Source organism: Mobula hypostoma, chromosome 5 (genome assembly GCF_963921235.1).
Source record: "Mobula hypostoma chromosome 5, sMobHyp1.1, whole genome shotgun sequence".
NCBI classification, from domain to species: Eukaryota; Metazoa; Chordata; class Chondrichthyes; order Myliobatiformes; family Myliobatidae; genus Mobula; species Mobula hypostoma.
Genome location: NC_086101.1, coordinates 28,451,899 through 28,596,077, shown reverse-complemented (window position 1 = coordinate 28,596,077; position 144,179 = coordinate 28,451,899). Strand labels below are relative to the sequence as shown.

Sequence of the window (144,179 nt, the reverse complement as noted above, 5' to 3'; positions counted from 1 at the left end):
GATCCCATCAAAACATACTTAACTCCATCAGGACTGAACAGAATAGACACAGGAAGAATGGGCGAAAGCCTGGCAACGTATATAAAGAGTGAACTATTTACGAGTGAGATTAGGAGAATTTTCTTGTCCAAGATCATGGCGAACCTTTTGAATCCAGTTAAAGACAAATAATTAAATATATTAAAGAAGGAAATGAATTACATTTAGAGTGGTTTCCAAAGCAGCCAATCAAGAGGCAGGAGAAACGAATCACAAGCGACTGCAGGCATAAGAATCTGTAGGAAAATATTAAAAAATAATGGCTGGAAGAACTTATGGACTTAAGGTCTAACCCTATACAATAAAGTAAAGTATTAGCACAACTTGAGTTACTATGATCCTTTGCACTTGTTAAGCCAAGCTACAAAGCAACAACATTCACCCAGAAAGCATTCTCATCTGAATTAGTCACTTCTGGTATTTCCAGCAAATGCCCTCATGTGCAGAGGGTCTAACGTTTGAGCATGAGGACGCAAGTGTGTACACTATGAACTCAGCCAGCCAGGCAGCATCGCTTGGGGGCCGAGGAATAGTTGAAATTTCGGGTCAAGACCCTGCATCAGAACTGAGACTATAGAGGGGAGGCGGAGGGGAGGGATAGGATTTGGTAGGGATAGGTGGTGCTAGCTGAGGATGGGATTTTGAGGTAGAGCAGAAGCTACTAAAAAGTGAAGACAACAAAGGCCTGTATGTTCTGGAATCTGATGACTAAGGAAGGTGATAAAAATCAGATCAGGCAGGACAAAATAGGCCTGTTTCCTGCTGCTGTCCTGTTTTGATCTGTTGTTGTCGGTGCTGCTGCTTGTGGTTTTCTGCTGACCATTGTGGACAAACTTTTGCTGCGTCAGCACGTGTGGCTACACTTGTGGGCTGCCCCCACCATATCCTTTGGCGTGTTGTTGCAAATGCGCATTGCACCTTATGTTGTGATGAACACATGATAAGTAAATCTGAATACGATTTTGAGAGGGAATGTGGAGAATTTGGGTAGTGTGGGGCTTGTGGGGGAGGGAGAAGGTGGAAAGAAGTAGGGTAAGGTATAAGATAAGGAGAGACATTCCCTGAAATTGCAAAATTCAGCTTTCCTATTATCTGGTTGTAGTCTACCAAGCAGAAAATGAGACATTCGTCTTAATGAAAATCGGCACCTCATATTTTGTCTAGTTAGTCTACAAACAATTTAATTTAAGGGTGTTTAAAATTCAATTTAACGGAACCTATTATGGCTTGACCTCACCAGTAGAGAAAATAGCAAACAAGATGGACTTTAATGAACTAACCAGTGCTCGGATACAGTAATATCAGAGCTTTACTTATCCTGAGTATGGTCTCATTTATGTAGTCTCTAAACCATCCTGATTAGTCAGCCTTTTTAATATTCAATGCCATCATCCATTTCAGGTGTTTCCAGCTCTTGGTGCAGAGATGAGTGAGATCATGCAAATGGCCTCTCTCGGCCGTCCATTCCAGTTGGGAATGCTGTACGACTGCCGGGCAGACATTCTGATCCCAGGTATTGGAACTTCAGCATATAAATTAGTAGTGATTAGCACAACGTGGTAGATTCAGCTGACCAAGCTCAAGATAGCGCTCAGAACTTTAAGTTTCAATGTAGCTACACAAAGCGAAAAGTATAGTCTTGGAATTAAGTTCCAAAAATTTGGTAAGGGTGATTTCAAAACCATAAGAGAGCATCTGTTAAAAGTAGACTGGGAGCAGCTACTTACAGGTAAGTCCCTAGCAGACAAGTTGGAATCATCCAGAAAGGAAGTAATCTAACCACATCAGCTGAGAAGTGGAAAGTTGGAGACATTAGGTCCAAAGAACCATGGATGTCCAGGGAATTTCACTGTGGATGATTAGAAGCACATGGCAGGAATATAGAACTGAGTAGAGGAGTGGGTGTAGGAGCCACAGCAGGAGGATAGAGAGCATAGTGAGCAATGCACTCAAGATCGACAGGGAAAAGAGGGGCACAGAGTGAATAAAAACAATGAGGATACAGGATGGGAGGATAGCAACAGAACAAAGAGGTCCGTTATCAAGTCTGTTCATGGAGCTAGTGTATCTGTATTCACTGAAGAGGATATGATGGGGGAATTTAGTTATTATGACTAAATAAAACACCTTGACATCCTCCAGCAGTTTATTATCTTGCTCCAGAGGAATAATTGATTCCATTAGTTTAGAGTTCACTCCAAAATACACGTTGTGCGGAATATTAATCTATAGAATGAATATCATTCACTTTGATTAATTAGACAATTTACCTCTATTTTACAATTCCATTGTGGTTTTACTCTGTAGATATCACTCTGTGGGACCCACGGACATTGAAAAACAACCTCAATAGACAAGGTCAGTTCAGCACTGAGTTTCACATCATTGCATTGGACTCCTGGGATGAGAAAGCCACTGCACTCGATGTGTCGGGATCATTGAAAGTAAGTCTCCTCTGTGGGTTAGTGAATGTGAAGGGCTCTGCAGAATACCTCAGTGACACAAAGAGATCAAAGCAACAAGCACGGGTTACTCTTCAGTACAAAGCAACAACCAGATTTGAACAACTGACGCTGAGTCACTTACAGAGGGAGAATATAATATACCCAAGTGAGTTTGACGAGGGGTCGGCAACCCATGTCGTTACAGCAGTGCTGTATGGGGCCCAGGCTTTCTTTGTGTTTGATCAAATGGTTTCTCCAACAGAAAAACTGCAGGACGTCCAGCGTGATATGGAGGTAATGGTTAAACGTCTCCCTAAGATTCCGATTCAGGGTCGAAGTTCTCTAAAAATGACAGAAGATCAAAAATCTAATGCTGAGAAATTTCGCTGCACCTTCTATGGGGATTTCTCACTGAAGAACAATCCCACCACATTCCAAGATGCCATCAGTACCTATGCAACCCTCCCAAGCTTACTTGGACGACATGGCGAGCATGCAGTGCCTGTGACAGTCTGGCTTTATCCTCTCAATAAACTGGACTCAAGAGCTGCTCGGCTGGTGAGGGAGATAAGTGTGGGTTTGGTCAATCGCTGCCAGCGTGTCCTGGAACAGCTCCATGAGGCAATGAGGAGAAGCAATGATATGGTGAATGATGGTGTTGTCATTCAATTTCCTGAGGTCGGAGACAGGATACTCCAGTTCCGTGATATGTGTCAGAGATACAAGCTGGTTTTCCAGCGGAACTTAGTGAGAGTTTTGCCATCCATCCGAGCAGGTAAGGAGGATGAATTGTTATTGGGAGACATCCTGAAGAAAAGGGACCAGTCACCATTCAAACACCAGTTACTGATCAGATGGCTGGATGGCAAGGAAAGGGAGATGATGATAGTGAGACATTACCTCAATTTATTAAAAGGTATTCCTGTTCTGAAATCAGTGGGTGAGTTGCCTCAGGAATTGAATAATCCAGCAATAGACTATGTGGTCTGCTTCTCATTTACAATGCTGCATCAGGAGGATCTCTATCTGTCAGAGGCAAAGAACTACCTCCAGTCTCACACAGCTCAGAAGATGCAGCCACCTGATGCTGCTGCTGGATCCTGTGGAACACGACACAGCGAGCAGTGGTTTAACTCACAGGTTGTACAGCAAAAGATGAAGGAACAATCTCAATTATTCTTGGATTTTGCCACTGCCAACAGTGCAGCTGGGAAAGTAAAATTCCTTGTTGCTTCTGTGAAAGATAGCAGCTACATAGGGGCATCTATTTACCTGTATGAGGGAGTGTGCATAAAGACCCGGTGCTTTGAGCCCCCATCACAGCCTGAGAGACCTGTGGCTTGTGGAGCAATGCATAACAGTGTGACACTGCAGTTACAACCTCCCAGATACGGTGCCTGTGGGATCGTCAGTTACCAGGTGGAGTACCGAGGACCCCAGCAGGAGGAATGGATCACTTTGGATACACCTGACAAATCCCACTCCTTCACAATATCTGGGTTACAACCACAGCAGGAGTATCATTTCCGATACAGAGCAGTGACCAAGATTGGGGTCAGCCCGGTGAGTGAAAGCTGCACGGTCCTCACACATCCGACAGGTGCAACTGGTAAAATGATCTTCCAGAGTGGTTTACCCAACTCAGCACTTGCCCGCGACAGAAGAAGTTACGTTGGCACTCATGTTGATTACTTTCAGAAGATGCTTCAGCAAGACAGAGATAAGGGACATTGGTCAAACAAGGAACATAGACCGGGGAAAGAAGTACAGACAACAGTCGCTTCATGTTATAATAAATCAAAGACAATCTATCAAGTCCACGTGTCTGCAGACTGCAGAAAAGCAGGTTCTAGTGCAGACAGTAATGAGCTTCCAAGAGAAAGAGTACATGAGCCAAACAGGCTGGCCCAAAAACTTCTCAGACAAACTGATTTAATATCAAGAGGAGACCCTTCAATTTACCTGCTGAAGCTACAGAAGGAGGTATTTGATCAGTCCAAGCAACTTGTGAAATGCTCCTTTGGAAAACCTAATGCAAAACAAACAATGAAAACAATTATGGTTCTGGGAGCAACAGGGTCAGGAAAGACGACCCTCATCAATGGGATGATCAACTACATCTTGGGCGTGGAATGGGAAGACAACTTCAGATACATGTTAATACATGAAGAGACAGGAAAATCCCAGGCTGAAAGTCAGACATCCTCCATCACTGCCTACCAACTCCACCATCAGGTAGGATTTAAAATTAATTTCTCATTGACTATCATTGATACACCAGGATTTGGAGACACTCGGGGGATAAGCCGAGATCAATTGATCACTGAGCACATCCGAGAGTTTTTCACCTCCCCCCAGGGGGTTGATCAAATCGATGCTGTGTGTTTTGTAGCTCAAGCATCATTGGCTCGCCTGACACAGACACAGAAGTATGTTTTTGATTCAATACTTTCTATTTTTGGCAAAGATATTGCAGACAACATTCAGATACTGGTGACATTTGCCGATGGGCATCATCCCCCTGTTCTGGAGGCCTTGAAGGCAGCTGAGATGCCATGTCCCAACGATAAAAATGGTTTGCCCGTACACTTCAAGTTTAACAATTCTGCCGTATTTGCCCAGTGTCCAGCCTCTAGAAAATTTGCTGAAAAGGGGAGCTGTGATAATCAAAGGGAAGTGGAAGAGAATGATGACGATTTTGATGCAATGTTCTGGATGATGGGAGCAAAGAGTATGAAGAAATTCTTCTCAGCTCTGAACAAGATGGAAACAAAAAGTTTATCTTTGACCAGAGAGGTTTTGTGGGAACGTAAGCAGCTGGAGACTACAGTGGAGGGGTTGCAGGTTCAGATCAGAGTTGGCCTGACCAAACTGGAGGAACTCAGAAAAACACAACAAGTTCTGAACCAACACCAGACCGAGCTGGATGCAAATAAAGACTTTGAGTATGAGATCGAAATTACACTTCCAGAAAAGCATGACATCAGCAGCACTGGCAATTACATAACCAACTGTCAGAAATGTCACTTTACCTGCCACTATCCCTGTCATGTTCCAGATGACACAAAGAAATATAAGTGTTCAGCAATGAACAGGATTGGGAACTGCACTGTCTGTCCCCTAAAATGTGTCTGGAGTGTTCACTTCAACCAGAAGTACAAGTTTAACTATGTAACCAAAAAGGAGAAGAGAACATATGATGAGCTGAAAAATAAATATCAGATGGCCTGTGGTGAGAAGATGACACAAGAAAAAGTCATGCAGACCCTTCAGCAGGAGTTAGCTAAGGTTGAAAATGAAGTTCTGGGATTGATTGAAGAATTAATGCACAGCATTAGTAGACTTGAAAAGATAGCTCTGAGACCAAACCCATTATCTACCCCAGCTTACATTGAGCTCCTGATTCAGTCTGAGAAAGAAGAGGGAAAGCCTGGGTACATGGAAAGAATTCGGGCACTGCACGCAGTCAAGGAGCGGGCAGAGCTAATTGAAAATGTTGTCAACACCGATTTATTATCAGAACAATGGAAGCTAAAAACAGGACAGGAAAAAAGCACCAGAAACTATGTTAAAACTGGAGTTTCTATGTTTTGTAATTGGATCACTCACAATAAGTGACCAGAAAGTATTCCAGTTGTTTCCAAATTGGACAGTAGATGGTTTGCTCATCCAAAAAAACAAATTACTGATTCTAATTTGCTCTCCTCTCCTCCTTTAACAGCCCATATTAATTTATACCACATCTTCTTTCATCAACACTTTGCCCCTCACCCAGGTGGCTGACACACCATCACTCAGGTCTACTCGTAGCTAGAAGCTCAACTGCAGTAGCTTCTCTTCCTAGTCCTATAGTGGCACCCGTGGACTGTCCCAAGAATCAGTCTATATCCTCTCCTGTTCTCTATTGATATGCCGGCCCTTGGAAACAACGTCTAAATCACAGTGTCCATTTCCTCTGTAGAAAGGCTGCCCCAGCTCCACCCCTCACCAATCCCGACTCTCTGTGCTTCCAGATGACACAGTGCTGGATGACGGGGAACTTCCTCCCAGCTCCTTTCTTCTCAAGGGGCATGGTCAGAGTCTGACCCACAAAGTAGTGGGAGGAGTGAATCAGTCCCAATAACTTTTAAAGCAGAGAAATGCAAAATGGGAAAAAGAAGAAAATCATTTTCATCTATTGTCAAATGACTTAAGAGGCTATTCAGCCCACTGCACCATTACTGGCTTTCAAAGCCACACCGTCAATTCCATTTCATCACATTTCTGGTAATCTAATTTTGATCAAATGCCAAACAAGCTACTCAGTCTGACAGAAATGAAACTGAATAAAACTGCAGGTGCTGGAGAAAGGGTTGCCATTGTTGTCCATAATTACCTTCAGAGACATTACCAGGGACTTAAGAGTTTGTATGCAGGGAGCATCTGCTCAGAGTGGAGAAGATTGTATCTTCCTGGAGGATTAAGTCTTCCACCTCAATGTTCAATGTCATGGTTTAGGCTCAGAGCCTCTCTATATGCACAGTTGACTGTCCCACATGACTGTGTCCTCTGTCCAAGACTCTTTAGGATGTGCTTCAACTTCCACCTCAAGCATGCCACTAAAGAACTGGAGGAGAACTGTAGCCTCACCCAAGGTCAATTGGAAACTGTTCAACCCCTCACACCTCAAAGACAAGAACTAGAGGGTATCTCAACCTCACCAAGACTCAACCATTGTTGCCACAGTGGTGATGGCTCAGAGGAACTCCTCACCTCACCGACACATGTTATCTAGAGCTCTCATCATCCTTGGAAGGACCAATGAAATGGGGCAGGATGTCACCAAGCTCCCAGCTTCAACCTCCCTGCACTTACTGCTGAGGGAACAGCACCTGTGATATCCTGGAAACCATTATCAGATGGATCATGGGGGAAATCCCAAGGACCTTCCCTGTGGGGAATCAACCTCAGGGAACAGTCCAATCAGGTGCCCCCACCTGCACCTGATATTCACGAGGGGTTGGAAAACTAGTTAAATGAAAAGATTTGTGGATCAGCTGAACTTCCTTTGTCCCTGATGCAATGGATTGAGTGAGCTCCACATGTACACTGATATCCCTGGGAATGTACAAGATGCATTCTAAAGCATGGAGTTTCCAATTTTGTGTTTGTCCTGTCAGCGAAACCTCATTCTATCTCCCGAGGCTGGGCGTAAAAAGATTGATTAGATCCCTCACTCCTCCCTCCCCTCATCAGGAAGATCACTGCACCTGCATAAAGACCTGCAGGGTAGCAGGAAATCCCCTCTGTACACTCTTTACAAGATAGAGTCAGCCAACACTGAATCAGGCCCGATGGCTCTCGATGTCCATGGCAGTATCCTCCCTATCAATCTCACTGTGTCCATGGCAACTGTTAAGTATTTTCCCTGTCAATCTCATTTGATCAATCCTTGCTTTTAGCCTGCACTCTTCTGTTCCTTAGTATCTCATTTAGCTACTTGTTAAATTCTGTGAGAGTCTCAGCCTCCATCACCTCCCTCAGGCACAGTGTTCCATATTGTAACCACCATCTTGGTTGAAAGATTCTTCCTCAGATTTCCTCTGTTTTTTTACCTTAAACATGCACCCTCTAACGCCAGACACTACTGCTCCAGAAAATGTTTATCACTATTTACCTCATCTCTGCTCCTCAGAATTATGTATGCCTCAGTCAGGACCCCACTAAGCCTCTTCCTCTCCAAGGGGAACAAAGCCTCACTGCTCAGTGAGTGCTAATGACTGAAAAGCTCCCTCCTAGCAACCTGGTGAATCTGCCCTGCACCCTGTATTGTAAAGGGCACACAGTACTCCAGCTGTTGCCTGAACAATATTTTATCAACTGTACACTAATCTCGCTTTTCTGGTCATTTTTGACCTGATGTATGAAGGCAGATATCACTGTTGCCTTCTCCACTGCCTATGCAACTGATTTTAGGGATCCTTCTACATGACCACAAGGCTTTTCTGTTCCATAGTAATCACTATAGTGCTACATGCACTGTGTACATGCTCACCTTATTCTTTCTCAGAAACTGCATCACCTCACCCTTAGGCCACAAGACCATAAGATATAGGAGCAGGATTGGGCCATTTGGCCCATCGAGTCTGCTCTACCATCACCGTTGCTCCAATTTTCCTTTCAGCCCCAATCCCCTGCCTCCTTCCCATATCCCTTCTGGACTAATCAAGAATCTGTCATCTTCTGCCTTAAATATACATAATGACCCACCCTCCACAGATGCCTGTGGTAAAGAATTCCACAGATTCACCACTCTATGGCTAAAGAAATTCCTTCTCATCTAAAAGGACGCCCCTCTATTCTGAGGCTGTGTTGTCTAATCTTAGACTCTCCCACCACAGGCAACATCCTCTCCACATCCACTCTATCAAAGCCTTTCACCATTCATCCTGACGAAGGGTCTCAGCCCAAAACGTCGACTGTACCTCTTCCTAGGAATGCTGCCTGGCCTGCTGCGTTCACCAGCAACTTTTATGTTTGTTGCACCATTCGATAGGTTTCAATGAGGTCACCCCTCATTCTTCTGAATTTTAGTGAATACAGGGCCAGAGCCATCAAACGCTCTTCATATCAAAAGCCGTTCAACCCTAGAATAATTTTCATGAACCTCCTTTAAACCCTGTCTAGTTTCAGCACATCACTTCTAAGATAAGGGGCCCAAGCCTGTTCACAATTTTCCAAGTGAGCCTCACCTGTGCTTTATAATGTTTTATAAAGCTGTGGCAAATTCTGCCTCTTACCCCTCTGCCCACGTCACTAACAGTATACTATCACTATATATTACTAAAGGCAGTCCTGTTCACTATCAATTCATGACAGGCCTCACAAACACAGTCCTCCATCATCTCCCTCTACCGCCAATCAGAAAGACCATTTTGGATCCAATTTGCTTGGGATCATAGGAGCTGTAACCTTATGGACTTGTTTTCCAAGTCAGAACTTGTCAAAGATTACAGCAACCACATTGTCCTCATCCATATTATTTGTTACCTTTTCAAAACGTTCATTAAAATTGGTCAAACATAATCTCACGCTTTTCTGACAATCTGTGACTAATCCCCAACAAGGCAAGCAAAGATGAAGTCTGTCTCTCAGACTTTTGTCATCGTTGTTACTGACATTACTCTCTCATTACCTGGTTTTTCACTTCTCAGATGACAGCAGCACATTTACTGCCATCCACTCACTTGGCAATTCACTTGTCAATAACAAACAGTATAATACTCTGTCAGGGCAGTCTCCCACTTACCTCTGACAGCACCCTGGGATACAATTCAGCTGCCTGGTTTAGAAAGTATGCATTTATGATCAGAGATTAAGGGAGCTAGGGCTTTATTCTTTGGAGACAAGGAGGATGAGAGGAGACATGATAGAGGTGTACAAGATAATAAGAGGAATAGATAGAGTGGATAGCCAGTGCCTCTTCCCCAGGGCACCACTGCTCAATACAAGAGAACATGGCTTTGCGGTAAGGGGTGGGAAGTTCAAGGAGGATATTAGAGGAAGGTTTTTTACTCAGAGATTGGTTGGTGCATGGAATGCACTGCCTGAGTCAGTGGTGGAGGCAGATACACTAGTGAAGTTTAAGAGACTACTAGACAGGTATATGGAGGAATCTAAGGTGGGGGCTTATATGGGAGGCAGGGGTTGAAGGTCGGCACAACATTGTGGGCTGAAGGGCCTGTACTGTGCTGTACTATTCTATGTTCTATGTTCTATGTGTGGATAGAAACTTTAAGCTTACTACGATACTTAGTACTACTTTTTTAAAGGTAACATGTTCTACAGAGAGGTTATTCCCTAATGTGTTTGACTGTTCACAATATATTTATAAGATGCTTTGTAATTGTCCATAATCTTGTCCACCATTGACACTTCATGCCTGCACTTTGCCCTTCCTATTACTATTTTACATAAGATAGCTGGGAAGAGAGTACTCAGTTTTTATTCTCTATTCCTTTATTTATCTCACCACTCCCCAGATTGCCTTGCACCCAAGGCCAATTGGATTTGCTGTTCTTACCCTTTACCCTTGCAGGAATAGGCTGGCTCTGAACTCCAACTATTTCAGCTTTGCACAAATGTCACGTGTCAGATTTAGACTTTACATCTATGAATTCAATCCATCACGGTAGAACAAGTAACATCCCAACAGCATGAAGACAGTCATACATCTCCTGAACCAAACATTATTCATTTTGGAGCGTTCCCTAATTTTCCCATGGACCTTCTGTTCTGATTAAATTACTTTGTTGTTACTGCATATTAAAGTATGTAAGCTTACCTGATAGATATTAACTTGCTAAAAACTTACTTACTCTAACAACAGCAGGTTGCAATTGAACATTATAAATTCACTAAAGTTGATTAATGAACCCTATGTCTAAGCACTGATCCACTTGTTGGATACTAAACTTTCTTGATATCAGATTACTAGCAAGGGTCACCAAAGGATACAAATCAAGAAGAATGAACACTCCTATTGATTGTTAACCTGGCCAGCTCAAAATGAGAGAGAATATCAGGAAGGGAAAGGTGATGAGATGAGGTACGTGACCAGGAGAAAGGAACAACAGCTAAAGTGGCAGGGATTAGGGAGAGGGAGTGAGGGGGAGGGGAGAGGGAAGAGTGGGGAAGGGGGCAGAGGGGTTGAGGGGGAGGGTCAGGGGGAGATAGGGAGTGGGGGAGAAGGAGGCAATAGGAAGACATGGAAATAGAGGAACAGCATGGACAAAAGGAATGCAGGAGAATTGATGGGGGGAGGCAGAGTGGCAATAGGGAGAAAAGGAATGAGAGTTGGTGGTAGGGAGACTGCCGATAGTTGGAGGGGGACAAATAAATGACAAAGATGGAGAGGTGATAACTAAGAGAGGGGAGAGCAGAAATGGACAGAGAATGGGAAAGTTGCTGGAGGGAAGCAATAGGAAGAAACTGAAGATGAAGATATAGAACAATCCATTAGAATAACCACATCTCTTCCAGAACAAGGTAATCTGTATTCTGATAAGGTGAGCTTTAGCTTGTAGGTGTTTAGTAATGAAATAAAATATTCAATAAACTCATTATGTGTCTTATTTCTCTGAAAATATACCCTGAATTAAAATCCTGATCATCTTCAACTGATGTGAAGAGTCCAATGAGCCATAACATTATCCAGAAGAGCTTTGTGAAATAGGCAGAAAATGATAGTGGTAATTTGAGTCAAGGAAGGGTAAACTGAATCTGTTTGGTAGGAAAAGACGACCGACAATATAAGTTACAGTATACTTGTTAGTTTTAATGCGGCCTGGGATCCGTGATCAAAAGTACCAGCCAAGATGTTCACAGTCAGGGTAATAAATACAAAGAGAATCTGAACCTGAGATTGAGCAGCAAACAGCAGCTTGGCCCATTACGTGTCTGTGGTAAAGGAGGATTTCACATTGAAATCTGCAAGCGCTGGGAGGTCCAGATGGAGAGAGCGGGAAGTGGTGAAAAGGTCAGAAAAGAAACAAGGGAAGACCTTGTTCGGAAGACCTTGTCTGAACGTGGAAGTGCATGTTGGACTGTCACTATTGATAGAATGCAATGTGATAGTTCAATAAACGAATGCGCTGCCTTTACACCACAATAGCAGATCAGGGCAGTACACATGATAGAAAAAGGCACCGCTGACTACCTGTACGGGAGAAGCATTCCTCACTACACAAGGAAGAGGGGCAGAATGGTCCACTTCTGTTTCACCGCCTTATAATCGTTAGACCAGTGGTCGCAATGGAAGATTTCCATTAGAACATCACCCGTCCCAGTAGGTTTCAGCAAGTCCTGAAGCCTCTCCAGTCTGAAGTCTTTTGGAAGAGACGTCACTGCTGTAATGAGGATCCATAAGTAAGATGGGCCGCAGATCTGAACCAGAAGGACAGAGGAAACAGATGAGCTCCCACCCGGGAGGCGGTCGGAAATGTCTCCACCGCAAGCGTTCTGTACTGACGTACTGATTAAACCAGGGCAGCAGTGGGCACGGAGAGAGACGCCAATACAGAGATGCAGAGGTCTAGGGGAAGGGGCGGGTTTGAAAAATTGTGGGAGGTCTGAAGAAAGGTGTAATTGAAGTTTAAAAACGAAAGAGTCGTACACATGTTCACAGCTGTTTCTAGCGCTCAGGCCCAAACGGTGACGTCACAGCTCGGTGGCTCGGTGATTCAGGAGTACTTCGTTAACCTTCCCTTATTTGCCAAGAATTTTAAACCAGAGGAAATGTGGGAAGGGAAATGACTGAAAAACGTACTTGCTTTTGCACCATCATTGTGAGATTAAACACTAATTAAAATAGATCCTCTTAGGTCCAATGAAGTTCCCGAGTCGCGGGACCCAGTGTCCAGTTATGAGAGAGAGCTACGGCTCATCGAGAGGGAGTGATCCGACTACCTGGCTTCTGGAAAGTGACTGGTTTGCAGAGAAACCAGTCACTCATCCTAGCCTCAGCTTGCCATTGGCCAGAGCGTCATTATGCCCCGCCCACACCCAGCAATATGCTGGAGGAATTCAGAATGTCAGGCAGCACTTGTAAACGGAAATGAACCGTCTGTTTCGCTTCGAGATATTTCATCTGGACTGAAGGAAAGGGGCGATATATAGTATAAGAGGTAAAGGGAAGGGGGAATACAGGTGAGGACGGGGCAGATGGAGGATATCGGAAATATCGACAGAAGACAGGCGGTAATAAAAGGAAACGGCTCTTACCCAAGACCCACAAACCCGCTTGTCCAGGTAGACCCATAGTGTCAGCTTGTTCCTGCCCCACGGAACCCATATCTGCATAACTCGACTCTGTTTTATCCCCCTAGTTCAGTCCCTTCCTACCTACATCCGTGACAGGCTCCGGAACTTCTCAATGATTTCAAGAACCCTGGCCCCCATCATCTTATTTTCTCTATGGATGTTTCAGTGAGTCCCTGTACACCTCCATTCCCCACCAGGAAAGCCTCAAAGCTCTCAGTTTCTTTATGGACACCAGACCTGACAAGTTCCCCTCCTCCACCACTCTCCTCCGCCAAGCGGAACTTGTCCTTACTCTTAATAATTTTTCATTTGGCTCCTTCCACTTCCTTCAAACATGGGCACTCGCATGGGTCCCAGCTATGCCTGCCTTTTTGTTGGCTACGTGGAACAGTCTATGTTCCATGCTTACAGTGGTGGCCATCCCCCACGCTTCCTTTGCTACATCGACGGCTGATATGGTGCTTCTTCCTGCACCCATGCAGAACTCGTCCAACTTCATCAACTTTACAGCTTCCACCCTGCCCTCAAATTTACCTGATCCATTTCTGACACCACCCTCCCTTTTCTCGATCTCACTGTCTCTATCTCTGGAGAAAGCTTATCTACTAATGTCTATTATAAACCCACGGACTCTCACAGTTACTTGTAACAAGTTATGACCCTGTTCACCACTTTCACCTACCCTGTTACTTGAAAAGACGCCATCCCCTTCTCTCAATTCCTCTGACTCCGCTGCATCTGCTCTCAGGAAGAGGCTTTTCATTCCAGAACAAAGGAGATGTTCTCTTCTTTCAAAGAAATAGGCTTCCTTCCTTCACCATCAACGTTGGTGCATCTCTTCCATTTCACGCACGTCTGCTCTGACCCTGTCCTCTCACCCTACTAGGGATAGGGTTCTTCTTGTCCTCACCTACCACCCCACCAACCTCCACGTCCAACACATAATTTTCTGCAACTCCTGCCAACTCCAAAGGGATCCCACCACAAGCATATCTTTCTCTGTCCACCACACCCTCCACTTTCTGCTTTCCTCAGGGATAGCTCCCTATCCAATTCATGCCTCCTCACTGATCTCCCTCCTAACACTTACCCTTGTAAGTGGAACAAGTGCAACACCTGCCCCTACATCTCCTCCCTCACCACCATTCAGGGCCTGAAACAGTCCTTCCAACTGAGGTGACAGCTCACCTGTGAGTCTGTTGGGGTCATATACTGTGTCTGGTCCTCCTGATGTGGCCTCCAGTATGTCAGTGAGACCCGCTGTAGACTGGGGTCTGCTTCATGAGCACCTACACGCCGTCCACCAGAAGAAGCAGGATCTCCCAGCGGCCACCTATTTTAATTCCAATTCCATCCCCATTCCGATAGGTCCATCCATGGCCTCCTCTACTATTGCAATGCATCCACACTTTCCGTTTGGGTAGCCTCCAGCCTGATGGCATGAACATTGATTTCTCGAACGTCCATGAATGCCCCTTCCTTCACCATTCTCCATTCCTTTTTCCCTCTCTCACCTTATCTTCTTGCCTGCCCATTGTCTCCATCTGGTGCTCCTCCCCCCTTTTCTTACTTCCGTGGCTTTCCATCTTCTCCTATTAGATTCCCCCTTCTCCTGCCCTGTATCTCTTTCACCAATCAACTTCCCAGCTCTTTATGTCATCCTTTCCCGGTTTCACCTATCACCTTGTGATTCTCTCTCCCCTTCCTCCACCTTTTAAATCTAGTCCTCGTCAATAATCTAGATGTGGCCTAACTAGAGTTGTATAAAGCTGTAACTTCATGAACTTCGAACTCAATGCTTTGACTAACAAAGTGAAGCATGCCATATGCCTTTCAGATCACCTATCAACCTGTGTAGCCACTTTCAGGGAGCTATGATCTTGGAGGTCAAGATCCATCTGCTCAACAATATTGTAAAGGGTCCTGCCCTTAACAGTGTACTGTGTCTTCACATCCCTTTTTCGTCTTTTTCGTGGTACTGGGCAAGGATAGACCATTTTCTAAATGGAGAGAAAATTTTAAAAATCTGAGGTGCAAAGGGACTTGGGAGCCTTCATGCAGGATTCTCTGAATATTATCTTGCAGGTCACTGCTAAGGAAGGCAAATGCAATAATAATATTCATTTCAAGAGGATTAGATTATAAGAGAAGGAATGTGATGCTGAGGTTTTATAAGGCATTCCTCAGACTGCATTTGGAGTATTGGGAGCAGATTTGGGCCCCTTATCTGAGAAAAGACAGGCTGGCATTGAAGAGGGTCCAGTGGAGGTTCAGAAGGATGATTCTACAAATGAAAGGGTTAAATTATGGGGAGTGCTTGATAGATCTGGCCTTGTACTCACTGGAGCGATGCCCATTTATAACAAAGATGAGGAGGAATTTCTTCAGAAGGAGTGTATGACTCTCTGATATTGATTGCCACAGATGGCTTCGGTGGCCAGGCTATTAAAGCTGAGGTTGATAGGTTCTTGATTCGTCAGCATGTCTCAGGTTACAGGGAGAAGGCAGGAGAATGGAGTTGAGAGGGATAATAAGTCAGCCATGATGGAATGGCGGAATAGCCTACTTCTGCAGCTTTGTCTTCTGGTCTTACAGTCTTATCAGGGTGAACCCATGGAAGGCTGTGGCTTTGAGATTGAATGCAACAGAAGCTATGAATTCACCCACTTTAGATATTCTCTCCGCTCCCCCTATCCATTGAGAATACAATAAAAAAGTTTTTAAAAATGTACCACTACGCTGAAGTATCATTTCTACCCTGCTGTTGTAGGACTCGTATAGGGCTTCTTGTATGATAAAGACGAATGTCTGATCTTTCACTATCTTGCCATAGCCTTTGCAGTTTATTGGTCTATGTGCACCACACTTCCTCTGCAAATGTAACACAGTAGTCTGCATTTTTCTATTGTACTACCACAATGGACTTATGCATGGCACGTATATCTTGACAACATGTGAAGATTTTCACTGTATTTCGGTGCACATGACAATGATGTATCAATTATTCAAATTACCAATCGCCATTGATGCAGGCATCGAAAATGGGCATGGAGACTGTGATTTAGATTATTTGAACAGAATTGTATTATAATTTATAATAACTAACATAAACTTTTCGATTTGTTCCTACACTCAGTGGCCATTATATCAGATATCTCCTGGCCACTGAGGTATATTAGTAGTCTGCTGCTGTAGCCCATCCAGTTCAAGTTCGACGTGTTCATTCAGGGATGCTCTTCTGCACACCACTGTTGTAACGCAGGTATTGCAGTGTTACATCCGACAACTGTTACAACCGAGAGCGAGGTCTTACTTTAGAAAGGATCTGGCATGTGTGTGTGCCCTTAACTCCTGGTGGAGTCGTCGGGGCGCTGTCATGACAAGTTTTTGGTTTGCTCATCGTACGGCGCATCTGAAACCTGGCGGAGCCCCTCCCTCTCCAGGTTTTTTTTTTACGAGGTCGAGTTTGTTAGCTCAACACTCAACCCAGGCACAGATGGAGAGCGTGCATGGGAGCTGGCCAGATTCTAACTCGGGACCTCTCGCTTCAAAGTCCAGCGCTGATGCTACTACACCTCCAGCCGGTAACCTTAACCGTATGGGTTCTATTTAAAATTTTCATACAAATTTCCCTGTCTCATGTTTATGCCATGCACCTCTATTCTGAAAATACTATATTTCCCACCGCAACTGCTAAGATTAGCACTTAAAATCAAGATTACTCTTTGGTATAATAGATATCATTCTCAAGCAATGGTGTAGTTCAGGTACAATTTCGATCCTGACAGTTATTTGAGAGTTTTCCAGGCTCATGGCCGAAATATCTAAATTTTCCATTCCCGATTTTTGGTCTCAAACAATCAGAAATGTTCTATTTGATCTCCCCCTCCCTTCTCCAACTTCGCTACGAATGAGAAGTTACTTTCTCTCTTTCCCAGTTCTGACATGTCTTGGATCGGAAGCACCAACTGTCTGAATTGCTGAGTGTTGTAACATTGTCTGTTTATATATCCTTTGCTATTCCCTTGGGGTGGAAGCCATCAGAGTCTAGAATCTTCTCTGTAGCTGTCTCATTAATGTCGCAATTATTTTCTTCGCATATTAAATCCAGTGAATTTTTTTTTCGTTTTGCAATTGGAAATTTATCTTCATCCTCTTTTAAATCAAAGCAACGATTTTTTAAATATGCTTTCAATTTTATTTCCAAGTACAATAGCACCTGCCTCTGTCTTAACAAAGCACGCTACCTCAGGCAGCCTCATTGCAAAGAACTCTAAGGGGTGAATGTGGAACGGAAGCCTCCGGTGTGGGCAGAGCATGTTCCTGAGGAGTTATGGTCCATATTCCAATAGCTTTGGGCAGCTTTGTGGACGATGAGAGGCAGGGGGAAAGAGGGGAGAGAGGGAGAGAGCGGGAGAGGGGGAGAGGGGGAGAGGGGGGAGAGGGGGAGAGGGGGAGAGGGAGAGAGGGGGAGAGGGAGAGAGAGAGAAAGAGAGAGAGAGAGAGAATGAATTCCGCGGAGAAGTTCCTCAGATGCCTAGTGTGGTGAGTCTCAGGGAGTCTCCCTTGTGAGCGATATAAAAGTAAGGGAAGATCTCCTCTGTGAATTTGTCTTTGAAAGTGTAGAGATGGGATACGTCATCGGCATTGTAAAAAGACACCTGACCTGCAGGATAGTCCAGAAAAACCCCCAGCTTCCTCAGCTTTCCCTTCAGACGCAATTCAATGGGAGGCGATGTCAGTGCAGTGTAGTCTCCGTCCTGCAGAGCCAATGCCCAGACTCCAGCCTGGGGTTCTGGGGCGAAGAACTTCCGGCTGTCCTGCCAACGGAAGGGAGCGAAGCCTCTCTTGCGGGGGACAGAAGCCTTGGCCACGCCCACCTGCCAGACGGTGCTGTCGCCCACCTCCACCTCCCAGCAGTGCTTGCCCGAGTTGAAGCCCTCGGCGCCCAGGACGCTCAGCCAGCGACTGAACCTCTCCGGATTGTCCGGGATGTCTTCCTGCTTGTCACCGACTCGCACCTCCGTGCCATCCCGGGACAGGATGAGGTGCGCGTTTGCCGTTTTCGGGTCCAGAGTCAGGAGAGTGGGAACTGAAACGTAAAAGAGCAGTGTTAGTGCTGGGGCAGGAGCAAGGGCAAAACAGAGTAAAACAGCATGAGAGAGAACAGAGCGATAAAGAGAGAAATGAGGAAAAAAGGAAAATAATGTGAGTGAGAGAGAAGTGCAAGTCGGAGGGAAACAGACGAAGAACACTAAGTAGGGTATAAGAGAGAGGAACAGAGAGTTACAAGGAGAGAAACAGCGATAGACAAATAAATAGTGAATAAGGAAAAAGAAAACGGAGATCAAAGTTAAATCGTCAGTAAGGAGCACACACGTATTGCAGTTCTACACAGACAGCTCTGTGAAGGATGGAATATACGGGTGAACGTTCCTAAAGCTGGAAACAGCGGACCATTCAGCCCATTCTTTCCAGCTTAATGGCAGCACCGTTCCCCACGGCAACTGCGCAGAGTTGTGAACACCGCCCAGTACATCACACAAACCAACCTCCCTTCCAGTACTCAGTCTACACCTCCCGCAGCCAAAATAATCAAGAAAGCCCCCCCCCCCAACCCAGTCATTATCCCTTCTCATCCCTTTCCATCAGGTGGAGGAAACAAGATCTTGAGAAACGCAGGACTCCAAACGCAAGACTCCTGATGTTCCAGCAGCACTCTTGACCAACCTCATGCGACAAAGATAATCTTTTGATATCCCAGTCTACATCGTCGTGGCTCATGCACTTTATTTGCCTACGTGCAGTACTCATCCTGTGTAACATTCTGTTCTGCATCCTGTTTTCACTTTGCCTTTTACTACCTTGTGTACGGAATAATCTATCCAGACGGCACGCAAACAAGGTTTCTCTCTGTCGTCTCGTTATGTGTGATAATTTAAAAACGAACAATTACCAATTCGAAACGAGCGGTTTGTTTCTGTCCAGACGAGGACGGGTGCTTTGTTGGTTCAGGGAATGCCGTGGGTCAAATAATTTTCATCTGAGGAATTATTCGGAAGATGGTGATCATAATATGGTATTGTGACTCCCCGGGGAGGGACGTGCCCGCCCCCGCATTTCTAATGACCAGTACTGTTTATTGTCCTTGTGTTAAAATGCTTCCGTGGGATTATGATGGGAAATTCAAATTCTTTGGTACATTTTAGCTTGGGTTATACAATTGTTCCTTTGTGCTGGTGGGTCACCCTCACAGTAACCGGGGTGTTTGATGGTCTCCTCCCTGTCTATACGCGACTGAGTGGGTTCTCTCCCTGGGTCACAGTACCCGGTCTATTTTTGTGTTTATCACGGTAAATACGGTTGTTGAGTTTAGCGAGCTTACTCGTCTGTCATCATGGACCGAATGGTCGCCACGGTATGTTTCTGGGTAGCCATGGGTACCCGCAGGGGGCTCAGCTATGCCTGCCTTTTCGTTGGCAATGTAGAACAGCCCGTGTCCCAAGCCTTCCCTGCAAATTCTCCACAGCTCTTCCTTCGCTACATTGACGACTGTATTGGTGCTGCTTGTGTGCCTGGGCTGACCTTGTCAATTTCATCAACTGTACTCCAGCTTCCACCCTGCTCTTAAATCCACTTGGTCCATTTTTGACACCGCCTTCGTCTTTCTCGGTGTCTCCATCTCAGGAGACAAATTGTCGAGCGACATATTTTATAAATCTAGAGATCCCGGCGGCCATCTTGAATATACCTGTTCCCACCCTGCATCTTTTAAAATAATACTCCCTTTTTTCAATTCTTTGTCTCCTCAGCATCTCCCCAGGATAAGGCTTTAATTTCCTGGACATCAGGAATGTCCTCCTTCAAAGAACGGGTTTCCCTCCTTCTGCCATTGATGCTACCCTCACCCGCATCTCCTCCATTCCCCAAACATCCACACTCTCCCCACTTCCAGCCTTCTCAATAGGGATAGAGTTCCTCTTGTCCGAACCTACCACCCAACACATCTTTACTCCCCGCCCCCCACCCCACCTTCACTTTCCATTTTCAACAGGGATCGCTCTCTCCCTGATTCCCTTGTCTATTCATCCCTCACCAATAATCTCCTTCCTGGCGCTCATCCATGTAAATGGCCAAAATGCTACATCTACCAATTGATCTCCTCTCTCGCCTCCATTCCGGGCTCCAAACGGTCCCACCCGGTGAACCGACACTTCACCTGTGAATCTGTTATGGTCTATCGTATCTTATGAAGACTCCTCGACATTGGTGAGATCTGTTATAAATTGGGGGTTGTCAAGCACTTCCGGCCCATCTGCCAAAAGCGTAATTTCCCAGTGACCAACCATTTAAATTCCGAACATGAGGCAATCTGCAGATGCTGGAAATCCAAATCAACACACACAAAATGCTGGAAGAACTCAGCAAGTCAGACAGCATCTATAGAAATGGATGAACAGTTGACGTTTCGGGCCAAGACCCTTCTTCAGGACTGAGAAGGAAGGGGGAAGATGCCAGAATAAAAGGTGGGGGAGGGTGAGGACACGAGCTGGAAGATGATAAATGAAGTCAGGTGGGTGGGAATGGTCAAGGGCTGGAGAAGACGAAATCTGACAGGAGAGGAGAGTGGACATAGGAGAAAGGGAAGGAGAATCAGGGGGAAGTAACGGGTGAGTGAAAAGAGGTAAAAGATCAGAGTGGGGAATAGAGGGAGGGGGATTTTTTATTACCTGAAGGAGAATTCTGTGTTTGTGGCATCAGGTTAGAAGCTACCCAGACGGAATACAAGGTATTGCTTCTTCACTCTCCACAAGAGGAGTTCGTGGACCAACATGTCAGGATGGAATTCCAATTTCCTTTCCCATTCCAGCATGTTGGTCCATGGTCTCCTGTTGTGCCATGATGAGACCATTCTCAGGGTGGAGGAGTAACAATTCATATTCCGTCTGAGAAACATCCAACCTGATGGCACGAACATCAATTTCATCTTCTGGTAATTAAAAAAATACCTCTCCGTTCCCTCTTCTTCTATTCCCTACTCTGGCCTCTTGCCTCTCCTCACCTGCCTATCACCTCCCCCTTATGCCTCTCCTTCTTTCCTTTCTCCTATAGTCCATTCTCCCCTCCCATCAGATTCATTCTTCTCCAGCCCTTTAGCTTTCCCACTCACCTGGCGCTTCAACTATCACTTTCAATGATCCTCCTTCCACTCCACCCGTCTTTTTATTCTGGAGTTCTCCCGTTTCCTTTCCAGTCCTGAGGAAGGGCCTCTGTCTGAAATTCCTTTCCATAGATGCTGCCTGACCTGCAGAGTTCCTCCCGCATCTTGTATGTGTTGCTTTGGATTCCAGGCATCTGCAGAATTTTTTGTTTATGATAGTATGACTTATGTTAATTTAGAAAAGGAGGTGTGACCCAAAGTCAAATTATTTATTTGGGGCAAGGCCAATTACAATGATTCAAGTATATTGGAATCAATGACAGAACAGCAGTATGGGCCGCCTTGAAGGAAGACGTGTTACAGGTACAATTGAAGAACATTCCCAAGAGCAATAAAGAAGGAACACTGAATTCCAGATCCCACTGGAATTCAAATGTGACACTGAGGAAGATAATGCAAAAAATAACTTGTCCATAACAAGAGTCGGGTTGTAGATACTAGCTGGAAGAAGCCTGATTACAAAAGGATCAAAGGGAGTTGAAAATGAAGAGGCAAAGAGAATGCATGAGGAAAAGTCTATCTGTAACAGGTATGAAGATCAGAAAGTATTCTCTGGAAAATTAAATAGTAAAAGAGGGAGACATGGAGGAATGGGGTTTATCAAGGACAAAATCATGAAATGAAGTGCACATGGGTTGCATCATATCAGCCTGCATTGGGTAGGAAGATGGTTCAATTGAAGACCAAAGAAGGAGATCGTTCGGACACACAGCATTTTAAAAGAAATAGTATAGGTATGGGGAAAATGAGGTAGGTAGGTGATCACGGTGCTGAAGTAAGAGACGGATGGAGTGGGAAACAGTGGGAATCCGGATTGAGGGAGGGACAGTTGGTAATCCAGAGTGGGGGAGAGCCACCGCCACGTTCTACAATATTTAGCAAAGGTAATGTGATTCTCAGTTCTGCCGAATAAGCTGTTTTGATATAGAAGAGGCAAAGAACCTGTTTGGTCTGCGGCGGCAGGGAGAATGCTAACTCAAGCTTCCTGTGAGTCGGAAAGTAATAATGAGCAGTCCACCAGAACCTTGATCGAAACCTTGTCCTAATTTCTGCCCCTTCAAGAACTTCTTCGGGTCACGATCAGGGCTGGCTGTGTAGCAGAAACACACACGGGCAGCCTCTGGGGCTTTACAGGAAATGATAGCAGGCAATTCAATTCACCACATCCCTGATATTCCTAGGGAACTGCAGACCACCCACTGGCTTAGTGCATGTTGGTAATAATCGCTTCTACTCAATCTAATTCCCCAAAGTATGCACCATGGATGTGAGAGCTTACCCGCACTGTTGCCAGGCACCTAAAGAAGTTTACCTGGTTTGATGTGTTTAAACATGCGTTTCCACACTGAGTACTGCAAGGGGACATTGAAACCACCCTGACTCAGATCCAGAGGCAGTTCCTTCGGTTTCCGTACAAGATTACCAGACCTGTGAATAAAAGCAGATTCAAGCATTCATGTAAGGGGAGCAGTTAAGTTATCAGATCGTAATTCAATACTGAAGGTCCCCTGTTGAAACAGGATACCAGCCTTCTGCACATCCTATCGGTGGTGTTGTATAACAGGGCATCTGTCCTATCTGTATTGGCAAAACTTGGGTATCGCTTTGCCCAGTAACTGTGCTGGGGCTGTCCGGAACTTCTGCGCCAGCCAACTTAATTCCATCCCCATTCCCACATGGAACTGTTCACCCTCAGCTAGGCCCGCAGCCAGAACGAGGCCAAATGCAAAGCTGAGGAACAACACCTCATGTTCTACCTGGGAAGTCCATTACCCAGTGGCAGTAACAGGAGTATCAGGGACCTCTGGTCCTGATCGAACCGGTTCCTCTTACACCTATCCCTTCCGTCATCACTCTGTTCATTTCCCCTCCTCTACTCACACCTTCACAGCCTCTCCAGTGGTTTCTGTTCCGCTACTTTTCCGACCTTTTCCCTGAACCGCCACCCCCGCCAGCTCCTTTATTTGTTTTCTTGTTACACCTTCGTTTCTATTAGAGTAAATCTACCTGTCACCGCTCAGCTTCCTACATAATTCCAGATCTCCTCCTTCCTCATCTGCCTATCATTACACACCTGAATCCACCTATCACCTGCCAACTCTTGTCCCACCTCTTCCCCTCCATCTTTTCTTTCTCCCCTCTACTCTTTCAGCTCGACACGAAATGTCGAACTACCCGGTTCACTCCTGACGCGTTGAGTTCCTCCAGCACTTTATGTGTTGCTCCAGGTTTCCAGCATCTGCAGTCTCTTCTGATACCGTCTTGACAGGATAGATACTGAAATATTTCCACTAGTAGAAAAGTCCACGAATGCATGAACAGCACCCCGTTACTTCTGCTTTGTACTGTATTCATTTTAGTATTTTATGTTGCAGTATTGCCACAATACAACAAATTTCACGACGTCCGTCCGTGTTAATAGACCTAATCCTGATTCTGAGAGAAACTTGAAAGAGTAGAGTTACAAGATAAAGGGCAGATTGTTTAAAACGGAAGTACCCTAGGAACAACTTCTTATAAGGGATAGAGGAGGCTGGATCATTGGGAGCATTTAAAGAGGGTCAGTCCAATAGAAATTACTTCTCAAAAAGGGACCTAGATCTTATATTTCTGCACAAAAGTTGCCCAACCTACTAGGAGTCTCCAGTACTTTCCCTTCTTCTTTCAGATTTTCAGCATTTGCACATTCTTTGATTTTCAGGAACTGCATCTGCTCAGTTGTAGTGAAAGTTGTGTGTGTGAGTTCGAGTGTGAGTGTGTATAAGTAACAGGGGAAGTTCAAAAGTAAAATCAAACCCCGTAATGATATCAAAATGTCACTCACCTGTCAAATATGGTACCGATATTCTACAGAAGGAAATGAGAGTTATAAGCACAGGATTAATCAATAACCAAACATGCTCAGAACAGCCATACAATCATTGAGTCATAGAACAATACTGCACAGACCCTTCGGCCCAACCCATCCATTCTGATCACAGTGTACACACAGCTAGTCCTAATTTCTTGTGCTTTCTCCATACTTCTCCAAGCCTAGACCCTCTATTTGCCTATAAACATGCTTCTAAAATGATACTATTGTACCTATAACGCCCACTACTTTTGGCAGCTAGTTCCATTTTCTTCATTTGAAAAAATAGTCCCTCTGTCCCCTTCTAAAGCTTTCACCTCTTGCCCTAAATCGATGCCCCCTAGTTGTGGACTGGTTTGCCCTGGGTAGAAGGCTGATACTGTCCACCTTATCTATGTCTCTCATAGTTTTAAATATTTCTATATTATTGATATCATTCAACGGGAACATTTATCTGGAAAGGGGGAAAAAAGGAGCATTTCTCGTGATGCTGTTTAAAACGCTCTCATCAGCAAACTTAATCTGGTTTCAGTTTGCACTTTAATGTGTAAGGACAATGCAATGGCACATCGGATATAGTTGAACCCGGCATCCAGTGCTGTCTGTGTAGAGTCAGCATGCTCTGCTTGATACGGGAACAAGGCAGGACATTGGGGGGGAAAGGAAAATTGGATCAGCCATGCTAAAATGGTGAAGCAGACTCAATGGGCAAATGGCCTAATTGTGCTCCTATATCTTATGGTCTTCTGGTAACCCCGTGGGTTTCTCCGACCTGCTCCCATTTCTTCCCACTTCCCAAATACATGCGTGCGGGCATGTAAATTTAGCTCTCTAAATTGTCCCGAATTTTAATTGCGTAATGGTGGTTACAGTGAAAGTTGGTTGGGAGTGAGATTGCTTTGTGAGCTAGGCTGAACTCAATAGGCCAAAGCTTTGTACAGTATGGGGATATGGAAAGAAGGCACCCTTGAGAATACAGGCTTCCTGGTGTGGGAAGTGGGAACAAAGGTGGGGACGGATCATTTCTTTGTCCACTGCGCGCCTTAGCCCAACAACAAGCACTCTCCGCCACCCTATCATGCTCACTGCATCAATGTGACACGTCTCCCTGTGCTCCTGTGTCTCGTTAGTGTAGACAAGTTACAGTCAGCTAAGTACCAGGATCTAGCCCCGCCTCGCCAATAACAGCTGGTCAAAGGCACAAATGGTGAGGAGGCTGGACTGAAAAGCGCGGTGTTAGTGGGAATGTCGAGTATAGTTGCACAGAGAGAAATGTATCATGTCACATTGTAATAGAGCAAAAGGATATTCATCCCATGAATCTGTGCTGACCACCAATCACCCAATTACATCGGTCCCGTTTTATGCATACCTCATTCGAGGCTCCCAAAGACATACACTCAACGGTTTATATATAGTTTCTTCCTCTCCTCCATCAGATATATTAATGCTCCATGAAGCCATGAACGCTACCTTGTTATTCCCTTCTGAAGCGCGATTTTAAAAATTTTATCATATTTTTATGCTTTTGCGCTGTATTGCTGCCACAAAACAACAAATTTCATGTCATTGAAGTCTGTGGTAATATATCTGGTTCTGAACTGCTATAGGATTGATCGGAACATTGCTGTAAAAGGAACCATTAGTCAACGACTTTCACTGCTAATTAACACATGCAGCTTTCTTACCTTAAGTAAGGGAATGTCGTCTTGGGGTAACTTTTTTTGAATATCTGATATGAGGTGACTCAGGGTGACAGGGTTGCCTCCAGTTTGAGCGCTGTTCTCTTCCAACTGTTGCAAGAAATGCTCTTCCTGTCCTTCCACCTCTCCAGAAATCGTCTTTTCCTCCTTCTCCAGAAACTTCCGCAAAGAGTCAAAAGCGAGCTGGATCTTGGCCCGAACAGTGTCACCTTGATTCTGGGGAAAACGAAAGAGACAGCAGGTTCAACAACACAGTGTGATACTTTTAGTGCTGCTGAAAGTCCTACTCTCTTCAATAGAAGTGGAGGAGTTTGGGTAGATCAGAAGATTGGGATGCAAGAAGGGCTAGGGGAGATTGGAAGAATTGGGCAAAACGTGGGAGTGATCTGAGGGAATATATGGAGAAAAATCAGTGGATGAAGACTGGGAAGGTCAGAGATGAAAACATCAACGGATGAGTAATTAGTATCAGTGATGTGGACGTTCTTGTTGAAAAAGGAAGGGTTGGCAGAGATGGGACTGTTTGCATTAGATCAGAAGGTGCTGAGAGGTGGACATGGGAATATCTGAAGATGTAAGAAAGCTCAAGGTGAGAACGATGGATTCGAGTAGGCATTGTGGGTGAGATGAAAGGGAAAATGTGGCCAAGTTAGAAGGGTTGGGTAGAGAGAGAAGGGCGCAAGGAAAATACTGGTGGAAATGGGTGTAGTTGGAGGAGATGAAGGGTAAGGAAAGCGAAGAATTTGGGTGATATGGGAAGGGTTTTTGAAATTGGATAAGCTCAGTAGAGGTGCAAATTATCGACAGAGATGTGAAGTTTTGGGGATGGAGATTTAGTGGACATATGAAAGACTGAGGTTAGGAAGGTGTAGGGAAATAAGATAGTTTTCATAGGAATAATAACGGGTTAACCACTAAGAAGGGAGCAGAAATGATGAAAGTCTAGTTGGGGAGGAGGGACAGTAGATGAGGATGGGGAAGGTTGGATGGGGAGTGAATATGTCAGTGGGGAGATGGGAAGCTTTGGCTGGCGGCTGGGGAATTAGGGTGATGAAGATATGGATGGATAGACTGAGACATGGAGAATCTGGTGGAAATGAAAACGTAGAGTGATGTGGTTAGCTGGGATTATTGAGGCTGACTTGATAAGTGTTGGCGACAGTTTGGGAGAATATGTAGAGAAGAGAAATTTTGGAAAGGTGGAAGATATCTAGGGAGCTGGAAACGTGCAACTCACTTAGAAGGATGCAATGGTAACGGAGTAAGTTTGGTAGTGATGTGAAGCATTATGTAAGAGGGAGATGGGAAGGAAATGTGTTGTCCTTACCAGGACTGTGCTATAAGTTACACAAGACCTACGTCGTACAACCAACTCTTAAACATTCTCTGAAATAATGCAGATAGCATTGACTCAGTTCAAGGACAAATAGAAACAAGCGATAAAGCCTGGTCTTTACCAGTCATGCCCAGGTTCAACAACATCAATGATGAAAGAGATGGGAACTGTCTTGCAACGCATAGAGGGAGGCGCGATTCGTGCAGATGGAAAGAGTGGGAAAGAATCAGTAAGTATCAGGACAAATGGGAAAGGCCAAATGAGTGAAGCATTCTGTGAATATTGGAAGCATTAAAATAGGAAGGGTCGGGGAGATACTGCAAATGTGCCGGAGGAGAGAGAAGGGCTGTGTGAGATTATGTCATCAATTCGTAGGCCACAGAAATGTGTCCTTCATTCATGGAAGCGAATGCAGAGAGATCGAGAAACGTCCCACAAACAGCTCCCAGTAAACGACGGGCATAATTTTCCACTTTAGCTGTGATCGAAATATTGAACAGGCTATTTCACATCTCAGCTCTTTAATTTTACTGCTCAGCATAGAGTAGTATAAATCCTACTCCTGACATTATTTCTGAGGATATCCGTGTGGGATCAGCGGGTGAAGTGACGACCTCAGCGCCAGAGACCCGGATTCGATCCTGACAACACACACAAAATGCTGGAGGAACTCAGTATCTACGGAACAAAGTGCAGTGCACTTCGGGCCGAAACCCTTCGGAAGGGTCTGCCGAAAGGCTTCGGCCCGAAACGTCGACTGTATTTTATTTTTCCATAGACGCCGTCTGGCCTGCTGAGTTCCTCCAGCATTTTGTGTGTGCTGCTCGGAGTTAGAAACATAGAAACATAGAAAATAGGTGCAGGAGTAGGCCATTCGGCCCTTCGAGCCTGCACCGCCATTTATTATGATCATGGCTGATCATCCAAATCAGAACCCAGCCTTCCCTCCATACCCCCTGACCCCTGTAGCCACAAGGGCCATATCTAACTTCCTTTTACACATAGCTAATGAACTGGCCTCAACAGTTTGCTGTGGCAGAAAACTCCACAGATTCACCACTCTCTGTGTGAAGAAGTTTTTCCTAACCTCGGTCCTAAAAGGCTTCCCCTCTATCCTCAAACTGTGACCCCTCGTTCTAGACCTCCCCAACATCGGGAACAATCTTCCCGCATCTAGCCTGTCCAATCCCTTTAGGATCTTATACGTTTCAATCAGATCCCCCCTCAATCTTCTAAATTCCAACGAGTACAAGCCCAGTTCATCCAGTCTTTCTTCATATGAAAGACCTGCCATCCCAGGAATCAATCTGGTGAACCTTCTTTGTACTCCCTCTATGGCAAAGATGTCTTTCCTCAGATTAGGGGACCAAAACTGCACACAATACTCCAGGTGTGGTCTCACCAAGGCCTTGTACAACTGCAGTAGTACCTCCCTGCTCCTGTACTCGAATCCTCTCGCTATAAATGCCAGCATACCGTTCGCCTTTTTCACCGCCTGCTGTACCTGCATGCCCACTTTCAATGACTGGTGTATAATGACACCCAGGTCTCATTGCACCTCCCCTTTTCCTAATCGGCCACCATTCAGATAATAATCTGTTTTCCTATTTTTGCCACCAAAGTGGATAACTTCACATTTATCCACATTAAATTGCATCTGCCATGAGTTTGCCCACTCACCCAACCTATCCAAGTCACCCTGCATCCTCTTAGCATCCTCCTCACTGCTAACACTGCCACCCAGCTTTGTGTCATCCGCAAACTTGGAGATGCTGCATTTAATTCCCTCATCCAAGTCATTAATATATATTGTAAACAACTGGGGTCCCAGCACTGAGCCTTGCGGTACCCCACTAGTCACCGCCTGCCATTCTGAAAAGGTCCCGTTTATTCCCACTCTTTGCTTCCTGTCTGCTAACCAATTCTCCACCCACACCAATACCTTACCCCCAATACCGTGTGCTTTAAGTTTGCACACTAATCTCCTGTGTGGGACCTTGTCAAAAGCCTTTTGAAAATCCAAATATACCACATCCACTGGTTCTCCCCTATCCACTCTACTAGTTACATCCTCAAAAAATTCTATGAGATTCGTCAGACATGAGTTATCACTAATGCATCCACTATTTCTTGGGCCACTTCCTTAAGCACTCTGGGATGCAGACCATCTGGCCCTGGGGATTTATCTGCCTTCAATCCCTTCAATTTACCTAACACCACTTCCCTACTAACATGTATTTCACTCAGTTCCTCCATCTCACTGGACCCTCTGTCCCTTACTATTTCTGGAAGATTATTTATGTCCTCCTTAGTGAAGACAGAACCAAGGTAATTATTCAATTGATCTGCCATGTCCTTGGTCCCCATAATCAATTCACCTGTTTCTGTTTGCAGGGGACCTACATTTGTCTTTATCAGTCTTTTCCTTTTTACATATCTATAAAAGCTTTTACAGTCAGTTTTTATGTTCCCTGCCAGTTTTCTCTCATAATCTTTTTTCCCCTTCCTAATTAAGCCCTTTGTCCTCCTCTGCTGAACTCTGAATTTCTCCCAGTCCTCAGGTGAGCCACTTTCTCTGGCTAATTTGTATTCTACTTCTTTGGAATTGATACTATCCCTAATTTCTCTTGTCAGCCACGGGTGCACTACCTTCCTTGATTTATTCTTTTGCCAAACTGGGATGAACAATTGTTGTAGTTCATCCATGCAACCTTTAAATGCCTGCCATTGCATATCCACCGTCAATCCTTGAAGTGTCATTTGCCAGTCTATCTTAGCTAATTCACGTCTCATACCTTCAAAGTTACCCCTCTTTAAGTTCAGAACCTTTGTTTCTGAATTAACTACGTCACTCTCCATGTTAACATGAGTTCTAGCATCTGCAGATTTTCTCTTGTTTTGGCTCGACCCTGGCCTCCGGTGATGTGTGGAGCTTGTATGTTCTCCCTGAGAACGCATGGGATTCCCCCGAACACACCAATTTCCTTTCACGACTCAAAGGCGTGCAGTTCCATGGGAGAAGTACTCACTTTAATTTGTCCCTAGAGTGACGGTGACTCGTAGAACCTGAGTTAACTGATGTGGGAGACAGTGAAAAAACAACATACTGATGTAGGATTATATAAATCGGTCGATAACAGTTGACGTGTGGACTGGTTGCGCTGAATGGTCTCCTTGTCTTTTATTTAGGTGATATGGAAAACCTCTTTAGATTTCCTGGTTTACACTATTATGTATAACTAGGTTTAAATTATTTGTGGAAATGTAATTCCTTAGATGCGAAATCCAATGTCCGTGTACCATTGTATCTCCCGTTCCACTAAAAACTGACTTGTTACCACCCGTTCTCAGTTCCGACAAAGGGATTTACATCAGGAATATTCATTGTTTATCTCTCCACAGATGCAGCCTGTTTCCAGTACTGTCTGCTTTTCTTTCGGACTACTTAGGGTATGCTCTTGATTGTGAACTGCTTGGCCGCGAATCCACTGCGATCATTTACAGATGTTGCCGCCGTTTAAGCGTCTCGTGTAATGGGTGACACCGCTTAAGGTGCAGGAGTACTGTCGAGTCGGCACCTGGGTTAGGGCATCGGAGCTTAGGGTTAGAAGCTGTTGCTGTTCCGAGATAATGTAACAAAATATATGTGGCTGTTCCGGAAGATGACATGTAACAACTCGTTAAAAGGAAACCGCATAGGAACCATCAACAACATGAACTGTGTGTGTTTCTCTGTGCATGGAAGAGATAGAGAGTAGAGTGAAAGGGAGGAGCGAGTGGGGGAGAAAGAGACAGGAACGGAGGAAAATCATGCAAAGATAGAAAAGACAGGAAAATGTAATAAAGTACAAAAATGGTAAAAGTATCAACAAAAATGGAAAATGGATAGACAAACTTATAGACGGGGGAGAGAGATGGGGAGGAACAAGTGCAAAAGGTAAAAGAGAAAGAAAACAGAACAAGGGAAGCGTATGAGAGTGATGGGTGAAAGGGGAAAGGGAACGGTGGACGAAAATGCAACACGGAGGAAATTATCGCGGTCAGAGGGAGAACCTACAGTCTTCACACTGACACTATCGGCTCTCCGGACTGAGTCTCTAGGCAGCAACTCGGAACAACTGTGCCATCGAGACACCCTCTCCACAACACAGCTTTAGGATTGTTTTACCAAGCGTCGACCACGCAAATAATTTATAGACATTTTCATTGCGAAACATCACTCCCGCTGGTTGTGGCAGAAGGGGGACTGGCATGTTCCTTCATGTTACCTGGCTGTAAATTTTCTGGAAAAAGCAAATCTTTCTGATCTGTATTTTTACCATTCTGAGATGGTTCCCGCTCTGAAACATGCCTGACCTACTGTTTCCAGCATTACCTCTTTTTTTTAATTTCAGATTCCCGGGCTCTATATTTTTTCTTCACTGAGTTTAAATCTGTTTATCTTCCCCACAATCTCATCCATTTTGGGTTCTTGAATGATCACAACAGAAGCACAGAGATGAGGAGGCAGGTATTCTCCCAAAATTTCAGAAGTTCCTTGATGAATATTTAAATCACCCAAAGCCATAGACCAAGTCCTGGTAAATTATGTTAATATGTCATTAGCATAAACAGGCAGATCGGCCTGGTCAGCACGGTCACGATACGCTGAATGACTATTTTGCTGTATGACTATTAAGACATAAGGTGTAGTCTCCCATCCTGCAAGTGGCTCACTGATCAAAATAACCCGTAGACTTACATATCATCTCGGAAACTCATATTTTGCATGGTAGAAATGGCAAGGAGTTAGATTTTTTTTAATCTTGATAGGAGGTGAGGAGGTGAGCTTTGGTTCCTCAAACCCACTCCATCCTTGCTTTTTTCCATGCGTTCACCTCCCCTCCCCCATTTCATTGATCCTTTGAGACAGAAGTCTATCAATTTCAAAGCAAACTCAATATCTTGGGTGTCATTGAGTCATTTTGCACAAAATCAGGCCTTTTGGTCCACCACGTTCATGTCCACCATCAAGTAATGGCCAATGGAAGAGGCTGAGGTGGATGAAATTAAGATATTTTAAACAAGTGCATAGAAAGGAAGGGCCTTAGAGGGTTGTGGGTCAACTGCAGGGAAATAGACATCGATATGGACAATTTGGGCTAAAGGGCCCGTTTCTCTGCCACATTGCTCTATGACTCTCAGTGCCCATCTATGCTAATCCCATTTGTCATCACTTATTCTGCAGCTTCCCGGACGCTGACAATTTGGGGGCCTATACAGACCTCAGTATCTGGCTCCTCCACCTTCTCATTCAGAATCCAGTTCATTCAACATTCCACAGCTCTGTCGTTGTAAAAAAAAATTCCACAGCTCCACTCTAACCCTCCTAATCTGTGCTATGGGAAGGAAGACTTGGTGCATGGGTGATTTCTGAGATTACTCCTGATGTTGAAGGTTTTATCACATTTTCACTTGTCTCTCACCAAGAATGATATATGATTTCCCCGAAGCCAGGAACTTCTCAAACTCTTTAATTGAGTAACAATGCTCGCCGGCTTTCCCTAGCCTGAATTGATACTTCAGTTCCTATTGACTACTTTACCATTTTATTATCAGATTTATTAGCTACTCTGTGCATATTTCAATTTGTTGTTGTGCTAATGTTGAAATAATTCCAAACTGATTTTCATTGACTATCTACATCAGAAAAGGTATAAATAAGCATTAAAAATAACAGAACAAAAAAGTATCAGCATAAGATTACCAGGATTATTATCTATTTCGTTTATCAAACGCCACAGGACCAAACAGCACGTTGTGTTGGTTGAGAAGGATGGTTTGAGAGACCTTCTCTCCCCAAAGGAGACTAAACCCCAGTAGCTCACCTTCAGGTCAATGAGGTTCATCTGCTCATCACGCCCCACATTTTCTGTTGCCTGATTCTCCAGGTATTCCAAAGTTTGCTGAAGTTTTGCCTGTGAACGTACAAAGCCAAGCTATGTTAAACTGGGATATGGGAACCACCGGCTTCAGACTGTCAGACATACAGGCCTTGAACCAGCCTACACTCAAGGAGGCGCTAAGGGGACAGGGTTCAGTGTGAAAATTGAGCAATGGTGTGAACTCAATGCAGGCCCATTAACCGTGGGGAATTTACATTGATATCATCTCATGCTATGATAGTGGGTCCCTCAAACCTGCAGCACCGTTCAACATGGTCAGGACTTATCTGCTCAAGGTCTCACCTCCTCTTTCATTTCAGTTCATCATAGCCCTCTATTCCCTAATGATTCAAAAATGCATCTTATAATTCCCCAGGAGATCCAGCCTCCACAACACTTGGGGCTGGTGAATTTCAGAGATATACAGTGATATGTATCCAGTGAACCCCCGGAAATTAAAGTGAGTCTGGCAACCAGATACTGGCAATCTTCAGCTTGTAGATTTCAGTTCCATACCCTGGACCCTGGCTCCAACCGGATTCCCAGATTACAATCCACAACCCACACCCACTAAAACACATCCCACCTTTTGGTATACTTTAACTGAGACAGTAAACTAATGATGGGCCAGATACTGAACTATTGGGATTTCTGGACATTTGGAAAATTGGTTAACTATAGTAAACACAGTTACTGCAGGTTAACTGATACCTTTGCAGATGGTATGGGCCGTTGACTAGAAGTAGGATAATGCAAGGGTGGGGCCAACCGAACTCCGAACAGAGAGCATAAAGGTCACTTATCCTCACTGGTTGCAGCTGGTGTTTCAGCTCAGATACAACCTTCACCGCACCCGCTTTTCACCCTGCTTCACCTCCATATTCCTTCGCCCTCGTTTCTCTTCAAACACCCGTCCAGGCCCTCGGGTCAGTGTGGTGTAAAATTTCACATCCCGTCCATTCTGAGTAACACACTTCCCCATAGGTGGTTCATCCATCATTTCCTGACCCAAGAAAAGTTTATCCACCCACTACTATAAGACTTCTGAACTAATCGCCTGTTTCGTATCCTCTTCCCAGTGGTGCTGCCATGTTCCCGGACTCCTCATTCTACCTATTCCGATGCTGGCATTTTTGCATTTCTTATTGGGCTACTCCAGATTGCACTACAATCATTGCACAACTCTATTCTTTAGCGCTCACTATTATTATTTATTATTAAGGACATCCATTAGTCTTGCGAGACCATGGATCTGCGCCTGGAAAGTCTTCACACTCCAGAGCACAAGCCTGGGCAAGGTTGTATGGAAGACAGGCAGTTGCCCATGCTGCAAGTCTCCTCTCTCCACGACACTGATGTTGTCCAAGGGAAGGGCATTAGGACCCATACAGCTTGGCACCGGTGTCGTCGCAGAGCAATGTGTGGTTAATTGCCTTGCTCAAAGTTCCTCGGCTGGGGCTCGAACTCACGACCTTCAGATCGCTAGTCGAATGCCTTAACCACTTGGCCACGCTAATTATTATTATTTTATTTATTATTACCCTGTACACTCTTTCTTCTTTGAGCTTTGTGCTAGCAAGGTATTTCACTGCACTCTGGTCTACATGACGATAAAACTGAATCTTGTTCCCTGTTTTGCACCTTCCCCATAAGGAAATGTTTCCCAGTTCCATATGCCTAAATATCAGCACACAAGCTAAAGATTAAGCCGGCCGGTGGTGTAGTGCCATCAGTACTGGACTTCGAGGTACATGGTCTCGAGTTCGAATCCGACCGGCCCCTTGCTGGGTTGACCGTCGAGCTAGCAACTCGGCCTTGTAGAAAAAAAGGGAAATGCTACGGAAACTGTAAAAAAAATACCACTTTCCGATGGCCTGTGTCCGTTTTTCATCGTTCTCCTTATCTATTTCTACCATCTCCGGCTAGTCCCTGTCACCCACCTGCGCCCCACCGCCCCCCCCACCCCCAATAGGCTCCATCTGCTGGTTATCAGCACGTCGCCCGGTTCTATCAGCCCCGCCGCACCCCTCCTATCCATCTCTTTACACTTGCTACCGAATCGCCCTCCTCCCTGACACTCGCAGTCCCGTTGCAGGTTATCAACCCGAAACGTCCATCATCCGTTGTTCTTCATCGATGCCGTGTGATCCACTTGGTTCCATCGGCATTTTGATATTGGGAATACAGTTAGTTTGACATCTGATTGCGGAAGAGAAAGCTATGAAGCAAATGAACACGTACAGCTGCTTAAACTGATGCATTTTAAAGGACTTTACTGTTGACGCGGATGATATTTGCTACTCTACGTTCCCCACTCTCTGAAGCTCAGATTCATTCACTTCCCTTTACCTCCCCCGTTTCGATTGGATGGGTCACGTTTATTCAAATCTGGTTCGGATTCCCGCGATTCCTTTTAAACTTACTAGGATCTTCTTACCCGAGTTCTCTTTAACCCCGGGGCTCACTGGAAATGTATTATTCTACTGTATAACATTTAAAGAAAAAGCAAAAATATGATACTCCGTAAAATTTGCTAGTCTGTCACGAAAGTTCCAGGAATGCTGGATTAGCAGTGACCCTTCAGCAGTCCTGGCCTGCTGAGTTCCTCCAGCATTTTGCGTGTGTTACATAAAGGTTTAAGACACATGATTTGGAGCAATTTATTTGTTGCTAGTGTCACCGTTGGAAATACAGTCAAACATTTCAAATTGTAACTGGCTGCTGAAGTTCCCGTAATTTTGAGCGAGCTTTGTAATATTGAATCCTTCCTTATCTCGTCCTTGAAGGACGATGATTTTAAGAAAAGGAAATATCAAATCTTTCAGGTCATGTTGCTGTGAAATACTATAACCAAAGTAGATCTCTAAGGAGTAACACAGTTACACCCAGTTGGCTACTTTAGTACATACACCTGTTCGTTAATACAGATATCAATTCAGCTAATTGTATGGCAGCAAGTGAATGCATATGGTTTGAGTATCTCAAACTGCTGATCTCCTGGGAATTTCACGCATAAGTTTCCTTGAACAACCTCGAGTCCATGGACGTCTTGCTTAATAGTATTGATCCATGGCACAATAAAAGTTTGGGAACCCTTGTCTTTTAGAGTTTACGGAAAATCGCGCACAGAACAACAGTAACAACAACTTGCGAACGGCAGTTTCGTGCGCGAAAACGCCTTGTTAACGAGATAGGTCGCAGGAAAATGCCCGGACGGTTCAAATTCACAGGAGGGCGATGGTAACTCAAATCTAACCAGGTGTTACAACAGTGGTCTGCAGAAGAGCATCTCTGAACGCACAGCACGTCGAGCCATGAAGTAGATGGGGTACAGCAGCCGAAGGCCAAAATACATTCAGTGGCCACTTTATTAGGTACAGGAGGTGCCAATTGTCAGCTAACCAGTGGTTACTGCAGATAGCATTGCAAAGCTTGCACGCTACATAAAGTCCTTCTATAATCTAGGCGACCCCGTATTATTGGGAAAGGGGCGGTGTTGCTGGGCAGAAGGCAGTGGCATTGAGAAGTACGAGTTGAAAAACGGTATTTACAACCTCACTCCCAATACATACATTTCGTATAAGCGGATTTTTTCCATATTTCCGATTTTTGGTAGTTTCGGCCCTTGTGAAATTCTACAGAAGGTGAATTCCTGCTAGCTGATTTGACAATACACAAGCGGGCTCATCTGTGTGGTAACACTCTGATAATCCTCTACACTCGGGCATTTGGCAATGCTGGTCCGGACGATTTTCTGGACCATTGGGTCTGAGCCTTATTTATACATCTTAAGTCACATTTGTAACTCTTTTATTAAAATGCATTTATATAGCAGTGTTATAGATTTTCCAAAGAACCCAGTGAGTTTAGAGAGAGCACAGGAAATGGTCCCGGATGTGTTTCGTGGAAGCACCGCCATAATTGAGCCAGACTTTGAACTACTAGGATTTCCAAACCTATGGGGAGCGGACGACTAGAATTCTAATCTGTTTGGTTGCTGCCCCAGCGTTTATCAAATGTCTTAATGCAATTGGCCAATGGATGTTTGTGTCTGTGTTGGCATTTCCAACTAATGTGTAAACCCCGCCGACAAGCTGCTCAAAAAATGCACCGCGAGCTCTCTGCTCCGACACAGCTTCCGTAAGTACAGACATCCTATCTCAGGTAACAGTGACGTTGGCATCCCAGTGGAGAGACTGCAGGCTTTCTCGGGGTGCGGGAGTTTGAGAGAGGAACTCATAGGGGTGCGTACACGATCATGAAGGACAGACTGCAGATGGTTAGGAAGGTACCCCCTTGGCAGAGCTGTCCCAAACCAGCGGGCTTACGTATAGCGTAAGGGGCACGAAGTTGAGAGAGGATCTGAGCATGAACTTTGTCACTCAGGAAGGTGGTTGGATTATCGAACGCCTGTGGCAATGTCGGAGGCAGCAACTTGAACATTTAAGTACTTAGACAAGCACATGAGTCACGAAGGAAGAGAAAACCAAAAGTCAATTGCTGTTAAATAGGATTAGATATATGGATACTCCATGGTTGCCATTGACATGGTGGGCCGAGGGTAGGATTCTATGAATCTAACGGTTTTGAAATCGAGGTTTGTTATGAGATTGGTAGACCTCTGGTGGAACAGATGAATGGGGAATGAAGGCTGTTGGGTGGAATAGAGTTACAGACCATTTAGGCTCCAGCATCTCCCCCTACCCCAAATAATCAGTCATTTTTACAAGACAACATTCTAAGTTTCCTGGGTGACTTATAAACATGTCGAGTATTTCATAAGTGAGCCACTTGCAGGATGGTAGACTAGCCCTGATGTACCCAAGAAATGCACACTCCCAGATAATTTCCCATTGTGAACCTATCTACGCCTCTAAATGCCCAACATTTCATACTCGTGAATTTCCCTGAAAGATCTTTGCCTTTCCAAAATCCCCTAAATCTCAATGCCAAGACTTAACTATGGTTTGCACAGAACCACACCTGACTCCAGGCACTTCAATGTTTTACTCCCATTAGCATTACTCTCCAAGAACCTTAAATACTCCTTACAGCCATGAAGAGCGTGTTTGACAGTAGGGAACATCGAACGTCAACATCTGTACACCTTACCGATGCAGGAGAATTCGGAGCATAACAGCACAGAACCGGGTGTCATCTTGGCGCAAATAATTTGGCAGGCGAGGGATAACATATGCAATATCATCCTGTTTGTAGGTTACCCACAGTGCATACAAATGGAGTGTACTTTAAACCTCGCATACTGTTAATTGCACCGCTTTATATTTCACTCTAATCGTCTAAATAGAACACTTATAGGGAGGAAGTGGTAAACAATAGAGAGTGCGTGGAAGAAATTCGCCAGCATGCTGCCTGGATTGGGGGGCTGTAGTTACAAGCGGAGATTAAATAGGTTGGGTATAATGTTATAGGAGGCGGAGAGGTGACTTCATACAAGTTTATAAAACTGTAAATGACATAGGTAGTCAGAATTCCACCCCCCCCCCCCCCACCGGCACATGAATCTAGAACTAGAGATCACAAGTTCAAGGTGAGAGAGGAGGGATTTAAAGGCGATCCTGGGACATGTTTTCACACGGGGTGTGGTGAATGCTTAGTACGAGCTGCCGAAGGTGGAGGAAGCAGATGCAATTACAATGTTAAAGAGACTCGATAGACAATCAGATTCTTTTTCCATGGGAAGAAATATCAAAAACCAGCGGACAAGGATTTAAGGTGAGAAGGGATAAGCTTAAATGAAATATGTATGCACGTTTTGCTTTCACGCTCAGAGCACCGGGTGCCTGGAATGGCGTGCAGCGGGGCAGAGCACACACATGAAGGAACTCTGCAGGTCAGAGAGCCCTTCAGCCGGAAATGTCAACAGGTTATTTCCCTCTACTGACGCTGCCTGAGCTACGGAATTCCTCCAGCATTGTCTGTCTATGTATGCGTTGCTCCAGATTTCCAATATCGGCAGGGTATTTTGTGTCTTCGGGGGCAGTAACGGTTAAATTGTGTTTAAGAAGCTTTTAAGGACATGACAATGCAGGTAATCGAGGGAGACAGATCATGCCTGGGCAGAAGAGACCTAACCTCGCTGTACTGTGTTCAGCACAGACGTGGAGAGCCACAGAGTAATGTTCATGTGCTGAACTGTTCTTTGAGGCCACTGTACAGAGCTAGGAAGGAAGTCGTACCGGATTATGGACAGAACGGGGGCAAGTGGGGTTAGTGTAAATGTGCACTGCGGTATAGACGAGGTGGACTCCTTCGTTTGGGGGTTTTATGCCCCAGTAACACGCCTGTGGGTTAAAGACACCTTAAATCGCTCGGCCGCTTCCTTTATCGGGATAATACGGCATTCTGGGTGCTCCTTCGCACTTCGCTCGCACACCAACTTCATGTGATCCAGGCAGAAGCCGGTATAGGGCAAGTTGTGCTTCTCGCAGTGGTCTTGCTCCCCCTCGTTCAGCTCCAAGATCCGCTTGAGGGTCTCCACCATCTTGGCAGCCAGTTCATTGTCCACGACTTCGGCCAGGATGCAGTTCGCCGAGCACGTCGGGCATGAGACCCTGCCATTTCTGTCGACTTCTAGCCTACTCACGCACTCCCTGCAAGACGTGTGGCCGCAACCCAGCGTCACCGGCTCCTTGAAGAAGAGGTTGCAGAGAGCGCAGGTGACCTGCTCCTTCAGTTTGGCTATCTCCCCGTCACAGGACATGTCGTCGCTCTATCCTCCGACCAACGATAACAGCTCCGCTCTCCGTCTCCGGGGCTGGAGGTCTGATCTCCCGCTCAGTGTTGGGAGAGTGGAAGGGGGGAGGGGCTAGGCGAAGTTGAGCGGTACCACATCGGCCAATTTACGATTGGCACAGTCCGCTACTCAGCGGCCGTCCAATGGGAATGCTTCACACCTGGCACGCCGCCGCGCCAGTAATTCGCCCCCACAATTTTCCTATGCACATGCACGGAGTTCGGTGTCCGGCAAAGCCATCAAAGGCACAAAACAGGCTGTTCGGCCCGCTGAGTCGTGCTGACCATCAAGTAAGTGAAAATGCAAAAAGAAAACTGATCTACAACTGAAAATATTGAAAAATCTTAGAGGACCGCCACCTTTTATGATTTAAGGAACGTGGGATTGGCAAGTTGATCAGCATTTTAATTGGCCGTCTCTCGTAAACAATTGAGAAGGCTGTGATAAACTGCCTTCTTGTGCCGCCCTAGTTCTTGAAGTGTCCGTGTACCCGTGAGGGAGAGGGGTTCCAGTACTTTAACCCAAAGGAACGGGGACATAGTTCAACGCCAGGATGATGTGTGGATTGGAGGACAATTTTAGGTTGGTAGTGTTCCCCAAGCTTTGCTGCTTTTGAATTTCTAGGTGATAGAAGTGACGGGCTTCAAAGGCAGCGAAAGCAAAAACTGCTGGAGAAATCGAGGGATCCCAAGGTGCCAGACATTATCTATGGATGGAAAAGCACAGTTGTGGTTTTGGATTGAGACTTGCATGGAACTAACGGGTAGAGAGGAGACAAACAGTAAAAGAGGTGAGGCAAGAGCTGGAGAGAAGGTGTGAAGGAGTGAAAGACGGATGGAGGAAGGGAGAGCTGGAATAGCAACAGACGCTGGGAGGTTACAGGTGAAGGTTACGAAGGGCTATAGGTGATGGACCTGATAGAGTGTGGGACGTGGGGAGAACCGTGAGGAAGTTAAGCCAAAGGAAGGGTCGTTGTGTGGGCAATGGGCAGACGGAGTGGAGGGAAGGAGGAAGTGGGATGGCATAGAGATAGGAAGGGGAAAAATGATGATGGCTCTCAGGTAGGCTTAGCTGGAGCTGAGTAGTTCAGGAGGCGAGGCAAACGGAGCAAAGGGGGAGCAGATTCCCTGAAATTTGAGAATTCAGTGTTTGTGCCATAAGATTTTAGACTATCCGTGCAGAATATGGTGCTATTCCTCTAGTTTGCAAGTAGCCTCAGCTGGCAGTGGAGGAGGCTGAGAACAGACAAATCGGCGAGGGAAATTGAAATTCTGTGGATCGGTGGTAGAGTAAATGAATGGTGGTGGATGGCGTTCCAATCAATAAGGAGTTTTGGTGAGTTCGTGCCGTACATCCTGTAAGTGGTACAAACTGTTCTACTGTGAATCGGTGGATGGTGGTAGATGGGGTTCCAATCAAGCAGACTGTTATGCCCTACATGTTGTGGAGCTTCCTGAGTGTGGCAGAATCTGTGGAAAGAGATTACGAAGGGCCTTTTTGCACTGATACCATTTTATGCTCTCAATGTCCTACTGAGTCCCCACAATTCTGGTACTTACCTACACAATGGGAGCAATTTACACCTAACCTATCAACTTGCAAAGCAGTAGAATATGGGTGGAAAGCAGAGCAAATGGAGGAACGCACCATGAGACAGGTTTTACTGAGATGGTGTGTTGTTGCAATAGCAATCCGGCATTGAAACCACAGATATGAAAATGTAGGCTTAGGAAAAATTGTGTGAGGCTTCTATAGCTTTGGTTGGTCAATTGTAATTTCCTCCCAATGTGTAGTGATTAGCAGAATCTTGGAGAAGGGGTGGTGGAGTTCATGGAGACGTGAGGACAATGGATTAGTGTAATTGATTGTCGATGTTCGACAGGGCCGTGGTGGGCCGAAGGGCCTGATTTTCTGTTGCATAGTTAGGTTACCTCTTCATGGAATATGGTATTCCTAGTGCCAGGAGGGGGAATAGATTCTATTTCATTACTCTAAACTTAACTCAACCCAAGTCTCAGAGGATAAAGTTCATCGAGTTCACTATTGTCACTCACATTGTCATTCCGACCATATAGGTTAACATCTCATCTTCACTGTCAGGAATTATTTCATCGCAAGTCATTTACTGTCCCAAAAGTTTTGTTGATTTGTGCCTTTACACCACAGAGCTATCACAGAGATAAAGGTTTTACACTTAAAACCATTGGGTAGTAATGTTCATTTATTAAAGATTTCCGGCTTTGACCTTTACACTCCTGACATACTCTCTGAAATGTCAAAAAATAACACAAATAACATAATATAATTGTTACTGGTTAAAGTTCGTCGCTCACGACGGGGTTGGATAATGCTCCGCGTCATTACAACAGGTTAGTCCCAATGGATAAATTGCAAGGTCTTACATTCAATAAATTGGTAATTGATCTATTATTGGTCTGGCCCATTTATAAGGAATGTAGGGACCGGCCCCCAGCGAGTCTAAAGAGAGTGCGGGGAATTGAGTGTTCGTGACTTTCGAGGGAGCATGGGAACCAAGGTCAGTAACCCAAACGCAAAACTTCGAATTATTGGAATCTTACTTTGCTTACCTTAGACATTTATGGGATTGAATTAAAAGAAAATTTGCGACTCATCAAAACTTCAGAATCCCACTTCTGGTTGTCTGCGAGTTACTAACTTGAAACGTGGCGGAATACCGATGCTGGACCTCGAGAAACAAACGAAACACTGGAAGAAATCAGGAAGTCAGACAGTGTCAATGTGGGGAAAGGAAAAATGGACCGTCGATATTTTAGGTTAAGACCTTTCATCTAGACCAGGGGTCCCCACAGTGGGGTCTGCGGGCCTCTCGGTTAATGTAGGCGTCCATGGCATAACAGAAAATGTTGGGAGCCCCTCATCTTCGCTGATTCGATGAAGCCGCGATGCGCAACGCCCAGACACATTTGCAGCTAATCCTGCAATCTAATCTACGAAATATTGTAGCCCACGTGTTTCCGTTGCTTGGCCTTTCCAGTGAAATGTTATCATGTTCAAGGAGAACGTATTTACTGATACATTGAATCAGAAACGGCGCATAACAACCTTCACGAACCATTACAATGTTGCTATTGGTAGTAACATCATTACGAACTGAGTATCAGTGATTTCAGTTCGAAAGTCATTTATTGAGTGAAACACCTGCGATATTTTGGGATGTAAAAGGTGCCAGAACAGGTTGTTAGTTTCTATATAACATGAAGGAGACCACTTGGCCCATCGAGACTATGCAAAGGAACCCAATCCCTTCCTCCTTCCCAATTTCCCTGTAATTTCTTCCGATTTTATTGTCCCCCACATTCACGACAACCGCTCGCAGTTTACACGCCTCACCCACACTCTCACAGCGACCACGTAACGCACCGAACTGCACGCCTTTGGGACGTGGAGAAGGAACCGGAGTTTCGGGGGGCTGTGGGTGGGGATCATGCGGTCAATACACAAACACCACACAGAGTGCCGGAGGTCGCGATCGGACTTGTGTGTTTTTAACAGCGCTGAGTCAACAGCAAGAATCTCATAGATTTAAAAAACCTCTCAGACTGTACAGTTCATGTCATGGAGCCCGGATAAGGGACCACCATCTAAAGGAGTGACGAGTAAATCTAAATTAAGGATGAACTTCAGTTTAGTTTGGCCACAGAAATTTTCCCTAGGGTCTGCGTGAGGCGTGGAATTTGACATGAACATTGATTTCTCGAACTTCCGGAAATTGCCCCCCTCCCCTTAAGGCGGTATAGAGGAGATGTCAGGGGTACGTTTTTTACGCAGAGAGTGGTGAGTGCGTGGAATGGGCGGCCGGCGACGGTGCTGGAGGCGGAATCGATAGAGTCTTTTAAGGGACTCCTGGATAGGTACATGGAGCTTAGAAAAATAGAAGATTATGGGTAACCCTAGGTAATTTCTAAGGTAAGGACATGTTCGGCACAGCTTTGTGGGCCGAAGGGCCTGTATTGTGCTGGAGGTTTTGTATGCTTCTGTATTTCACCATTCCCCATTCCCGTTTCCATCTCTCACCTTACCTCTTTATCTACCCATCACCTCCCTCCGTTGTTCCTTTCCTTCCCTTCCTTTCATAGCTTTCTGACTTCTCCTATTAGATTCCCCCTCCGCCTCCCTTATCTCTTTCACCAATCGACTTACACCAATTTCCCCCTTTCCCGGTTTTACCTATCACCTATTACCTTGTACTTCTTCCTGCCCTCCCCCCATCTTCTTACTCTGACCTCATCTTTTTCTCCAGTCCTGATGAAGGTCTTGGCCCAAAATATCAACTGTTTACCCTCTTCCAAAGATACTGCCTGGCCTGCTGAGTTCCTCCAGAATTATATGTGTGTTGCTTGGATTTCCAGCATCTGCAGATTTTCTCTTCTAAGTTGAGGAGAAATGTTTTAGAAACATAGAAAACCTACAGCACAATACAGGCCTTTCAGCCCACAAAGCTGTGCCAAACATGTAAGAGAGGTGATTGATACGTTCGTGGCCTAAGGTAGAAGGAGTCATTTTTAGAAAACCTAGCACATTTATTTTTCAACATAGTCCCCTCCTACATTTACACACATAGTCCAGCGGTCGTGGAGCATATGGATCTTGGACCTCCAGAAAGTGTCTGCAGCAAAGGTGATTGATAAGTTCATGGCCTAAGGTAGAAGGAGTTAAGTTATACAGCTCTCATTACATGCACATGCGGGCAGCTCTTTCAGTGATTATGCAGACAGTTTGAAGTCAACAACTCATCTCCTTCTACCGTAGGCCACGAACCTATCAATCACCCCTGATGAGTTATTAACTGATGAGTTATTACCCCTGACATCTCCTCTGTACCTACTTCCAAGCACCTTAAAACTGTGTCCTCTCATGTTAGCCATTTCAGCCCTAGGAAAAAGCCTCTAACTATCCACATGATCAATGCCTCTCATCATTTTATACACCTCTCTCAGGTCACCTTTCATCCTCCACCGCTTCAAGGAGAAAAGGCCGAGTTCACTCAATCTATTCTCATAAGGCATGCTACCCAACCCAGGCAACATCCTTGTAGATCTCCTCTGCACCTTTTCTATGGTTTCCACATCCTTCCTGTAACGGGGCGACCAGAACTGAACGCAGTACTCCAAGTGGGGTCTGACCAGGGTCCTAGATAACTGTAACATTACCTCTAGGCTCTTAAAATCAATCCCATGGTTGATGAAGGCCAATTCACCATATGCCTTCTTAACCACTGAGTCAATCAGCCCAGCAGCTTTGAGTGTCCTGTAGACTCAGACCCCAAGATCCCTCTGATCCTCCACTCAGCCAAAAGTCTTAGCATTAATACTGTATTCTTCCACCATATTTGACCGACCAAAGTGAACCACCTCATGCTTATTTGGGTTGAACTCCATCTGCCACTTCTCAGCCCAGTATTGCATCCTATTGATGTCCCACTGTAAACTCTGACAGCCCTCCACACCATAAGACCCCAAACTTTGTGTCATCAGCAAATTTACGAGCCCATCCCTCCACTTCCTCATCCTCATCATTTATAAATATCACAAAGAGAAGGGGTCCCAGAACAGATCCCTGAGGCACTCCACTGGTCACTGACCTCCATGCAGAATATGACCCGTCTACAACCACTCTTTGCCTTCTGTGAGCAAGCCAATATTGGATCCACCAAGCAAGGACCCCTTGGATCCCACGCCTCTTTACTTTCACAATGAGCCTTGCATGGGGTGCCGTATCAAATGCCTTGCTGAAATCCATATACACTACATCTACTGCTCTACCTTCATCAATGTGTTTAGTCACGTCCTCAAAAAAATTCAATCAGGCTCATAAGTCACAACCTGCCTTTGCCAAAGCCATGCTAACTATTCCTAATCATATTACACTTCTCCAAATGTTCATAAATCCTGCCTCTCAGGATATTTTCCATGAACTTACCAACCAAGGAAGTAAGACTCACTGGTGTATAATTTCTTGAGCTACTTCTGCTCCCTTTCTTGAATAATGCAACAACATCTGCAACCCTCCAATCCTCCAGAACCTCTCCCATCCCCATTGATGTACCACAGTAGCCTGGGGTACATTGCATCCGGTCCCGGTGACTTATCCAACTTGATACTTTCCAAAAGATCCAGATCATCCTCTTCCTTAATATCTACATGCTCAAGCTTTTCAGTCCACTGTAAGTCATTCCTACAATCGCCAACTTCCTTTTCCATAGTGAATACTGAAGCAAAGAATTCATTAAGTACCTCTCCTATCCCCTCCAGTTCCATAAACACTTTTCCACTGTCACACTTGATTGGTCATATTCTCTCACATCTTATCCTCTAGCTCTTCACATCCCTGTAGAATGCCTTGAGATTTTCTTTAATCCTGTCTGCCAAGGCCTTCTCATGGCCTCTTCTGGCCTTCCTAGTTTTATTCTTAAGTTCCTTCCTGCTAGCCTTATAATTTTCTAGATCTCTATCATTACCTAGTTTTTTTGAAACTTTTGTGTGCTTTTCTTTTCTTCTTGACTAGATTTTCAATAGCCTTGGTACACTATGGCTCCTGTACCCTACCATCCTTTCCCTGTCTCATTGGAATGTACCTATGCAGAATGCCACGCAAATATCCCCTGAACATATGCCACATTTCTGCCATACATTTCCCTGAGAACATCTGTTCCCAATTTATGCTTCCAAGTTCCTGCCTAATAGCTTCATATTTCCCCTGACTCTAATTAAACACTTTCCCAACTTATCTGTTCCTACCTCTCTCCAATGCTATGGTAAAGGAGATAGAATTGTGATCACCATCTCCAAAATGCTCTCCCACTGAGAGATCTGACACCTGACCACGTTCATTTCCCAATACCAGATCAAGTACAGCCTCTCCTTTTGTTGGCTTATCTGCATATCGTGTCAGGGAACCTTCCTGAACAGACCTAACAAACCCCACCCCATCTAAACCCCTTGCTCCAGGGAGATGCCAATTAATATTTGGGAAATTAAAATCTCCCACCACAACAACCCTGCTATTATTATGCCTTTCCAGAATCTGTCTCCCTATCTGCTCCTTGATGTCCCTATGAAAAACACCCAATAGAGTTATTGACCCCTTCTGGTTTCTAACTTCCACCCACAGAGACTCAGTAGACAATCCCTCCAGGACTTCCTCCTTTTCTGCAGCCGTGACACTATCTCTGATCAGCAGTGCCACCCCACCCCCCTTTTGCCTCACCACCCCCTCCCCCACCCCCGTCCTTTCTGAAACATCTAAAGTCTGGCACTTGAAGTAGCCATTCCTGCCCCTGCACCATCCAAGTCTCTGCAATGGCCACAACATCATATCTCAAAGTACTGATCTACACTAAGCTCATCCTCTCAGATATGCAACTTCTGTCACCAAGGCACACAGTATATGGGAGGACCACCACTTCCAGATTGCAGAGAAGATAAAATTCTGTCAACCCCTTCACTAATTTAGATTAGTGTGTTTGTAGATAATACTAAAATTACTGGGGATCTTAAGCAGCTAGCTAAGTGGGCTGAGGATTTGCAAATAGATTGCAATTTAGGTAAGTATGAACTGTTGCATTTTGGAAAGTCAAACCAGGCTAGGACTTGTACCCTGACAGTGAATGGTTTGGCCCTTGGGGAGTAACATGAAATGGAAGGACCTGGAAGTACAGAAAGTTCACTGAAAGCAGCATCAGAGGTAGATAGGTTGGAGAAGAAAGCATTTGTCATACTAGCCTTTATCAACCCGGGCACTAACTGCAAGAATTGGGATATTATATCTCAGTTATACAAGACATTTGTCACAACGGGGGGCATTGGGAACGGACCCAAATGCAAGACACAGACACTGAAGTACTAGGAACAGGACTTGACTAGAGTAGGGACGTAACAGGCTACAGACAAGGAGCAGGGACAAGAATGCGGGCTTGGGCTAGGACATGGACTAGATAAGGAACCCAGACAAGGAACCAGGAACTAGGAGCCTGGGCTTGGGAAGGCGGGATCAGGACTAGGAACCATGAACTAGGAGCCTGTGCTCGGACTCCGAACCAGAGACTGGACAAGGACCCAGAACCTGGGTCTTGCCTCGGGCACAGACCCCAGAACCAGGCAAGGACATGACATGCTACAGGACAGGACGTGGCTGGGGTCTTGAGGCTTGAGGCTGCTAACTCAGAGGCTGAAGCTCGGAGACAGACTGGGGACTGTACATCAACATAGAGTGGGGACTTATCCTTCAAAAAGCCAGGACTCATCTTTATCTCCACACCAAGGTCCATCCATCAGGTAACCGCAGAACAGTCGGACTTGCCCAACAGAGGCAAAGACAAGACAAGACAGGTCCCCCCGCAGGGCAACAGCAGAACAGCCTGACTTACCCCACAGAGGTGAGGACAAGAAGAGACAAACACCGAAGGACGACAGACAGTTCCATCTCTGCATCGGGGTTGCTCCAAGTCACAGTTCTGGCCAGCAACCTCAGCAGACTACAGAAACAGCCGAATCCCTACCTAGCTCGGAGTGGCTGATGGCCACTCAGCTGGCCCGGGAAACTGCCGAATCTATACAACAAAGACAGCTCCGACTACTGACAGCAATGTTCCATGAAGCGATGGTTCTCCAACGTGGCCTAAAGATGGCAAGTGGCCGCTCTCGCCTTCCACCAGTAGGTTGCTCCCAGGGAGTCTTGACAAGACAAACCAGCAGCCCACCCTCATCCCCAAGGCTACTTAAATTCCAAGCCCCAAGATGGGAATCAGGTGCCTATGATTAACCCAACCGAAACAAGGGACAGCTGGAAGACCCGGAGTCCTGAGTCCACGGACCGGACTGTGAACTGGAATGCGGACTTCACGGACTGGACCATGACAACATTAGTGAAATCACACTTGAAATATTGTGCAAAGATTCACTCCTATTATATGTAAGATTCCTTTGACTTGAGAGTCTGAAGAGACAAATTCTAAGGATGTTGCTGGTATTCAAGGGCCTGAATCTTTGGGAAAGGTTTGATAGGCTAGGTGTTTATTCCTTGTTACCTTAAAGAGGTGTATAAAATCATGAGGGGCATAGTACTTGTTTTCCACCAGGGAAGAGGAATTTTTAACTAGAGGGTAAAGGTTTAAGATGAGAGGTGCAGAATTAAAAGAGATGTAAGCAGCATCACCTCCATTCAGAAACAGGTATATGTATGATCTGAGTTGCCAGAGGAAGTGGTTGAGTCAGATACAATATCAACAATCATAAGATATTTGGATAAGTACATGGATAGGAAAGGTTTAGATGATATGGGTCAAATACCGGCAATACAACTAGCTTGGTAACCAATATGGTCGGTATGGACAACTGGGGTTGAAAAGATGTTATTTTTTCTCTGTCTGTGATACTTCATTCTCAGAATCTATTATTACCAAACATAAATTCTGGAATCCCTTATCCAGTAATCATATGGAACTCCCTTCCATGAGAAGGCTAAGAAATTGTGGCTCACCACCACCTTCCCAGCTGCAGTTAGAGGGGGACAATAACTATTGGTCTCAACAGTGATGTTAACCTCTGGAAAATGATTGAAGTGGAAGCAATTCTGTGGTGAGATATTGTCAGGCCAGAGACATTGAGGAGCACTAGAGTGAGGATACACTGCTGAGGGGGCCTATATTAAAGGTACTTGGAAGAAGGTGCTGAGGGAATGATATTGGTAAGATTTTCGCAGAGAGTGGAAGGCACTGCCAGCAACAGTGGTGGAAGCACACACAATAGGGTCTTTTAAGAGACTCTTAGATGAGCTTAGAAAAACAGAGGGCAATGCAGTAGGGTAATTCTAGGCAATTTCTACAGTAGGTTACATGGGCTGCACAACATTGTGGGCAGAAGGGCCTGTAATGTGCTGTAGATCTCTATGTTCTATGTTCTATGTTCATGAACAATGAGGAAACAAGATGAAGTAAGATTCAAGCCAATGAGGACTCTGTGTCAGGTGAATAGTACGCCATCAAAAATGAAAAAGTAACCCTGAGCGAAGGAAACAAAGAACGAGAATTTATGGGGACGTGGGAGGAGGGAGTTAATTATTTGGTAAAGATGAGTTCTGTAGGTTCATTGGAGCAATTATTAGTGATCCTCAGAGCCAAATAAAAGGAAACTTCGATAAGTCAGCATCTGCCCATCTGCAGTGCCAGAGGTTTGGGTGTTACACTTCATAAGAGTAAGGACTTGGTATAGGAGGGAGGGCATGAGATTTCTGGATCATTAGCTCTCTTCCAGTGAAGGCGTACAGATGGAACAGTTTGCATCTGAACCGGAAGGGGTCAGATATCTGAGTGGGTAGGTTTGTTAAAGCTGCACAGTAAGGTTAAAACCAGAGTTGTGGTGGGGGTGGGGGAGGAGGTGGGTTGGTGGCCACTGTTTATAAGACTTAAGATGAAGTTAGGAACCAAAAGGTTGAGCATGGAGTGACTACTGTCCTGAGCTGTGAATATTTCTAAGCAAGAAGTATCATAGGAAAGGCGGATGATTGTGCTGAAGGTGAGGTAGCTGGCTTAAAAACGGAGGTGGTGTGTATTGAGAAGAGGCTGTTGATCGGGTAAAATTGCAGTCAACAGGATGAGTTGCAACATAAAAGGTGGACAAAATCAAAAAGGGTGAACTTAGGGGACTGTAGGTGTTATACTTGAATGTGCGCAGTATACCGATTAAGGTAGATGAACTCATAGCACGGTTGCAGATGGGCATGTATGATGTTATAGGCATCACTGAGTCATGGCTGAAAGAAGATTATAGCTGGGAGCTTAATGTCCAAGGATGCACGTTGTATCGAAAGGATAATCAGGATGGTGTTGCTCTCCTGGCAAAAAATGAAATCAAATCATTAGAAAGAGGTGACATAGGGTTGGAATGTGCTGAATCATTGTGGAAAGAGTTAAGGAACTGCAAGTGTAAAAAGACACTGATAGGAGTTGTATACAGAACCCCAGACAGTAGTAAGGATGTGGTCTACAAGTTACAATGGGAGATAGAAAATGCATGCCAAAAGGGCAATGTTACAATAGTCATGGGGGATTTCAATATGCAGGTAGATTTGGAAAATCAGATTGGCATTAGATTCCAGGAGGGGGGTTATCTAGAATGCCTATGAGATGGCTATTTAGAGCAGCTCATGGTTGAGCCCACTAGGGGATCAGCTTTTCTCGAATTCACTCTAAAATTTGAGAAGGAGAAGCTAAAGTCCGATGTAGCAGTATTACAGTGCAGGAAATGGAACTACAGAGGCAGGAGAGAGGAGTTAGTAAGAATTGATTAGAAAAGAACACTGGCAGGGATGAAGCAGAGCAGCAATGGATGGAATTTCTGGAAGGAATTCAGAAGGTCAGCATACATACATCCAAAACAGAAAGTATTCTAAAGGCAAGATGACACAACCATGGCTAAAAAGAGAAGTCAAAGCCAACATAAAAGCCAAAGAGAGGATATATAATGGAGCAAAAATAGTGGGAAGTTACAGGATTGGAAAGCTTTTAAAAAACAACAGAAGGCAACTAAGAGAGTCATTCATTAAGAAGGTAAAGATGGAATACAAAAGTACATATGCTAGCAAGTAATATTAAAGAGGATACCAAAAGTTTCTTCAGATACATAAAGTGAAAAAGAGAGGTGTGTGTGGATATTGGATCAGTGGGAAACTATGCTGGAGAGGTAGTAATGGGGGGGACAAGGAAATGGTGGATGAACTAGATAAGTATTTTGCATCTGTCTTCACTGTAGATGACACTAACAGTATAGTGGAAGTTCCAGGTGTCAGGGTTCATGAAGTGGGTGAATGTACTATTACTGGAGTGAAGGTTCATGAGAAACTGAAAGGTCTGAATGTAGATAAATCACCTGGAACAGATGGGGTGCACCCCAGGGTTCTGAAGGAGGTGGCTGAGGAGATTGTGAAGGCATTAATAATGTTCTTCCAAGAATCACTAGATTTTGGGATGGTTCCAGAAGACTAGAAAATCGCAAATGTCACTCCACACTTCATGAAAGGAGAGAGGCAGAAGAAAGTAAACTACAGTATAAGCCAGTTAGTCTGACCTCAGTGGTTGGGAAGAAGTTGGAATCGATTAGTAAGGACAAGGTCTCAGGGTACTTGGAGGCAAACGATAAAACAGGCTGTAGTCAACATGGCTTCCTTAAGGGAAAATCTTGCCTGACAAATCTGTCTCAATTCTTTGAAGAAATAACAAGCAGGATAGACAAAGGAGAATCTACTGATAGTGTGTACTTGGATTTTCAGATCTTCAACAGAGTGCAGTACATGAGGCTACCTAACAAGCTATGAGCCCATGGTATTACAGGAAAGATTCTAGCATGGATAAACCAGTGGCTGATTGGCAGGAGTCAAAGAGTGGGAATAAAGGGAGCCTTTTCTGCCTGGCTGCCGGTGACTAGTGTTGTTCCACAGAGGTCAGTGTTGGGATTGATTCTTTTTACATTTTACGTCAATGATTTTGGATGATGGAATTGAAGGCTTTGTTGCAAAGTTTGCAGATGGTATGAAGATAGGTGAAAGGGCAGGTAGTTTTGAGGAAGTAGAAAGGCTACAGAAGGACTTAGGCAAATTAGGAGAATGGGCAAAGAAATGGCAGATGGAATACAGTGTCCGGAAGTGTATGGTCATGCAGTTTGGTAGAAGAAGTGAAAGGGTTGACTATTTTCTAAATGGAGAGAAAATACAAAATACTGAGGTGCAAAGGGACTTGGGAGTTTAAAAGGAACTAAAAAAGGTCTAAAGTTTAAATTGCAGGCTGAGACTGGTGAGGAAGGCAAATGGGATGTTTTCATTCCTTTCAAGAGAACTAGGATATAAAACAGGGATGCAATATTGAAAGTTTATAAAGCACTGGTGAGGCTTCACTTAGAGCTCCTTATCTTAGAAAGGATGAGCAGAAACTGGAGAAGGTTCAAAGGACATTCATGAAAATGACTCCAGGATTGAAGGCTGAGAGCAAAATTGAGTGAGCCATGATGAAATGGCGGAGCAGACCAATGAACTAAATGGCCTAATTCTGTTCCTATATCTTATAGTCGTATAATACTCCAATACATTTTCAGTATTATAATATACTATATCTTATAGTCTTATAATACTCCATTACATTTTCAGTTCAGTTTTTCGTCAAGTAGTTGCACCCTCGTTTAATAATATTTCACAGAGAACCTGCTGAATTTAAAGACAGCATGAGAAACGGGACCTCGGTTTGCTTCAGGGAAGCGCAGGAAAAGGCGCTGCCGGTGAGCTTAAAACGAGCACAAAATGCGGCCCATGTGAATTTAAACCGGAGGCGGGAAAGAGCACATCTACAGCCCCATCGTGATTTGTGAACAATACGAGAGGGTATTTTGAAAACAGCCTGTAAAAAAAATCGTTGGATGTGAGCTTCAGGGACTAGAGATGTAAGTCACCCTCCTGGCCGAGGGTGGGGAGTGATGCATTGCTTGCTTCTATCGAAGCTTTAGAAAGGATTCCCGTTCCCCGCAGGCGCGTTCATCGGATCCTATCAGTGTCAACGGACGCTTATCCCCGTGCCACGGGAGCGTTTTCACATTCAACTCCCGCTACAAGAACGCAAGTTTGGTGCCCAAACAGTGGGTAAACTTGCAACTCTCTTCCACCCAAATAATCTGTCCCCGGGAAATTCAGCCTTAATTGTGCGTAAGATATCAGAGCATGCTGTGCTTTGGGACTGAATTCTTAAAACGTGGGGAAATGCTAGTCAACGTCTGGATGCTGCTTTGTTCTCGACCCGCGGGGCAGCTTGATATCCTGTTAGGGGCCAAGGGTCGTGCCCACGAAGGCGTGAAGAACATTTATTCTAAGAAAGTCACAGACAATTAACCATCATCAGTGACACGCATGAGTGCTGTCAACCGAATGCGAACGGCTATCTTTCTCCGTCAATGTCTTTTTGTACGGACAGATCAAAGAGAAGGCTGGGTATATAAACCTTCGAGGCTGGAGGGAGGCTCAGTAAGGGAAAAAATGTACTGCGTGTAGCACTGAGGCTCAAGAAGGGAAAGTTTGTTGATTCAAAAGAGACGAACTTCACTCATCTTGGGAGAAACAGAATGAATCAGAAGTTTGTGAGTTGGCTGCTGTGTTATAGTATTTAATTTGTGCCTTGTTTGCTTGAATTGCACTCTGTGAAATCAGAAGAGCAGAATTTCAACTTGGAATGCGCCTTCGTACGCATTTACCCACCTTTCTAAATGACGGAAACACGGCATGAAAACTCCTTGCAAAATAAATGTCTAAGGAAAGTGCAGAAATGAACAGTAGGGATGCAGATCATTAGTCGCACTAGTTCAGGTAGATACGATACTGAAAAACAGCTTGTTTCGTGTATGGAAGAGAACAACTTGAAAAGCAAAGGATTATGCAGGTCTTCATTTCTGTTATCCAATTGAACACAACACTGAGGGACATAAATAAGGTCGATAGCAGGAAACTGGTCCTGTGGCAGTGGGGTATAGAGCTGGAGGGTGTACGTGTAAACTGACAGGTTTAGAGGAGATATGGGAAGATTTTTAACGTGGTTGGAATGTGGAACGCACTGACACGGCGCTGAAGGTAGACAATGTTCAGCCAGAAATATCTGGATGACCATCATGGTATAAAGGCCCTGGATTCGATGCTGGGGGCTGGGACTGGCATAGGTGGTTGGCGTGGACGTGGTGGGCTGGAGGTCTTGTATTCTGTGCTGTATTACTCTAGTTTACGAAGGTACTGGAGACAGTATAGTTGGCTTGCTAGAATAATATCCAAATTGAGGGGTTATTCTTATCAACGAAAACACTGTGGTTCTTTGAAAATAGAAAAGACTGAGGATCTGAAAATTAGAAAGGCTATAACTCATCTTTGGAGCAGAGAGGGTTGCAATGAATTGTGATTGTGTTCTCCAAAATCATATTGTTAAGACAGGCAAAATATCGGGAAGGTGTTCTTCCTGGTAATGATAGGATCAAGGTGCAGATTGAAAGTGACCGCCAAAAGTTCCTGGGGCGATGCAGGGGAAAATGATGCTGCCACTCTCTGAGTAGTAATGATGAGGAACACAATGCACAAGAGCAGATTCAGTCACAACTAAGCAGAAGAGGTTGTCGCAAAGTACAGTTGCAAGGGGAATGTACGGGAGAATTTGGATTGTTCCAGCTCTTAATGAAAAACAGGAATAGAACTGGTAGGGAAACACCCTCATCCATTGCAATAGTTTTACTTAAGGAAGAAGATGCCATGTTTGGAAATGTTAAAAAGAGGTAGGTCGTAGATGAATTGTGAAAACAATTTTTTTATCACTAAAAGAAGACTGTATGGCATATGAGACTCACTTCCAAAAATTGAAAGTAATGATACACCTCAGTGGAATGCAGGACGAGAGATAGTAGTGGAAATTAAGCAAAATAAGAACATTAGAATAGGTCTGATGCCAGAAACGTCCACTGTACTTTTTTCCCATAGATGCTGCCTGGCCTGCTGAGTTCCTCCAGCATTTTGTGTGTGTGTTGCTTGGATTTCCAGCATCTGCAGATTTTGTCTTGTTTCTGATGTCGAGTGGAATATTTCCATGCTACTATTACAAAGCAAGTATTAGCATTATTTACTGCTTATGTGACAAAATAAAAATGAGCAGAGAATATATCCTTTTTGAGTTTTCAGTGGATATTCATTCTTTCAATATGTCTGGAACTGAGGCCAATGGATATCGGGATTGGGTGAGATTATGCATTCATGAATCAGTGGCAGAACCAGCTCCAGGGCAAATTGTCTACTGTTTCCAACATAGCTGGATATTAATGCTTCACAAATCCTGCAATGTATGTTGGCCTTTTCAACAGTTCCTGCATCTAAATCAGACCATTAACAAGAATAAGTGTTTGTATTAGGTTAATGGAGCCCAGCAATATCAACACCCTGAAAATTATATTACAGTAAAGTTATAAATTATGTCATTGTTCTCCAACTACACATTCCAACAGACAGTTTGAATGGAGATGAAAAAATGATGGGTCAGTTTTATATTCGTCCCATTTGTATTTACACTGATGAAGAACTATCCTGCAAGACTATTATGTAAGGGAATTTCCATCCACCTTTCCTTAGCATGGTTTATAAACTACAGGTGAACATTTAGATTCATCCAATATCTGTCCATGGGCAAAAACCCATCTGCTTACAGGAACATAGGATTTAGAATTTAGAGTTGGGTTTGGCAACCTCACCCTTTGAGCCTGCTCTTCCATTTATCAATGGCTGACCTTTTACCTCAGATTTACTTCCTGCACTACCCCCATATTCCTTGACCCCCTTTAACATCCAGAAATCTCTAGTTACAATGAACACAGTGAATAAGCTTCCACATTCCTCTAGGATAGAAAAATCCAAAGATTCATCTCCTCCTGAGTGTAGATATTTCTTTTATTCTCAATGCTAAATAGCCGACCCCTACATACTGTGTCCCTTGCTTCCATACTCCTGAGCCAGGGGACCATCCATACCGCATCCACTTTGCAGGAGTCTGTAATTTTCACTGAGATCTTATATTTAAACCCTTGTCCATTTCCCTCCATACATCTGTATATTAAAGTTCTTTTTTTTTCTTCCAACCTGTTAGAAACCAATGTGCTACCTCGTGTGCTTTTGATAGCACGGGGTACCTCAAGGTGAAGTTGGAGAATTCAGAGAATCAGGAGCAACGATGGACATGGCTGGTCACAGGCCTGCAGAGCGTTTGTACCTCCTCCTATTCTTTTTGGCGATCAGCTACAGTGGTGAGAATATATACCGTACTTATCTTCTCAGTTACGTGTCAGAAATCAGTTTTGAGCGCGGGCTCTGGGTCTGTCTCTCTGCACCTTCCTCACTGTCCACTACACCCCAATCTTGGTGTTGTCCGAAATTTGCTGATCCGGTTAACCATATTATCAACCAGGTCATTGATACAGATGACAAACAACAAAAGGAACCAGCACTGATCCCTGCAGCACACCACCAGTCACCTGCCTCCAGTCAGAGGAGCAACCCTCAACTACCACTATCTGGCTTCTCCCACAAAAGCCAATGTCTAATCCAATTCATCTCCTCATCCTGAATGCTGAGTAACTGAACCTTCTAGATCAGCCTCCCATGTGGAACCTTGTCTAATGCCTTGCTAAAGTCCATGTAGACAACATCCACTGCCTTGCCTTCATCCACTTTCCTGATAACTTCCTAGAAAAGTCTATAAGATTGGTGAGACATGACCTACCATGTACAAAGCCATGCTGTCTATCCTTAATCAGTCCATGCAACACTCACAACACGCTGGAGGAACTCTGCAGGTCGGGCAGCATCCGTGGAAAAGATCGGTCGACGTTTCAGGCCAGAACCCTTCGTCAGGACTATCAGGATGGGTTCCGGCCTGAAACGTCGACCGATCTTTTCCACCGATGCTGCCCGACCTGCTGAGTTCCTCCAGCCTGTTGTGAGTGTTGCTTTGACCCCAGCATCTGCAGACTATTTTGTGTTCTTAATCAGTCCATGTCTATCCAACTAAATTATATATCTGGTCCTTTTGAATACCTTCCAATGACTTTCCCGCAACTGATGTCAGACTCACTGACCTATAATTTCCTTGTGTATGTTCAGAGTCTTTTTTTAAACAGCCGAACAACATTGCTTATCCTCCAATATTCCGCTGCCTCTCCTGTTGCTAAGGATGATTTAAGGATCTCTGCTAGGACCCTGGCAATTTCTGCACTTGCATCCCGTAGAGTCCAAGGGAACACCTTGCCAGCCCCTGGGGATTTATCTGCACTGATTTGCCTCAGGGTAGCAAACACCTCTTCCTCTGTAATCCGTGTTGCTCAGAAATCTAGTTCAATCAACCTGCTTTTGGTAAATAGCCCTGTAAATCTCCCCTATACATGTACTTACTAGAAATTAAACGTCACTAATGTTCTGGCCTGAACCAGCATTTCTGACAGTTCATTCTAAATATGCACCACCCTTTGCATGAAGAAGCTACCCTTATGGCCATTTAAAATCTCACATTTTACCTTAAGACTACATCCTTTTGTTTTTAACTCCTGTTCCCTAGGAAAAATGATTATGTACTTACATATCATAACTCTCGTGACTAATATACCTCGATCATTCTGCCCCTGACTATCCTATAATCCAGGGGATACAGTTCCAGTCTACTGAAACTCTTCTTGTAACCCAGGTCCCCAAGTCCAGACAATATCCTGGTAAATCATCTTCTGCGTCCTTTTTAGTTTAACATCACCTTTCCTCTAATAGGATGAACAAAACTGCACACAATACTCCAAATGCAGCCATCCCAAATTCTTATATAACTGCATTATCACTTTCCAACTCCTATACAATGGAACACACACAAAATGCTGGAGGAACTCAGCAGGCCAGGCAGCATCGAGGAAAAGAGTATAGTCAACGTTTCAGGCCAGCCCTAGATGCTGCCTGGCCTGATGAGTTCCTCCAGTATTTTGTGTTTTGCTCAGATGTCCAGCATCCGCAGATTTGCTCTTGTTTGTGATTGGACCTATATTTGGTGCCCTGACCGATGAAGTCCGATGTACCAAATGCCGTCTTCACCACCCTGTCTGCTTGAGACACCATTTGCAGTGAACTGTGCACTATACATTCACTCCTAATAACCTGGCCACTTTGACCAGTTCAATACACTAGACTTTGTTTATTCTCACTGAAATGTAGGAGGCTGAAGGTTGACCCTACAGAAGCTTATAAGCTTATGGAGGGTATAATGTAGGACCGATAGTCAGCATCTTCTTCCCAAGGTATCTAGAATTGGGGGGTTCAGGTGTAATGTGAGGGAGGGAAATGTAAAGGATATCTGAGGGGTAGGTTTTTCACACAGAGAGTGATAAATATCTGGAATGATCTGCAAGAGATAGATACAAATATAACATTTAATAGGTATCTAGACAGATAGGTAGGGAAGATGTAGAAGGTAAGGAAGAAATACTGCCAGATGGGTAGATAGTTCATTGTTGGCATAGGTGCTAGCTTAAAAGGTTCTGTTTCTCTGCAGTACTATTCTATGATTCAATTTACTTAGTCATTATTAATAGCCAATCTTACAGTATACCAGCCAATAGTTATAAATTGGTAAATCGGTTTATTAGCGATACATGTACTGAGGTAGAGTAAGAAACTTTGTTTTGCACGTCATCCATGCAGATCATTTGATCACATCAGTGCATTGAGATAGGATTGGGGAAAACAAAAGCAGAATGCAGATTAAAGTGTTGCAGTTCCTGAGGAAGTGCGGTATAGGCAGACAATCAGGTGAAAGGCCATAAAGAGATAGATTGTGAAGTCGACTCCCTTTTATTACATATCACTGCTGGATAGAAACTGTTCTTGAACCTGTTATTACTTGCTTTTGTGATTTTTATCTCTTCTGCCTGGTGAGAGGGGGAAGAATGGATGATGCTGTGGGTGTAGGTCTTTAATTATGCTAGCTGCCTTGCCAAGGCAGCGAGAATTATGGACAGGGTCCATGAAGCAGTGGTTTGTTTCCAATGATGTGCTGACCTGTGTCCACAACCCTCTTTATTTTTTGTTTTGCCATCTCAGGCAGAGCAGAAACCTTTATTAATTTTCCATTTCACTCATTTAGCTTGTTCACTGCATTCATTCACAATGTTCATTGCTTGAACTTAAATATTACTTGTGGGACATCAACTAACCAGGCTTGTAGATTTCTTTGAGCTCCCAACTCAGTGACCTCCTTCTCTAGTAGTTGCTCCTGGGTTGATTCTGGCTACTTTTCGTTGATTTCTCAGTCTATCTAGTCCCTTTATATTTCCACCCAGTGGAAAGAGTGGCCAACGTCCCTTCCATTTAAGGAATTGTTCTCAAATTGACCAAAACATATCAACAATTATTCACACATCGTACGAAAATTTATACCAATGTGTACCAGAAACCCTTTATCACATTTTATGATTTGCCATAGAAAGTGTCATCATGGCTTAGTATGCCAACTGCTTTGCCAAACACTCAAGAAAGTGCAGAGCTTTTAACACAGACCAGTCCATGACACACACCAGCTCAACTCGATTGACAGTGGTCTACACTTCGTCTGCCGTGGGAAAGCAGCCAACACAATCAAGGACTGAAAGGTCTTTTCTGCACCGTGACCATTCACTATGTCACAGGGGGTGCTGGAAGTCAGCAATTAATTAGAAAGTGCTGGCGATAATCAGAAAGATAAGCAGTGTGTCGGGGATGGAAAATTGATTGTTTTATTTTGATGACTTCAAAAGCTCAGTATAATGAGGGAGAGAGAGGACAGAGAAAGGAACAAAGAGAGGGCAGGGAGAAATGGAGATTGAGAGAAAGAACTGAGAATTCAGAGGGAAAGGGGGAATGAGGAGGAAGGGAAAGAGAGAGTGTATGGAGAACCAGAGAGAAAAAGATGAAAGGTGAGGAAGAGGGAACGAAAGGAAAGGAAGAAAGAACAGAGGGAAGGAAAGTGAAACTGCTCAGAAAAGGGAGGGAGATAGAGAGTGAGGAGGAAGTGTATGAGAGAATAAAGGAGAGTGAAAATCGAGAAGAAGGGGAGAGAGATGGAACGAGGAGGGAGGGAGAGGGGGACAGGTCACAAAGAAAGGAGGAAGTAGTGAGAGAAAGCAAAGATGTGTCAGGAAGTTGGATGTGATAGAGATTACATCATAAAATGGGCAATAGAGTAAGATTGAGAGAACAAGGAAGGTTATGCAGGTGAAGACTTGGTTTAAAGTGGAGAGTATGCATAAATACCTGAAATAAATAGCATTAATGATCCATGTCATGCATTATTATTCACTAACCTTTCAGTTCAGCATCAAACTAAACCACTACATGACTGGATTATGAGAAGTATTTCTGTCCATACCCGCCCACTGGCTCTGTCTCTTCACCACTGACACACCAAAGTTGGACCTTATTCTCCAGTGCCTGCATATAACAGGTGACTCTCATTACATCAGCAATGCACATTCCGCTCCACCTCACTGCATTTCTGCTACATCTATTGTGTACTGAATGTTTTGCCACCCACATCTCACACCTCAATGTCTGTCCAGGTGAAGAGCAGCCTGGACATTGTTTTAAGCTGTTTTGGATGCTTCACTTTCTAACTGCCTTTAACATTGCTCATCAGCTTCCTCTCGCTCGTATACCTCTGGAAGGAAGTTCATCTCAGTCTTCCTGCAGAACTACGACACCACCGTGCTTCTAAGCCTCCATATCATCTCTTATGACCAGCCAGCAGTCGTGAGTGTCTCCGTTTCAGTGCCGAGATACTATCAGACTGTGTTCGTCAATGCCAACAGTACCTCCCTCCTGACGCTGAACTCCTCATATATGTTGTTAGGTAATGAGATTTCAAAGAAAGCGATAACAGTCATATCAACTGAAGACATTTCCCTAGTTATGTTAAATGGGAGGCCCAAGACGTATGATTCATTCTTAAACATACCCTTTGATAATTTGGGCACCAAGTATTATGTTGTCACCTACGTGGTGAACAGTCCTTACAACATTAAGCAATTTGCTATTGCCAACAGTAATGAAAATGTGAAGGTCACTATAACGGTCTCAGGCTCGCTGCTATTCAATGGAACTCAATATTTTGACAAGGAAATGTTCTCTTTTGAAATGGAACCAAACCAGGCCATACAATTTCAGAGCAACAAAGACATGACTGGGACAAGGATTGAGTCCACGAGACCAGTAGCTGTCTTCAGCGGAGACCAGTGCATAACTGTACCTCCTGGTAATTGTGACCATATCGCTGAACAGCTCTACCCAGTGGATAAGTGGTCAGACATGTTCATCATCTTCCCTTTGATAAAGAAATTCAAAGAGGACATCATCACCATCGTGTCTGCTCACAATGGGACTGCCATTGACATTTACATGGATGAAGGGAACTGGCATGAGGTCCTGGAGGAAGCTTCCCACTTTAACTTCAGTGTGGCTGGAGGGACCATCATCAACTCATCCAAGCCCATCATGGTGACCTACCTAAGCACGGGAGGCAGCACTTCAATGGTTTCCAACTTTGACCCCTTCTTGGTGAACGTCATTCCCACTGCTTACTTCAGCAATTATTATGTATTTGTCACGATTGAAAACTTGCACAATTATGTTCTAGTCATCTCCTCTGGGACAAGTCCGTTTGATATTATTTTAGATGGGAGACCTCTGTCTGACTACCAGATGGAAAATTCAACCTACTCTCACTTTACTGCCACCAGGATTTACCTGGGAGAGGTAGGAGGCCGTCATGTCATTCACCACACTTCGGCGCTCTTTGCCATCTACATCTACGGAATTGGCCGGGCTGAGTCATATGGATACCCAATGGGCAACAAGGAGCTTTCCACCACTGAATTTGAATCCATTACAATCCAAGGTTAGTGCTGGATGCAAATAAGGTTGTATGGTACAAGAGGCTGTTGTATCAACACATCAGTAGGCAGGGAATGGAGGGATACGGACAATATGCCAGCAGAATTAGCTGTTTAATTTGGCCTTGTGTTAGGCACAGGTGTGGTGGGCTGATGGGACTGTCCTTGTGGTGAATTCTGAAGCTAAGTATGCACTAAGAATCTCCACTACCTCCTCTAACTCGGGGTACAAATCTCCTGTGCTATCCTTCATCGGTGGTGACCTCAGCCTAACTACCCTGCTCTTCAACACATTCGTGTGGAATGACTTTGGGTTTTTCTTAATCCTACTTGTGAAGGCTTCTCGTGTCTCCTTCTAGCTCTCCTAAGTCCATTCTTCAGCTCCTTCCTGGCTAACTTGTAACTCCCTATAGGCCTGTCTGATCCTTACTTCCTAAACACTACGTAAGCTTCATTCTTCCTCTTCACTGAACCTTCCACTTCTCTTGTCAAGCATGGTTCCTTCACCCCACCAACCTTTCTTTGTTTAAAGGGACAAACCTATCCAGAACCCCATGCAAGGGCTCCTTAAACAACATTCACATTTCAGTTGTCCATTTCCCTGAGTACACCCATTCCTAGTCTACATTCTTAAGTTCTTGCATAATAGCGTCACAGTTCCCCCTCACCCAATTAAGTACTTTCCCATCCCATCAGCTCCTATCCCTTTCCAAGGCTTTGGTTGCAGTCAAGGCGATATGGTCATTATATGCAAAATGCTCACCCACAGAGAGATCTGATACGTGGACTGGTTCATTGGCTATTACCATATCCAGCATATCATTTCCTCTAGTCAGCCTGTCCACATACTGCAGTTGAATCCTCCATGGACATACCCAACCAATTCTGCCCCATCTAAGCCTTTTTGCATTAAGGGTATCTTAATGGATATTAGAAAAGTTGAAGTCACCCATGACAGCAACCCTGTTATTTTTGCACCATTTCAAAATCTGCCTCACAATCAGTTCCTTAGTGTATTTCTTGCTATGGGGTGGGGGGGGGGGTCTATAAATTACTCCCAATAGAGAGGCTGTAGCCTTTCTGTGTCTGTCTTCCATCCACACCGACTCAGTAGACAATCCTTCAATGATGCCCTCCCTTCCAACTGCTAGGCTGCAATCCCTGATAATAATGTCACTTCCCTGCCTCTTTTGCCTCCCTCTTTGCTCCTTTTGAAACACGTACTGTAAACCCCAGCCCATCCAGCAGCCATTCCAGCCCTTGTGAAAGCCAGGTCTCTCTAATGGCCACAGCATTGTAGTTCTAGGTACTGACCTACGCTCTAATATCATCATGCTTGTTCCTGACATTTCCTGCATTAAAATAGACACTCTGCAACCAATTCCACTGAATGCAGTTTTGCCTGATCTACCTCATAGAAACATAGAAAACCTGCAGCACAATACAGGTCCTTCAGCCCACAATGCTGTGCCAAACATGTACTTACTTTAGAAGTTACCTAGGGTTACCCATAGCCCTCTATTTTTCTAAGCTCCATGTACCGATCCAGGAGTCTGTTAAAAGTCCCTATCATATCCACCCCCACCACTGTCACTGGCAGCCCATTCCATGCAATCACCACTCTCTGTGTAAAACACATACCCCTGATATCTCCTCTGTACCTACTACCAAGTACCTTAAAACTGTGCCCTCTCTTGTTAACCATTTCAGTCCTGGGAAAAAGCCTCTGACTATCCACACGATCAATGCCTCTCATTATCTTATACACTTCTATCAGGTCACCTCTTATCCTCTGTCGCTCCAAGGAAAAAAGGCTGAGTTCACTTAACCTATTCTCATAAGGCATGCTACCCAATCCAGGCAACATCCTTGTAAATCTCCTCTGCACCCTTTATATGGTTTCCACATCCTTCCTGTAGTGAGGTGACCAGAACTGAGCACAGTACTTCAAGTGGGGTCTGACCAGAGTCCTCTATAGCTCCAACATTACCTCTCAGCTATTAAACTCAATTCCATGGTTGACACCATATGCCTTCTTAACCACAGAGTCAATCTGCGCAGCAGCTTTGAGTGTCCTATGGACTCGGACCTCAAGATCCCTCTGATCCTCCACACTGCCAAGAGTCTTTCTATTAATACTGTATTCTGCCATCATATTTGACCTACCAAAATGAACTACCTCACACTTATCTGGGTTGAACTCCATCTACCACTTCTCAGCACAGTTTTGCATCCTATCAATGTCCCACTGTAACCTCTGACATCCCTCCACACTATCCACATCTCCTCCAACCTTTGTGGCATCAGCAAATTTACTAAGCCACCCCTCCACTTCCTCATCCAGGTCATTTATAAAAATCCTGAAAGGAAGAGGTCCCAGAACAGATCCCTGAGGCACACCACTGGTCACCGATCTCCATGCAAAATATGATCTATCTACAACCACTCTTTGCTTTCTGTGGGCAAGCCAATTCTGGATCCAGAAAGCAATGTCCCCTTGGACCCCATGCTTCCTTACTTTCTCAATAAGCCTTGCATGGGGTTCCTTATCAAATGCCTTGCTGAAATCTATATGCTCTACCTTCATCAATGTGTTTAGTTACGTCCTCAAAAAATTCGATCAGGCTCGTAAGGAACGACCTGCCTTTGACAAAGCCATGTTGTCTATTCCTAATCATATTATGCCTCTCCAAATGTTCATGAACCCTGCTTCTCAGGATCTTTTCCATTAACTTACCAACCACTGAAGTAAGACTCACTGGTCTGTAATTTCCTGAGCTAATACTACTCCCTTTCTTGAATAAGGGAACAACATCCGCAACCCTCCATTCCTTCAGAACCTCTCCCGTCCCCATTGATGATGCAAAGATCTTTGCCAGAGGCTCAGCAATCTCCTCTCTCGCCTCCTACAGTAGCTTGGGATACCTCTCACCCAGTCCTGGTGACTTATCCAACTCGATGCTTTCCAAAAGCTCCAGCACATCCTCTTTCTTAATACCTATATGCTCAAGCTTTTCAGTCCACTGTAAGTCATCCCTATAATCGCCAAGATCCTTTTCCATAGTGAATACTGAAGCAAAGTATTCATTCAGTACCTCTGCTATCTCCACTGGTTCCATACACACTTTTCCACTGACACACTTGATTGGTCCTATTCTGTCACGTCCTATCCTCTTACTCTTCACATACTCGTAGAATGCCTTGGGGTTTTCCTTAATCCTGCCCACCAAGGCCTTCTCATGGCCTCTTCTAATTTCATTCTTAAACTATTTCCTGCTAGCCTTATAATTTTCTAGATCTCTATCATTGCCTAGTTTTTTGAACCTTTTGGATGTTTTTGTTATGGACTAGATTTACAACAGCCTTTGTACACCACCATTCCTCTACCCAACCATCCTTCCCGTCTAATTGGAATGTACCTATGCAGAACACCACGCAAATATCCCCTGAACATTTGCCACATTTCTGCCATACATTTCCCTGAGAACATCTGTTCCCAATTTATGCTTCCAAGTTCCTGCCTGATAGCCTCATATTTCCCCTTACTCCAATTAAACAATTTCCTAATTTGTCTGTTCCTATCCTTCTCCAATGATATGGTAAAGGAGATAGAATTGTGATCACTATCTCCAAAATGCTCTCCCACTGAGAGATCTGACAGCTGACCAGGTTCATTTCCCAATACCAGATCAAGTACAGTCTCTCCTCTTGTAGGCTTATCTATATTGTGTCAAGAACCCTTCCTGAACACACCTAACAAACTCCACCCCATCTAAACCCCTTGCCCTAGGGAGATGCCAATCGATATTTGGGAAATTAAAATCTCCCACCATGACAACCCTGTTATTATGACACCTTTCCAGAATCCGTCTCCCTGTCTGTTCCTCGATGTCCCTGTTACTATTGGGTGGTCTATTAAAAACACCCAGTAGAGTTATTGACCCCTTCCTGTTCCTAACTTCCACCCATAGAGACTCAGCAGACAATCCCTCCATGACTTCCTCCTTTTCTGTAACCGTGACACTATCTCTGATCAGCAGTGCCACGTCCCCACCTCTTTCCCTGTCCTTTCCGAAACATCTAAAGTCTGGCTCTTGAAGTAACCATTCCTGCCCCTGAGCCATCCAAGTCTCTGTAATGGCCACAACATCATAGCTCCAAGTACTGATCCACGCTCTAAGCTCATCCGCTTCATTCATGATACTCCTTGCATTAAAATAGACAGATCTCAAACCATCAGTCTGAGCACATCCCTTCTCTATCACCTGCCTATCCTCCCTCTCGCACTGTGTACAAGCTTTCTCTTTTTGTGAGCCAGCCGCCCCTTCCTCGGTCTCTTCAGTTTGGTTCCCACACCCCAGCAGTTATAGTTTAAACTCTCCCCAATAACTTTAGCAAACCTCCCCACCAGGATATTGGTCCCCCTCGGATTCAAGTGCAACCCGTCCTTTTTGTACGGGTCATGCCTGCCCCAAAAGAGGTCCCAATGATCCAGAAATCTGAATCCCTGTCCCCTGCTCTAATCCCTCAGCCATGCATTTATCCTCCACCTCATTCTATTCCCCTACTCACTGTCACGTGGCACAGGCAGTAATCCTGAGGTTGCTACCTTTGTGATCCTGCTTCTCAACTTCCTCCCTACCTCCCATCCTTCCATACAGTCTCTCTACGTGCTGCATCTATACCAATATGGCCACCAGAGACAAAAACAATTACTTTCCCAAAGCAGTAAAGCTGAGCAATACCTCCACCCACTAACCCACCTCACCACACCACCTGCCCTCACTACTTTATCATTTCCTGTCAGCGGCTCCTTTTGTACAGACATTCCTGTGCCATTACCTCAATTTATGTACATACAATCAGTCTAGGTACATAAGCTATCTTGTGTATTTGTATTTATTGTATTTTAATTATTATTCTGTTCTTTATCTAGTGTTTTTTGTGCTGCATTGGATCTGGTAATTATTTTGTTCTCCTTTACACTTGTGTGCCGGAAATAACATTAAACAATCATGAATCTTGAATTTTGAACTGCCCTCCTCTGACCTGTCACTCTGGTTCCTATCCCCCTCCAAAATTGACTTAAACTCTCCGAAAAAAAAAAGCTCTAGCAAATCTGCCCACAAGGATATTAAACTTCCCCACCCCCAGCAAGTGCAGATGTAACCAGTCATTTTGATACAGGTCATACTTTCACCCAAGGAGATCCAAATGATCCAGAAATCTGAAACCCTGCCCCATTTCACCTCTTCCTCAGCCACATACTCGTCTGCCAAATCATCCTATTCTTACCCTCACTGGCGCACGGCACAGCAGCAATCCAGAGGTTACTACCTTCCAAGTTCTGCTTTTCAGTTTTCTACCTAGCTCCTTATATTCTTCCTCCAGTGCCGCATCCCTTTCCCTCCCTGTGTTCTGGTACCAGTATGTATCATGACTCCTGGTTGCTCAGCCTCTCCCTTTAGAATGCTGTGGACACCCTGGTACCCGGGAGACAACATACCATTCGGTGTCTCTTCCGCATCCACAAAACCTCCCGTCTTCTCCCTTAACTACTGATTCCCCTATCACCACAGCAATCCCCTTCTCTGCCCTTCCCTTCTGCTCCTCAGAGCTAGAGAGCTGGTCGCTGGAACTTCCCCCTTCTAAGTCATCCCATGATGGTATCCAAAGTGTTATTGATTGGGACAGCACAGGTGTATACTGCACAGTTTGTCTGTTCGCTTTCCCTCTCCTGATACTCAACCAGGTACCTGACTCCCTCGACTTAAGGGTGACCACCTCCCTTTCGCTCCTATCCATCACCTCCTCATTCTCCCGTATGAGCTGAAGGTCATCTAGCTGCATCTCCAGTTCCCAAACACGTCCGTAAGAGGATGCAGCAGATATTGTTGCCAGGGAAATGGGAGGTCTTCAAGATCTTCCATAACCAGACATGAAGAATAACCTCTGGCCATGGAACCATTCTACCTGCTCAATCTAGGAACTAGTTGACAAAGAAGGATCAAAGCATAGCAGAAACTTACCTTAACCTCGCCTCTCCCTTGTGAACCCTCTTGAGCCAAAATCTCAAGCTCCCCACACTACTACTGTCCAGCTAAAGAATAGCCAGTCCCATGATGGCTGCTCAGCTTAAACCTTACTTCTTTTTATAGACCTTTTCCAGGTGCCTAATGAATCATATCAAAGATGATGCCAAAAGATTCATCAGATATGCAAAGGGTAAAAGAGAGGTGAGAGTAGATATCAGACAGCTGAGAATGACACTGGAGGGCTAGTAATGGGGGCACAAGGAAACGGTAGACAATCTGATAGGTATTTTGCATCAGTCTTCACTGTGGGAGATCAAACAGTATGCTGGAAGTTTGATAATGTTGGGGGGTGTAAGTGAGGCTGTTATTATTAGAGAGAAGGCCCTTGGGAAACTGAAAGGTCTGAAGGGAGGTAAGTCACCTGGACCAGGTGCACAACACCTGACAGTTCCGAAAGAGCCACTGGAGCTCAAGAAATTGTGGAGGCATTAGTCATGATCTTTCAAAAATCATTAGGTTCTGAAGGATTGGAAAATTGCAAATGTCACTCCACTCTTCAAAAACAGTGGTAGGCAGAAGAAAGGATGTTATAGGCCAGTTGGTCTGACCTCAGGGTTGGAAAGATGTTGGAGTCAATTTTAAAGGATGTAGTTTCAGGGTACTTGGAGGTATATAATAAAATAGGCCAAAGTCAGCGTGGTTTCTGAAAGGAAAGTCTTGCCTCACAAATATGTTAGAATTCCTTGAGGAAATGACAAATAAGATAGAAAAAGGAGAATTAGTGGATTTTATATACAGTACTTGGATTTTCAGAAGGCCTTTGACAAGAGTCCATTGTATTACAGGAAAGATATTAGCATGTTTAGAGCATTAGCTGACTGGCTGGAGGCAAAGTGTGGGAAGAAAGGAAGTCTTTTCTGATCGACTCTTGGTGACTAGTGGTGTACCGCAAGTGTTGGTGTTGGGACCGCTTCTTTTTACACTGTGTGTCAATGCTTTGGATGACAGTATTGATGGCTTTGTGGCCAAGCTTGCAGATGATAAAAAAGGTAGGAGGTAGGGCTGGTAGTTTTGAGGAAGCAGGGAGGCTGCAGAAGGACTTGAACAGATTAGGGGAATGGGCAAGTAAGTGGCAAATTGAATACAGTGCTGGGAAGTGTATGGCCATGCCCTTTGGTAGAGCAAATAAAAGCATAGATAATTTTCTGAACGGGCAGAATATTCAAAGGGACTTCACAGTCCTCATCCAGGATTCTCTGAAGGTTAATTTACAGGGTGAGCTGGTGGTAAGGAAGGCAAATGCATTTTGAGAGGACTAGAATATAAAAGCAAGGGTGTAATGTTGAGGCTTTGCAAGGCAATGATTAGGCCTCACTTGGAGCATTCTGAGTAGTTTTGGAAAGGCTTCAGAGGAGGTTTGCAAGTATGATTCCAGGAATGAATGGATTATTGTGTGAGGAGCGATTGATCGCTCTGGGTCTTTACTTGCAGGAACTTAGAAGAATGAGGGGTGATTTCATTGACACCTATCAAATGTTGAAAGGCCTAGATAGAGTCAATTTGGAGGTGTCCTGTGGTAGGGTAGTCCAAGACCAGAGGGCACAGCCTCAGAATAGAGGGATGACCATTTAGAACAGAGATGAGGATAGATTTCTTTAGCCAGAAGTTGGTGAATCTGTGGAATTCATTGCCACAAGCAGCTGTGGAAGCCAGATCATTGGGTGTATTTAAGGTGTTTGCTATGTTCTTGATTAGCCAGGGTGTGAAAAGTTTTGAGGAGAAAGCAGGAGATTTGAGGCTGAGGGGAAATGGATCAGCAATGATGAAATGATGGAACAGGCTCAATGGGCTGAATGGCCTCGTTATGCTCCTGTGTCTTACAGTCTAAGAACAGGATAACAAAATGTCTTAACAGCTCAGGGGGTGAGTTCCCAAAGCCAGTGGGATTCGACAGGACAAGGATAAAGGTTATCAAGAACTTGGGTATGAAGTTCCTTACATCAGAGGACAAGAGGTGCTCAGTGGTTGAGTACATCCTAACCTAACACTGCTTCTTTCTTTGGGTGGGGAACGGGGTTTGAGTGAAATTCAGTTAACATCTTAATAATTGATGGACATTAGTCCCACCTTTATTTCTTCCCTTCTTTTACATTTTGCAGTTATAGAAAATCAAAGATAAAAATTATTATGTTAGTGCACAATAGCTGTTCTAATAATTATACGTTCTGTCGAGGGCCAATCCAACATATTGCAAGGAGAGAAAGCTACTCCACTTGTATACTCTTGACTCTGTTGTACCATCCACACTGGAGAGAAGGATCTCAAGGTCCTCAAAGCTCAAACAATGCCTCTTTCCATATTCGCTCTCTGACCACTTATGACAATGCTGACTTTCTCTTTGGGTGGGAACTGAGTGCATAAGAAGGCAGATTTCATTCTTTAACAAACTGATGCCTTTAACTTTGTTTTTAGACAAGGAGCAAAATGGTGTGTTGACTTGTCAGTCCCAAGCTGCCATCTTCACACTACCAGTCTGGGCTCTCAAAAATGCAGACCTGTCCGTCGCTGATGTTCACCTCATTGACTCCAGCTGCCAAGCAGATCAAAAAGATGAGAACTGGATCATCATCAGAGTCCCATTTAATGGCTGTGGAACAACGATCATTGTAGGTACCTGTTTTTTCTTCCCTTTCAACTAGCAACTGAGTAGAAATGGGAGTTTGAAATCAGACTTTATCAGGGTGTGGATCAATGGAATTGGAAGGGTGAATTAAAAATCTATTATTGCATCAAAGTGATTATAAAAGAGAAACGATTAGACATTGAATAATGACATTATAAATTTGAAAAAGATTCCCGTGAAACAGTGACACAGAGAGCAGTCACTGGCTCACACCTCCAGTGTCCCTGACATTCAAGTTGTCTGGCTGGAGTTTGCACGTTCTCCTGTGACGGTCACACCATCTCACACTACTCCACTTAGCATATCAGTTTCATCTAATTTATGTTTAATATTTGTATTTGAATTGAATTATATATTATAATGTATCATAGCTGAATATTAATATATATTGTATATTTTATATATTATTGAATATCAACATATGTTTATCAGGATATCTAAAGTGCCCTTTACTTTGTTACAGAACAATACTGGGAAGATAGTTTATGTAAACACTGTTTACGGAACAGCCCCGCACACCCCGATTCACCGTCTGAATATTAAGTTAATGTGTCAGATGTCAACAGAGGAGAACGTCACGCTGGGATTCATACCACACACCAATCACGTGTCTCGACTGGGGCACTATAATGTATCCTTCACTTTGTACCACTCGGCCGCCTTTAGCCACCCAATCTCTGAGTTCCCTTATGAAACTCCGCTGAACAGGACATTGTACCTGCAGGTGGAGGCAGCAACCAATGATAGCGGAGTGCAGATATTAATGGAAAGCTGTATCTCGGCACCAACCCTGAGCCTGACCAATTTGCGGTACAGCATCATTGAAAATGGGTAATTGGTCCATTTATTACAGTGTAGGGGAGTGGCATTTCTCATCAGAAGGACTTCTATTAACCCTACATTTTCTCTGGGGGCTTAGATTCAAGTGCAAAGTTGTTGCCAATTTGTTTATAAGATGTCTGGCCTAGTGATCTGCCTTCTCAATCTCAACAGCATTTGCCTGGTCTTACATACCTTTAAAAACAAGGAGTCGGTGAAAACTAAATGCTGGACTCTTTGACTTTAACTCAGATTGATTCACTTTATCACCAGGCATAGCTCTGTGAGCTGGAAACTAGAGCAGTCCTTGAATCATGGAAAGGGTTGAATAGGAAAGATTTAGATCAGGCTTCCCTACCTTTATTAGGCCCTGGACCTATACCATTAAGCAAGGGTACCACAGGCCCCAGATTGGGAACTCCTGGTTCAGATGGATAGGGGCCAAGTCAAGACAAATTGGGCTAGCTCAGGTAGTTACCATCTTCAGCAAGGGCCAGCCGGGTCAAAGGGCACGTTTCTGTTGTTAAAAAAACTGGAACATAGGTTTATTCTTGTCAATTGTACCGAAGTATAGTTCAGCCTCCTCACTGTACAGATAATTTATTTACAATAGTTCATCGAGGTAGTTCAAAGGGACACAATAGCAGAATCAGAACAAGGTTTACAGTTCCAATGTAAGAGCGGTGCAGGTAGGCAACGAAGTGCAAGGACCACAATGAGATACTTTGAGAGGCCAAGAGTCTGTTAACAGTGGGATACAATCTGTCCTTGAGCTCTGTGCTATATGCTTTTAGGCTTTTCTATCTTCCTCCTGAAGGGAAGGAAGAGAAGAGAAATAGTCCCAGGTGAGCTCTCTGCTGTATGACTCAATTACTCTATATGACTTGATTCCACTTCAGAGAAGACAGTCAGATAACACTGTCAAAGTAGGTTTTAGAATTTCTGAAGAAATATATGTCTGGTTTCAACTGTATCATACGGGATGGGAACAGGCCATTCAGGCAACTGAATCCATGCCGACAATCAACCACCCACTTAATCTGATCACACTTTATTCTCCCCATTTCCCATCATCTCTGCCCAGATACCAATCCTTGTCTACAATTGGCAATTTAGAGTACTCAATTGACCTGCCACACAATTTTGGAAGGTGGGAGGAACACGGAGTGTCACAGGAAACCCTGCTTGTATTGGTCCAATCTACCCCTCATCCATCAAATCTCCCCTCCATCTTCTACATGCGAGGAAATAAAGTCCTAACCTATCCAATGTTTCCATATAACTCAGGTCCTCAAGTTCTGCCAACATCCTTGTAAATTTCCTCTGCACTCTTTCAATTTTATTTACGTCTTTCCTCTACATAGGTGACCAAAACTGTGCATAGTACTCCAAGTTAGTCCTATCCAATGTTCTGTACCATGTCAGCATAACATCCCAACTCCTGAATACACTGATTTATGAAGTCCAATGTGTCAAACATTTTCTTTATGGCCTTATCAACCAAATCCTTTAGGAAATTATAGATCCTTATTCCCAGATTCCTCTGTTCTACCGCAGTCATCAGTACCCTATTGCTCACCATGCAAGGCCTACCTAGTTAGTCCTCCCAAACTGCAACACCACACACTTGCCTGCATTAAATTCTATCTGCCAGTTTTCCAGCTGGTCTAGACCCTGGTGAAAGCTTTGATAGTCTTCCTTGCTGTCTACAACACCCCCAATCTTGGTGTCATCCACAAATTTGCTAACTCAAACAACACACACAAAATGCTGGAGGAACTCAGCAGGCTAGGAGGCAGTATCTATGGAAAAAAAGTACAGTCGATGTTTCGGGCTGAAACCCTTCGACAGGACTGGAGGAAAAAAGCTGCGGAGTAGATTTGAAAGGTGGGGGGCGGGGAGAGAGAAACACCAGGCAATAAGTGAAACTTGGAGGGATGAAGGAAAGAGCTAGGAAGTTGATCGGCTTTTTCACCTTCCGTCTCTTTCACCGATCAACTTCCTAACTCTTTGCTTTATCCCTCCTCCTCCAAGTTTCACCTATCACTTGGTGTTTTTCTCTCTCCCATCCCCTCCACCTTTCAAATCTACTCCTCAGCTTTTTTTCTCCAGTCCTGCCGAAGGGTTTCGGCCTGAAGCATCAACTGTGCTTTTTTCCCCCCATAGAAGCTGCCTGGCCTGCTGAGTTCCTCCAGCATTTTGTGCGTGTTGCTCGGCTTTCCAGCATCTGCAGATTTTCTCTTGTTTGTTATTTGCTGACCCAGTTTACCATATTATTATCTAGATGATTGATGTAGATGACAAACAACAATGGACCCAGCAGTGATCCCTGCAGCAAACCATTAGGCATAGTCCTCCAATCAGAAAGGTAACCATCTACAACTACTCTCTGGCTTCTCCCACAAAGCCAATGTCTAACCTAATTTACTCCCCTTCTTGAATACCAAGTGAATGAACCTTCTTGACTGATTTCCCATGCAGGTCCTTGTCAACAGCCTTGCTAAAGTCCATGTAGACAACATCCACCGCCCTGCCTTCATCAACTTTCCTGGTGGTTTTCTTGAAAAAACTTCATAAGATAGGTTAGACATGATTTGCCATGCACAAAGCCATGTTGACTATCCCTAACAAGTCCACTTCTAACCAAATACTTGTATATCTGATCCCTTGGAATGCCTACCAAAGACTTTCCCACTGCTGATGTCAGGTTAAGTGGCCGATAATTTCCTGGCTTATTGTTAGAGCCTTTCTTAAACAACAGAACAACATTAGGCATCCTTCAAACTCCTGCACCTGACCTGCGGTTAACGATATTTTAAATATCTCTGCTAGGGCTCTTGCAATTTCTGCACTAGCCTCGCATGGGGCCTGAGAGAACAGCTTGTCAAGCCTTAGGAATTGATCCACTTTACATTTGCCTCAAGACTACAAACACCTCCTCCTCTGTAATCTGTACATGACGTTGCTGCTGCATTGCCTCACCTCTATAGACTCTGTGTCCATCTCCCGGTCACAGTTTACAGTGAAAGCGCAGTGCTGGCAGAAAATACGGTTCAAGAGAGATGATGAGGCAGATTGTGAGGTCAGACGTCCAACATATCATGCTAGGGAAACGTCCAATATTCTTAAAATAGCAAGATTGAAGTGGGTGCCACGAGCCTGGAGGTGTGTGCTTTTAAACCCGATGGTGAGGGAGTGGGGAGAGAGTATCTGTGGTGGAGGGAGTCTTTGATTATGTTAGCTGCTGTACCGAACCAGCAAGAAGTGCAGACAGAATCCGTGGAGGGGACAATGGTTTCCCTGATGTGCTGACATTGGTCCACAACTCTGCAGTTTCTTGCGAATTATTATTCTTTAGGAAAATACATGAACAAAGCAATGAAATACCTCCAGAGGGTTGAAAAGGCTGAATTACTAAAGAGGGTGTAGGTACACTTTTGAAAGATCAGGGGATTGAGGACTTTCGGGAACAACAGGGGCAGAGAGATGAGGCCTGGAACAGATTAGCCATGACCATACTGAATAGCAGGGCAGGGTTGAGGGGCCGAGTGGCCCACTATTTTTTTTTGTGGTCTGTGTTGGTGACTGTCGCCAGTGATTGCTCTCTGTCCGGTACCTCTCTGTAACCTTCCAGCCGTAGCATTGCTGTTCTTCTCCATTTCTTCCAGTTGTCCCAAAGACTCCACCTTTAAATATTTCCAGTCGAGTGACTCGAGGAAACAGCGCTTCAGCTTCCACGTCTTCAAGTTTGACGATTACCCGCAGGTCTTCATCATCTGCGATGTGGTAATCTGTCACAGGACCAAGTCTCCCAACCGGTGTTCTCAGGGGTGCCTTTCGTACCGACATAAGCGAGACCTCAACGCGGGGATCAAATCATCGCGCCTTGCTCAGGGACCCCTGGTATTTCCGAACAACATCGAAGGTGCGTATTCTTGTGTGGGTTACTTACGAGTTGTATTATTTTTAGTACATTCGCATGCGGGTTATGAATTGGGAGAACAAGGAATAGTTATTGACGTATTCTGAACTTCCTTTGCCTTTAACGAAGTAAAGGAACCAGTGTGCTTTCTTGACCATGACATCTATGTCGTTGGACCTGACAAAATTGTTGGTGAGTTTGAAGCTCTGAAACATCACCACCAAAGCACTATTGATACAGACAGGGATGAGTACTCCACGTTGCCTCGTGAAGTCAATAACCAGCCCTTCGATGTATGTAGTTTCAAGATTCTGTACAAAGAAAGACACAGACCCTCTTTATATAAAATAGAACCAAAAGCCTCCTGTTTCAAATGACAAAAGTTAAGATAAGATGTGAAGAAATCTTCAGCTCATGCCTTATAAATAACATAGATGTCTAAAAGTGAAGCATCAGCAGATTCAATCCGAACAGTCAATGTGGAGTTTGGTACATTAATCAGAATAACTGCCAAAACTGTGGATTAAAAAAACTGAATATTAAATTGATGGCTTTTAAAGGAACATCAAAGGTAAAAGCAACTGAATGACATCCACGTTATGGAGTCACGTGGAAACAAGCCCTTCACTGAGTCTACACCAAACATCAACAACACGTTTACTCTAATCCCATGGTACTCTCTCCACATTCCCATTCCCATCAACTTCCCCAGATTCTACCACTCACCCGTACACTAGGGATAATTTACAGTGGCCAACTAACCTGACAACTCCATACTAATGAATCTGTTTATTGACAGATGCTAAGAGTAGAAAATTGTTTGAACAAAACTAGTGGGCCATATTTCACCACCTTTGCTTCAGTTGCAAGAATTTGAAGCCAACCATCTTCAGCTCCCCGAGGAAATCCCCTTTTTACCCTCAGCAGTTTTTGTAAATGCATCATAGAATCACTGATCACGTTTGGTACGGAAACTGATCTGCACAATACAAAAATAAATTGCAGAGAGTTGTAGGCACAGTTCAGTCCACCACGAAGAAAACAGCCTCCTCTCCACAAATTCTGTCCATGCTAGACTCTGCCTAGGAAAAGCAGCCAGCATAATCAATGACCCTCCCACACTGGACGTTCTCTCTCCTCCCTTTCTATCATGCAGGAAATAGTAAAGCTTCAAAATGCACACCACCAGTCTCAAAGGCAGCTTCTACCCACTGGTATATGAATTTTGAATGTACCTCTATTATGATAAAGATAACTCTTACTTTTAAAATTTATCTCAAGATCCAATTCTGATTGTTGCACCTTATTGTCAATGTGCACTGCATTTTTCCTGTAACTGTAATTTACATTCTGCAGTTTCTTATTGCTTTGCCTTTCTACTATCTCATTGTAATTATGTTTTAATATGATCTATACAGGTTGCATGCAAAATATTTTCCATTTATTTTGGTACATGTGACAATAATAAACCAATCACCAATTGCCTTAATCAACAATCCTCCTTCATTATGTCAGAAGATATTCACTAACAATTGCTCAATGCCCAATGCCCTTTGAATCTCATTAACAAATTGCATGCGTGGGGAATGACCCAGAAAACATGGTTGCAGACAAGCTGCTCATCACCATGTACTGATCATCTCTCACAGCAGAGTGTTGAACCATTTCTTGGCAATACCGGACCCCTCCCCATAAATTTCATGGGGGTCACGATCGTTTCGAAACCCAGCTGGAACAGTCAGGTAAGGATATTGGTTACAGTATAAGAGCTGGTCATTGGTGAGTACCTTGAGTGAGTCACCTCCTGACACCTCAGGAACTTCTCACTATCTGCAAGGCACAACTGGAAGACTCGCCAGATGCCTGGTTGATTTAACAACACCTAAACAGATTATCGCCATCTAGAACAAATCTGACAGATTAAACGGCATCCCATTTGAAATCTTGAACATTCCCCCTCCCCCCGCAACGCCGGTTCACTGTGTGTGTCCCCCTGCAAAATGGGTCATTCTTACTTTCCAAGATAACATGGAAATATTTCATAATCCCATTATCCCTACCCGTATAACAGGAAACGAGGAACACAGCCACTTTGTAACATTGGTTTATTATTGTCACATATTCCTAGTTTCAGTGAAAAACTTGTTTGCATACCGTCCGTAAGTACAAGGAGATAGTAAAAGAAGCAAAATGCACAATACAGTATGACAACGACAGAGTAATTGCGGTGCACGTAGATAAATTGTATGCATTGGCTGTAATTAGGTGGATTGGGATATCAATAATACTTCTTTACCGTGTGAGAGAGATGCCGCCCTTTAGTATGACGGTACGAGCATTCAAGCTTTTGCATTGTTTCCAAATTGCAGAACCAGATTTATTATCACGGACTATAAATCTGACGCGAATGTTATTTCACAGTGGCAGTTCGTTGCAAAGATATTAACTACAGAAGGAATAAATAGTGCAAAAACATTAAAATGATGTGCAGCATTGCAAAGTCAAGCAAGGTATCACTAATCCTAACAAAATCTGTGCAGTTAAACTCCGATAACATGTTGCACCCAGGATTTGGTTGCGCCAGAACGGTAGGTTTTCCAGACTATTGGATGTCGCTGCCACAATGCACGTTTAGTTTTTTTTAAAAACATATTATACAATAGTATAGTAAATTCCGCAGTGAGCATGATATTCAAAGGGTGTGCGGAAAACAAGGCCCAATTAACTCTGAAGTGTCGGGAGGCAGGGTTCTGGTGAGTTTTAAAAAAAATAGAATGTAGGGAACAGTGATTTTAAAGAGAGCGCAGAAAACACGCACAGGTAAATTTCAAAGGAGTGAAGAAAAAAAGATTCAGAGGAGTTAAAGGAAGTGTAGGGAAGAGGTGAACTAAAATGGAGTGTGTGGACTAAGTACCAGTGAGTTAAAAGGGCGTGTAAGCAACCGGGGTCTGCTGAATTCCAAGGGAGCACAGATAAAGAGGCACTGGTGAGTTTAAAGGGAGCACAGGAAACGGGGATCTGTTGAGTTTAAACAGTGCAGGATTAGTTGCTGCTGAATGAGTTGATGAAAAATTTCCGAAGAATAGGATTACTATTCTTTATGAGAAAATTTGAAGCTCAGACCATCCAGAATCTGGTGTCGACATTCGTTAATGAAGTATTGCTAGCATTAACTGAGTTTGGTATAATTTCAGAATCATTTGAATAATGAATCACTTCATTTACGGGATGTATTTATTGTGACCAGGCCGTCTTCAACCATCACTGAATTCGGAGAGGACCGGGAGGAGTTATTATGTCCCTGTCGTGGGGGTGCTGTCAGTGGGATGTGCGATCTCCATCCTCGCGCTCGTACTGCAGAGAAAATATTACCGGCAAGAGTCGCTGAGGTTCACTGCTTCCAAATAGCTCACGGATAATAAACACTGGGTATTGCTTCGATTGCTTTAGTTCAAATTAAAGTTTCTATAATATTAAAATAAATTTTAAAAATACTTTAAATTATAATTTTATTCAATGCTACAGAATGACAATCAGCAAAACTCTGATAATCCACTATCCCAGTATTTGGAAGCACCTGGGGTTTATTGGGTGATGTTTCTCAAGCTCCCTTTTAACTCATCGGGGGCCCATTCCCCACGCAGCCTTTAAATTTACTGGGTTCACTGGAAAACGCATTGTACTATTGTGTAACATCCAAACCCGTAAAATAAATTGTTTTGGGTTAATATAGGAAAGGACATCCAATAGTCTGAAAAACTTTCCAGTCCCGGCTTTTCTCCCGCATTCCAAAGACATACGGGTCAGTAGGTTAATTAGTTACAACGATGTAATTGGGCAACACGGGCTCGTGAGCCAGAGGGGCCTGATATATATGTTGTAACTTTTTTTTAAACAAATCACTAAATTCCTGGGACTGCTGGATTATCGGAGCTTCAGTACAATATTGATTGCAGTTATTGTATAAATCATGAATTGGATTTTGTAACAAAACTGCTTGAACTGTGAAATAAAATAAATCAGGAAATTGTTAATTGCCAAAATATTCTTAGCTTTCATTATATTATGCTGGAACTTTTGCCTACCTGTAATAAAGTAATAGTGGTAACACAGTGGCTCATCTCCCTCTGTCCTTCTGTCAGTTTAACCTCATTCAGCGTGCTGCGAGTTTCTTATGTTTGTTCAAATGAAGGGAAAATAAACAATGTAGATACAGCAAACGGAAATAAGAACAAGGTGCAAAATAGAATGTTTAGAACGCAAAGAAATAGGAGCAGAAGTAGAATAAAATCTCGGCTGACCTACCCAAGACCTCTTCTCTACCAGTTCCCCATAGCCGTCATTCCTTAATCTTTTAAATATGTATCCCTCTTAAACGTATCCAATTATCTGCCCTCCACCCTTTGCAATGGGACGAACTTTCTACGCACACATCTCCGTTTTAAATTACCGTCCCCCTTATTTCCAGCAACGGCCCCTTGTTCGTGCCTCTCCCAAGCGCTGAAGAAGGAAGGTGCAAAGCTACCGCAACCATTAGTTCCACAGCATTGATTTTACTAGACTAGCGATAAGGAGACCAACGTTTCCCTGTAATTGCTGGAAGTTATTCTGGAATCACAGCGCGGCATAGTGGCGCAATGGATAGACACACTGCCTGACTGCGCCAGAGAACCTGACTTGTGAGTGTGAAGTTAGCGCGTTCCCATGTGTGTCATTTCCCCAGCCCAGTTGCTCTAGCTTTCTCCAGCATCCCAAATACTGTAAAGGAAACTGTGGGTCGTTAGGCTGAGGTAAATTGTCCCTAACGCGCGGCTACCTCGTTACTGGGTTGTTGGGAACGCGGGGACAATACCTTAGGGAATATTGTTGGGGAATGCGATGACTCGGTAAGCCAGGATGGACTCAGTAGGTAATATGGAAATATGGCCAATCAGACAGGCACTCTGTCTAGAAGAGATGACCTTGATTTAACTACTGACACGCAATAAAGAACAGATCATATCCTGAGACTGGTTGAAGGTTGGACAAACCTTAATCACCGTACCTGAATTTGTAGACAACATGTCTCAGATCAATGCGGGAAGATGGGAGTTAGGTTTACAGTCATGTCCTACAGTTTACAGTTTGTTGATTGTCACGTGCAAATCTCAGTGTAAGACCCATGTGATAGAAATGTCACGTTGCTATTCAAGTTTGGTTTGACGTTGGTAAGGTCGCCTGATTGTGTATGGACCTGCTAAAATGCAATGATTATCTACTGTCAGGCCATTTCCCGTTCATCCTCTTCACTCTATGGTGACCTCGGAATTAACAAATGCCAGCATCCGGCTAAACTGGAGGAGAACCACCTCATATTCCACCTAGTGGTGGGCTGCGAAATGGCAGATGGAGTTCAACCCAGCTAAGTGTGAAGTGCAAACACGAGGAATTCTGCAGATGCTGGAAATTCAAACAACACACATCAAAGTTGCTGGTGAATGCAGCAGGCCAAGCAGCATCTCTAGGAAGAGGTACAGTCGACGTTTCGGGCCGAGACCCTTCGTCAGGACTAACTGAAGGAAGAGCTAGTAGGAGATTTGAAAGTGGGAGGGGGAGGAGGAGATCCGAAATGATAGGAGAAGACAGGAGGGGGAGGGATGGAGCCAAGAGCTGGACAGGTGATTGGCAAAAGGGATATCAGAGGATCATGGGACAGGAGGCCTAGGGAGAAGGAAAAGGGGGAGGGGGGAAAACCCAGAGGATGGGCAAGGGGTATAGTCAGAGGGACAGAGGGAGAAAAAGGAGAGTGAGAGAAAGAACGTGTGTATATAAATAAATAATGGATGGGGTACAAGGGGGAGGTGGGGCATTAGCGGAAGTTAGAGAAGTCAATGTTCATGCCATCAGGTTGGAGGCTACCCAGACGGAATATAAAGTGTTGTTCCTCCAACCTGAGTGTGGCTTCATCTTTATAGTAGAGGAGGCCGTGGATAGACATGTCAGAATGGGAATGGGATGTGGAATTAAAATGTGTGGCCACTGGAAGATCCTGCTTTCTCTGGCGGACAGAGCATAGGTGTTCAGTGAAATGATCTCCCAGTCTGCATCGGGTCTCGCCAATATATAGAAGGCCACATCGGGAGCACCGGACGCAGTATATCACCCCAGCCGACTCACAGGTGAAGTGTTGCCTCACCTAGAAGGACTGACTGGGGACCTGAATGGTGGTAAGGGAGGAAGTGTAATGGCAACGACTACATATGAACAAACTCCCAGCATGTTAGTAAATGCAAAAGTCTGATTTTGGAAATTGCAGAGAGGTGTAAAACCCAGCCCAATCAGACCCCACCCACCACATATATTCTCTCTTACCCCTTCAATCTCCCCCACCCCCATCGGACAAATGCCTGAAAAGATGTACCACCAGGTTCAAGGACAGCTCCCATCGCACTGTTCTGAGACTACTGGACACACCTGTTATGTGCTGGAAGATGAACTGCTGCCCTCACAATCCACCTGCTCATGGCCCTTGCACTTTACTCATCTATCTGCACTGTTATACTCCATTCTGTTTACTTCTACAACCTCAATGTACTTATCTCTCTGTATCTGGATGGCACACAAACAAAACCCTTTCTTTGGACCTTGTAAAATGTGACAGTAATAACCCTATCCCATTGCCAGTAGATATATATGTAACTTTCTCTCTCCATTTTGCTTTGGTTGCAATATAAAATGGAACCACTGGCAGTCCGAGACCCGAGTGGGGTGGAATACCGAGCTGCTGGCGGTGGGCTCACTGGTTACCTCTGGCAACACTGGACACTTGGTGCCAAAACCATATCTCCTTCATAAGTGACAAGGCAATAACTTGTTTCCAGCTCATTTACTGCAGTGACAGGCGAGGAACGAGTGGACTGCCGGTACTATTCACACGTTTTCCTTGTGTTTATCCAGTCTCGTCGGGCAGATAGGGCTCCTCAGTCTTGCACAGCAACCCACCTCGGAGAAGGCAAACTCTGATTCTTCAAATCTTCCCACCCAAGTTTGCGCCCTGGAGAGGACACAGTCCATTAGAGGCGCAAACCCATGATCCCCAGGGATTGGCGGCAGCCTACTCACTCATCTGATCTCATTCTGAAGGAGAGGTGCCCATAATGGACAGGAGTTCACCGACGACTAATAATATAATCATTCATAGACACCACGATAGGGTAGTTATTAGCGTGAAGCTATTAGAGCTCGGAGCATCATAGGTCGGAGTTCAATCTCAGAGTCCTCTGTAAGGAGTTTGTACATCCCACCTTGGAATTCGTGTGTTTGCTCTGGGTGCTCCAGTTTCCTCCCATGGTTCAAAGAGGTACCGGTTGGTAGATTAATTGGTGATTGTAAATTGTCCCATGATTAGACTAGGGTAAAATTGGTTTGCCTTGAAGGGCCAGGGCAGCTTGTTCCATGCTATACTCTAAATAAGTATAGAGAACCAGAGAAGACTAGGCACAAGTCAAGGTAAATGCTGTTAATTCTTTGTATGAAAGCCAAATCATCTCCATGAGCTATTGATGGGGTAGACACTGCGTTGTAAAGTTGCAGAATGTTTATTAGATGCAGTACAGATTTTTTAAAATATATTCTTGATTCATGCCATGCAGTAAATTCAAGAGAACACATCTTTCTCAAGGTTCCTTGTATATGGTTGTCATATAAGGGAGGTTGAAGTGTTTGGGTCTCAGCAGATCAGGAAGCATCTCAGGACAGAAGCATTGTTAACATGAGTGGCACAGTCCTGTGGGTGGTTGGGATTTCAGTGGAATAAAGGAAATTACAATGGCATGAGAGGGGTACCAGCCAAAGTGGGGTGAAAAGAGAAACTAGCAGGAAGGACAGCAGAGCAGCAATGGCTGGAGTTTCTGCAAAAAAATGAGGGAAGTGCAAATCAGATATATTTCAAATAAGAATAAATTTTTGAATGAAAGAAGGACATTACTGTGGCTGACAGGTGAAGTCAGAGCCAAAGTAAAAGCAAAAGAGAGGGCATACAAGGAAGCCAAAGCTAATGGGAAGATACAGGATTCAGAAGCTTTTAAAAACTTCCAGAAGGAAACTAAGAAGGTCATTAGGAAGGAAAAGATAACTTATGAAAGGAAGCTGGCGACTAATATCAAAGAAGATACCAAAAACTTTTTTAAGTATATAAAGGGTAAAACAGAGTCGAGGGTAGATATAGGACCAATAGAAAATGATGCTGGAGATATTGTAATGAGAGACGCAGAGACGGCAGAGGAACTGAATGTGTACTTTGCATCAGTCTTCACAGTGGAAGATATCTGCAGTATAATGGGCATTCAAGAGTGTCAGGGAAGTGAAGTATGTGCAGTGGAAATTACACCTTAGAAGGTGCTCAGGAAGCTTAATGGTCTGAGGGTGAATAGATCTCCTGGACCTGATGGAATGCACCCATGGGTTCTGAATGAAGTAGCTGGCAAGATTGCGGAAGCATTAACAATGATCTTTCAAGAGTCGATAGATTCTGGCATTGTACCGGATGTCTGGAAAATTGCAAATGTTACTCCACTATTTAAGAAGGGTGGGAGGCAGCAGAAAGGAAACTATAGACCTGTTAGCCTGACATTAGTCATTGGGATGTTGTTGGAATTGACTCTTAGCGTTGAGATTACAGAGTACCTGGAGACATGTGACAAAATAGGCCAAAGCCAGCATAATTTCCTGAAAGGAAAATCCTGCCTGACAAACCTACTGCAATTTTTTGAGGAAATTACAAGCAGAGTAGACAAAGGAGATGCAGTAGATGTAGTGTACTTGGATTTTCGGAAGGACTTTGACAAGTTGCTGCACATGAGGCTGCTTAGCAAGATAAGAGCCCGTGGAATTACAGGGGAGTTACTAGCATGGGTGGAGCATTGGCTGATTGGCAGAAAACAGAGAGTGGGAATAAAGGGGTTCATTCTGGCTGGCTGTCGGTTACCAGTGGAGTTCCACGGGGGTCGGTGTTTGACCACTGCTTTTTATGATGTATGTCAAATATTTGGACTATAGGATTAATGGATTTGTGGATAAATTTCCTGACACAACGTTAGGTGAAGGAGCAGATAGTGTTGGGGAAACAGAGAGCCTGCAGAGAGCCTTAGATAGTTTAGGGGAATGGGCAAAAAAGTTGCAAATGAAATACAATGTTGAAAAGTGTATGGTCATGCACTTTAGTGGAAGAAATAAATGGGCAGACTATTATTTAGATGGGGAGAGAATTCAATATGCTGAGGTGCAAAGGGATTTGGGAGTCCTTGTGCAGGATACCCTAAAGTTTAACCTCCAGGCTGAGTCAGTGGTGAAGAAGGCGAGTGCAATGTTGACGTTCATTTCTAGAGGTATAGAATATAAGAGCAGGGATGTAATGTTGAGGTTCTACAAGGCACTCGTGAGACTACACTTGGAGTATCGTGTGCATTTTGGGGCTCCTTATTTTCGAAAGGACATACAGACATTGGAGAGAATTCAGAGAAGATTCACAAGAATGATTCCAGGAATGAAAGGGTTACCACATGAGGAATGTCTGGCTGCTGTTGGGCTGTATTCCCTGGATTTCAGGAGAATGAGGGGGGATCTCATAGAAACATTCTGAATGTTAAAAGGCCTGAACAGATTAGATATGGCAAAGTTATTTCCTATAGTAAGGGAGTCTAGGACTAGAGGGCACAACTTCAGGATTGAAGGGCGTCCATTTGGAACAGAGATGCAAAGAAATTACTTTAGTCAGAGGGTGGTAAATCTGTGAAATTTGTTGCCACGAGTGGCTGTGGAGGCCAAGTCAGTGGGTCTATTTAAGGCAGAGATAGATAGGTTCTTGATTAGCCAGGGCATCAAAGGGTATGGGATGAAGGCAGGGGAGTGGGGATGACTGGAAGAATTGGATCAGCCTATGATTGAGAGGCGGGGCAGACTCGATGGACCAAATGGCCTACTTCTGCTCCTATATATGGCCTTATGGTGCTGTCAGACTTTTGTATCTTCAGCCCGATGGGAGAGGGAGAAGAGAGAATGTTTGGGTGGGTAGGATCTTTGACTCTGTTGGCTGCATACCCAGGCAACTAAAAGTGTAGACAGAGTCCATGGAGGTTGTTTTTTGTGATGTGTTCAGTTGTATCCACAACAGTTTTGGATAGAGCTCAGTACATCTCTGTAGCCTTGGTATATGTGGTAATAATGAACCAATTTACCAATTTATTACTTTATATGGCTAAGTGGTGTTATTTGGAATAAACTGCAGTGTAAATACAGAACATTTTTCAAGAAACACTTTATTTGAAATTAGTCGAATACACGAGGAATTACTTTCAAGATTAAGACAATCAAGCCAATTATTTCACGAAGTTCATAAGCAGCTGATCACTTCTATTAACAACTAAGATACTTAAAATTTACTATAATATTTCCCCTTTATTGTGAATATTAAAGCAACACCTTACATAATGAATTGAATTAATTGATTATCAATGTAGTCGTGGTGGATAAGTGTCATTCTTCTACTGAAAAACAAAATCAAAATAATTCAACACGACACAAAGGTATCAACACTCATGATTTTCACACTTTGCATCTTACATAACCTAACTGAGTTGCAACCCCGCATAGATTTGTCATTTGACAAGCAGACTTTAGCACAAAAAGAGATCGAATTTGAAATGGACGTAGTGTGCAGTTGACCTAAAACTAAGGAAAATATATGTTTTGCTTCCATTTACTCAAATGTTTTATTTTACCTAGATGAGCTATGCAATAATCAGTCAGTTTTGCTGCAAGTAGTATTTTCTCTGAAGGACCAAAGCAGTGAGTAAACTCAGGCAAATAGCAGATAGAGCCCCAAACATATACATATTGTAACCGGCTTCTTTTCTTTCAGAACTGAGGCGCAGATCACGTTGTCCTGCACAAGAATAAGAGATGGAAATGAAAGGGCAGTTTCAGGTAAGCATATGTATGCAGATTTTTCTTGATATGTCAAGTCTCATGTGAAAATATAGTAATACTTTATGATCCATATCCCTCCTCCCCTGCCTCTTCATATGTCTGTCCAACAGCCACTATCACATCTACTCCCACCATTCTCCAGTTTCTCTCCAGAGTGACATTTATGCATCTTTATCCCCAAGGCTGAAATATCGAATACTGGCAGGCATAGTTTCAAGCAGAGAGGGGAAAGTTCAAACGGGATGTACGATAGAAGAGAGTGGTTGATGCCTGGAATGTACTATCCGGGGTGATAGTGGGAGCAGATACAATATGGAGATTTAGAGGCTTTTACACAGGCCCAAGAACGTGCGGGAGATGGAGGAATATGGACAATGCTTGGTACAACCATTGTGTGTTAAAGAGACTGAACACTTCTCTGTTTTAAGTTCTTTGATAAAGGTTGACATTTAGACGTGAAATCTTTCCATCAAATTTGACTAAAATCAGTTGTTCCGGGGACACGGGACATTTTAACCCAAATCGCCTGAAAGGAAGGTGCAGAGCAGATTCATCAGGATGTTGCCTGAGGTGGGAAATTTCAATTATGAAGAGAGTGGGGAGGTTGAGTTTTGTTTTCTCAAAGCTGAGGAGGCTAAGGTTGGACATGGTGGAGGAGTCCAAACTGATGAGGGCATTAGCAGGGTGGACACTAGGCAATTTTGCCCCATCACAGGGATGTCAGTGTTTAGGAGGAAGTGGTGTAGAGGTCATTGGAATGAGGAGCACATTGCCGAAGGGAGTGGTGGAGGCAGAGAATCTCGCATTTCTCATCTGAAGAAGCACTCAAACCACCAAGGCGAGAAACTTACAGATCCATTTCTAGTAAATGGGATCAGTATAGAGAGTCAGCATGGACCTTGTGGGCTGAAGGGCCCACTTCGGTGTTGTATAACTTCATGAAATGATGTAACATGGGCTACACCCCCTCATCAATTTCACGCCTCTTTCAAATTCGCGACGTAACTATTGATATATTCTGGGTTGGCGAAGTGCGTGTAAAAAGTCAAAACCAGTCCCTGGAAATACAAAGTCATTGTGCTAATTACTGTCATGTTTTGTGACTCAGGCCTGGCAGTCTTATAAATGAATAAATAATATTTCTGAGGGCAGTCAGATAATCGGAGTCTTTCCCAGAATTATAATGTTAAATATAATAGGGCATAGTGTTAAGGTAGAAGGCGAAGAAGTTTAAAGGAGAAGGGGCAAGTTAATTGCACAGTAGGTACTTATGATGGACTGCCAGGGGAGAATGGAGGGAGTAGATGTGATAGTGGCTGTTGGACAGACATATGAAGAGGCAGGGGAGGAGGGGTATGGATCATGAACATGCAGACAGAATTAGTTAGATTGAACACAGACTTGGTGAGGTGAAGGGTCTGCTCCTGTGCTCTACCGTACTGTTCTTTGTTCTATATTCTAGTTTCTCCTCCATCTCTTTTTGTGGTTTGGTGTTAGTTCCATCTGTTTAATTTTCCTGTAAAACATCCCAGTACATGGACTAGTCATATTGCAGATCCTTATTGTTACTTGCCTTGATCTTAGTCTTTATTGAAGAGTTGCCTCGATACGTTCCATGTTGAAAACTTTAATATTTGACTTTAAAAGGCAAAACTATTTTTCCTGACATAAATCAAACCATGCATTGTGTTTTTGTGGTGGGGAGGTGGGCTCAACTTTTCCTCTAATAGGAACGGGGTAGGGCTGGCAGTGCAGGGGATGCAGGCTTATTACAGTCACAATATATGAGGAGGGAGAAAAGCTGTTCGTGTTGTCCCACGTGACTGATATCTGAGGTTCTGTGCTCAAGAAAGCCAGGTTCTTCTTGGATGGTCCACAAACATCTGTCCTTAAGGATGTTAAGGATGAGGTTATGGAGTGCTTGGTGACACAGGACAAGATAGGACAAAGTCAGCATGGTTTCCTTAGGGAAAATCTTGCCTGACGAACCTGTTGGAATTCATGAGGAAATTACAAGTAGGATAGACGAAGGGGATGCAGTGGATGTTGTATATTTGGACTTTAAGAAGGCACACGCATGAGGCTGCTTACCAAGTTAAGAGCCTATGTTATTACAGGAAAGTTACTGGCATGGTTAGAGCATTGGCTGATTGTTAGGCGGTAGCAAGTGGGAATAAAAGGATCCTTTTCTGGTTGGCTGCCAGTGACTAGTGGTAGCAGAAATAAATGTGTAGTTTATTTTCTAAATGGGGAGAAAATCCAAAAATCTGAGATGTAAAGAGACTTGGGAGTCCTGTGCAGAACACCCTAAAGGTTAACTTACATGTAGAGTTGGTGATGAGGGAGCCAAATGCAACGTTAGCATTCATTTCAAGAGGTCAAGAATACAAGAGCAGGGATGTGATGCTGAGGCTTTATAAGGCAATGGTGAGGCCTCACGTTGAAAATTCAGAACAGTTTTGGGCTCCTCATCTAAGAAAAGATGTGCTGGCATTGGAGTGGTTTCAGAGGACGTTCTCTGAAACCGGGAATGAAAGTGTTATCATACGAGGAACATTTGGTAGCCCTGGGTCTGTACTTGCTGGAATATAGAAGAATGAGGGGGGTTCTCAGTGAGACCTTTTGAATGTTGAAAGGCCTAGACAGAGTAGATGTGGAAAAGATGTTCTCCATGGTGGGGGAGTCTAGGACAAGAGAGCACCGCCTCAGGATAGAGGGGTGTCCATTTAAAACAGGGATGAGGAGAAATTTCTTTAGCAAAAGGGTGGTGAATTAGTGTAAATTATTACCACAACCAGCTGTGGAGGCCAGGTTGTTGGGTGTATTTAGTCAGAGCTTGATAGATTCTTGATTGGACATGGCATCAAAGGATATGGGAAGAAGGCTGGGGATTGGGACTGAGGAGGGGACAAAAGGATCAGGCATAGTTGAATGGTGGAGCAGACTCAATGGGCCAAATGGCCTAATTCTGCTCCTATGTCTTATGATCTTGGTCCTTCTCCTTGTCCATACATGACACATAGTGATCCTGAGATATATTTTGGGCCCAAGCATCAAATGTTGCTTTGACCTGTGCATTCCGATACACTCCTTCTCCATCTCCATAACTCTACACCCTATGAACATGTGTCATTAACTCAAGATGGGTGAATGGAATTGGAAGCGTATGATTCACCAGTGGTTACAGAGGTATGGTTGGAATGGCCATCAAGTTTGGGAAACAAATATGCCAGAGTATGTAATTTTTAGTAATAATGTGATCAATGTAGCTTTGAATAGGGCAAAGGTTTCAGAGTGGAAAGATCCTGGTTTGATAAATGAACCGGAATCAGCTTGGCCGTTTGGATGGACTACAGGTACAGAGAATATTTTTGGGAATATTTGAGAGTTTCATATGGTGTCACAGCATGGAATCAGCCTTTCAATCTGACTTGAGTATGCTGACTAAGTTGCTTACATGAGCTGGTCCCATTTGCCGACATTTGGCCCAATCCCTCTTAACATCTCCCACCTACATCTAAATGTCTTATTGCACCCACCTCAACAGTTTCTTCTGGCAGATTGTTCGGTGCACCCCTCACTTTCTCCATGCATTTCCACTCAGCTCCACTTTAAATCTTTCCCTTTTCATCTTAAACCAGTGCCCTCTAGTTTTAGATTACCTTACTGTGCAAACAAAGAGTGCGACCTTTCGCCTAGACTTTGCTCCTCATTATTTTACAAACCTCTATGAAGTCACCAGTCGGCTTCTTACGCTCCAGGGAATACAATCCCAGCCTACCCAATTTCTCCTGCTAATTGAAAGCATATAATCCTGGTAATGTGATTGTCATGGGGTGTTAAAACATAGAAGTAGGTCCTTCGGCCCATTAAGTCCATGCCAAACATCTGGAACTCTTTTATGCTAATCTGTTTTATTCTCCCCATGGAGTTCCCATCAACTTCTCAGATTCTCACCCACACTCTAGGGACAATTTACAGTGGCCAATTAACGTTTGGGATGTGGGGGGAAACCGGAGCACCCAAATGAAAACCACACTGAGACGGTGGCAATTTCACACGGAAGCACCAGGTGTGGAACCTTGGTCTCTCTCTCTGGTGTGACGCGGTAGCTTTACCGCTGCACCACTGTGATACCACGAAAGCCCACAGACAGTATAAATAATTCATGTTGCACTATAAAGCTGGATATTAGAGGCAGATATTTCAAAGGCAATGCAGTAACTACAGGGGAAACCAAATTAGCAGTCAATATGTGGAGGATGGATTTGTGGAATGTACCAGAGACAGGTTTCTAGCACCTGAATGTTTATAAAGTAATAATAATGAGGATTTTAAATTCAATATGTTGAAGTATGTATTCATGAAAAAATAAAATGGGAAAGAGTAATGTGACTGACAGATGACAAGGAGCACAGCGGCTACAGCCTATGGATTTTAATATGCTTATTACGAAGATATTGCTGCACTGGCTGTCATCTGCACCTTCCAAGGTTTTCCCCGAATATTGGACAATGGGAAATGTAATCCTGCTATTTGAGAGGAAATAGGGAGGTAACAAGGAATTGTAGAAAGTTGCCAAAAGTAATAGCGATAAACCACTGGGGTGGCACGGTAGTGTAGTGGTTAGCACAACGCTTTACAATACCAGTGACCCGGGTTCAATTCTCACCACTGCCTGTAAGGAGTGTGTATGTTCTCCCCATGACTGCATGGGTTTCCTCAGGTGCTACGGTTTCCTCCCACATTCCAAAGGCATACCAGTTGACAGGTTAATTGGTCATCATAAATTGCCCCGTGCACTGGGTGTCTACTCCACACTGTACGTCAATAAAAAATAAAAAATAATCCAGAAATTTGAAAAAGATCAGTGAGGAGGAGGAGAAGGTGAGGAAATGTGGAATACACATGTAGTCTAGTCAGCCGGATTCAAATTCTACGCTATATTACCAGTAGTGCAATGGGATCCAAAGGCTTTATAAGGCTTTGGTCAGACTGCATTTGTTATATCGTGAACAATTTTGGGCTTCGTAGTTATGAAAAGATGTGCTGGCCCTGGAGAGGATCTGGAGGAAGTTCACCAGAAAGATCGCAGGAAGGAAAGGTTTGACATATGAGGAGTATGCAGTGCCTCTGGTCCTGTACTGAGGAGGTAGTGTCGCATTGAAAGCTACTGGATTGAAAGGCCTGGATAGAGTGGATGTAATGAGGATGTTTCCAATAATGGCAGAGTCTGGAGTCCTAGGGAACAGCCACAGAATAAAGTGGTGTCTACTTCAAACTGAGATGAGGGAGAATTTCTTCAGACAGTGACATAATGGAATCCATTACCACAGAGGCCAGTGGAGGCCAGGTCATAGGATGTACTTAGCAAAGATCGATAGGTTCTGTACAGATAGGGGGGCAGTGGGTCATAAGTATTCCACACAGTAAAACCATGGGATTTTCCATAATTCCCAGTCCTATGGCATTACTTCTCCTGATACACCCTCCCACTATTCCCAATTTGACTGCCCAGTATTCACTGTCCAATTCCATGCATTCCAGCATCATTCACCCAATGCCTTTGTCTGTCTGTCCATCGCCCATAATCGATATGTTCCCACTTATCTTTGCCAATATTTATAGATGTATCATAGGCTTGGTATGGCAACTGCTCTGTTGAAATGGCAGATTATGGACACAGCTCAATCCACCATGAAAACTGGCTTTCCCCCCATGGAATCTTGTTGGTAAAGCTTATTCTTGTGAGCAGAACAAGTGCTACAGCCGCCCCTACACCTCCTCCCTCACTACCATTCAGGAACCTAAACAGTCCTTCCAGGTGAGGCGACACTTCACCTGTGAGTCTATTGGGGTCATACACTGTGTCTGCTGCTCCCAGTGTAGCCTCCTGAGACCCGATGTAGATTGGGAGGCCACTTCGCACAGCATCTATGCTCTGTCTGCCAGAAAAAGCGGGATCTCCCAGTGGCCACCCATTTTAATTCCACTTCCCATTCCCATTCCGTTATGTCCATCCATGGTCTCCTCCACTGTTGTGATGAGACCACACTTAGGTTGGAAGAACAACAGCTTATATTCTGTTTGGGTAGCCTCCAACCTAATGGCATGAACGTCGATTTCTCAAACTTCCGGTAATGTCCCCTATCACCACCCTCGCCCTTTACCATTTCCCATCCCCTTTTCCCTCTCTCACCTTACCTCCTTGCTCACCCATCACCTCCCTCTGATGCTCCTCCCTGCCCCCGCCCCCCCTTTTTCTTTCTTCCATGATCAATCAACTTCTCAGCTCTTTACTTCATCCGTCCCCCTCGAATGGCAAATTGAATTTAATGAAGACAAGTGCAAGATTTTGCACTTTGGTTGACCAACCAGGGTAGGTCTTATACAGTGACTGGTAGAGCACAGAGGAGTATGGGAGAACAAAGGGATCCTGGAATACAGATACATAACTGTTGAAGGTAGTGTCAAAGGTAGATAGGGTCGTAAAGAAAGCTTCTGGCACATTGGCTTTCATGAATCAATGTATTGAATACGGAAAATGGGATAATATGCTGAAGTTGCATAAGACGTTGGTGAGACCTAATTTGGAGTATTGTGTGCAGCTTTGTTCACATATTTAAAGGAAAGAAGTAAACAAGGTTGAAAGAGTGCAGAGAAAATTTACAAATATGTTGCCAGGTCTGGAGGACCTAAGTTATAAGGAAAAATTGAACAGATTAGGACTGTATTCTTTAGAACATAGAAGACTGAGAGGAGATTTAATAGAGGTATACAAAATTATGAAGTGGGTATAGATAGGGTAAATGCAAGCAGGCTTTTTCACTGAGGTTGGGTGGGACTACGACCAGAGGTCATGGGTTAAGGGTGAAAGGTTAGAAATTTAAGGGGAACATGAGGGGAAACTTCTTCACACAGAGGGTTGTGAGAATGTGGAATGAGCTGCCAGAACAAGTGGTGCATGTGAGGTGGATTTCAAAGTTTAAGAGAAGTTTGGATAGGTACATGGGTAGTAGAGATATGGAGGGCTCTGGTCCCAGTGCAGATCAATGGCAGTAGGCAGTTCAAATGGTTTTCAGCAAGGACTGGTTGGGGCAAAGGGCCTGTTTCTGTGCTGTACTTCTCTATGACTCTATGAATCCAGACGTAAGTTCCATTCCACGATCGTCACTCATTCTCCCCAGACCAATCACCCACCATTTCCGAATCACCCATTCTAGTAATAATCACTGGCTGTTCCTGGATTGGTGAATTGTTAAATGAAATTCGTAAGTCGCTGTATTAGCACATGTTCTGAAGTACAGAGGGAAACTCTGTTTTGCACATCATTCATGCAGGTTCTTTAATTACAACTGTGGATTTAATTAGTACAAGAATAAACAAAAACAAATTGCTGGATGAAGTGTTACAGTTAATAAGTCTTGGTCATGATGAAGGAGGTTGTGAGGTCAAGAGCCCATGTTGTCAGAGAAGAGGAAAGTTCAGTAGTCAGGACAGAGGCTGCCCTGGTGGTACGTGCTTTTACACTTATGTATCTTCTGCCCTACGATGGGAAGGGGCCCTCCTCACTCACGATCCAGTTCCACGATAAATGCCAGACCAGCTGCCCACTTTTCTCAGAGCAAGCCATACAGAACATACTGTTCTCCTCTCCAAGGGAACTCCCCCACTCATCCCAGGCAGGTTGCCCACCATAGCTGTGTGCCTTTCTTGGGCCTATTGTTTCTGGTCATTTGTATAAACTTGTATGGGAGAGTTCAAGCCATGGTTAGTTTGCACGTCACACTAAAATAGATGGCATCACCGACAATGAAAGAGAGCTACCAAAATTTACGGGAAATCTGGATCAGCTGTGTATGTGGGCCAGGAATGGCAAATGGCATCCAATCCAGTTAAGCTGCATATTGAGAAGTCAGGCCAGAGTATGAATTAATACAGAGAATGGTTGCGCCCTGGGGATTGCTTTGGAACAGGAGTGTACGTGCACTTAAAGCTGTGACACAAGTAGAAAAGATGGTGAAAACACCATTGGGCAAATTAGCCTTATCAGTCATGTTACTGAGTACAGATAAAGATTAGCTTTACTTGTCACCTGTACATTGAAACATACAGAGGAATACATTGCTTCCATTGAATGAAATTAGCAGGGATTTGCTGGGCAGCCGACTAGTGTTGCCATGCTTCTGGTGCCAACATAGCATGTCCACAACTCACTAACCCTAACTGTACGGCCTTTGGGATGTCTGAGAAAACTGAGGCACCCAGAGGAAATACTCAGTCACAGGGAAGACATACAAACTCCTTTCAGACAGCAGTGGGATGTTATATTGCAATTTTGTCATACTTCAGTGAGGCAGCACCTATGGTATTGACCAAAGTTTTGATTACCCCGTTATAGGGAGAATGTCATTAAGCTGGAAAGAGGACAAAGACAATTTATAAGAATGTTGCCAAGATTCAGGGGTCTGATTTAGAGAGAGAGATGGGGCAGGGTCAGACTTTAATCCATAGATTGTAGAAAACTGAGTGGAGACCTTGTAGAGGTGAAAGAAAATCATGAATGGCATAGATAGGGTGATGTCACACAATTTTTCCCAGGGAACAGAAACCAAGAACTAGGGGGCAAGGTTTAAGGTGAAAGGAGGAAGATTTATGGGGTTACTTTTTCACCAAATGGGTGGTCTGGATATGGGATGAACTGTCAGAAGGAATGGAAGAGGGGGGTACAATAACAACTAATGGACACTTGGATCGGTATGTGGATACAGAAGATTTAGGGGGATATGGGCCAGGCATAGGGTCTTGGCCCAACAGAACAGTTTCAGACTGATGAACAGAACACTTGGGCTGAAAGGCCTGTTTATATACTGCATGATTTCAATAATCTTTCCCCACCAGTCTTAGACGGGTGACTTATCACTTCCAGGTCCCCACCCCCACCAGTCTCGGTGGGTCACCTATCACTCGGGCAAAACTGCCCCAGCACTCCCAGATGATTCACTCATTACTGATGGACTCCCTCCACCCCCACCTCCAACCAGACCCGGAAGCTCTCTCCCGCCCCCACACCCGTCCCAGCCCCCTCTCACCGCTCTTTGTTCACTCACCTAGCTCGATTGCACCCGCTGCCTCATGGCGCCCTGTGAGCGACTCCCCCCGCTCGGAGACGGCGAGCCCCAGAGACCCACCCACCTGTCGGCCACAGAGACCACACCCTGTGATGTTTGTGCACCCTCACGTGGCCTCGCCCGAATCTCTGAGGCCTCTGGGTCAGGGAAAGTATCCAAGAACATACGGTCCCGCTGAGCGCAATGCTGTCGAGGGACAGTCTAGAACTCGCCGCGCCCCACCCCCCGCCCCCACGTGGTGAGGAATAAAGTTACACACCCAGCCTGCTGGCGGAGAAGACCAGGGGACCCTGCGAGAGATGGGCGGCCTTGTCATTCCGCCAGTGGGCCTGGAGCTCCCTCTTCCTCCGCGACGGGATGCAGCCCTTCTCACAGCGGTTGGGCGACGAGCTGTTGTGGCAGAGCACCAGATCGCAGAAGATGTAGACCTGCGGGAAGTCCTCGAACTTGAACACGTGGAAGCTGAAGCGCTGCTTTCTTGTGTCACTGGTTTCATGCGACTTGAATGTCAGGTCGTGGACACAACTGGAACAACAAGGAGATGGAGCCCAGTGTTAGACCCATTGCAGACTCAAGGAAAGGGATCCCAATGTTAGACTCAACTGGACCCACAAGGAGATGGAGCCCAGTGTTAGACCCAGCTGGAACACATGGAGAGGAGCCCCCATGTTGGCCCAGTTGGAACACAAGGGGAGGGAGCCCACGTTTAGGCTCACGGCCCCCATGCATGCTTTAACTGTTGGTGTGAGTTCCCATGGGGCTGAGGTTGGGTGAGAGTTGCCCTCTTTCACCTTTGCTTTTACAGCAGAGTGCTGAGAGGGGAAAGATTTAATATGAACTAGCTCAAGGATTACTCTGTATGTGAAACGATCTGCCAGGAGATGTGTTTGAGGCAGGTACATTAACGCTGTTTAAAGGAAAGTTAGGCAGGTACATGGATTGGCAAGGTTTAGCAGGTTATGGGACAAACACTGGTAAACGAGAATTGCTTTGATGGGAACAGGTAGACTGAATGGCCTGTTCTCAGGCTGTGGGACTCTATGACTCTGTAACATATGATTGAATAACCAGTTGAGCCTGTGAGTAAATTCAAATTCAAAGTAGTACAGGGTGGTGAAGAAACAGTCTGGCCTTCAATCAGGACACTTGAGTATGAAGGGTTGGGACAGATTGTGGCGTATTTTGATAGCTTCTTATAATAAAGATGTCATTCAGCTGGAACGAGTAGGAAGAAGCTTTTTGATGATGCTGTCAGGACTTTAAGGGACTAAGTTATAGAGAGAGGTTGAACATGCTGGGACTTTATTCTTTGGAGTGTTGGTGACTGGGAGATAGCCTTACTGAGGTCTAATGGTGGTCACAGTTAAGATACACGGTCTTTCCCCCCAGAGAAAAACAGTAAACAGTCACACTATAATGAAAAATACAGTAATGAATGCAATGATGGGCACAAAACAGCAGAATGGTGCAAATCTGAAATAGTGCAACAAGAAATGCTGAGGTGACAGGTAGAGTTAAATCCAAGAACATGGCACCACCACCAGAAAGTAAAAGGTGAATGGAGTCTACTGTCAATTACAGGCACTTTACTACAGGAAAGATACGGTTAAGTCCAATAAAATGCAGGGAATATTTACAAGGATATTGCTGGGATTTGAGAGACTGAATTGCGGAGAGAGGTTGAGCAGGTTGGGACTTTTTATTGGAGCATATGTGAATGAGAGATGATTTATAGAGGTGTATAAGATCTAAGGGGCATAGATAGGGTGAATGCACATAGTCTTTTTCCTCGGGCTGGAGATCATATTACCATAATGAAATTGATGATATTGGGCAATCTGAAGGGGCAAAGTTACCTGTTCTTATTTTTCTTATATTCTTAAGGATAAATGAGAGCTGACAGGAAAGCAGTGAGATTGTGGTCAATGCTCACAGAATGCTATACAAAGACGACAAGTCAGGCTGCATCGATGGAAGGAAATGGAGAGTTAACTTTCTGGGCTGAGGCCTTTAATCAGAACCTGAGTCTGTCTGACTTGCTGAGTTCCTCCAGTGTTTTGTGTGTGTTGTTCAACATTTCCAGCATTTGCGCAATCTCTTGTGTGTTTGGTTGTGCAATTAACCAGCTATGAATAGGGAGCTGAAGGTAAAGGAATCCTTAGGAAGCAGTGATCAAAATAGGAGAGAATTCACCCTGCAGTTTGAGAGGAAGACATTAAAGTCAAATGTATCAGTACTACAGTGGGGTAAAGGGAATCAGAAAGCATGTTCAAAGCCAAAGTTCATTGGAAGGGGACAGTAGTAGGGACGATGGATCAACAACGATGCCTGGAATTTCTAAGAGCAATTTGGAAGGCACAGGATAAATCCAAAAAATGTTGGTATCCTCTTTTATATTACTAGCTAGAATACCAAAAACAAGTTTTTTTCCCAATACTGTATATAAACAGTAAAAATGAGAAAATATCGGACTTGGTAAAATAGCACTGGACTGGTAGTAATGGATGACAAAGAAATGGCGTAGAAGTGGCAGGTGGAATTTAATGCAGAGAAGTGTTCAGTCATGCATTTTGGTACAAGGAATCAAAGTGTAGACTATTTTCTAGATGGAAAGGAAATTCAAAAATCAGATGTGCAAAGGGACTTGGGAATCCTCATACAGGGTTCCCTAAAAGTTAACTTGCGGGTTGAGGCAGGGTGAGTAGTTTGTAAGGGAAGCAAGTACAAGGTTAGCATTCATTTTGAGATGACCAGAATACAAAAGCATGGAGGTATTGCAGAAGCTTTAGCTTTGTTAGGGATTGGTCAGACCACACTTAGAGTATTGTAAGCAGTTCTGAGCCCTTGTCTAACAGATGATGTGCATTAGAGAGCGTCCAGGGAGATCACCAGAATGATTCCGGGAAGGAATTGAAATTAACAAATGAGAAGGGTCGTATGGCTCTGGGTCTGAATTCGCTGGAGTTTAAAAGAATGAGAAGGAATCTCATTGAAACATAGCGAATATTGAAATCTAGATAGAGTGGATGCGGAGAGGATGCTTCCTATAGTGGGGGAGTCCAGGATCAGAGGACACAGCCTCAGGATAGACAGACATCTACTTAGAACAGAGATAAAGAGGAATTTCTTTAGCCAGAGGGTAGCGTATCAGTGGAACTTTTTGCCACAGGTGTCTGGGGTGGCCAAGAGTTAGATAGGTTCTTAATTAATAAGAGTGTTATAGGCTACAGGGAGAAGACAGGAGAATGCAGTTGAGAGGGATAATAAATCAGCCACAATGGAATGACAGAGCCAACTCAATGGGCTGAATGGCCTACTAATGCTCCTATGTCTTATGGTATTATGTTCTTAATCGACCAGGATTAAGTTAGCCAATTTTTTATTAAATAGAAGAACATGTACAGCAGTCAAGTGACCAGCTCATCATTTGGTGTCACATTGAAGGAAATGTTTCACATCTCAGACTTTGAGTATGTCTCAGGCTGCCTGTTATTTCACCATTTCGCAGCTTACCCTATAAGCTAACTGCTGGTTAACTCATTGACAGACAGATGCAGTTTCACATAAAGAGCAAATGGTGTCTGCAATGAGCTACCAGAAGATATAGGGGAAGCAGGAACTGTAAACATGTTTAAGAGGCATCTGGATGGGTACTTGAATGAGCAGGGCACACAGGGATAGGGAATTAATGCAAACAGCTAGGATTAGTATAGATCAACATGAGGGCCATCATTAACACTGTGGGCAGAAAGGCCTTTTTCTACACTACAACTGTGTGACTCTATCACGGTTCTCTTACCATGCACAGAGCCTGTCTGCTAATCAACCTGACTACTAATGCTCATTGTTAATAAACCCAGAGAAGATCAGTACTTGCTCCAATAATTACTACATGTTGGTTTAAAACCATCTGGAATATTAAATGAAGCGCCACATTTATTTTACCAGTTGAGTATTAGTGCCACACAGGTGAAGCATTGGTGTGTTCCAGTAAGACTCTAATAATCTGGTCATACAAGAGAGTGCAGCTAATGGAATCTGGAGCAATGCACAAAATGCTGGAGTCACTAAGCAGGGCAGGCAGCACCCGTGGAAGGAAATGGACAGTAAACAGTTCAGGTTGTGACCCGCCATCTGGACTGCTCATCCTGAAATGCCAGCTGTCCATTTCCCTCAGCAGATGCTGCGAACCTGCTGACTGCCTCCAATACCTTGGAAACCAATTGTTCTGAAATTCTGATAGTTCGGCATCTGAGTGGCTCATTGGTTGAGTCAATCACTATTGGTTCAGAACATGGGCGGGAGCCTGGATTGAGTGTAGGACATAGAGCACAGGATACAGAATGCAGAACGCAGTAATCAGGATCTAGAATGATACAGGATGGGAACAAGCTCTTTAACCCACATTGTTGTTCAGAATTAGTTAAACTAACTAATGACACCTAATCCCATCTACCTACACAGGGTCCATATCCCTCCAATCCCTGCATATTGTTTTCTCAAGTTCTAATTGTGTTCTTTTCTGCAAAAATGTGCATAATTCATATTTCTATGTTTTTATTCACAATGCTGTCGCAAGGAAGCTTTTCATTGCACTGATGCATAATTGTGTCCTCTCGCTCGGCACTGTCCCACTGGTGAAATATCTCAACATCTAGGCTCCACTCACCCCCACCCAACCCCACCTCAGGATCTTCTAACACCCAAATCGTACGTCCTCCACCTGTTTAAATATGAGTATTAAGTAGGAAAACTAATATTTCACCGGATCCCATGAGATTTCTGCCCAGCATTGATTCCAGAAGAGAGACACGAAAGGAGTACGTGTATAGTCGATGGTAGGACGTAAACAGTATTGATAAATGGAGATACCTTGAAATCCGAGTTATTAATTCACTAAAAATAGCCATGTAAGTAGATAAGGTGGTAAAGAAGCTTCGCGTAAATGAAATGCCATTAAGGCGTGGCGGTTAGTGTGACTATTACCGGTTACGGTATCGGAGAACTGAGTTCAATTCTCGCGTTGTCAGTACATCTTTCCTGCGGGATGCGTGGGATTTCATCCACTCTTTGATTTTCTTTATTAAATTAGGGTTAAATCGTTGCGGGGCGGTCCGTCTCGTTACATAAATAAACAAATAGGGACGTGATGTTGCAGCTGCATAGAACGCCCAGTGTTGTGCATCCTGTGGGATTTTGGTTGTCCCTTTATACTGTAGAAGGGAATGAGAGGATTTGAAGATGGTACAGCAGACGGAGGTTTGCCAGGAAACTGTCCAGATTCAAGAGTTTCAGCTGTATGAGGAGAGGCCAGACAAGCTTGGGTTGGTATATTTTTCTAGAGCCTGAGAGACTGCGAACTAATAAAAGTTTATAATATTCTGAAAGGAAGACTTGGGCAGAGCACCAGCTTACGAATGTCAAGTACTAGTGAATATAAGTAATGTTAAGTAAATGTGAAGTGTCCGGATTAGGATTGCCAGACTGGGTAACAGCTCCTTCCCCGAGGATGAATACTCTCCAACCACCGAAGTTTCGCCACTAGGACAGCAAGCTGTTTACTGCACTGTTCGCGGTTCATGTGCATTTTGAATTATATTTTTAACTTATTTGAGGTCATATTTTGTTTCACGTGCTGTGTATGATATATGTATTGTGAGTGGTCGGGAGGAACGTTGTTTCGTTTGGTTGTATATATGTACAGTCGGGCGACAATAAACTTGAACTTGAGCTGGAAGTACTAGTGGACATTTACTCAAAAAACAGTAACTTCCCCCAAGCCGACAGTCTGATTAAAACCTCCACCCGTTAACCCACCCCTCCACAACTACATACGCATCACCTCGCGCTGCATTATGTACACAGTCTATATATAGAACAGTTGTCTTTGTACATTGTCTTTTATAGCATTGCTTTTACATTTATATTTATCGTGGTTTCTTTTTGTGCTGCATCGGACCCGGAGAAACATTGATTTAGTTCTCCTTTACTCCTTTTTTGTCTCCTTCACTGCGCTGCTCTGTATTCGATGCTATAACTGCACAATATCAATCAACAGTAATTACCCGTTTTGAATTATGGTATACGGTACTTTGTTGGTGTTCAGCGAGGGCACGGACACGCAGGTGTCCGTGAAGATCTGTACTCCCGCGTCAGTTGTCTCGGCCTCCATCTGAACGAACAACGTCCCGTTCAGTTCAATTTGGTAAGGGAATTGCAGGATTGGGTCGTCGTAGTTTATTGAGCGGAACAACTTAAAGGATACGTTGTAGTGTCCGAACCGAACCAGGTGATTGGTCTGCAGCATAAATCCCATCCTGACGCTTTCGTTGACTGACATCTCGCACTTCAGTTCGATCTCCAGCCGGTGAACTGGAGTACGTGGGACACTTCCGTAAATGGTGTTGAGGTAGATTATCTTCCCAGTCTGGTTCTGTGACAACAACGTATTGAGTATAGTTAATTAAACACAATCGGTTATTAATAGCTTTTCCTTAGGTCTCTAGATAGAATTTCTCGAATTAGTCGCTGGCCTACTGGTAATCATTATAGCTTCCCATTGTGTTTGCACTAGGGTCGAGGCGAGAGTGCTCTGTTGTTGAGTGGGGGAGCAGCGCGTCCCCTATTCCTGACGAAGGGTCTCGGCCTGAAACGTCGACTGTACCTCTTCCTAGAGATGCTGCCTGGCCTGCTGCGTTCACCAGCAACTTTGATGTGTGTTGCTTGAATTTCCAGCATCTGCAGAATTCCTTATGTTTGTGTGATATATGTATTGTGGCTACATCATGGTCCGGCCATTTAACCTACAAGCCCGCACGCACTGGAACGTGAACCCCGGGAGAAGCCACGCCGTCACCAAACCCGCAGGCCCAGATGGAGGTCGGGATCAAACCGGTGCCTCCGGAACTGTGAGGCAACCAGCGTTTGGCCTTTTTCCGTGCTGGGTAAGGCCCCAAGTCAATGGGTCCACCATCAGCGCACTTCATCAAGCCACTCGGATCCCTCATCCAGACAGGGTGTAATCTTGAACTGACCTGCCCACTATCGTCGAGGGAGCACCGTCGCCGAGAAGGAATTCATCTTGACCTTCCAGGCGCCTGGGCATTGAGTAACAAAGACCAGGTTTGCCAGCAGTTGCGCATGCTCCGCATCTTCCCCTTCTACCTGGTTCCATTCGTCTATCGTCCGCACAATTTACTAGGTCCCCTGTCTCCTCCTGACCCAGCTCATTCCACATGCTCATCTTCCCCCTTACTTGGTTCCTACTATCACCTTCTGTGCTTATTGGATTTAGCATCGGCAGCTTCTTGTGTCTCTGCTTATCCTCTTCAAGCCTCCTTTATCTAATTCCACCCCCCCCCTTTCCAACCCCTACTAGGGTCTCCTGTGCCATTACAATCTAATTCCACCTGCACCCTTTTCTCCTTCTTACCTGAGTCTTCCTCTCATCCACCGGCCGCTATCTCCCAAGTCCATCCCTCCCTCACCTGGCTCCATCTGCCCATTCCCTCCCTCCACAACTGGATCTGCCGGTTCTGACTCACCTCACCCTCTCACCTCTTTATGCCAGCCATCTCCCTTCCAAACTCTGAAGCAGGGTCCCCATCCTACACGTCAGTTACCCATCTCACTCCGCAGCCGCTGGCTGACCAGCTGAATTCCTCCGACATCATTTCATTTCGCCCCACTAAATTCAATATAGCCATCGAACTCCCCAACTTTAGGTAACCTGTCCTTTCTTTCTCTCTATATCAGAATTAGCCATTGCTTTCATGGCTTTAGCTCATCTCTTCTTTCTTTGCCAGTATGCTCTGTCTTGCTGGACGTACAGTATGTAACAGCCTTGTGGTGAGCAATACATCATGCAAAGCAGCATGAAGTGATCCAAACTGATGTTAACTAACTTGGTCTCACTTCCCCGAATTTCTGCTCAATCCAGCCTGGTCAAAATTGCCTTCTCTCTTTCACGATACTGTTAGGGGGCTATAGTGTAAAACAGCACCGAAGTGGGCCTTTCGGCCCAACTGATCCAATCCAGCAACAGCATCCTGCCTGTTAGTCCCAGTTTGGGCCATAACTCTCCAACCCCTTCCCCTCCATATAACTATCGAAATGCCTCTTAAGGGCTGCAATTATGCATGTCCCTAGGTACATATGAAATATTCCAGACGGGGAACGTTCACCGATTTTCCCTCCGCAGATGTTGCCGGACCTGTAGGGTGCTTTCCAAGTTAAGAGCCCCCGGTATTACGGGAAAGTTACTAACATGGTCAGAGCATTGGTTGATCGGAAGAAGGCAATGAGTGGGAATAAAAGCATTCTTGTCTGGTTGGCTGCCAGTGACTAGTGGTGTTCCGCAGGGGCTGGGACCACTTCTTTTTATGTTGTGTATAAATGATTTAGATGATGAAATAGCTGGCTTTGTTGCCAAGTCTTCAGATGATACGAAGATTGGTGGAGGGGCAGGCAGTGTTGAGGAAACAGGTAGGATGCAGAAGGACTTAGACAGATCAGGAGAATGGGCAAGAGAGTGACAAATAAAATATGATGTTGGAAAATGCACTTTAGTAGTGGAAATAAATGTGTGGACTATTTTCTAAATGGAGAGGAAATCCAAAAAATCTGAGATGCAAAGGGAGTCCTTGTGCAGAACACCCTAAAGGTTAACTTACAGGTTGAGTCGGTAGTGAAGAAGGCTAATGCAATGTTAGCATTCATTTCAAGAGGTCTAGAATACAAGAGCAGGGATGTGATGCTGAGGCTTTATAAGGCACTGTGAGGCCTCACCTTGAGTATTGTGAACAGTTTTGGGCTCCTCATCTTAGAAGAAATGTGCTGGCATTGGAGAGGGTCCAGAGGAGGTTCACAAGGATGATTCCGGGAATGAAAGGGTTATCATACGAGGAACGTGTGATGGCTCTGGGTCTGTACTCGTTGGAATTCAGAAGGATGGGGGGGGGGAGGGGTGGAATCTCATTGAAACCTTCCGAATGTTGAAAGGCCTAGACAGAGGAGATGTGGAAAGTATGTTTCCCATGGTGGGCGAGTCTAGGACAAGAGGGCACAGCCTCAGGATAGGGGGGTGTCCATTTAAAACAGAGATGAGGAGAAATTTCTTTAGCCAGGGGGTGGTGAATTTGTGGAATTTATTCCACGTTCAGCTGTCGTTGTGTGTATTTAAGGCAGAGATTGGTAGGTTCTTGATTGGACATGGCATCAAAGGTTACGGGGAAAAGGCCGGGAACTAGAGTTGAGGAGGGAAAAAGGATTAGCCATGATTGAATGGCGGAGCAGATTCGACGGGTCAAATGGCCTAATTCTGCTCCTATGTCTTATGGTCTTATGTTCTCGGCGTTTGCCGCTCATTGTTAAATACCCCGTTAGACCCCCGGTTGCCGTCACCCGCCTGCCTGGAGCAGCTCCCATTGACTAACTGGCCGCTTACGCTGATGATGGTCCCGCAGGAGTCAAACGGAGCAGTGATGATCACCCAGTTCTCGTCCTGCTGGTGGGCCTTGCAGGTCGGGTCGATAAGATGCACGTCGGCGAGGGCTACCCCAGCGCTGGTGAGGACGCTGGTCGGGAAGGTGTATTCAGCCGCCTGCGTCATGCAGATGAACGACGCCGACTTCCTTATTTCTGGAGCAAAAGAAGAGCCTGAAGTTATTCAGTGTGGCCGTGTTATTCGTCGCTAGGAAAACCAGGTAAACTGAGTGCAGACACCAAATTAGTCATTTCATCAACTCTCTCACATACGGTAGAAAGAGCATGGAACATCGCCGTGTTGTGCCGATCATAACACCCATTTAGCACGCACATCTGCCTGCACACGATCCATCTCCTTGCCTTCCCTGCCTCTTTAACGCCGTAACCACTCCTATCAACTTCAGTAAGCTTTCCTCCCTTTCAACTTAATCAGAATATATAACATTAGAGCACAGGATTAGGCCCTTCAGACTACGATGTCCGCGCTAAACTCGATGCTGAATTAAAGTACGTCCCTTCTGCTTGCACAAAACCACTATCTCTCCATTCCCTCCCTGCAAAACCATATGTCTATGTAGTGGCCTCGTAAAATACCACTAATCTGTTTGCTTCCACCATCACCTCTGGCAGCGCGTTCCAGCCACCCACCACTCTCCGTGTAAAAATGTTTGCCCCGCTTTTTAAAGCTTTTCCCCCTCTCACCTTAAATGCATGCCCTCTAGGACCTGGCATCTGACCACGGAGGCCGGGGGCGAGGGGGCTATTCTGTCTTCTCTATCTCATATACTTTCATCAGGTTAATTTTATAAACTTCCCTGGGGGCTTTTCAGCGTGTTTGGAAATGCACTCATCCAGGTGAGCGGACAGCACCTGTTACGACTAGTGGCGTATAAGTCACGGTAAAAATCGCTCCATAACATGGAAGGTGAAACACTTGCTGGCCCGTACACCTCTGTTCATATTATTTCTGCATCCCGCCCAGATGTCGCTCGTCAATGCTGCTGGCTGGACTGGTGATACTGAAGGATATTGGGAAAATGTGACCGTGCTGAATGGAGATGGTCATTGTCTGCTCATCTTACCCTGGGCTAAAAGACTCGTTCTCCTCTCTCTATGCCTTTCATAACGTTTTACAATGTAATTTGAAAACAAAGCATAGAGTGCTACGAATATTCTGAAGATCAGGCAGTGGCACAGATTGCTAGAGTCATATAATACGGGCATCTCGGCTATCTACTCCACGCCGACCAGAATGCATCAATCAATCTAGAACTATTTGCCAGCGTTTGCCCTATGTCCCCCAAATATTGTCCTATCCATGTACCTGTCCAGTGTATTTTAAGTGTCCTTAATGTACCTTCCTCTGGCAACTTATTCCATTTATGTGCCGCCCTCTGTGTAAACAAAAGTTTTCCCTCAATTTCCGATTACACCTCTCTCTTCTCTTGCCTTAAATTTGGGCCCTACAATTCTTTATTCGAAAACCCTGGGGGGTGGGGAGGGAAACTGAAAGCATTTATCCTACATGATTTTATACACCTCGGTATGACCACTCCTCAGGGCTCTGCGTGCTTAGGAAACCAGTCGCAAGCCTGTCCAACCCCACCTTACCTGTCAGCGCCTTGGGCGAGAGATCACCTCCGATTTCTCTGCTTCTACCCTGCAACTTCGCTTGTGGTTTCATAGAAATCAGTCCTGCCGTGTTGCGGTGGCTGTAAAGTTGTGCAAAGAGGGCAATTCTTACCAACGCTGTTCCTTTTGCCTCCTATCGAGTAGCCGTATGCCTCCCCTCGGGCGATGCCGTAGACGTAGATGCCAAAGAGCGCTTCCGCGTGCATTATCACGTAGCGGCCTGCCGTCTTGCCCAGATAGATCCGGGTGGCGGTGAAGTCCCAGAAGGTGATGTTCTCCGAGGAGTAGCTGGACAGGGGCTTTCCATCCAGGACGATTTGCTTGTAGTTCGGCGTGGATGAGACGATGAGGATGTAATTGTAAAAGTTGGCGAAGGTCACGAAGACGTAGAAGGCGCTGAAGTAGACGGAGGGGATGACGTTCATCAGGAACGGGTCGAAAGTGGGGACCAGGCTGTTGCTTCCCCCCGTCGAGAGGTAGGTCACCATGATGGCCTTGGCTGAATTGACGATCATACCCCCGCTGACGGTGAGGTTGATGTGGGAACCTTCCTGAAGCACGAAGTTGACGTTTCCCTCCTCCGAGTAGATGCTGACGGCCGTGTCGTTCTCGCCCGCCATCACGGTGACCAGGTCAGTCGTCTCTTTGTCCATCAGGGGGAAGACGGCGAAGGAGTAGGACCACTTGTCCGCCGGGAAAAGCTGCTCGGCGACGTGGTCGCAGTCGCCGGAGGAGATCATGATGCACCGGTTTCCACTGAAGACCGCCACCGGTTTGGAAGACACCACCTTGGTGCCGGTCAGGTCGACTTCGCTCTGGAACTGGACGGTTTGGTTGGGCTCCATGGTGAAGTTGAACTGCTGCTTGTCCGAGTACTGAGTGCCGTTGAACTCTACTGCGCCCGCCACCGTGATAGTCACCCGGACCTGTTCGTTGCCGTTGGCGATGGCGAACTGCCTGTGGTTGGTTCGGACCCCGTTGTAAGTGACTACAAAGTACGTGGTGCCCAGGTTAACGACAGGCAGGCTTAGGTAGGCATCCTGGGTGTTGTAACGGGTATTCAGCACCACCACTGAGATGTCCTCGTCAGCCGTGATGGTGATAACCTTCTTGGAGATCTCATTACCCTTAAGCATGAAGATGGGCTCCAGGTTGACCACAGCGCTGTTACTGGCTCCAATGGTCTGGGCCCGAAAGAAAGGCGGGACGGAAATCGAGACGTTCACGTTGGCCGCCTTCTCGTAGGTGATAATGTTCAAGGCCAGGACGGCTGTGTTCGAGTGGTTCTCTAGGAAAATGGCCAGGAATTTTCTTCCCGAAACAACTAACCCCTGAGAACCTGCTGAATAATGTTAAGAAAACTGGAGGGTTAATAGAGTCATAGAATAGGACGGCACACAAATTGGCTCCATCAACCCATCCTGTCCATGCCGACTTGATCTTCTGCCTAGTGCCATCTACCCGCACCCCGATCATACCCTCTAAACACCTCCCATCTATGTACCTATGAAAATTTCTTTTTAATGTTACAATTGGACCCACGCCTACCACTTCCGTTGGCATCTCTTTCCTCACTCGTACCACTCTCTGAATGAAGGTCTCCTCAAATCTTTCACGTTTCTCCCTAAGCCTAAGAGCACTAGTTATAGTCTCACTCAAAGTGAAAAAGCCTGCATGCATTCACCCTATGTACACCTCTCATTATTCTGTGTACACATAAGCTCCAGGGAATAGTTCTAACCTAATTAATATTTCCCTAGAGTCGCAGCAACATTTTTGGAAATTTTCCCTCGACCTTCTCAATCTGGTTACTACTAATAATATTATTAATATATAGAGATATTAAAACGTATATTAACATATGTACATAGATGATCATTCGATCCTACTGATACAGCGTGGAACGAGTCGCGCCGCCTAGCGGTTAAAGCCCATTATTAATGAATCTATTAATCTACCAACGGGTACGTCTTTTGACTGTGGGAGGGCCATGCGGTGCAAACTCCTTACAGACAGAACTGAACTCCGAACTCTGAAGCAGCCTATGTTATAGAATTTCAAAATAGCATCTCAACGCATGTACTCAATATCCTGATTAGAAACACAGAAAACCTACAGCACAATACAGGCCCTTCAGCCCACAAAGCTGTGCCGAATATGTCCTTACCTTAGAAATTACCTAGGGTTACCCATGGCCCTCTATTTTTCTAAGCTCCATGTACCAACTGGCGAAGGCCATTGTGCCAAAAGTTCTCTTTACGACTCTGTCTAAACAGCGACGAGGAACAGCAGAATTTGAGAATTTTCTGTGCAGTGTACAAAACGAGTAGATTGGACTGGACCTGCGAAGATACTAGACAACAATGAAGGCCAGTCCGGCTGGAGGTCTTCCTGTTGTAAGTGTACCTGATTCAAGATTGGAAGGAGACAGAAGAATGACATTTTAACCACCCTTTTGTGGTATCATTCTGCTGAGAGTGATCTCCGGACATGCTTTCACTGAATTTTGAAAATTCAGGATTCCGAAAATACTGAAAATCCACGTGGGCCCCTGATCATGGTTTTCAATTATATATTCAAGTAATTTACCGAGAACATGGAACAGCACAACAACTGTCCCTTTGGCCCACGATATCTGTATCAAACATGATTCTTAATTAAACTAAAACAACTGGAATTCTGCAGCTGCTGGAAATTCAAGCAACACACATCAAAGTTGCTGGTGAACGCAGCAGGCCAGGCAGCATCTCTAGGAAGAGGTGCAGTCGACGTTTCAGGCCGAGACCCTTTGTCAGGACTAACTGAAGGAAGAGTGAGTAAGGGATTTGAAAGTTGGAGGGGGAGGGGGAGATCCAAAATGATAGGAGAAGACAGGACGGGGAGAGATGGAGCCAAGAGCTGGACAGGTGATAGGCAAAAGGGGATATGAGAGGATCATGGGACAGAAGGTCCGGGAAGAAAGACAAGGGGGGGAACCCAGAGGATGGGCAAGAGGTATATTCAGAGGGACAGAGGGAGAAAAAGGAAAGTGAGAGAAAGAATGTGTGCATAAAAATAAGTAACAGATGGGGTACGAGGGGGAGGTGGGGCCTTAGCGGAAGTTAGAGAAGTCGGTGTTCATGCCATCAGGTTGGAGGCTACCCAGACGGAATATAAGGTGTTGTTCCTCCAACCTGAGTGTGGCTTCATCTTTACAGTAGAGGAGGCCGTGGATAGGCATGTCAGAATGGCAATGGGATGTGGAATTAAAATGTGTGGCCACTGGGAGATCCTGCTTTCTCTGGCGGACAGAGCGTAGATGTTCAGCAAAGCGGTCTCCCAGTCTGCGTCGGGTCTCGCCAATATATAAAAGGCCACATCGGGAGCACCGGACACAGTATATCACCCCAGTCGACTCACAGGTGAAGCGTTGCCTCACCTGGAAGGACTGTTTGGGGCCCTGAATGGTGGTAAGGGAGGAAGTGTAAGGGCATGTGTTCTGCTCTTAAACGCATTTCCCCCATTTCACGTATATCTGCTCTCACTCCATCCTCCCGCCACCCCACTAGGAATAGGGTTCCCCTGGTCCTCACCTACCACCCCACCAGCCTCCGGGTCCAACATATTATTCTCCGTAACTTCCGCCACCTCCAACGGGATCCCACCACTAAGCACATCTTTCCCTCCCCCCCCCCTGCATTCCGCAGGGATCGCTCCCTACGCAACTCCCTTGTCCATTCGTCCCCCCCATCCCTCCCCACTGATCTCCCTCCTGGCACTTATCCGTGTAAGCCGAACAAGTGCTACACATGCCCTTACACTTCCTCCCTTACCACCATTCAGGGCCCCAAACAGTCCTTCCAGGTGAGGCAACACCTGTGAGTCGACTGGGGTGATATACTGCGTCCGGTGCTCCCGATGTGGCCTTTTATATATTGGTGAGACCCGACGCAGACTGGGAGACCGCTTTGCTGAACATCTACGCTCTGTCCGCCAGAGAAAGCAGGATCTCCCAGTGGCCACACATTTTAATTCCACATCCCATTGCCATTCTGACATGTCTATCCACGGCCTCCTCTACTGTAAAGATGAAGCCACACTCAGGTTGGAGGAACAACACCTTATATTCCGTCTGGGTAGCCTCCAACCTGATGGCGTGAACATCGACTTCTCTGACTTCCGCTAAGGCCCCACCTCCCCCTCGTACCCCATCTGTTACTTATTTTTATGCACACATTCTTTCTCTCACTCTCCTTTTTCTCCCTCTGTCCCTCTGAATATACCTCTTGCCCATCCTCTGGGTCCCCCCCCCCACCCCTTGTCTTTCTTCCCGGACCTCCTGTCCCATGATCCTCTCGTATCCCTTTTGCCTATCACCTGTCCAGCTCTTGGCTCCATCCCTCCCCCTCCTGTCTTCTCCTATCATTTTGGATCTCCCCCTCCCCCTCCAACTTTCAAATCCCTTACTCACTCTTCCTTCAGTTAGTCCTGACGAAGGGTCTCGGCCTGAAACGTCGACTGTACCTCTTCCTAGAGATGCTGCCTGGCCTGCTGCGTTCACCAGCAACTTTGATGTGTTTTGTCTTAATTAAACTAAATCCCTTTTGTCTTTGCATGATCCATACCACTCCATTCCCCGCATATCCATGTGTCTAACAGCCTCTTAAACTCCTCTACTGTATCGTCCCACCCAACACCCCAGCAGTCTGTTCCAGATACCAACTTTACGTAAAGAAAAACACTTGTCCCGCACGTCTCTCCTGAACTGTCAAGCTGTCGGCCTCTCACTTTAATGCGTGTCATCCACTACTTGGCATTTCCAGCCCGGAGAACAAATTCCTCACTGTCGATTCTATCCGCGCTTCTCACGATCTTATGCACATCGGTAAACATCCAATTCTTCGGAGAAAACAATCAAACTTGGTCCGACCTTTCCCCTCGTATAGATCAAATGTAAAATCACTCGGACGTGTCAGGATGGCCGAGCGGTCTAAGGCGCTGCGTTCAGGTCGCAGTCTCCTCTGGAGGCGTGGGTTCGAATCCCACTTCTGACAGCTTTCATTTTAAACTAAACATGACTCATAAAGTTCAGCATCTATGTACAAGAGTACAGTCAACTTTTCCGGCTGAGACCTTTTATCAGGACTGGAAAACAACGATCAGTCAGATTAAGGTGATGCCTTTGAAAGTTTCCGACCTTTCTTTGTATCCCCTCAAAACAGATCAATCACATCTACTAACCTGTTTGAGTTAGAACCAAACCTTTCCGGCCATCCAAGCTGTCCTGGAGAACTGAGCACAGTTCTGATCTGCTCACTGAAGAAAGTATATTGTGTATTTGAGGCAGTCCAAAGGAGATTCATAATGAACAGAGGACATAAAGCAGTACACAGGAACAGGCCCTCAACCCACTATGATATGCCAAACTAATTAAACTAGAAATAAGACATCAAACTAATTTCTGCCTACACATCTATATCTCTTTATACACTGCATATTCATCAGTCCATCTAAGACTTTTGTAAATGGCTCCACTGCATTTGCCACTACTACCCCACAGACAGCACATTCAACAACTCTATGGAAAAAAAAACATTGCCTGGCATATCTCCTTAAAAAGTACCCCTCTCACATTAAATAAATGCCATCCATTATTAGACCCCCTGAGCTTTGGAAAATGATACCAACTGTCTATGCCTGTCATGATTTTCAAACTTCTATCAGGTCTCCCTTCATCTCCCACCACTCCAGAGAAAACAAACCAAGTTTTTCCGATAGAAATGTAAGGGAATTGGGGGTTTTGAGAGAGGGAGAAACCCGAAGAAATGCATTTCAATGAACAGGGTTAAGAACAACATAGCATGAATGCACATAGTCTTTTTCCTACTGTTGTGGCATGGTTCCAAGGGAAATAGGTTTAAAGTGAGGGTGAAGAGAGTTACAGGAGATGTGAGGGGCAATATTTTTTCACATGAAGGGTAGTGGATATATGGATTGAACCACCAGATGAAGTGGTAAAGGTGGGTACAGTTACAACTTGTTAACAGATACTTGGACAATCACCTCAATGGGAAAGGCTTCAAGAGATATAGACATAGAATACTACAGCACAGTACAGGCCCTTCGGCCCACAATGTTGTGCCGACCCTCAAACCCTGCCTCCCATATAAGCCCCCACCTTAAATTCCTCCATGTACCTGTCTAGTAGTCTCTTAAACTGCACTATTGTATCTGCCTCCACCACTGACTCAGGCAGTGCATTCCATGCACCAACCACTCTCTGAGTAAAAAAGCTTTCTCTAATATCCCCCTTGAACTTTCCACCCCTTACCTTAAAACCATGTCCTCTTGTATTGAGCAGTGCTGCCCTGGGAAAGAGGTGCTGGCTATCCACTCTATCTATTCCTGTTATTATCTTGTACACCTCTATCATGTCTCCTCTCATCCTCCTCCTCGCCAAAGACTAAAGCCCTAGCTCCCTTAATCTCTGATCATAATCCATACTTTCTAAACCAGGCAGCATCCTGGTAAATCTCCTCTGTACCCTTTCCAATGCTTCCACATCCTTCCTATAGAGAGGTGACCAGAACTGGACACAGCACTCCAAGTAACTGGACACAGTACTCCAAGTGGGCCAAACACAAGCAAATTAGTGGGCATCTAGGTGGCATTGGCAAATTGGGACAGAAGGCCTGTTTTGGTGCTGTACATAGCTAGTTCTCTAGGAAATGATAATCCACATTGCAAAGAACTGGCTAGGAAATATTGGATGTATCGGTAGTTTGTTTGACTCTGGAGGAGTCTCTACAAATAGGACGATGGTCAGTGTAGCTCCACTATTTAATAAGGACGGAGAGAATAAACAGGGAATTACAGACCAGCTGGTCCAACTTCAGTAGTGGGGAAATTATAAGACCATAAGGCATAACAACAGAATTAGGCCACTTTGCCCATCAAATCTGTCCACCATGCCTTCGTGACTGATTTATTATTCCTCTCAACCCCAATCTTCTGCCTTCTCCTCATAACCTGTGATGACCATGAACCTACCAACATCTGCTTTTTGACCTCCAATAATAAGTTCCACAGATTCATCACAGTCTGGCTAAACAAATTTTTTCTCATCTCTTCTAAATGAACATCCCTGTATTATGAGGCTGGGCCCTCTAGTCCAAGACTCATCCGCTATAGGGAACATTCTCTCCATTCTATCTAGGTCTTTCAATATTCCCTAAGACCATAAAATAAAGGAGCAGAATTAGACCAATTGACACATCAAGTCTGCTCTGCCATTTCATCAACGCTGATCCATTTCCCTCTCAGCCCCAATCTCCTGCCTTCTCCCCATAACCCTCTGTGACCTGATTAATCAAGAAATCTATCAACCTCTGCCTTAAATATACCCGACAATGGCCTTCACAGCTGCCTGTGGCAATGTATTCCACAGATTCACCACTCTTTGACTAAAGAAATTCCTCTTCATTTCCATTTTAAATGAACATGTCTCCGTTCTGTGGCTGTGCCCTCTATCCTAGACACCCCACCATAGGAAACATATACTCTGGCAAGGCCTTTCAACATTCAATAGGTTTCAATGAAATCACCCTTCATTGTCCTGAAATCCAGTGAGTGCAGGTCCAGAGCATTCAAACGCTCCTCCTATGACAAACCTTTCAATCGTAGAGTCATTTTTGTGAACCTCCTTTGAACCCTCTTCAATATCTGCACATCCTTTCTTAGATAAGGGGCTCAAAACTGCTCACGATACTGTGAGGCCTCACCAGTGCCTTACAAATCCTCAACATTACATCCTTGCAATACTGCAAGTGTGATCTGACCAATGCCTTATAAAGCCTCAACAATATGTCCATGCTTTTATATTTTAGACTTCTCTGATATTGCATTTGCCATTCTTACCACCATCTCAACCTGAAAGCTTAACCTTTAGGGAATCGTGCAAGAGGACTCACAACTCGCTTTGCATCTCAGATTTTTGAATTTTCTCTCCATTTAGAAAATGGTCTACGCTTTTATTTCTTCTACCAAAGTGCACAACCATACAATTCCTGACACTGTATTCCATCTGCTGCTTCTTTTCCCATTCTCCTAATCTGTCTAAATCCTTCTGCAGTCTCCCTGCTTCCTCAATACTGCCTTCCCCTCCACTTATCTTTGTATTATCTGCAAACTTGTCTACAAAGCAATCAATTCCATCATCTAAATTGTTGACATAAAACATGAAAATAAGCCCTACAAGCACCACTCGTCACTGTCAGCCAATCAGGTAGGCCCCACTTTACTTCTGCTCTTTGCCTCCAGCAAGTCAGGCAATGCTCTGTACATGCCAATACCTTTCCTGTGATACAATAGGCTCTTATCTCGCTAAGCAGCCTCATGGGTGGGACCTTGTCAAAGGTCTTCTAAAAATCAAAGTAAACAATACCTACTGACTCTTCTTTTCTTATCCTGCTTATTATTTCCTCAAAGAATTCCAGCAGATTTGTTAGGTAAGATTTCCCTTCCCATGCTGACTTTTGCCTACCTTATAATGTGCCTCCAAGTACCTCGAAAACTCATCCTTAATAATGGACTCCAGCATCTTCCTAATCACTGAAGCCAGGCTGACTGGCCTGTAATTTATCTTCTTCTGTCTTCCTCGCTTCCTTAAGAGCAAAGTGAGATTTGCAGTTTTCCAGTCCTCCAGAACCATTCCAGAATCTGATCATTCTTGATAGATCATTACTAATGCCTCCACAATCACATCAGCTTGCTGTATTAGAACACTGGGATGTAGTCCATCTGGACCATGTGACTTATCTACCTTCAGACTGTTCAGCTTCCCATGCAACTTCTCCTTGGTAATCACAACTGCACTCACTTCTGCCCCCGACACTTGCAGTCTTCTGGCATACTGCTCGTGTCTTCCACTTTGAAGACTGATGCAAAATACCCAAGCTCATCTGCTATTTCTTTCTCCCCCATTACTACCTCTGCAGTGTCGTTTTCCAGCAGTTCAATATCCACCCTTGTCTCTCTTCTTATATATCGGAAAAAGCTTTTGGTATCTTCTTTGTTACTGTTGGCATCTTTTCTCTCTTTAATTTTTTGAGATGCCTTCTGTTGGCTTTTATAAGCCTCCCAATCCTCTACCCTCCCACTAATTTTTGCAATATTATATGCCTCCTCTTTTGCTTTTATGCTGTCTTTGTCGTCTCTTGTCAGCCATCGATGCCTCGTCCTCCCTTTTGAACATTTGGCATGTATCTATCCTTCACCTGTGGAATTACACCCAGAAGCTGCAGCCATTGTTGTTCTGTCATCATCCCTGCTAGTGCTTCCTTCCAATCAACTTTGGCCAGCTCCTTTATCATGCCTCTGTAATTCCCTTCACTCCACTGAAATACTGATATACAGTATATGACTTTCTCTTCTTCCTCTCAGACTGCAGGGAGAATTCTGTCGTATTACGATTACTGCCTCCGAAGTGTTCCTTCACCTTCAGCTCACTGATTAAATCTGGTTCATTACACAACACCCAATCTAGAATTGCCTTTCGCTAATGAGAACAACCACAAACTGCTCTAAAATGCCATTTCTTAGGCATTCTACAAACTCCCTCTCTTGGGATCCAGCGCCAACCTAATTTTTGCAATCTACCTGCATTTTGAAATATTTCATGACGATGGTAATATTGCCCTTATTACTTGCCTTTTTTATTTCCCATTGAAATTTATATTGCACAGCCTGATATTGTTGAAATCTATTATAAATGAAATAATCACTGAACATTCGGAAAGTTAACAGCATTAGACAAAGTCAGCACGGGTTTGTGAGAGAGAAATCATGCTTAACAAGTTCATTTGAATTTTGAAGCTGCAACTAGTAGAACAGGCGAGAGATCAAGTTCATGTGGTGTGTTGAGACTGTCAGGATTTTCATGAGAGATTAGTGTGCAGAATGAAAGCACACGGGACTAGCTGTGATATGCTGCCAGGAATCAGAGAGTAGGAATTGCTTACAAGGAATCAGAGAGTAGGAAGAGATAGATATTTTCCTGGGTGGTGAGCAGTGACTAGTGGGTATCACAGGGCTCCAGCTGTTCACAATAAATAAACAAGAGAAAATCTGCAGATGCTGGAAATCCAAGCAACACACGCAAAGTGTTGGAGGACCTTAGCAGGCCAGGCAGCATCTATGAAAAAGAGTAGATTCAACATTTCAGGCCAAGACTCTTCATCAGGACTGGAAAAATTTCTAGTCGTGATGAAGGATCCTGGCCTGAAATGTTGACTGTACTCTTCCAAAGATGGCTGCCTGGCCTGCTGAGTTCTGCCAGCATTTTGTGTGTGTTCATACTTCACATCAGTTTTTTGGATGAGGGAACTAGATGTCGCATTTGTATTGGGTTAATGTGAGGCATGGATGCAAGTGGCTCCAATGTGACAGGGACAAGATGGAAACGTGGCTTAATACACTGCAGTGTATCACAGAAAAATATGTGGTTAGCCAAGCTGTCTCTAAAACAGAAAGTTGGTTTCCCTGCTGTGCTGAGTTGCGTCCACAACTCTCTGAACTTTAATGGCAAGGCAATCAAGGGATATGGAAGGATAGTGGGATCTGGATCCTGAGGCTGGTGATCAGCTGCGGTCATTTGAATAGTGGGTCTAGCTCAAAGGGCACATGATTGGAGTTGGCAGTTAAAATTACAGCTGACCTTCCACCACTGGTTAGAAAACTCATCTGCTTCAAGACAGTGCTAGAAATTCAGAATTGACTTTGGTGGAAAGGCTGTGTTTAAATTAAAAATTTTAAATTTTTTATTCACATTTAAATTAGCTATAACAATAAAGGATGAGGAACAGCCATAAGCGGAGGGTTGACACAGATAGGCCATGATCTCTCTGTTATGGTGTGAAGGATCAATTAGTTGTGTACATTTCCCTTATTCTTAGATTCCAACATTCTTTTAATTAATTAAATTTAGTTAGGCATGGCTGCATAGTGCAGGATTGTAAAAAAAATGCTCATGATATTTAGAAATAGATTGAAGAGTGATGCAAAATTCAGATCACTAAGTCACAGTTATACAGGAAAACAGGCCCTTTGGCCCAAGTGGACTATGCCAACCATGATGCCCCTCCAAGCTAGTCAACCTTCTAAACCTTTCCAATCTATCTAACTGTGTAACTGTCTTCTAAAAGTTGTTCATCTACCTGCCTCAGCTACCTCCCCGACAGCTCATTCCATCGATGTACCACATTTCATGTAAAAATTTTGTCCCTCGGTCTTTTCCCTCTTACCTTAAACCTATGCCATTTAGTTCATGTTTCCCAGCCCTGGGGGAAAAAAAGGACTGTGCGCGTTCATCCTGTGTCTGAACCTTATAGAAAACATAGAAAATAGGTGCAGGAGTAGGCCATTCGGCCCTTCGAGCCTGCACCACCATTTATTATGATCATGGCTGATCATCCAACTCAGAACCCCGCCCCAGCCTTCCCTCCATACCCCCTGACCCCTGTAGCCACAAGGGCCATATCTAACTCCCTTTTAAACATAGCCAATGAACTGGCCTCAACAGTTTCCTGTGGCAGAGAATTCCACAGATTCACCACTCTCTGTGTGAAGAAGTTTTTCCTAATCTCGGTCCTAAAAGGCTTCCCCTCTATCCTCAAACTGTGACCCCTCCAGGTGTGGTCTCACCAAGGCCTTGTACAACTGCAGTAGTACCTCCCTGCTCCTGTACTTGAATCCTCTCGCTATAAATGCCAGCATACCATTCGCCTTTTTCACTGCCTGCTGTACCTGCATGCCCACTTTCAATGACTGGTGTATAATGACACCCAGGTCTCGTTGCACCTCTCCTTTTCCTAATCGGCCACCATTCAGATAATAATCTGTTTTCCTATTTTTGCCACCAAAGTGGATAACTTCACATTTATCCACATTAAATTGCATCTGCCATGAGTTTGCCCACTCACCCAACCTATCCAAGTCACCCTGCATCCTCTTAGCATCCTCCTCACTGCTAACACTGCCACCCAGCTTCGTGTCATCCGCAAACTTGGAGATGCTGCATTTAATTCCCTCATCCAATTCATTAATATATATTGTAAACAACTGGGGTCCCAGCACTGAGCCTTGCGGTACCCCACTAGTCACCGCCTGCCATTCTGAAAAGGTCCCGTTTATTCCCACTCTTTGCTTCCTGTCTGCTAACCAATTCTCCACCAATACCTTACCCGCAATACCGTGTGCTTTAAATTTGCACACTAATCTCCTGTGTGGGACCTTGTCAAAAGCCTTTTGAAAATCCAAATATACCACATCCACTGCTTCTCCCCTATCCACTCTACTAGTTACATCCTCAAAAAATTCTATGAGATTCGTCAGGCATGATTTTCCTTTCACAAATCCATGCTGACTTTGTCCGATCATTTCACCGCTTTCCAAATGTGCTGTTATCACATCTTTGATAACTGACTCCAGCAGTTTCCCCACCACCGACGTTAGGCTAACCGGTCTATAATTCCCCGGTTTCTCTCTCCCTCCTTTTTTAAAAAGTGGGGTTACATTAGCCACCCTCCAATCCTCAGGAACTAGTCCAGAATATAACGAGTTTTGAAAAATTATCACTAATGCATCCACTATTTCTTGGGCTACTTCCTTAAGCACTCTAGGATGCAGACCATCTGGCCCTGGGGATTTATCTGCCTTCAATCCCTTCAATTTACCTAACACCACTTCCCTACTAACATGTATTTCACTCAGTTCCTCCATCTCACTGGACCCTCTGTCCCTTACTATTTCTGGAAGATTATTTATGTCCTCCTTAGTGAAGACAGAACCAAAGTAATTATTCAATTGGTCTGCCATGTCCTTGCTCCCCATAATCAATTCACCTGTTTCTGTCTGCAGGGGACCTACATTTGTCTTTACCAGTCTTTTCCTTTTTACATATCTATAAAAGCTTTTACAGTCAGTTTTTATGTTCCCCGCCTGTTTTCTCTCATAATCTTTTTTCCCCTTCCTAATTAAGCCCTTTGTCCTCCTCTGCTGAACTCTGACTTTCTCCCAGTCCTCAGGTGAGCCACTTTCTCTGGCTAATTTGTATGCTACTTCTTTGGAATTGATACTATCCCTAATTTCTCTTGTCAGCCACGGGTGCACTACCTTCCTTGATTTATTCTTTTGCCAAACTGGGATGAACAATTGTTGTAGTTCATCCATGCAACCTTTAAATGCTTGCCATTGCATATCCACCGTCAATCCTTTAAGTGTCATTTGCCAGTCTATCCTAGCTAATTCACGTCTCATACCTTCAAAGTTACCCCTCTTTAAGTTCAGAACCTTTGTTTCTGAATTAACTATGTCACGCTCCATCTTAATGAAGAATTCCACCATATTATGGTCACTCTTACCCAAGGGGCCTCTCACGACAAGATTGCTAATTAACCCTTCCTCATTGCTCAAAACCCAGTCCAGAATAGCCTGCTCTCTAGTTGGTTCCTCGACATGTTGGTTCAAAAAACCATCCCGCGTACATTCCAAGAAATCCTCTTCCTCAGCACCTTTACCAATTTGGTTCACCCAGTCTACATGTAGATTGAAGTCACCCATTATAACCACTGTTCCTTTATTGCACACATTTCTAATTTCCTGTTTAATACCATCTCCGACCTCACTACTACTGTTAGGTGGCCTGTACACAACTCCCACCAGCGTCTTCTGCCCCTTAGTGTTACGCAGCTCTACCCATATCGATTCCACATCTTCCCGGCTTATGTCCTTCCTTTCTATTGCGTTAATCTCTTCTTTAACCAGCAACGCCACCCCATCTCCCCCTCCTTCATGTCTGTCCCTCCTGAATATTGAATATCCCTGAACTTTGAGCTCCCATCCCTGGTCACCCTGGAGCCATGTCTCTGTGATCCCAACTATATCATAATCATTAATAACAACCTGCACTTTTAATTCATCCACCTTGTTACGAATGCTCCTTGCATTGACACACAAAGCCTTCAGGCTCGCTTTTACAACACTCTTAGCCCTTATACAATTATGTTGAAAAGTGACCCCTTTTGATTTTTACCCTGGATTTGCCGGCCTGCCACTTTTACTTTTCACCTTACTACTTTTTGCTTCTACCCTCATTTTACACCGCTCTGCCTCTCTGCACTTGTTCCCATCCCCCTGTTGAGAACTAACATCCTCTCTCCTAGTCTCTTTAATTTGATTCCCACCCCACAACCATTCTAGTTTAAAGTCACCTCAGTAGCCCTCGCAAATCTCCCCGCCAGTATATTGGCCCCCCCTAGGATTCAAGTGTAACCTGTCCTTTTTGTACAGGTCACACCTGCGCCAAAAGAGGTCCCAATGATCCAAAAATTTGAATCCCTGCCCCCTGCTCCAATCCCTCAGCCACGCATTTATCCTCCACCTCATCGCATTCCTACTCTCACTGTCGCGTGGCACAGGCAGTAATCCCGAGATTACTACCTTTGCGGTCCTTTTTCTCAACTCCCTTCCTAGCTCCCTATATTCTCCTTTCAGGACCTCATCCCTTTTCCTACCTGTGTCATTGGTACCTATATGTACCACGACCTCTGGCTCCTCACCCTCCCACTTCAGGATATCTTGGACACGATCAGAAATATCCCGGACCCTGGCACCAGGGAGGCAAACTACCATCCGGGTCTCTGGACTGCGTCCACTGAATCACCTATCTGACCCCCTTACTATCGAGTCCCCTATCACAACTGCCCTCCTCTTCCTTGCCCTACCCTTCTGAGCTACAGGGCCAGGCTCTGTGCCGGAGGCACGGCCACTGTCGCTTCCCCCGGGTAAGCTGTCCCCCCCAACAGTACTCAAACAGGATAACCTGTTGTTAAGGGGCACAACCACTGGGGTACTCCCCATCACCTGACTTTTCCCCTTCCCCCTCCTAACCGTGACCCACTTGTCTGCCTCCCATGGCCCCGGCTTGACCACCTGCCTTCCACTCCTCTCTATCACCTCCTCGCTCTCCCTGACCAGACGAAGGTCATCGAGCTGCAGCTCCAGTTCCGTAACGCGGTCCCTTAGGAGCTGCATCTCGATGCACTTGGCACAGATGTAGACGTCCGGGAGGCTTGGAGACTCCAGGGCCTCCCACATCCGACACCGAGAACAGCAAACTGCCCTCACAGTCATAATGCCCCTCTCCTCAAATAGCAACAGAAAATGAATGTCAAACCTTCCTCGCCTCGCCCGCTTCCGCCTAAGCCCGGTGAGCCGAAGCCCTTAAGTCTTCACTCTGCTCCCGGCTCACTCCACCGCCCGCAATCTACGCTGCCCGCTCTATGAGGCTTTGTTCCTTTTAAATCTGCCGCGCTGCACTGCCTGACGTCACACACCTGCGCAGTCCCGCCTCTCAGAAAGCCGTTGGAGAAAAAAAATAACGAAAATTTCAAAAATGTCTTTCTCGGCACTCCCACTCAGACTCTCAGACTCCTTCTTCGAATCCAGGTATGATTTTTATAGACTTCTATGAGATCATCCCTCATCCTGCTACATTTTAAGAAATAGAGTCCTGATCTGTCTAAGCACTCCCTATAACTCAGTCTCTCAAGATCTGTCAGCATCCTTGTAAATCTTTCCTGCACTCTTCCCAGTTTAATAACATTTGTCCTTTGCACAGCGACGAAGAATGTACAGAATGCTCAAAGTGCTCCCTGACCTCCCAACCATTATACTCCATGCCCTGACTGACAAAGCGCTGGCTGAACATCTTCTGCGCCACGTTGTACTTCAATGGCTCCACTTTCAGGGAACTATGTCCTTGTGCTCCAAGGTCCAAAGTCCCTTTGTTGCACTACACTCTCCAGCAGGTTTCACCGGTGAGTGTGGGGGCAGCAACAGCTAACATTGAATTCTGAATTTTAATGTCATAGAATGTCTCTGGCGCTTTAGTGGACAAAATCTGACACCAGACTTCAATGCAAGGTGTAAATGGGCAGGTGTCCAAAATCTATTCAGAGAGATGGGTTCTTCTGAGCATGACAGATTCCTTATCATTGAGAGTGTGAGAGGGAGAAGGCAGGACAATGGAGTTGAGAGGGAAATGGATCAGCCATGATCGACTGGCTGAGTAGATTCAATGGGCTGAATGGCCTCATTCTAATGAAATGTATTATGGTCTTTTTAAAACTGGATCATAAAGAAGAGTTATAAGTTAGCTTAAAGGAGGAGATACAAAACTCACAACAGTTATTGCTCTTGTTGTTGAAGAGAGGATTATCTGAGGTGATACATTTCAGAAGAACGAGAGACACCTTCCTTCAGTAACTATGGCAAGGCCTGGGAGAGGTGAGCTGGAGTGAAACCACAACAAGAGCAATGTAGGAATCAGTTATGTAGAAAGACAGGTAGAATTTGTTTTCTTAAAGCGATGGAGAGTGAGAGGAGTTTCAAACAGAGATCTCAAGATGTTAAGAGATTTTACAGGAGTGAAGCCGAATTGTTTCCACTGGCAGAGCTAGCATTAACTATGTAGTCATCAGGTCATACAGCATGAATTGAGGCTTTTTGGCCCAACGATTACCACTAACCATCAGCTGCCTATTTGCACTAATACCACATACTCCATTTTTTAAAATTCAACCCACATCCCCATCAACTATCCCCAGATTCTACCCCTCACCGACACACTGAGGGTGATTTACATTAGACAATTAATATCCCAATCCACAAGTTGTCGGGACGTGGAGTGAGACAAGATCACCCAGGGGAAACCCATGTGGTTACAATGAGAAAGTGCAAACTCCAAACAGACAGTGATGGATGTCAGGATTGGACCTGGTTCATTGTAGGTGTGCGGCAGCAACTCCACTGGTAGCACCATTGTGCGGGCCACATTTAAAATAATTAGGAAAGAATGTAGCATGGTGGGTGTATCAAGGGCAACTAGGGATCTGCAATTAACTGCTGGCTCAGCCTGTGCAACCTACATCCCTTGAATGAATAAAATAGAAACTTAGAATATATCACAATACATCTGCAGTTTTTAAACCTATTTTAACCCAGACTTTATTGTCCATCTTCAAATTTTTAGACTGCCTGGCAACATTAATATTTTGTCCTCTTCCTCTTTTAAAAAAATGGACGTAATTTCTTTATTCAATAATCCTGCCTTTTCCCGCATACAATAAAACTCTGACAATTTGACATCTGATGGAAGTTCTGAAGGTTTGGCAACTGGCTCTCTCATTGCTCCGGAATGTGAGGCAGGGTGGTCCAGACTGAGGGTTGGATGTGAGCCCGGTATGGGTTGGGATTTGGAAAGCCAGAAGCCAGGAGTGTTGGTGGCCTTGCGATCAGGGTACTACAGTGATTGAATATTCTCAGCTTTCTTTAAAGCTAACATAAAAATATATCATACTGCTGAATAACACTTTAATGAAGTGAAATAAGTGTTCGGGTATTTATAGAAGTGTCATGCCAAGCAAGCTCTGATTTCTACTGGATTTTATTGGAATGACAGGGTCTCTCTACTCACCGAGTCCATGCTGCACTAATCCTACCTTAACCATTCTAACCCATTTTAATTCTTCCCATATTCCCATCAACACCCTACAGATTTTACAACACATGTACACACTAGGGGCATTTTATAGCAGTAAATCAACCTGGAAGCATTAACACCTCCAAACCACCTGATTATTCCAGACTGATTTTCAGAGAGAATAGTGAGATATTTTGGACCCTTTAGAAGTATCCTTGTAAAATCAATTGAGTGGAACTAATTATTACTGAAGTAATGAATTTTGTTTCACCTCTGACCAAAAATGTGCAATGCAAAAGATTAAATAGATTACTCAACCAGAAAGTGCATACAGTTATTACCTTAAGTGTTAGTTATTGGACATGAAAGTTAATACGGTAGTTCCAAGTTATGTTAAAGATTAACAGACTAAAACCACTTTGAGCTTGCAACATTTTTTTTCCATCCATGTTACATGGATAGGAAAGTTTTAAAGGAACATCAGCTATTTGGGACTAGATTAGATTAGTATCTTGTTCAGTATGAATGAGTTGGGCTAAAGAGCATGTTTCTGTGCTGTATGATTCTATGACTACAGACCATATAGGTTTAATATCAGAGAGGAAAAAATTGAAAGTGATCTGATGGCAACTTCTTCTCATGCAGGGTCATAGGCACTGTATATGGGACGAGCTGGTGGAGGAATCTCATGGAAGGGGCTATAACCACAAAGCTTAGCAGATATTTTGGGCTGAGACCCTTCATCTGGACTAGAAGTATTAGGGGACGATGAAGGCTCTTAACACGAAACATTAACAGTTCATTTTCCTCCATGAATGCTGCCTGACCTGCTGAGTTCCTCCAGCAGCTTGTATGCAGCTGCAGGTGGACTACACACCAGGGTTCTGAAGGAGGTCGCTGAAGAGATTGTGGAGGAATTAGTAATGAACTTTCAAGAATCACTAGAATCTGGACTGGAAATGTTCAAATGTCACTCCACTCTTTAAGAAGGGAGGAATGCAGGAGAAAGGAATTAGCCTGACTTCAGTGGTTGGGAAGATGTTGGAGTATATTATTAAGGATGACATTTCAAGGTACTTGGAGGGTCATGATAAAATAGGCCACAGTCAGCATGGTTTCCCTAAGGGGAAATCTTGCCTGACAAATCCATTGGAATTCTTTGAAGAAATAACAAGCAGGATAGATAAAGGACAGTCAATGGATGTTAACTTGGATTTTAAGAAGGCCTTTGCACACAAGGCTGCTTAACAAATAAGAGCTGGTATTACAGGAAAGATACTAGCATGGATAAAAGTTTGGCTGAATGGCAGGGGTGGGAATAAAGAAAGGTTTTTCTGTCGTTGACCAGTGGTGTTCCATGGTCAGTGTTGGGACTATTACTTTTTGCGTTACATGTCAATGATTTGGATGATGGAATTGATGGCCTTGTGGCAATACAAAGATAGGTAGTGGGGTAAGTAGCGTTGAGGAAGCAGGGAGTCTGCAGAAGGGTAGATAGATTGGGAGAATGGGAAAAGAAGTGGCAGATGGAATACAGTGTGCTGAAGTGTATGGTCACGTAATTCAACAGAAACAATAAACAGGTAGAAAATCCAGAACTCTGAGGTGCAAAGGGACTTTGGAGTCCTTGTTCAGGATTCCTGACAGGGTATCTTGTAAGTTGTGTTGGCTGTAAAGAAGGCAAATGCAATGTTAGCATTCATTTTGAGAGAATTGGAACATAAGAGCAAAGATGTAATGTTGAGGCTTTACAAGGCATTGGTTATTCCACACCTAGAGTACTGTGAGCAGTTCTGGGCCCCTTTATCTGAGAAAGCAATGTGCTGGCATTAGAGAGGTCCAGAGGAGTTTCATGAGAATTATTACAGAAATGAAAGGGTTAACGTGTGAGGAGCGTTTGGTGACCATAGTCTTGTACTCGCTGACGTTTAGAAGAAGTAACTCTATAGAATATTGGAAGGTCTGGATAGAGTGGATGTGGAAAGGATGTTTCCTGTAGTGGGTGAATCTAGGAGCGAAGGGCGCGGCCTGGAATGGAGGGACGTCCATTTAGAAAAGAGATGAGTGGGGATTTTTTTAGCCAGAGGGTGGCGAATCTGTGGAATTCGTTGCCACAGATGGCTGTGGAAGCTAAGTAATTGGGTATATTTTAAGCGGTGGATGATAGGTTCTTGATTAGTCGGGCGGGTTCCGAGGAGAAGGCAGGAGAATGGGGTTGAGAGGGAGAATAAATCCGCTCTGACGGAATGGCGGATAAGACGGGATGGGCTGAATGCCCTAATTCTACTATGTCTCCTACGTCTTATGGCTCAAGTGGGCTGTTTGTGTGCCATGGACCAGTTGGAGAGGGGGTCTGTTTTCTTTGCCCTGTGACTCAACGGATCTAGACGTTCAGATATCACTCATGGGAGAAATAGAAAGTGCATTCCCTTGAAAACAGCTCTCCTGAAGGATGAACCAGACACGGGATTTGGGATGGGGATTGTTGCGGAGTTCCTGCGCGCCAGTAGTAAGGAAATCGTACCGCTGTTCAAGTTGCCAATCGCGGAACCGACGCACCGGCTGTCTTCTGCAACAGAACCAGAAGGAGATTTGTCAATGTGCCGCATGGCGAAGGGATATTCTGGAAGTGAAATGGGATCGAATCTCGGCTCACCGTGGTTGGCCATCAGCATGTAAAACACCAGTAAGATGGTGCAACTCCTACGCCTGGGGGCGGACATACTGTTGCTGCGGGTGTCCGGCGACCCTCTCTCGGCCTGGGGCGAAGTCACCTTCCTCCTTCCGTTAGACACTTGTGGCCAGGTTTGACAAATAAGAATTAGCATTGGGAACAAAGAGCAAATCACATTTAATAACATCCATGGGAGAAATAAAACAAAATTAACTTGATGATTTATCCGAGAAATACTGTATGTTCACATATAAGTTATATGTTAATAACTTAACCAAGAATTATTGTTAGTAAGCTAACCAAATATTATGTTAATAAGTTACCCAAGACATATTGCTGGTAATCTATCAAAGAAATAATCTTGATAAATCAGCCAATAAATATTGTTTGTAAAATCTAAGAAATATTGACGATTTATCCGAGATATCGTTTATAGTCAATAAAACTGTAGCTAGTGACACTGTCAATAACTTACCTCTGAATACTGTTAATTACTTATCTAAGAAACATGTTAATAATTTTCCAAGACAAATTTTGGTAGTATACTATGGAGGAAATATATTGTTAACATTTTATCTAAAAATACCGCTATCCTAATCGAAAAATATCATGTAAGCAATTGATACAAGAAATATCGTTGGTAATTTTGCCGAACAACGTTATATTAGTAATTTATCCAATATTATAGTAGCAGCTTAACCAGGAAGTTGGTAACTTATCCCAGAACTATTATGTTATCAACTTATTTAATAAATATTCTGTTCGTAATTTATCCGAGAAAAATTCTGTCCAATTGAATAGTTTTAACCTTGTTTGACGTTGGGCAAACAAAGTTAACAAGAGACCCATTCAATTCCCGGGCTAAATGAAAAAATTGACACTTTAAATGCTGATTTCAGGCATTGTTTTTTTATTAATATTATTATAGGAGGTTGGTTATTTGGAGAGGTCCTTCCAGCAGTTTTGGATGGGACTTACCCAGTTTACAGAGCGAAGGATTTCCGCTTTGTTATATATTTACCGGTCGATATTGCGGACAGATAATTAACAGAAGCGATGGCGGTTACGGGAGAGCGGTGAAAACGATCCGATGCGCTGCCTGCTTGGAACACCCAGCAGTGGGAGTGGAAGTTGGAAACAGATTAAAGTGTTTGCGATGGAAAAGGACAGCTTTTTGTAAACGATTTACGCGTTTCCGTCACGCGTTGTTCTTGTTAATGTGGGCAATGTTCTCTGCGGTGGAACATACAGAACCTGGCGTGGACCTCAGCCCGAAACACAGGTTGTGTACACAACACCGGCGTTAGAGAGGCCGATAAGATCAGTAGATTTCAGCGAAATTACGCAAGGGTTTTCTTTAATTTTAAGGCGATAAATTAGCCACTGTTTGATTCTTAAAACTTTTCCTCTTGGGGAGAGTTTAAGGCAAATTCCTTCGCCATAGCAACAAGTGATAATAATCCCTTTTCTGCACTAAATCTTCAAAACTTTCGACTTGTACCAAGTTAAAAACATAACCATAACTTTGTTTTAACACATTAGGTTCCTCGATCACCTTTCTGAACAACGCAGAGTTCCCGAACTCCACCAAATGCAGTTCACGCCTACCCGGAGAGTTTGAGGCTTTTCGTTGGTTTGGACGTGTTGCATTGAAAGAGAAAAAATGCAGACAAGGTAATGCCGAGGGAACAAGAGGTAGAATCTGGCCTTCGGTCCCAGCAAATGCAACACCGGATTTGCTGGGCACAGTCTGGCTCTCCTTAAAGGACATGCTTTCAAAGTTAGGGGAAAAGTTCACAAATTTACCATCTCATCTCCCACATCCTGGGAACAGAGAGGAGGGCGTTGGAGATGCTTTAGTTGTGGCAGTCTTCACAATGGTAGATAACATAATTGCCATTTTTCCTTCTATACATGCATTTTACCCACTGGTTTCTACCCCACAATGCCAACCCAGCCCAGGCCCTTATGGTCATTGTACCCTCTGCCATACACCTCTTCCATAATGGCTCTCAGTCTCACCCCTGTACTTACTACATTCCAGCACAGGTAACCCTTTGTGGTCCTCCTCATCTCCCTCCAGTAGCTGTCTACAACCTTCACCCTCCCTTCTCCCCCAGCTGGGTCCACCTGCCCTTTCTGTATCTGCCTCCATCACATCTCCCTCTGCACCTGATTCAGGAATAGCTTCTTCCTTTCAATCATTTCATCTTTGAACCCTAATCACTACTTTGATATAGTAACATCATGATCCCCTTGCACTAAAATGTATAATACTCTGCAAGAGTCTCAGGCGCATGCACACACACACACACATACACACACACACACACACACACACACACACACAGAGCTAGGGTGCCTAAGACTTTTGCACAGTACTGTATTTGCCAACGTGGAGTGGAGAGCAAGTTTGTAAATCTGGCGGGAGCAAAAACTGTTAGGAATGCCGAGGGTGGTGTGCTGCCGGAGGGGTGTGGGGCAGGTGGTGGAGAATGAATGCCAGGGGTGGTGGGTCGTGAAGACACACCCAGCCCTGAGACACCAGCCAAAGTCATTTGATTCCAAACAATTGGTTTATTGATTATTACAGAATGCCTTTCTGGTGTTTCCTGCTCCCTGTCCTCTCTCTTCCCCATTTTCCCAACCATGATTCCCCTCTTCCTGTCCCCTTCCCACTTTCAGTACACAATAGAGAGCCATCTCAAAATCAGGCATCACGATTTTTTTTTTGAGGCAGTAATACAGCACATTACATAAAATTACTATGCAAAAGTCTTATATCATAAGATATAGGAGCAGAAGTAGGCCATTCGGCCCATCAAGTCTACTCCACCATTCAGTCCTGGGCTGCTCTAATTCTTCCAGTCATCCCCACTCCCCTGCTTTCACCCCATACCCTTTAATGCCCTGGTAATCAAGAACCTATCTATCTCTGCCTTAAATACACCCAATGACTTGGCCTCCACAGCTGCTCATGGCAACCAGTTCCACAGATTTACCACCCTCTGACTAAAGTAATTTCGCTGCATCTGAGTTCTACAAGGACATCCTGCAATCCTGAAGTTGTGCCCTCTTGTCCTAGAATCCCCTACCATGGGAAATAACTTTGCCATATCTAATCTCTTCAGGCCTTTTAACATTTGGAATGTTTCTATGAGATCTCTGCTCACTCTCCTGAACTCCTGGAAATACAGCCCAAGAGCTGCCAGATGTTCCTCATACGGTAACCTTTTCATTCCTGGAATCATTCTCATGAATCTTCTCTGAACCCTCTCCAACATCAGTATATCCTTTCTAAAATAAGGAGTCCAGAACTGCACACAATACTCCAAGTGTTGTCTTATGATTGAATGGCAGAGCAGAATCAATGGGCCGTATGGCCCACTTCTGCTCCTATATCTTATGGTCTTATAGAATTGTAATGAGTGGATATCCACGCGAAGCTTGATTATTGTAGGGTAATAACTGTTCATGAATCTGGTGGTGTAGGACCTAAGGCTCCTGTACCTCCTACCCGATGGCAGTAACATGGCCTGGATGTTGGGGGTCACTGATGATGGTTGTGTTTTCTTGCTGAACATCAGTACTCCAAAATATGCAAGATGTTAATGAAGGATGGGTTCTTCAACTGCTGGGAGAACCATTACATCACAGACATGATCAGCATGGTTTTTGCAACGGAGGGAAATGTTCAAACTTGGTTTCGTTTGGAATTTACCAGAATTGTTACCTAAAGGAATGTAGGAGACAGATTCAGTGATGAATTTCAAAAGAAAATTAGCTACCTACTTGAAAAAAGAGAGATTGTGGAGTACATGGAGTCCGTGAGCTTAGGTATTCCAAACAATTGGTTCAGCTCGAAGGGCTAAATGAGCTTCTGCTATTCTTTCCCTACCCACAGTTCTTTCTTGATCTTCAGTGACTTCCCATGCAGGGCCATTTCCTGGCATCCAAGGTGACTTCCTACCACAATCACAGAATATCATTATTCTGACAATCTTCTTCAAGGACATACACCTATCAAACCCATCAAGAGTCCTGTAGGGTTTCTTTAAATCCGCCTCTCATCCATCTCCACCCCATATGAAATAAAAACGTCTTACTGAATCTGGAATAGAGTACCAGAAGAAAAGTCACCCAGTCGTGCACTTGGGAAATGGGCCATTCATCTAACCAAGCCTGAGCAGCCATACTGCATCCAGCTACACTGATCCCATTTAATTCTCCCCTTTTCCTCAGCATCTCCTCCCCCACCATATTCTACTCCTCGCCCACATACTGAGGGGTATTTGCAGCAACCAATTTATCCACTAACCTGCACGTTATAAGGATGAGGGAGGAAACCGTAGACCTGGGTGGAACCCACATGGCAACAAAGAAAATATGCAAGCTCCACATACAGAAGTCGGGATCAAAACTAAGACTCTGGAGCTGTGAAGTTAATTGGACCCTGTAAGTTAACCACACTGTAAAAGAATCAAAGAGGCATTAATTGAACAAGTGTGAGTGTGGATGTATTAAAGAGCTGCAGGGCAGTATGTGGGACTGGAATGATGGGATTACTATGCTGAAAGCTCATATCGATAATTTGGCAAAACGTTGTCTTCTTGTCAGTAGGTTATAGTGGGCTTAATATTCTACTCCTTTCCCTAAGCTGAAGGTGTTACTGTTTCAAAAATACATGTATATTCCTGACATTAAATCAAGCAACCTTGCAAATACGTTAGTATAGATTCATTTTGCACCAAAGGTTCTTAAAAGTTCCTATGATGTACCACGAAGAGAATTTATCATCTTCTGGTACGGAGTCTCCAGTGCAGAGGGTCAGGAGAAGCTGCAGACGGTGTAGACTCAGTCAGGCACCATCATGGGCAAAACCATCCCCATCTTCAAGGACGTCATCAAAAGTCTTTCCTCAAGAAGGTGGCACCTATTACCAAAGACCCTCACCATCCGCGAGTACACTAGGGAGGAGAAGAGCCACACTCAACTTTTAGAAACAGTTACTTCCTCTCTGCTGTCAGATTTCCCATGCAGACTATCTTGTTATTCCTTTTCTGTTGCACAATTTAGTTATTTTTGTAATTTATAGCAATTTGGTGTCTTTGTACTCTACTGCTCCTGCAAAATGACACATTTCACATGATATGAATCAGATATAATAAATCCGATTGTGGTCTTTATAGGCATCCGTTAGTCTCATGAGACCATTGATTTGTGCCTTGGAAGGTTTCCAGGGCGCAGGCCTGGGCAAGGTTGTATGGAAGACTGGCAGTTGCCCATGCTGCAAGTCTCCCCTCTCCACCCCACCGAGGGAAGGGCACTAGGGCCGATACAGCTTGGCACCGATTATGTTCTAAAGGCACTGGAAATGCAATCTCACTGCACAAGTCTGTCCTGTGGGTAAGCCATTCACACCTCACCTACCCAGAAACAAAATGTGCCAGTGAGAAAGATAAGCCAATGTTAAGTTGGTCACACTTGAGTGGGGTTTGTTTGAGTTATACCTATAAAGCTGAACAAACTTTTTCCACTATTGAGTGAAAAGCAAATATTTTTGGGCTTTGGCAAACTATAAAGACAGGCATTTGTTTGTCAATGTAAAATGTCCCAAGGTGTTTTACAGAAATGGTTATCAAACAAAATTTGGCACCACACCACTTAAAGAAATAAAAAGGTGACCACAGAGCATGGCCATTTTATTAGGTACACCTGTACACCTGCTGATTAATACAAACATCTAATCAGCAACTCAAAGCATAAAAAGAAGTAGACATAGTCAAGAGGTTCAGTAGTTGTCTGGACCAAAGATCAGAATGGGGGGCAAAATGTGATCTAAGTGTCTTTGATCATGGAATAATAGTTGGTGCCAGATGAGGTGCTTTGAGTATCTCAGAAATTTTTGATGTCCTGGTGTTTTCACACACAACAGCCTCTAGAGCTTACAGAAAATGATACAAAGCAAAACAAAACCAAAAAAATCCAGTGAATGGCAGTTCTGTGGGTGTAAATGCCTTGTTAATTTGAAAGGTCGGAGGAGATTGGCTGGACTGGTCCAAGCTAACAAGGAGGTGAACCAGAAATCACCATACAGTACTGGTGTACAGAAGAGCATCTCCGAATGCACTGCGTGTTGAACTTTGAAGTGGAGGAGCTACAGCAGCAGACGACAAACGTACAGAAATGCACTCAGTGGCCAATTTATCCTGCATCGAATAAAGTGGCCACCCTGAGTGTATGGGGACATTTGAGAGGTAGATTCAAAGGGTTCAAGAATAAAGATGTTCCCAATTCAAGACTTCCAGAGACGAGCACACTGGATGGCTAAGTGCCCAGAAGATAGGATAAGTATAAAAGAAGAATCTTAAAGTATTCAGCAACAGCTAGGGATGGAGCCCTGCTTGCAGTTCTGGTCACCGGCCAGTGGAAAGGATGTGATTGCACTGGAGAGGGTGCAGAGGAGATTCACCTGAATGTTTACTGGAGGAAGTGCTTCAATCATGAGGAGAGACTGGTAGGGTAGATGTATAAAATTATGAGAAGCATAGATAGTGTAAATAGCAAGTGTCTGTTTCTCAAGGCACGGGCATCTAAGACTAAGGGGCATAAAGTGAAGAGGGAATAAAGGGAATCTGAGAGGTATATACAGTATTTTGCGCAAAGATTAGTTTGAGAAGGCTGTGGAGACAGGATTAGGAATACTTAAAAGGCATTTGGATGGGTAGTTGAATGAACAGGGCATAGAGAGATATAGATTTAATCTAGGCAAGTGGGTTAGTACGGATAGGCATAAATGTAGTTGGCCAAAGGGCCTGTTTCTATGTTATATAACTCTAATCATGAAGGAATACGTTTAGGAAGGTGTCACAAAGTGAGGGACTGGAGAATAAACGGGTTGATGTTGCGTTGTGTGATAAAGAGGGAGCATTAGAACATTGGGAGCATGAGTGCTTCTCTTGCTCTTGCAGGCTCCACCAGTCAATGGCTGATCCAGTACATCAATACCACTTCCCTGCACTGAACTCATCTGCTTTGATTCTCTTCATATCAAACAAAACTCTTTATCTTGAATAAGCTCAGTGGTTGAGCTTCCACAATCCTCTTGGATCGATAATTACAAAGAGTCACCGTGTGCCGTGTGAGTAAACTTCTCATCTCAGACCCGGGACATACCCTCTTCTCATCTCAGACCTGGGTTGTACCCTGTTCTCATTCCAGACCCAGGTCATGCCCTCTTCTCATCTCAGACCCAGAACACGCCTTCTTCTCATCTCAGACTCGGGACACACCTTCTTCTCATCTCAGACCCAGGTCACACCCTCTTCTCATCCCAGACCCGGGACACGCCTCTTCTCATCTCAGACCTGGGACACGCCCTCTTCTCATCTCAGACTCGGGACACGCCTTCTTCTCATCTCAGACCCAGGTCACACCCTCTTCTCATCTCAGACCCGGGACATGCCCTCTTCTCATCTCAGACCTGGGACATACCCTCTTCTCATCTCAGACCCGGGGCATACCCTCTTCCCATCTCAGTCCCGGGTCACGCCCTCTTCTCATTTCAGACCAGGGACACGCTCTCTTCTCATCTCAGACCTGGGACATACCCTCTTCTCAACTCAGACCCGGGACACGCCCTCTTCTCATCTCAGACTCAGGTCACGCCCTCTTCTCATCTCAGACCCAGGTCACACTCTCTTTTCATCTCAGACCTGGGACATGCCCTCTTCTCATCTCAGTCCCAGGTCACGCCCTCTTCGGATATCAGACCTGGGCCATGCCCTCTTTTCATCTCAGACCCAGGTCGTACCCTCTTCTCATCTCAGACCCAGGACACGCCCTCTTCTCATCTCAGACCCAGGACACGCCCTCTTCTCATCTCAGACCCAGGACACACCCTCTTCTCATCTCAGACCTGGGTCACGCTCTCTTCTCATCTCAGACCCGGGTCACACTCTCTTCTCACCTCAGATCCAGGACATGCCCTCTTCTCATCTCAGACCTGGGACGTAGCCTCTTCTCATCTCAGGCCCGGGACATACCCTCTTCTCATTGCTACCAACAGGGAGGAGGTACAGGAGCCTGAAGGTGCACACTGAACAGTTTAGAAACAACTTCTTTCCCTTAGCCATCAGATTTCTGAACAGTCCATGCTCCTATGAATGCTACTTCAGTATTTCTATTTTGCACTACGGACGTATGTATGTACATTAATTTATTTTTAGTGTAATTTATGGTATAAGTGGTATTTAAATGTCTTGGGCTGTAATGCTGATACAAAACAACAAACTTCTTGACATATATCGGTGATTACCGGGGAAATAGGGACACCTCTTTTTCCCTTGTTATGGAGAGAGAGAGCCTATGGTATGTCAAATTACTGGGTGAATGAGTAGTCTTTGGGGTACTGCAAGTCTGTAGTCGTTATTGATGCTCTGCTGTACTTTTCAGTGCTCGGTGGGGGGGAGCACCGATGCTTTTTTGCTGGCGAGGAAGGGAGGGGGTTCATTGCCTTGCTGCTGTTTGTGCGCGGGAGGGAGGGGAGCTGGGGGGTGCTTTGGGGCTCAAACATTTAACTGTCATTCATTCTTTGGAGCACTCCTCTGTTTTTGTGGATGGTTGCGAAGAAAAAGAATTTCAGGATGTATATTGTATACAGTTCTCTGACATTAAATGTACCTATTAACCCATTGATTTATTATCCTGATTCCAACTCTGATTCTAATGCCTCAAAGTCTCAATGCCTCATAAACGTAGCAATTGTTCCTGATTCCACCTCCTTCTCTGGCAGTACCTTCCAGTTCTCAATGACTTCATGTGGAAATTACTTTCCTTATGGATCCCCTCTCAAACTATTTCCTGTGTGGCCTATACCATCTTGTTTCCCTCTACCAGAGAAAGAAAGATTCTGATACTGTACCCCATGGGCACCTCTCATGATGTAATATATTGTAGTTCTGTCACTTCGCCCCTCAGCCTCCTTCATTCCAGGGAAATCAAGCCCAGCCTGTTTCACCATCGTCTTCCAATTTGATCAATGTCCTGGTGAGACAACTTTACATCCTTGAGATCCCCATTTTCTCTCTCCCTCATTCCCTAAATAGTGGGGTTACAGTTGGTACTTTCCAACCTGTGGAAAGCCTGCCAGAACATATGGAAGTTTGTCAGACAATGGCCAGTACACTCATTGTCTCCATAGCTACTTGTTTAATAACCACAAGATGCAATTCATTAGATCCAGAGGATTTAACTGCTCCAAGTTCTCAAATGTTAGGTTTTATTTTCACTCAAACTAATTCTTTTGACTCCTTATTGTATATGAAATTATCTTAGAAGTTATGTCTACAGGTTCTCAAGAGTCAATGTTATCAAAAATGCACTTGAAAATCAATGCAAAATCCTGTGGATGTAAAAAATCTGAAATAAGAGAGAGAAATAATGATCTCAGACCCGGGTCACACTCTCTTCTCATCTCAGACCCAGGACATGCCCTCTTCTCATCTCAGACTTGGGCGTAGCCTCTTATATAATAATAATTATTAATGATAATAATAATCTGAAATAATGAGAGAGAAACTGAGTTGGGGAAAGACTTTGGACCCGAAATGTTAACTCTGTTCTTCTTTTCATGGATGCAACTTCACCTGCAGGCATTTCTGGAAATTTCTGCTTATATACAGACTAATTTTCCTTCTTAACCAACATAGAATGTAGAGCACAAACACGAGGAAATCTGCAGATGCTGGAAATTCAAGCAACACACACAAAATGCTGGTGGAACGCAGCAGGCCACCAGCATTTAGAATATAGAGTGGAGAGCTTCCATTAGAGCATAACACCATTTGGTAGAGTCATGGTTAGCACAATGCTTTACAGTACCAGTGAGCCGGGTTCAGTTCCCACCACTGACATTCCCCCTGTGACTGTGTGGGTTTCCTCTGAGTGCTCCAGGTTCCTCCGACAGTCTAAAGACTGACCGGTTGGTAGTTTAATTGGTCATTTTGAACTGTCCTGTAATTAGGCTAGGATTAAATCAGGGGAATGCTGGGCAGCTCGGCTCAAGGGTCTGGAAGGGCCTCTTCCGCACTGTAACTCAATAAATAAGTAAGACACAGGAGCAGAATTAAGCCATTCAGCCCATTGAGACTTCTCTGCGATCGCATCATGGCCGATTTATTATCCCTGTCAACCCCATTCTCCTGTGTTCTGCCCATAAACTTTGACTAGTAAGCCCTGACTAATCAAGAACCTATCAACCTTCGCTTTAAATATACCCAGTGACTTGACTTCCACAGCCATCTGTGGCAATGTATTTCACAGATTCACTACCCTCTGACTAAAGAAATTCCTCATTATTTCTGTTTTACAAGAATGTCCCTCTATTCTGAGGTGGTTCCCTCTTCTCCTAGACTCCCCCCCTACAGGAAACATCCTCTCCACATCCATTCTATCTAGGTGTTTCAATATTTGATAGGTTTCAATAAGATCCTCTCTCATTCATCTAAACTCCAGTGAATGAAGGTCCAAAGCCATCAAATATTCTTCATCCACTAACCCTTTCATTCCTGGAATCATTCTTGTGGACCTCACCTGGACCCTCTCCAATGCCAGCACATCTCTTCTTAGGTAAGGATCTCAAAACTGCACACAATACTTTGTGCGGTTTGACCAATGCCTTATAAAGTCTGAACATTACATCCTTGCTTTTATATTCTGGTCCTCTTGAAATGAATGTTCACCTTCCATTTGCCTTCCTTACAAGCAACTCATCATGCAAGTTAAACTTTAGGGAACCTTACACGAGGACTCCCAAGTCCCTTTGCACCTCTGATTTTTGGATTTTCTCCCATTTAGAAAGTAGCCTGTGCCTTTATTCTTTCTACAAAGTGCATGACCATAAACTTCCCTGCACTATATTCCATCTGCCACTTATTTGTCCATTCTCCTAATCTGTCTAAGTCTTTCTACAGATTCCCTTGCTTCCTCAACACTATATCCCCCTCCTTCTGTCTTCGTATCATCTACACATGGCCACAGAGCCAAAAATTCTGCCATCCACATCATTGACATTTTTCGTCATATATCATAAAAAGTGCTCACAACACCAACCACTCCTCAGTTGCAGCCAACCAGAAAATGCCCCCTTTATTCCAACTCTTTGCCTCCCGCCTGTCAGCCAATCTTCTATTCATGCCAGTATCCTTCCTGTAGAACCATGGGCTCATATCTTGTTAAGCAGCTTCATGTGCAGCACCTTCTCAGAGACCTTCTGAAAAACCCAAGTAAACAACATCCACTGACTTTCCTGTGTCTATCCAGCTTGTTATTTCCTCAAAGAATTCCAACATATTTCTCAGGCACGGTTTCCCTTTAAGGATACCATGCTGACCTCGGCCTACGTAGCACCCTGAGAAAGGTTTACATGAGCAGTGACAGGGCGTTACACTTATTTTATCATGTGCCTCCAAGTACCCTGAAACCTCATCTTCCTAACCACTGAGATCAGGCTAACTGGCCTATAATTTTGTTTCTTCTGCCTTCCTCCCTTCTTAACAAAGTGGAATGACATTTGCAATTTTCAAGCCCTCTGGAACCATTCCAAAATTCAGTGAAATTTGAAAGATCCTTACTAATGCTTCCACAATCTTCCAGATTCCTGAGGTGTAGTCCATCTGATCTGGGTGACTTCTGGCTTAAGGTGGCACTGGTGAAGTCCACTGACTACTTACTGGTGGCAAACAAAACTAAGAATGCAACTAAATACATTATTATTAGCACTTTTTCTTGTAAAATTTATGGCAAATGATCAGAGAGGCGAGTGAAGGTGAGGCCGAATGGAGAAGTAATGATTGCGGGTGCAAATTTTTCCAGCTCAGAAATACCCATTTTCTATAGCTACTCTGTCACTATAGATAGTTCTTCCCTGTGACAATTTGGCACATCGGGCAGCAACCTTGCCGTTCCCTTAGTGTTTGTCTGTTTTACAAGGCCAAATTTCTAGCTCGACACTCAACCCAGCACAAGTAGGACTCGTGCAAGGAGCCGGCCAGAATCAAACCTGGGACCTCGCACTCTGAAGTCTGGTGCAGTTGCCACTACACCACTGGCACAGACATCACTACTAATACATTCACTATCATTCTTCCATCTCAATCGATCGCCTTTAGTTAATCTAATCCAATATACCGGATCCAGTCATTAATGCACATCACAAAACATTTCATGATTATTATATTGAAAAGTGATTTAAAAATGTATGGGGGAATTTACCAAAGATATCCCTAGGTCAGGTCATCTGCAACCCAGAAGGACCCTATCTTTGGTAGAATGATTAGAGAGATGAAGGAAAGTGGTTTCTCTCAAGGGATAGCAAGGGTCTTCAGCCCATTTCATCCATGCTGACCAAGATTCCCATCTCAGCTAGTAATGTTTTCCAGTATCCCTCTCATCATCCTCATCATCATCATCATCAGGTGCCATGCCCAGTCTGAGCTTTGACTGCCATGGCCCACACACTCCTGTTTCGGGTCAAGTGGATCAATTGATTGGTATTCATTTCCAGTTCTCTGGCTGCTGTCTCCATCATCATTTGTCTTTGTCTTCCTCTTGCTTTCTTCCCTTCAATCTTTCCCACAATTACCGTGCATTCTAACTCCTCTTTCCTAATCACATGTCCAATGAAGTTACGTTGCCTTTTCATGATCTCATACATTATTTCTCTTTTTGTGTTTGCTCTATTCATGACATCCTCGTTAGATATTCATTTTGTCCATGATATTCTTTGCATCCTCCTCAAAAACGACATCTCTGCTGCTACAATTCATTTCCTCATGTTACTAGATATTGTCCAACATTCTGAGCCATATAACATAACTGGATAAATGTAACATTTCAGTACTCTGAGTCGGGTTGTCATGCCTAGTTTAGTATTGGTCAGTATACTCTTCATTCTCGTAAAGGTGTCTTTTGCTATCCCTATTCTTCTTTTGATGTCCATGTCGCACCTGCCATCTGATGTCACCCAGCTTCCTAAGTAGCAAAAGTTCTGTACTTGTTTTATGTCTTCCCCAATTATTCTCAGCCTGCAGATAGGATTCTCGTTCTTTTTGGATATGATTACAAGCTAATATCCCTCTAAGTCTCCCTTATCCATGTTCCTGTCCAAGTGTCTTTTAAATATTCCTAATGGACTTGCCTCAGTCTTCCTCTAGCATATCATTCAATATACTGACCACCCCTCAAGTTCCTATTAAATCTCCCCCCTCACACCTTAAACCCATGCCATCTAGTTCTTGATTGCCCCACAATGAGAAGACAAATCTATGCCTCTCATGATACTATGCATTTGTAAAGGTCACCTCTCAATCTCCTATGTTGCAATGCATAAAGTCCAAATCTACTCAACCTTTCCCCATAACACAGTCTCAGGAACACCTCCGTAAATCTCCTCTGTACTTTTTCTAGCTTAATGGCATCAAACGAGAATACAATAATCCAAATGTGAGCTCAGCAGCATCTTGTACAACTGCAACATAATGTCCCAATTTTTATACTCAGTGGCCGGGATTATGAATGCCTTTCTTCATGCTCCTGTCTACCTGTGACGCTGAGGACAAGAGAATGAAAAAGGGTGAAAGAGGTGGAAGCCCCACCATATTTATTCTTAAAGAAGCCTAACTTAATAGTTCCTTAACAACTTAGTATTGTCTTGCTGTTTTCACTTACTGTTGATTTCAGTGCTGTTTCTCTTTCAGGAAGGTCAACCTTTAAGGAGTTCCCCACTCACTGGTGGGATTTCAGTCCAATTCTGACTAAGGGCCGCTAACTTGAAATGTTTGTTGTTTCTCTCTCCACAGATGCTGACTGACCTTCAGAGTGTTACCAGCATTTTCTGATTTTGTTTCAGATTTCCAGCTTTTGCCATTTAAAAGAAAATCATTCCTCCTTTAAGAAATTACATTTATTTTGATTTCACACTATCAAGGAATTTGGAGAGAAAGAGAGGTAAACAAACAGGGGAGTTTAATAATGATATAGTACAGAATCTGGCTTTCATCCCACTGAGATCATCCATTGACATTCATCCCATTTTATTCTCTCAACATTCTCACGAATGCCCCCAGATCCTATTCCTCAACTATGCAATTTAGTGGTCAATTAATTGGCCAACCCACGCACGTAGGAGAAAACCAGAGTGTCTGAGGGAAACCTCTATGTGTCACAGGGAGAAGGTGCAGCGCAGACAGCGCTGGAGGATGGGATTGAGTCCAAGTCTTTGGTAGCAGCTCTACTAGTTGCTCCAATGTTCCAGCCTCATGGTGTGACAATCAAGCCTAAAGCACCAATCCTGATGAAGGGTCTCGGCCCAGAACGTCAGCTGTACTTTTTCATAGATGCTTTCTGGCCTGCTAAGTTTCTCCAGCATTTTGTGTGCCTTGCTTGGATTCCAGCATCCGTAGATTTTCTCTTATTTCTAGGTACGTGTATACCCCCTGCTACCTTACTATCTTCAGCCTTCTTGGAGTTGTAATTCTCTCTGCATCCAATAGTGGGTGCTGTTGCATTAGAAATCATCATTTCAGTACACTTAAAAGTCTGGGCAATCAAAATCAGGTTTTTTTTATCACTAACGTATGACGTGAAGTTTGTTGTTTTCTGACATTGATACAGTGTAAGATGTAAACGATTATTGTAAGTTACAATAAATAAAATACCTAGTGCAAAATATAAACTGAGGATTTTTGACAGGTTTCCAGGAGCAGTATGGAATCAGGAAAGCAAACATTTAAAGAATCCATTAACAGTCCATAGCAGGTTTATCCTAAACAACTCGTCAGTGTATCTGCAATAGTTTCCATTAACGGATGAAGAATTCCATAAACGTGGATCCCGCCGTCTCCAACTCCGATTCCGACGGCCCTGGACGCTTCGAGACCGCAAATGCCACCATTTCAAATTCTGGTTCGTTCGGACGGTTCCAGGCCGCTGATCCCACTATCGTCATCTGCGGTCCCAACGACCCCGGACGCCTTCAAACCGCGAATTACGTAGCCTCTATCTCCGGCTCCAGCGCCGATTTCGCCCAACATCACCTCCCTGCCGAGATCTCCCAGGCTCCATCGTCACTTCTTGGGTCCTCGGAGCCTCCACCTTTGACCCCCCCCCCCATTCCCCGAACATCTAACCTTCGTCTCTCCTCTGATGCCACCAACTCTCCCTCCCTTTCTGATCCCAGCTCTAATCCCCGCCGTGTCTTCACCATTCCCTCCGACCTTCCCCTCTCTGAGGAGGAACGTTCTGTCCTTAGCCTTAACTGCGTACCGCTTCGCCCAAGTCTCAGTCAATTCCGCACCTGCCACAGCACTGAACTCTTCTTCCGTCAGCTCTGCCTCCTAGCCCACTTTTTTGGCAAGAATTCCCCTCCCCGCATATATGACCCTTTCTCCCGTCTGGGACTATCTTCTTCTTTCTGGACACCCTGCTCTGGTTCTCTGCCTGCTCTGAATCTTTTCATCTCCAATTTCTGATGAGACATCAACCAGCTTGGGTTCAGCATTCCTCCCTCCTCCTCGAACCTTACTCCATCTGAACTCACTGCCTCTGCTCTCTCTGCGTTCATCCATACCTTACCATCAAACCGAGAGACAAACCGGGTGCTGTGGTAACGTGGTGGACTGACCTCTACTTTGCAGAGGCCTGGTGGTTACTCTCAGACACCTCCTTATTTATCCCTTGAAAAGGACTCCACTAAGGACCATCAGAAAATTGTCTCCAACACCATAACCAGCCTCATCAACTGGCGATCTCCTATCTGCTGCCACCAAACTCATTGTTCCCTAACCCTATTCTGCTCGCTTCCACCTCCTGCCCATGGTCCACAAATAAACCTGACTGGCCGGGTAGGCCTATTGTCTCTGCCTGCTTCTGCCCCGCTGAACTTGTGTCTACATATCTCGATTCCATATTATCCCACTTGGTTCAGTTCCTTCCCACCTACATCCATGACACTTAAACATGCTCTCACTCTCCTGAGCAAAGTTTAATTCCAATGCCCCGTCATCATCGCACACTTCTATCCCCCCATCAAGAAGGCCTTAAAGCTCTCCACGTCTTTCTCAACAAAAGACCCACTCAGTTTCCCTCTACCTTTGTCTAGCAGAACTGGTCCTCCCCTTCAACTTTCTCCATACTCAAGGGGTAGCCATGGACACCCGCATGGCCCCCAATTATGCCTGCCCTTCCATTGGCTATGTTGAACAGTCTATGTTCCAAGCATTCACTGGTAATTCTCACCAAATCTTCCTCTGCTACATTGACGACTGCACTGGTGCTGCATTGGTGCTACATTGACAACTGCACTGGTGCTGCTTATGCACTCTTGCTGAGCTCATCAATTTCATCAACTTTGCCTTCAACTTCCACACTGCCCTTAAATTCACGAGATCCATTTCTGACTCCTCTCTCCCCTTTCTCAATCTCTCCATTTCTGGAGACAAAATGTCCAGTGACATCTTTTATAAACATACCATTTCCCACCGCTATCTTGACCATATCTCTCCCCACCGTCTCCAGCCAGGATGCGTCTTTCCATTCCAGGTCATCGGAGACGTTTTCCTTCTTCAAAGAACGGGTTTCCCTTCCTCCACCACTGATGCTGCTCTCACTGCATCTCCTCTATCTCCCAGACATCTGCACTCACCGGAGACCTTGTGCAAGATACCCCAAAGGTTAACCTGCAGGTTGAGT

At 44.5% G+C, this 144,179-nt stretch overlaps 3 protein-coding genes and 1 non-coding gene across 5 annotated transcripts in view; 2 read left to right on the top strand and 2 right to left on the bottom strand.

Moving 5' to 3' along the window:
• The window catches only part of LOC134346166 (uncharacterized), an 8,558-nt gene extending 1,837 nt beyond the window's left edge, over positions 1 to 6,721 (top strand). The window contains exons 3-4 of the mRNA XM_063047480.1: positions 1,441 to 1,552; positions 2,347 to 6,721. Coding sequence (XP_062903550.1) covers positions 1,465 to 1,552; positions 2,347 to 6,101 — 3,843 coding nt within the window. The 5' untranslated portion in view covers positions 1,441 to 1,464 and the 3' untranslated portion in view covers positions 6,102 to 6,721. The remainder of the gene's footprint in view (positions 1 to 1,440; positions 1,553 to 2,346) is intronic.
• An 11,091-nt stretch (positions 6,722 to 17,812) lies between these two features.
• Positions 17,813 to 40,042, bottom strand: LOC134347297 (E3 ubiquitin-protein ligase TRIM39-like). Its single transcript, XM_063049696.1, has 7 exons — positions 39,641 to 40,042; positions 33,262 to 33,351; positions 26,044 to 26,274; positions 24,329 to 24,351; positions 22,817 to 22,932; positions 18,112 to 18,375; positions 17,813 to 18,078 (listed from the first exon to the last, which is right to left on the bottom strand). Exons 1-7 carry the CDS (start codon positions 40,040 to 40,042, stop codon positions 17,813 to 17,815), a joined length of 1,392 nt encoding a protein of 463 aa, XP_062905766.1.
• A 46,353-nt stretch (positions 40,043 to 86,395) lies between these two features.
• LOC134346165 (IgGFc-binding protein-like) lies at positions 86,396 to 128,546 on the bottom strand. 2 transcript variants are annotated; one of them, XM_063047478.1, is made up of 8 exons: positions 128,409 to 128,546; positions 127,413 to 127,550; positions 127,281 to 127,325; positions 107,351 to 108,580; positions 105,566 to 105,759; positions 102,186 to 102,553; positions 96,380 to 96,645; positions 86,396 to 86,945 (listed from the first exon to the last, which is right to left on the bottom strand). In XM_063047478.1, the coding sequence occupies exons 2-8, from the start codon at positions 127,477 to 127,479 to the stop codon at positions 86,806 to 86,808; spliced, it is 2,310 nt and encodes a 769-aa protein (XP_062903548.1). In that variant the 5' UTR covers positions 127,480 to 127,550; positions 128,409 to 128,546; the 3' UTR covers positions 86,396 to 86,805. The 2 variants fall into 2 exon arrangements, with proteins under 2 accessions (XP_062903548.1, XP_062903549.1); XM_063047479.1 differs by having other exon boundaries at positions 107,351 to 108,577.
• trnal-cag (transfer RNA leucine (anticodon CAG)) lies at positions 112,189 to 112,271 on the top strand. Its single transcript has one exon. It is a non-coding gene; the product is annotated as a tRNA-Leu (tRNA).
• Positions 128,547 to 144,179: the final 15,633 nt, after the last annotated feature.

Coding starts and splice junctions, on each gene's coding strand:
- LOC134347297 (XM_063049696.1), bottom strand. CDS start 40,042: ATGTCCTGTGACGGGGAGATAGCCAAACTGAAGGAGCAGGTCACCTGC. Junction 33,352..39,640: donor AAGCGGCCGAGCGATTTAAG/GTGTCTTTAACC, acceptor GTACGTTCACAG/GCAAAACTTCAGCAAACTTT. Junction 24,352..26,043: donor ACGACATTCCCTTACTTAAG/GTAAGAAAGCTG, acceptor TTCCTTCTGTAG/AATATCGGTACCATATTTGA.
- LOC134346165 (XM_063047478.1), bottom strand. CDS start 127,479: ATGTCCGCCCCCAGGCGTAGGAGTTGCACCATCTTACTGGTGTTTTAC. Junction 127,326..127,412: donor CATGCTGATGGCCAACCACG/GTGAGCCGAGAT, acceptor GTTCTGTTGCAG/AAGACAGCCGGTGCGTCGGT. Junction 86,946..96,379: donor CTTCTCCGCCAGCAGGCTGG/GTGTGTAACTTT, acceptor ATTCTTGTGCAG/GACAACGTGATCTGCGCCTC.